Here is a 143,078-nt window from a genome sequence, read left to right as displayed (position 1 = left end):
CTTTAAAGCGCTACATAAATGCTTATTATTCTTATTCTTATACTATTTTCTTCATAGGAGACGTAGAAAATCCTCCTCGACCTCTTTCTAGGGACCCGATTTTTTGTTAGGGTAAGAATGTAAGCTCCTTGAGATGAGGGTTTTATTCTTTGTATTTAGACCCCCAGCACCTACCTCAGTGTCTGTCATCATTACAGTAGGCACTTAATACATGCTGTTTGGTTAATTGTTCCGTTTTCCCTTAATAGCGATGCACAGCAGAATTTCTCTAGTCTCTCAGCGCATAGAGGAAATTCTGTATTTAGGGAGAATCCTGAAAAGGGTCTTGTAACCCAGGAACCTTTTCTTAGACATCTAAAGCGGTCCTTCCAACTGGTACGAATCATTCGAAACGAAACATTGTTCCGTAGCTTCAGAGTCACAGGCAAGAAACGCCGCACGTTCGGTTCTGGGAGAGATCTGCGCCTGCGCTCTCAGTATCAACCTCCGTTTGGAACTCCTCCCCAAAGCTGGAACGATGGATGACGTAAAGACAGGGAGGGTCTATTGCTAAAGAAGAGAGTAACAGGGCGACGAAACCTACGGATCCCGGTTAGCTCGCCGTGATCGTATAGTGGTTAGTACTCTGCGTTGTGGCCGCAGCAACCTCGGTTCGAATCCGAGTCACGGCATTGTGGAAGCAATGGCACGGCAAGGGATTCGGTTTTTGTTTCAGCCAGCAATTTTATCTTCTATTCTCGGCGTTTTTAAATGAGACAAAGCACGAGCTAAAGCACCTACAATTATTTACAATGGAGCAGAACTCCAAAAATGATCTTTAAGGGATTTCAATCACTAGTCTTGTTCATTCCTCTCTCTGAGAATGGAATCGTTCATTCTTCCCATATTTCCTGTATACCCCGACAGGAAACAGATCTCTGCAATCTTCTTTGCATTTTCAAGGATCTGAAACCTTTACAAGGGTCTGAAACCTTTACAAGGAAATCCTTTACAAGGAAATCCTTTACAAGGATTGCTAACAGATCTCTCTATAGCGAATGGTCTGATCCCTAGCCCAGTTGTAACCTCCTTCAAGGCAAGGTCGGATCTCTTTTAGACACAAAGAATAGCATTTAAACTTTACACTCCAAACCTTTCATTTTATAGAGAAAAGATGCTGGATTTGGAATCAGGGAATCAGAGTTTGAATCTATCTCTTGGACTTGCTACTTTGGACAAATCACTTCATCTCCCTGTTTCCTTATTTGTAAAAATAAATACATTAGGCTAATTGATCCATAGGGTCTCCTCCTAGCTCTAAATCTAGGATTCATTTATCTCGTGAAACCTAGGACCAGAGAAGTGGCAGGATTTCCCCAAGGTCACACAGCCATTGCGGTACCAAGTTTTTTTTACAATACACTACACTTCACCACCGACTTTGCATCCCCACTTGGCAGTCACACTTTGTTTTGCATATGTAGATGCATCGTATTGAATTGAGTAGACCTTTCTAACCCTGCTAGTTGCCACTAGAAGAGTTGGAGTCAGAGGAATCTTCCTCCAAATCTAACAGGCTTTCCGCTTTTCCCCTCCATAAGATTTATTTTATAGACCTGACAATGGGAGACTTTGTATCTTCTCCAAGTCGTTGTAATTGACTAGCATTATACGGTAGCAGGATGTTAGTTATCTTTTGGCAGATGGAGCCCTTGGCCCCAACCCTGGCTATGACCCTGGAGGTTTCTAGAGAGTAGTTCCATTCTCACACCTGCTTATGAACTCTAGGATTCAGGATGTCCTAGAGGTGTATTATTTGGGAGTCTGTCCCGTGCGATCATTTCTCACCTCTACTCCCCGATTAACAATAATAGCTCACAGGATTTTCTCCCAACCACAGTGGAAGATAAGCTTTTATGTTATCCTTTCCATATTACAGATAAAGTACTTGTGTCTCAGAGAGATTCGGTAATTTGATCAACATCATACAGTTAGTAAGGGTCAGAATCAAGACAACCCTAGGCCTTCTGATTCAAAGTACTACAGGACTCATTTCACTACTCCTAGCTGCCTACTATTGAATTAATTCAAAAGCAAAAGGCTCTTATTAAGCTCCTCTTCATTTCATGTCATTCAGACATCCTCCTCCACTATCTCCTTCATTCTTTATCAAGATCAACCCTTCTTGATTCCAACCCTTCCCATCTTTTCTCCAACAGATTACTGCCATGTGGCGATCTCAAAGCACTTCAAAGAAAAATATTTCTTCACAACACAAATAAACAAAATTTAAACTCAGGAAATAAACCTCTGTATTTTTTTTTCCTTTCAAAGGAAAAAAGATGAAATAAGAGTGGTCTAAGGGGTGAGAAGGTTGGATTAGAGTAAGGGTGGAGCCACCCGCAATAGACTTTGATGAAAAGGGCTCTCCTTCTGTAGAGAAACTTAACCTCTAGCAAACCAGCAGGCATATGGACCTGCTGGCTTCCCAATCTGGACTAAGAGGCAGGAGTTACACAGAGATAAAGAGAAAAGGGAAATGAGTTAGACAAAAGAAACAAAGGCCTATTTATGGTCCAACACTTAATTGGGGTAAAGCAGCTGCTCAGACTAACAATCCTTTTGGTGCCCTGGCTACAAATACTTCCTCTTTTTCCCAACTTTGGGAGAAGTTAATACCAGTGTTCAAAGGAATCTAGGATTTCTTGGATAAACTTGTTTAACTGCAGGGCCTGCCACTGAGAGGGGGTTTGAGGCACAACTTGGGAGGAGGGGAACAACCCAAATTTCCCTGCTGGGGAGGAGTGTGAGGAAGTAATGTGCTATGAACTGAAGACTAAAAGTGGTATAAAATTATGAGGGCAAGGGACAGGAAGGAGGGTTTTTTCTTTTTGTTTTTGAGGGGGAGAATGGAAGACATAATGAAAAAGGGGCCGGGGAAGCTAATGACAGAAAAGAAAGACTACAGAACTATTCCTAGGCTCCAGTCAGACATTTTAGACTCTAGGAAATTGTTCTTACCCACATCAAGATCATAAAGATTATCTAGTCTAATTCTCTCATTTTACAGTTGAGGAAACTGAGGCCCAGAGAGATTAAGTGGCTTGCCCATGATTAGACAGACAAGCAAGCATCAGGGGTGGAATTCAAACCCAGGCCCTGCTGTATTAGAGTTAGGTAGACAGATGACCTTCCCTTGAAGCATCCTTTCTCTGAATTCTTATAATTGCTATATATAATTGCCATATATATAATATTATATATACATATAATTCCTATAATTGTTATATGTAATTGCTGGGACAAGTCTTTTTGGTACTTTTAACGTCAAGCAACTTGATATGAGAGAGAGGATTAGTAACTGGAAGGTTTAGCAAAAACTTCATGGTGGAAATAGAGTTTAAAGGGGACAGAATAGTTAAAGATAACACAATATTTTAGGGGAAAATAACATTGAAGGGCTTCAGTATTTTGATGAATGCAGTGACTGATCATAACAACACAGGACTGACAATAAAGTCTGCTTTCCACTTTCATCAGAAAGGTGGTGAACTACAGGTAAGGAATGGGGCATAAATTTCAGACATGGCCAATGTGTTGATTCATTTTGCTTAACTATTGCTTTGCTACAAGGGATGGCTCTTGGGGGAGGGTGCATTGAAAAGTGATAGCCATTTTTGGAAAGGGGAGTTATCACTCTAAAACTTTTTTTAAAAAAGAGTTAAAGATAATTCAAAGGTTTCAAATCTTAGTAACTAGGAGAATGATAGTACCCTCAAAAGAAAGAGGAAAATTTAGGAGGACAGATTTATCAAGGAAGATAATGAGTTTTGTTTGAGACAGGTTGAGTTTGAGATGCTTAAAGAAGGTATCTGAGAGACATTTGGACTGAGTTTAGGAGAGAGAATAGAATTGAATATGAATATTTGAGAGTTGTAAATATAACTTTAGAGTTGATAACTGAACCTATAAGAGAAGAAAAGAACAAGGGAGGGGTTATAGAGGGAGATGAGAAGAGGGCCCAGGAAAGTGTTTTGAAGGGAACTCAGATTTAGGGAGTGAAAGATGGATAATAAATCAACAGGTGGTTGCTGCTGTTGTTTGTCCTTCGTCCTCAAAGAGGACCATGACATCAGGAAAGTGATGCCATGATTTGCAAGTGAATTGGATTTAAGTGAGGGAGGGCTGTACAAAGTCACAAGCCTCACCTTCTCCTCTGGAGCCATCTGGGTCCAGTGGCAAGATATAAATCAGGATGACTGAAGATGGCCCCCAGTGAATCAACAAAGGAGAATGGAATGGAGAAGTAAGTCAGCAATTGTTTTAGTTGATAGAAAGAGAACGGGAAAGAGGTGCCAAGAAAGCCGACAAAGGAAAAAGCAGCTAATGGGAGGTGATAGTAGTAAACCAAAGCAGAGGGAGTTCAGGAGAATAAAGATTGAGAAAGAACCATTGACTTAGCAGATAAGAGATGTAATTTCCATAGGTTCGTGGATAGAAACTGATTGCAAAGAGTTTAGAAAAGGGGTGAGTAGTAAAGCAATGAAGAATTCAAACATAGACAATTCTAGGTCTAGGAATTTGGCAAAGAAAAGGAGGAGATATATATATATATATATATATATATATGTGTGTATATATATATATATATATATATATATATATATATATGTACATATATGTAGGATGATAGCTTGAGGGGGCTGGCCAAGGTCAAATGGTGGTTTTTAAAGGATAGGTGAGACCTGAGATATATTTACTTTCTAATTGTCCCACAGAATTATATTTCGTCTCTCCAAAGAAATTATAAACTTCTTAAGCTCAGGAACTACTTTCTTATTCTTTTAATCTTCCACAACACCTAGAACTCTGCAGGAATGTGCTTCTAGTCGAACTGTTTCTGTGAGCTGCTTCTGGATGAGATAAATATCCTTCCCCCAAAGCTTCTGTTTGTCCATCCACTGCTGACCAGGCCAATGCCCAACAAAACTCTAAAATCCTTGAAGTTTTCCATTAGTGCCCCTGGGTCACTGCTCTCTGATCTTCTCTTCCCAGTAAGAAAAAGAAAGAGCCTTCCTTCCTTAGACCTGCAGAGTTGTCTGTTTATACTTTTTCCTATGTTTTTGTTCTTTTGGGTGTAATAGTTATTTGTGCACAATACATATGCTCACCCTCCTGATCTTCTAGAGGGCTAGGACAATGCTTGAATTACCTTCGTAGATTTCTCAGGGTCCAACAGTGTATGGAACGTAATAGACCTTAAATGTCTCTTGGATCAATGGTCCTCAGTCCTCATCCCTTCTCTCTCCTCAAAACAGGGAAGGCGATTGTTGGTTATTTGAAGAGAAAGGTTAGGGTGGGAAGAAATGAGAGACTGCTTTATTCAAAGTGATGTTTTTGTGGAGAGAGGGACTTTCCCACTAGCCCTAAAGTCCCCTTTCTTAAGCCCCATCTGATAACTCTCCTATAAAATTTTTCCCTGTTGACAAACCTTGCTCCTTCTACAGAATGGAAGGTGCTTTGTATGAGAGTTCTGGAATGTCAGACTGGGTGGGGCCAGATGGTGGCAGGCCTTGGAAGCCAAGCAGAATGACCAAACTGTCCGGTTCCTCTTCCCACTCACCCCCAGGCATACATAGAAAGATGTGAAAGCCAGGAAGAACACTATTACATAAGGTTAAGCAAGAGTCCCAAAGGGAGAAATGAGACCTACAATGTCAAACTTACTTAAAGGGCTTCTCTGAATTTAGAATAACTAAGTTCAGTCAATTTTTTGACAGCATAGATATACTTTACACTATAAATGTGTTCCTGAAAAACTTGCATGATTTAGAAATAAATTGAAAAATACTTGAAATGAACCTGGGGGAAATTATGAAAATAAAACTCTGGAGAAAACTTTCTTTAAAGTAGAAACTCATTACCTAATATGTCTGCTTTCTAAGCTTAAATCATTAATAAATTAATGAAATATTTAAATTTATTTTTCCTGAGCTTTAAATAATAAGGATATTTTAAGAAGGGAAAACCTGACTTCTCATCCAAGGTTACTTTGTGTCTGTTTTGTATGTGTCCTGCATATATACTTATACATATACAGGTCTCCCCATTGGAATGTAAACTCTTGGAGGATAGAGATTAAATATAGTAAGCACTTAACCCTTGTTGATTGATAGATTCTATCCATTTGTTTTCATTCTTTTTTATTGAATCAGCAAAATTCAAAATTGCATTGCATGTGGTTCCTTTCCTGTTTTGATAATGGAATATCTCAGTCCGGACTTAGTGATCAATTCAATTTATTAAGTGCCTTGGTGGCATAGTAGATAGAATACTAGACCTGAAGTCAGGAAGACTTGAGTTCAGATCAGACCCTGAACAAGTCACTCTGCCTCTGTCTGCCTCAGATTCTTCAACTGTAAGATGGGGATAATAATGGCACCTACCTCCCAAGGTTCTGGTGAGGATTAAATGAGATCAGATTTTTAAATCACTTCGAACAAAGTAGGTGCTTAGTAAATGCTTGTTTCCTTTCTTCATCCCTACTATGTACAGGGCACTATGCCAAATGCTAAGGGAGATAGAAAATCCATAACATAGGGTCTCTGCCCTCCTAAACTTACTTAAAAAGAATAGATGTGCTCAAATAACTATTGCACAAAATAGGAAAAAAGTGAATAGGAAAGATACAAAACCTGAGATAGGATCATTTCTAGGCAGATCAGGGGAGGCTTCATGGAAGACATGGCAACTGGGTTCAATCTCAAAGGAGAGCTAGGCATTCAATATATGAATAATACAAGGAAAAGAACACACTGCATTTTGAACAGCAGTCAAACTCAGAGAAAGACATTTAACAATGTGCCTGAACGGTGGTGATACATAGATTAGTGGTGGTGAGTAGTTCAGTTTGTCTGGACTGTAATGATAAGGAGAAACTTTGAAAGAAGGGTATAAAGATATCCTGCCATCAAACTGAGAAGAGCCAAGGGATGCCTGGACCTAATTCTTCCCTGAATGGGGCTGTAGGAGTCAGAATGACTGAGACCTCCAGTCTCAGCAAAGACTCCATACTGCCTTGAGCAGAACCTCAGATAAGTCATGTCAAGTCAACCAGTGTTTCATTAAATGCTTATTATGTGTCTGGAATTGTCCTGAGTACTAAGAATATAGATACAAAAACAACAAAAAAAAGTCAGATCCTGCCCTGCAGGACCTTGTATTTTAATGGGGCTGAAAAGAGTAGAGTAGAGGGGGAGGAGGTGCTCTAGAGTGGTCATGGTATAGAAGTCCAAAGAATGAAGAAGATCTGGTCCGGGCTTTTCCTCAAATGGAACTTCTAAAAAGAACTCAACAAAAGGAGAAGGGAGACACGGGGTGATGAGAGAAGGAGGCAGCTAAGGCATGCTAGCAAAATCTGGAAAATTAAGGATGGTTTGGTTTGGGCCCTTCCCCAAAATGGAGATTCCAGAAAGAATTTGCCAATGGGAGAAGAGGCCACAGGGCCAGAGGGAGAAGGAGGCAGCTACCTTGGGGCACCAGGCCTGAAGCAGAGAAGAACTTACGCTTCAGGTATAGGATATCTTTTTTGTGTGCCTCATTCCCCAGCATCTTGGGGGTATAACTACCAGACTGGTGCCATAAATGAGTTTAGTACAACCCTCAGGGACCAAGAATTTTCAACCAGTAGCAGCAGCAGCAGGAGCAGGGGCACCACCACCACCACCATCACCTCTCCATGATTTGGATTGGAAACATCAACTTTGCCATCCAACGCAGTGATCTAATATCAAAGGACCTCTGGCTAGCAAATATGTACCTCTTACTACCCTAATCCCAGTGGGTCAGCCCCTGACTACCTAGCTCAGGCCTACTCTTGCCCAGTTCCTTTCCACCTTTGCCTTTCCTATCCATTGTGCCCTCTGAAATCCTCAAGCAATCATTAACAAGTACCCCTTCATCCTAGATCTCTTCTTTTCATCCATAGGCATGTATAAATTTTGGGCCAGGTGGGGGATAGGGGAGCATTACCTCTGGCCTTTGCCGAGCACCCACACTCTAAGCACATCTATGCTTTTTATCCTAAATAGGATACCTGATCATGTTATTCCCTGGCTCAAGGAGTAGTTTCGTTCTCTCCCTATTACATGTAGGATAAAATACAAACTACTCTGGCATTTAAAGTCTTTCACAATGTGGCTCCAGCTCTGTTTCCACACTTTTGCTAATTATTCTCCTCGATGCATTCTATGTCCTAGTCAAACTGGCTTACACAATATTCCCTTCTCCTCGACAATTCCAACTTCCTTACTAATAGCCTTGATTCCCACCTTCTCATCCCTTCCAGGAATTTACTCCATGGGTCATCTCTCCTCAGTCTGATCTTCAGCCTCTCCCTACTACCTATAAACATGTCTTTGACTGTTACCTATAAACATGCTCAGCTCTACTTTATTCTTAAAAAACAAACAAACAAAAAACCAACCTTGCTTTGACCTTACCTTCTCCTAGGCACTCCCTCTTCCTTGGCTTTCATGACACTGTTCTCTTCTAATTATCCTATTCATTTGCCTGCTCCTTTTCAATCTCTTTTGCTGCATCTTCGTCCTTCTTTATCTACATCCTATCCCATAAGCAGGGTGTTCTATAGAGCTCTGTCAGAGGCCCTCTTCCCTTCTCTCTCATTGGATCCCACATGTTCAAGTAACATCTTCTTGTCTAACTTTTTAAGCATTACCCTTGCTTCTAGTCTCTTCTCTTAGCTGCACGTAGCTGCCAAAATAATCTTCCTGCAACACAGATCTGACTAGCTCACTCTCTTGCTCAGAACTCTTTAGTTCACCATTTAAGGCCCTTCACAATCTATTTCCTTCTTGCCTTCCTAGTCAAATTTCATGCTACCCCCTTTCACAAACTCTACTTTCTATTTTTTTCATATTAAGCATATTTCCACATTAGTCATGTTGTAAAAGAAGAATCAGAACAAAAGAGAAAGACCAAGAGAAAAAAAAAACAAAAAACAACAAAAGAAAGAGAAAATAATATGCTTCAATCTGCATTCAGACTCCATGGTTTTTTCTCTGGATGTGGACAGCATTTTCCATCATGAGTCTTGGAATTGTCTTAGATCATTGCATCGCTTAGAAGAGCTAAGTCTAGCAAAGTCAGTCATCACACAATGTTGCTGTTACTGTGTATAATGTTCTCCTGGTTCTGCTCACTTCACCCAGTGTGAGTTCATGCAAGTCTTTCTAGGTTTTTCTGAAGTCTGCCTGCTCACCATTTCTTATGAAGCAATAGTATTCCGTTACATTCATATACCACAACTTGTTCAGCCATTCCCCAATTGATGGGCATCCCCTCAATTTCCAATTCTTGGCTTCCACAAAAAGAGCTGCTATAAATATTTTTGTATGTGTGGGTCCTTTTCCCTTTTTTTGTGATCTCTTTGGGATACAGTCCTAGTAGTGGTATTACTGGGTCAAAGGGTATGCGCAGTTTTATAGCCCTTTGGGCCTAGTTCCAAATTGCTCTCCAGAATGGTTGGATCAGTTCACAACTCCACTAACAATGCATTAGTTCTACTTTCCTTTTAAAATAAATTTTCTTTTTCATTATAAATTTAATCATCAACAAATGCAAATATTTTATCAAACAAAAATGAGAGATTTTTGTAAAAAACTGTACTTTTATTATGTTCAGTTCACATTCATATATATTCATATATAATTTAACAAGCTAATAGCAAAACAGCTCTATTTTTTTATTCCCTTCTGTACTTTTTTGTTGTCTGAACTTTAAAAATATTTTATTAATGCTCTTTTTTGAATACCCATAGTGTTGTTGAGTTGTTTTTCAGTTGTATCTGACTCTTTGTGGTCCCATTTGGGGTTTTCTTGGCAAAGATACTGGAGTGGTTTTCCATTTCCTTCTTCAGCTCATTTTACAGATGAGGAGACTGAGATAACCAAGGTTAAGGGACTTGCCCAGGATCATACAGCTAAGCAAGTGTCCAAAGCCAGATTTGAACTCTAGAAGATGAGTCTTCAAGACCAGTGTTTCTATCTACCTCACCATCTATCTGCCCCTATCACCCACTAATCTACCACCTCTCACCCCTCTCAGAGTAGAAGCCCTCCTTCCTCACAAATATGTATAGTCCTGGAAAATAAATCACTACATTGGCCATGTCTACTTTTCAGAAAACTGATCTGTTGCCTCCTCCCGAAATTTAATACTCTCCCATTCCCATGCATTTGGTCAGGCTCTCCATCCTCCATACCTAGAAGTGAGAACCCCGGTATTCCAGTTGATAAGGACTACAGAAGTGAAAGATGCTAATGAGGGAAGTGCTAGGAGAGAGAGGAGGAGGGTGCCAGGGAGTAAGGGACCCCAAAAGTAATTATGCAGACAGGGAGGAGAGCAGAGGAGAGCAAATCTAAAAATCCTGGACTAGGATTCTCAAGGTCCCTGTGACTCAGAGAAGACTCTGTGGTGTAGTGGGGGAAAAGTACTAGATTTGGAGTCAGGTAAATTGGCGCCTTGTGTTGAAGTTAGAGTCTGGAAGACCTGGGTTCGGGTCCTGTCTCTGGCCAATAATAACTGAGTAACCTTGGCTGGTTGACTGGGGCAACTAGGTGATCAGTGGTGAAAGTGCTGCAATAACAAGTCAGGAAGATCAAGTTCAAATCTAATCTAGCCTTAAACACCTAACTAATTGTGATGGTGGACAAGTCGCTTTAGGTTCTCCTCAGTAAAATGAGGATAATAATGACATCTTCTTCCCAGAAGGATAACATTTGTTTTACAAACCTTAAAGCACAGTGCAAATGTTAGTTATTATTGTTTATATATATATATATATATATATACATATATATATATACGCATATGTTATATATATATACATATATATAAATGTTAGCTATTATTATAATGGTTGTTATCATTGACCTCTCAGTGCCTCCAGGCACCTGTCTCTGACTGTATTTTTCAGAAGGAATAACAGTAACGATATTGCCTTCACTGAAAGGAGTTTCTTCATAGGATTTCCCCCATGCCAATGAAATCACAGTTCCAGTTTAAAAAACAAAGCCAAAAACTGGGCCCCAATCCTGGTTTTGTTGCTACTACGACCTTTGACAAATCACTTATCTTCCATAAACCTCAGTTTCCTAGTCTGTCTAATAAGAATGGTAATATTCCCACAACCTACCTCACTCGATTGTTGTGACTATCAAATGAGATAAATAGCTGTACTTTGTAAAAGGCCATATAAATATCATACACTGTATGTGTTTAGGGAATTTGTAAATGAGGAAATGCCTTCCACAAAACAAATGGAGCTTCTCTTAGAACGTTGCCTGGGGCAGTAATAAGTTAAATGACTTTCCCATCCTGATTGTCCTCCTCTGGACAGTTTTTCCATGTCCTTCCAAAAATGTGGTGGCCGCGACTGAACACAAGACTTCAGATGTGGTCTGACTGAGGCAGAGAACGGTGGTACTATCACCTCCTTAATTACAGTAAGCTAGGTCTTTCTTAATGCAACACAAGACAGCTTTGATTTGTGGGTTCTTGTTGTTGTTGTTTAAAGAAAATAATGACTAGGGAGAAGAGGGAGGAAGAGAGCATCTCAGAGAGGGCAGAATGGCATAAGCAAGAGACCAAAATAGGAATTACCAATTGTGTACAAAAGAAAGTCGTTCGGCTTCTCTGAGTCACGGGGACCTTGACAATCCTGTCCAGGATTTTTAGATTTGCTCTCCTCTGCTCTCCATTCCTCTGCTCTCCTCCCTATCTGCATAATTACCTTTGGGGTCCCTTACTCCCCAGGCACCCTCCTCCTCTCTCCTAGCACTTCCCTCATTAGCATCTTTGACTTCCATAGCCCTTATCAACTGGAATACTGGGGTTCTCACTTCCAAAGGGCAGGGGAGAGGAAAGGTCAGCTGAATGGTAGCTATTTAGGTGTTTAGTTTTGGCACGAGGCTGTGGGAATCTATTTTCTGGACAGAAGCACAATTCCAATGAGCAACTGGGAGCATTGGATAAACACTAATCAAACTGCTTTAAAGAAGGAACTTTATTTCTGAAACCGGAAAATATCTATAGCCTATAGTGTGTAGTATTCAGAGTCCCTGGTGAATAAGGGGCTTTATGATAGACAGTCTTAGAACCGCTTCCAGACTTGATTTATTGACTTGTCTGTTTCAGTCTGTCACTGATCTGATTGACAGTGAAAACTGGAATATTATTTAAAGGGAATTTGTGCGTGTGCTGGTGTAGGCATAAGCATCCCATGTGCAATGTGAATGAATGGTCTGTTCGTGTCCCTGGTCTGTACGTCTGCGTGGTGTGTCAATGTGTGCCATGTAGGTGTAAGATGTATATCTGAGAGATGTGAGCAGCGTATACGTGGGTGTACCCGGGAATCTGGATGTGAGCTATGTTAGGTTGGTATGTTTTGTGGAGGGGGGCATATGGAGTAGGGTTCCAAAAATAACAGCAGATAAGACTGTTATAGAGGGAAATATGGGGAAAGAAAGATTCTATTTAGTGTCGCTTCCTTCGCTTCCCCCCAATCCCTCTTTGGACGTGTTTCCGACATTTGGCGGGCAAGAGTCAGGCTGAAGGGACCCGCTGAGCCCGGTAGATTGGGAGGACTCTGAACCTCCCAGACGCTCAGTGTGGGATGGGGGCGATGTAGTAGGAGTGTTGAGGGCAGCCTGTGACACCGAAGCGGGAGACTCGGAGTACAAGGAAGATTCATTCCCCCAAGGAGATTCTATTGCAGGAGCCGGGTTCCCCTCTCTGTGCTTTCTAATCCAAGGCCGGCGCCCCCCTTTCCCCGCCTCTTAGGAGCTGAGTCCGGCCCCTGGCTATTGAGCGGAGCCCCACCCCGCCCCCTCTCCCCGCCCCCTCCCCCGCCAACCCGGTGTTACCAAGCGGAGCTCCGCCTCCGGCTTCTCTCCCCGCCCCACAGCACCCCCTCCCCTCTCGGCGCTCCCCTCTCCCCCCTCGGCTCAGTCTGGCCGGACCCATGTTACTGAGCGGAGCTCCTCCCGCGGGCTCGGGCCCCGGGCCGCGGGGAGCGCAGGGGGGTGCGGGGAGCGGCCCGGGGGGGGCCCGCCGGGGCCCCGGGGGCGCGGGAGCCGGCCCCGGAGGGAGCGGCGGCGGTGGTGGCGGGGGTGTGGCCAAGTGGCTCCGAGAGCACCTGGGTTTTCGCGGGGGGAGCGGCGGCGGCGGGGGTACCAAGCCCGCACCCCCAGAGCCCGACTACCGGCCGCCAGCACCCGCTCCAGCCTCTCCCCCCGCACCACCCCCCGACATCCTGGCCGCCTACCGACTGCAGCGTGAGCGCGACTTCGAAGACCCCTACTCCGGGGGGCCGTCGGGACCCACTACCCCCGCGGCCCCAGCCGCCCCCGGCCCCACGCCACCTCCGCGCCACGGCTCGCCCCCACACCGCCTGATCCGGGTGGAGACCCCCGGGCCCCCCGCGCCTCCCCCGGAGGAGAGACTACCGGCCGGCGGGGACAGGGTAAGTGCTGGGATCCGGGGGCGGCCACAAGGGCGAGATGGGATGGGAGGGGGGAGGAAGGTCCGCTAAACGTGTTCGGGACAAAGGTGGCCTCTGAGTCTCTCGTGTCACTGCTGGCCCCGAAAAGACGATCTTTGTGCCTGGCCCCCAGGGCTGCCCCCAGGGCTCCCTCCAGGGCTCCAAGCTTTGTTCTGAGTCTTAGCTGACGAATTCGGGACCAGAATCCTCAACTCTACCTACAGTAGTCAGCCCAAGGCCTGCCTTGCTCCCCTCTTTCTCTGCTCTCTGTGCATCTCTGCCTCTGAAACGAGCCTTTTCTAACGGACCAGAGTGCCCGAAACCCAGTTTGTTGTGCCTTCTCTGTGCCTTGGAAGCAGCAACGTCACAGCTGTTATTTCCCTGCTCCCCCACCCCCCCAAAACACACATGCACATGCACATACACATTGTGGTCACCACTCATCCACCCCCTACCCCAGGTCATAAAAGGCACAAAGCCCTGGAGCATTTCCTTCCTCTCTTTCACAGATTCTACCTTCCCCCTCTACCCCCCACCAGGTAATGGTTCCGTCACTGGGAGAAAAAAAGGTTAAGACATGAATGAGGCTTCTCACTTTGGCGCTGAAGCGAGAACTGAGGCTTTGAACTGCCTGGGTGAAAAGGAAAGCCTATTAGTAGTCAGGGAAAAGAGGGCAAAATGTAGGAGACACCCTGTCGTGGAGAGCAGCTGTCCAAGCCTTATCCTGGGACCCATGCCTGGTCAGCTGCACCCCGTGCGCCCTATTCTTTGTCTTTCTCAGTGGCCTAGGGAAGTGCCAAATCTTGGGACCTGTTGCCGAGGCTGGGCTGAGGAACTGTGCCCATTCCTTTCACCTTCTGTTGTGATTCTTCTCTTCACCTTGCCTACAGCTGAAGCAGAGGAAGTGAAGTCGATTTTCCTTTGATTAATTCTGAGGGGTAGGTGCGGTAGACATGGAGGGGCAGTGTAGGGAGCAAAGCAGAAGACAATTATTTCTTGAAAACCCAGGTATTCGGGTGGGGAAAAAGAGCAGGGCAAAGAGGTTCACTTTTTGCAAAGGCCAAGGCAATCCAGAGCTCTAAACAGCATCCTCTGCCCCTAGTTGAGAGCCTATCTCTTGCAAACAATTGCAGCCTGGCCCCTCCCAGTCAGAAAGTTAACTGCTGAGATGCAGCCTGGATTGTCCCAGCGTTCACTTCAGTTCCCTACAGCTCATTTTTCCCCCTGGTTATTCCTCCTTAGTTCAGGATCCTCTCTGAAGCTTTCTCCTTTCACTTCAGCAGGAGGGAATGTGTTTTATTATTTGAATTGAGAGCAAAGTTGCTGTCTGAATCCATCGGATCCCTGGTGTTGATTTCAGAGGAAATAAGTATGCTGGTTAGTTTCTGGATGAGAAAAATTTCTCAAGGTTTGAATAGAAAGCTTTTCCCCCCTTCTTAGTTCCCACTATGGGGCATAGCTACACTTCCTAACCATTAGCCGTTGGAACCAGAAGGCTTGGGGTGGGGGAAGGCACTTCTAGGATACTATTCTCCAGAATCACCAAGAATCTTTGTCTAATTTCCAAAGGTTTGCATGAGTTAGATGGTATATGGAGGGCACAGATCTTTGGTGGGGGCGGGGGGAGTAGAGGAAAACGGTTGCAAAAGTGGGAGGAGGAAAGTCAGCCCTGTACTGGCCGTCATCTGGACCATCTCATTCACAGAATCGCTCCTACTCCTTTCCCCACACCTAGCCCCTTTGCTTCTAACACATGCCCTGTTTCTGGCCTCTGAATTTCCTCCCTCCTGCAGATGATTGTAACAGCCAGATAGTACTGCACAGTCTATGGCATTGCTAGGCCCACCTCAAGGGTAGGGGTTCAGTCCCCTTCCTGGTAGCAGAGTAGACACAACCTTTTCTCTGAGGATTTCTTCCTGGGGCCTTGGTCTTGGGGGGAGAATGAAGCAGTGGGACGGGAAAGGAGACGGGAACAGGAACAGGGAATTCCTGCACCCACTTCTACTCTGTGTTGCCTTGTTCTCTGTGGCCTTATAAACGGTTCAGACCTTTTAGCTGAGAAAAATCCAATTCACAATCCCCATGTCAATTTTGAGGTGCAGGTCTAGGGATAGGAATAAGATTTGGCAGGATAATAGCAATAATAGTTGGTCCTTATATAACCCTACTTAATTTACAAAGAAGTTTATATTCATCATTTCATTTAATTTTTGTGAGATAAGCTATACAACTATAATTATCCTGATTTTATAGGTGTGGAATGAAGTTTAGAGTAGATCGGTGATTTACCCAAGGCCACACAGCTATTAATCAGCAGAACTGAATCTTCTCCGCCCCCCCCCCCCCACCAGGGTTTTTGGCTCCTGTGCTCTTCCCTCTCGATCACAGCTGCCTAAAGAGATCCCAAAAGTCCCATTTGGGTGGTTTCTCTTCCCTAGGTATGAGGAGATGGAGCAGGGACATGTATTTCATCAGCTAACATTGGGATCCATAGGTTGGGACCCAGATTTTGGTGGGTCTTTTATTTTTGTTGGGTGGTACTCAATAAAAGTAGAGTGTAGAGAAGTCCTTTTATACACAGATTCCAACCACCCTGTACTTCCCACCATTCTGGAAGAGTATCTCCTTTAACCTCCTTCAAGAGCTAAAGGCATCTAGAGACTCTGCCCCCAAGTCAGAGACAGATCTAATAGAAGCTCTCTGAATCTTTTTGCCCCTCAACCCAAAAGAGTTTGATGTCTCCTGGGCCCAAGTTGAGTGGAGGATCTGCTGGTGGCTTTCAGGAATCCTGTGGCCTTGGATACCTGTAGTTCTGACTCTCCCTCAGGCCTGTGCCAGTATCTTTGCCCGGCCAAGCTCAAAGAGAGGTTCTATCTAATGTATGTTTGGTATCTTCCTTCCCCTTTCTTCTCTCTCCCCACCGCCCCCCCCCCCAATCCTGCAGATTTCCTCTGCCTGTTACTTTCTTGTCAGCTCTTAAAGCAAGAGAGTGACTAGACTGCTATGCTGCCCTGGCCCCATCCTGGTCTCAAGGGGCCTGATTCCCTCCCTCTTCCTGTTCCTTGTGACTGGAGTTGTGGGGGCAGTTCAGGACTCCCTCAGGGCTTTGCCTGAGGTTCGAGAATAGAAATATTCCTGTGACTGAATAGGTTAAGAGGGAATGTGTGTAGCAATATTGGGTCAGGACAGGACATAGGGACCCTAGGCTACTCGGCTCTTCCCGGGCTAGTGCTGTCCTTGACTCTTGATGGAATTCGGAGATGTTTGGAAGGGATGCTTCCTGCTTGTGAGGCTCTGACAGCCTTAGGACCATCCATCTAGTCTTTTTTCCTGTGAAAGGGTATCAGTCCCTGCAGCTGGCATGGAGAGACCATCCATCTGGGTGGGCTGGACTGGGCAGTTGGTGGTGCAGCGGGAGCTGTTTATGTCATGGAAGTAAACAGGGCCTAACAATCTGGCCATGTGAAGGAGTCTGGGAACAGGTTTTGCCTCCAAGCTTGTCCTAACTATGGGGCAGGGAAACCATTTCCTCCTCTTCCTCTTTTCTCAATCAACAAGCATTTATTAAGTGATTACAATTTGTCAGGTATTGAACTAAGCCCTAGAGATAAAAGAAAGGGAAAAAAACCAAACACCTAATCCCTGACTTCAAAAAACTTGTGTTCTAATAGAGGAGACAACATTTAAGTGCCACATATAGGAACATACAAGATTTATATATGGGGCAGCTAGGTGGTGCAGTGGATAGAGGCCTACAGGCCTGGAGTCAGGAAGACCTGAGTTCAAAAGTGGCCTCAGACACTAGCAGTGTGACCCTGGACAAGTCACTTAACCCTGTTTGCCTCAGTTTCCTCATCTGTAAAATGAGCTGGAGAGGGAAAAGGCATATGACTCCAGTATCTAAGAAAATCCCAAAATAGGATCACTGACTGAACAACAGGAAGGAAGGTAGAGACACTAAGAGGCAGTTGCAAAGGAGTAGAACATTCCGGGCATGGAGGACATTTGGCACTGCAAAGGAATGGAGGCAGAGATGAAGTGTCCTGTAAGAGAATGTGTAGGGTAACAAAGTATAAGAAACCAAGAAGGGACCAGGTTGCGAAGAGCTTTAAATGAGAAACAATTTTATATCTGATCCTGGAGGTAATAGGAAGCCATGGGAGATCTATGCATTAGAAAAATCATCTGGGCAGCTTGCTCTCTACCAAGGTTGGATTGGAGGATGGAGAAACTTATGGTAGGGAGACCCATTGCAGTGGTCTAAGTGAAAATAACAAGATGGCAATGGAATGGGTGAGAGTGGGTCAAAGGAGACATTCAGATTGTGAGCTTGAGACTTTATCTGAAAAGCCCCTGGAACCAGACAAGTTTCCGCAAAGGGAAGTAATGGGCTGGAGAAAGGGGGCAGTGATTAGATAAAGTCTAAGAGGTCTAGCCACTCTCCTGATTCTGGTGCAAGGGAGAGTTTGAGAGTAAAAGAATGATTTTCATTGGCTTATGGAACTCGTGGGTTAGGGGAACACCCTGTGCTATTGATAGTCTTGGTTCCCGGGAGCAGGCAGAGGTTAAGGGACTTGGCCCAGGTCACTGCCAGCCAGTTTGTGGCAGTACCAGGAAGTACTTGAACCCAGACTAGCCCTCTCCATGACCTCATGCTTTCTCAGCTAATATGGATAAGTGCATAAATACATACATCTCCACAGACACATTGTCACATAGACACATGGGATTAAGAGTGGCTGTGAAGGGACTATATTAGTCATCAGGTATTCGTTGACACTGTGCTAAGCGCTAGGGGAAAGGCAAATAAATATAAAAGTATCAGACAAGGTTTCTGCCCTCAAGAGGCATTTAACCTAATTGCCTCAAGCCTTTTCCACTTGGCATGGACCCTACCCTGGGACAGCTACTCAGTGTAACAGGTCCCTTCACTAGCCACAAATAGGAAGGGGGAGAGGGGGTGTGGCTTGGCTAGTGGGGAAAGGGAAGAATGTGAGTATAGAGGACTACCTTATAGTACTGGGGTATAACCATAAGGAAGGTTTTTTGAGGAGAGTGTTACTTTCCTGAACTCCTGTTCATTCCTGTTGCTAGGTAGGTGTGACTTGACTGTCCAGCTCTGTTCCATCTCTCCAACCCCTCCCCCATTGTCTCCTACACAGCAGAGTGGTGGAGGAAATCTGCTGCCAGGCTGCTGGCTAACAACACAATGACACCTCAGCCCTGGAGTTATGCCAGCCAGGAGCCAGAAACAGCTGGGATATTGCAGGCTTTGTGGTTGGGAAGGAGCTAGATGAACTTAGACAGCTCAGACTAGGGGCAGATTCTTTAAGGGATAACACCCCTCAACCTCACCAGCCCCCCAAACCTTGCTTTATAAAAACAACAGTAGGTTCCCACCCTATGTGCTGTAGCAGATAGGGCACCACACCAGTGAGGAAATTGTTGTTCAGTCATTTCAGACTCTTTGTGACTCTATATAGGGTGGTGGGTTTTTTTGGGTTTTTTGGTTTTTTTTCTTGGCAAAGATACTGAAGTGGTTTGCCATTTTCTTCTCCTGCTCATTTTACAGATGAGGAAACTGATGCAAACAGGGTTAAATGACTTGCCCAGGGTCATACAGCTAGTGTCTGAGGCCAGATTTGAGCTGAAGTCTTTCTGATTCCAGGCCCGGTGTTCTATCCACTGCCTTAACTGCCCTGAGTCTAGAAAACTTGGGGTCAAATCTGCCTCTGATACTAACCTTGAGGAAATCACATAACCTACTTAGGACTCAGTTTTCTCTTCTTTCAAACAAGGGGGATGGACTCAATGGCCCCTCCTGTTTTTTTCTGGTTCTAAATCTAAGATTCTGTAAAACGATGAACCTGTGCTCTCCCACCCCACCCACCTAGCTCCCTCTTTCCTGGGACTAAAGGACTTTGTACTAATTGCTTCACACAGCTACATTATCTCCCTCTAAAGCAGATCCCAGGGGCAGCTAGGTGGCCTGGTACACAGCCTGTAGTCAGGAAAACTCATCTTCTTGAGTTCAAATCTGGCCTCAGACACTAGTGGCGTGACCTTGGGCACTCTAGTATCTTTGCCAAGAAAACCCCAAAGGGGGTCACAGAGAGTGAGACATGACTGAACCATGTAGGGCTAGAGCTGAAATGGACCTTAGAGACAATTTGTCTACTCTAACCTCTCATCTTACAAATAAGGAAACCGAAGTACTTTCAAATTTGAACCCTTTCGGTCCTTTGGTTTCATCCCTTTAACTTAATGCCTTGATCGCTTTTCAAATGCAAATACTGTTGGCAGGAGAAATTTGGGAAAACTTATCAGTCTTTTATACCTTGTTCAGTCATTTCAGTTGTGTCTGACTCTTAGTGACTCCCTTTGGGGTTTTCTTGGCAAAGATACTAGCGTGGTTTGCCATTTCCTTCTCCAGCTCATTTTACAGATGAAGAAACTGAGGCAAACAAGATTAAGTGACTTGCCCAGGGTCACCCAGGTAGTAAGTGTCTGAGGTCAGACTTGCACTCAGGTCCTCCTGGCTCCAGGCCCAGTGCTCTATCCGCTGCACCACCTAGCTGCCCTGATCTGGATGGTGAGGGAACTCAAAACCCAAATGCTGTGACTTTCATTTGGAGAACCTGGAGGGACAGCCTGGCACAGTTGGATAGGGCATTGGACTTGGAGTCAGAAATATCGGAATTCAAATCCTGTTTCAGATATATGTTAGCTCTGTGATCCTAGGCAAGTCACTTCAATTCTGTTTGCCTCAGTTTCTTTAACTATAAAATGAAGATAATAAGAGTACCTGCTTCCCAGTGTGAGAATCAAATTAGATATTTGTAAAGCACTTAGCGCAGTGGCCAGGATTTAATAGTGCTTTCAGTAGGCACTTAATAAATGCACGTTTCCTTCTTTCCTTCCTTTGTGCCTCAGTTTTCTTCTCTGTAAAATGAGAGGATAGACTCAAAGGCCTCTAAGATCCCTTTCAGCTCTAGCTCTATAATCTTGTGTTTCTCCTAGAGAAACAAATGCTTGGGAATAAGGTGGGAGAGTACTTTGATTGTCTTCAACTATTTGAAGACATTAAAGGCATTAAACTAAACACTAGAGAAGGACACAGTGGATGGAGTGCCAGACTTGGAGTCAAGAAGATTGGATTTGGATTCCTTCTACAGACTTGTACTAAATGTGTGACCCTGGGCAAGTCATTTAACCTTTTCCAGCCTCAGTTTCCTCATTTGTTAAAGTTAGGATAATAATAGTACCTTACTCACAGGTTTTCTATGAGGATCAACAGAGATAGAGTGCGAAGCACTTTGCCAATCTTAAATCACTGTATACACTGTAGCTTTTATTATTATGCTGGGGGCAGGGAACAGACAAACTGTTGATGGGCAGAAATAGATGGAGGCAGATTACTGCCTGCCACTGTGAGAGGGAAGTGTGGGGAAAGTCCCACAGGTGGGACAGGTCAGGTATCAATTGTATGCCAGCTTGGGCAGCAAGCATTGCCTGCTCCTGCTGGCTCCTTCTCTGTGGGCGGGATCCTGTGGAGTGTCCCAACCCAGGGAGGGGGGCAGCAACTTCCAGAAGCAGGGTGTGGGAGCTGGGAACTGAACAGTGGAGTCATTGAGGTACCCGCCACTCTGTCACCTGTTCTGCCTGCAGGCACCAAGGTCTGGGGCTGAGGCTATAGAAACCCACGCTGCCACTCCGGGAGTGGTCGTGGCTTTGGGCAGCAGCCCAGGACTGGGTGCATGTAGGAGGAGAGTAGGGTGCCAGGACTGGGAGAATGACTGCCAGACCCAGGCCTTGGGAGGCCTATCAAGACCAGGCCCTAGGGACTATTTGTGTTTCCCCTTCATCTAGAACCCACAACAGGAGTAGAGTAAACAAGAGGTTGGCTGCGAGATGGATGGATAGGCTGTTGAAAGCACCATAATGTTTATTTTTAAAAATTAAATTAAAATTTTAATTAACAATAGTTTATTTTTTTCTCCTTCCTATCTTCTCCCTCCTACCCCATTTAAAAAGAAACAAAATAAAACCTCTGTAATAAATATGCATGGTTTAAGTAACCTACTTAACTCCTACCTTGTCGCTGTCTAATAACATAAGTCTCATTCTGTATCTATCACTTCTCTATCCGGGGATAGGTAGCATAGTTCACTATGTTGTTGTTCAGTGGTGTCTGACTATTCCTGACCCCATTCTGGGGTTTTCTTGGCAAAGATACTGGAGTATCTTGGTTTGCCATTTCCTTCTCCAGCTCATTTTACAGATGAGAAAACTAAGGCAAACGAGGTTAAATGACTTGCCCAAGGTCACAAAGCTAATAAGTGTCTGAGGTCATATTTGAACTCAAATCTTCCTGAGTCCAGGCCTTGTGCTCTGTCCACTGTGCCATCTGGCTGCCATAGATCATCATAGGTCTTCTGGAATTATGGCTAGTCAGTGCCTTGATCAGAGTTTTAAGTCTTCCAAAGTTGTTTGCTTTTACAATGTTGCTAATTGTGTAAACTATGCTCCTGGTTCTGCTCATTTCCCTCTGTATCAGTTCATACAAGTTTTCCCAGGTTTCTCTGAAACTGTCTCTTTCATCATTTCTTCTGTCACAGTACTGTTCCATATATATAGTATTCCATTCGTAAACCATCATTTGTTCAGCTATTCCCCAGCTGATGGGCATCCCTTTTTGATTTGCACTTCTTTGCTGCTACAATAAGAGCTGCTATAAATATTTTTGGATGTAATGGGCCCTTTTCCTCTCTTTGATCTCTTTGGGTCTAGTAGAGCTATTGCTGGGTCAGATAGTATGCATGGTTGAGTGACATTTGAGCTATGTTCCAAGTTACTTTACAGAATGGCTGCACACACCATAATGTTTAAGCAGATGTATCGGAAACTATCTAGAGGCAGCTAGATGACTTAGTAGATAGAGCCCTGGGCCCAGAGTCAGGAAGACCTGAGTTCATATCCGACCACAGACACTTACAAGCTGTGTGACCTTGGAGAAGTCACTTAACCTGTGTTTACCTAGGAGCCAGCAAAGTGGCTCAGTGGATAGAGCGCTGGACCTGGAGTCAAGAAGACCTGAGTTGAGACCCAGACTCAGACACTTCCTAGCTTTGTGATCCTAGTCAAGTCACTTAACCTCTGTTTGCCTTAATCCACTGGAGAAGGAAATGGCAAACCACTCAAGTATCTTTGCCAGGAAAACCCTATGGACACAATGGGCCACAGGGTCACAAAGGATTGGACAAGCCTGTTTGACTGAACAACAACAGTTGGTGTTTAGCACAGCGTCTGGTACGTAGCAAGAGTTATGTAAATGTTAGCTATCATGATGACAAGTTAAAAAGGAGAGGGTAGGAGAACCCCAGGGTGTCAGAGACAGAGATTTCTCTTGAAGAGAGCTTATACTTTAAGACATACATATGACACGGAATGTGAGGAATTCATTTCTCCTCTATTCAAATGAGATAACATATATAAAGCGCTTGGCAAACCTTAAAGCCCTATGTAAATACAAGCTATTACTATTACTCTGAGAGCTGGGGCCTCACTTAACCTATGCTAGGCTATCAGTGGGTTTGGGGGTAGAGCTGAATAGAACTGTGGAACAGTGGAAAGAATGCTGGATTTGGGAGTTAGAAGTCCTGGATTGAAACTGTCCCCCTCCAGAAGGGAGCCAGCACTTTGGAGAAGGCACCTCATTCCCCTGGGCCTCAGTTTCTTCATCTGTTAAATTAAAGGCTGTACAGGATAAAATTCTTTCCATTTCTAAGATCCTGATTTCTAGGATAAGACATTAGTCCTCCTATTGAATCTCTAAACACATCACAATTATTATCTCATTTGATCCTTACGACAATACTGGGAAGTAGATGCTATTTTCCCCTTTTTCAGATAAGGAAACTGAGGCAAAGAGAGGTTAAGCAATTTGTCTGCAGTCATACAGCTAGTAAGCATCTGAGACTGGATTTGAACTTGGGTCTTCCTGACCCTAGGCCTGAGGCTCCCTCCACTGTACCATATGGCTGCCTTTTAGTAGAGGAAGGCCAGCCTGGACTTCTGTAGCATCTTTCTTACAAACAAGCTTTAATGCCTCTATTTTCTTCCCAGTCCAACCAATCTCTCTTTCATGTACTTGCTGCTGCCAGACTTGTCTTCTTTCCGACCAATCACGTCACTTCTCTGCTCAAAAATTTGTCTCCCTATTGCTTACCAAGTAAAGTTCATACTCCTTGTCTGGCCTTTCACAATCTGGTACTACCCTCCCTTCACATTCTTATTTCATATTACATTCTTTTATATATTTTATGCTTCCACCAAGCCAGATTACTCTACTAAATGTATCTGGTGCTTCCCTACCTACCTCCCTATGCCTGGAATGTCCTCCTTTCTCTTTTTCGCATATTGGAATCTCAAAGTATCCTTTAAAGCTAGATTTAAATGTCATGAAGCTTTAAGCCGTAATGCTACTCATTCAGCCAGAAAAATTGGTAATGGACTTTCCCACAACCACCCAGACCTCACATAACTCTTGTATGTATCTGCATAATTATTTATGTTTATGTAATCTCTGCCTGATAGACTGTAAGCTCAATGAGGGCAAGGACTATTTTCTTTAAAAAAATGTATATATAGATGACATATATACATACATATATACATATGGATATGTTTATATGTTTGTGTATATGTATATGTGTGTGCATCTGTATCTCTAAGGTTTAGCACTTAGCTATTCACGGTAGGCACTTAATAAAAGGGGAATCCGAGTTAAATTGGAATCCTGAGTCATTTGTTTGGTAAATGTTTATTGAGCACCTGCTATGTGCAAAGCACCATACTGGAGATAAGCATTTCAATGGCCCTAGTAATTTTTTTAAAAAATATTTTTGTTTTGTTAAATGTTTACCAATTACATGGGGAAAAACAATTTTTAACATTCATTTTTTAAAAGTGCCAAATTTTCTCCTTCCCTCCTGCCACTCTTCCACCTCTTGAGAAGGCAAGCAATGTGATATCGATTATACATGGGAAGTCATGCAAAACTTTTCCATATTGGCCATGTCGCAGAAGAAAACACACCAAAAAAGCAAGAAAAATAAAGATTTTGTTTTGTTCTGTTTTGTTTTAAGTATACCTCATTCTATGCTCAGAGCTCATCAATTCTCTCTCTCTGGAGGTGGGTAGATGGTGTTTTTCATCATGGCTCCTTCAGAATTGTCTTGGATCATTGTCTTGTTCAGAATAGCTAAGTGTTTCACAGCTGATCATCGATACAACGTTGCTGCTACTGTGTACAATGTTCTTCTGCTATTGCTCTCAATGGGTGGCCCTTATCTTACTGACAATAGGAACGATTTCCTGGATAGGTAGGTGGCTTCTCTGGAGAAGAAAGAAGAGGATGTATGACTCAGTCTGAACTTCTAGGGGAAATTTGCCTTTACTCTCAGTTTCGTAAGCAAAGAGCAGCTCAGTGCAGACAGAGATGAGAACAGGGATAAAGAAATTGAAGGGCCTAAAACTGGTATGGATGGAACAAGGTGGGTCCACGAGTTCATAGCTTTATAGTTGGAAGGGACCTTGGAGGTTATGTCATCCAGCCACTTTACTGTAGAGGAGGAACCTTAGGCCTAGAGAGGTAAGTGATTTGCCAAAGGTTCATATAGGTACTACATAGCAAAGTCAGGATGTACACCCAGCTTATTTGATTCTTAAATCCAGTTCTCTTTGAGAAAATGAAACCAAGAGTTACGGTTACTGAACAACCCTGTCTTATGGCACAAAATGCCTCAATGCTGAGGGATCTCCTTCTCCATCTCTTGCCAGGTAAGGGCTCACTGAGAGTGATCAAGAAGGAGAGACACCCAAATCCCAGCTCCTAGGCTCAGGTGGAGTTTGAGTCACACCCAAAGCCTCTAATCCAGCTGGATCATACAGCCCTGATCTGACCAAGACACCGAACCAATATGCTGGCCTTGGGCCTCAGTTCCCAGTGAAAAGTGAATGACACTGCTCACATTCCCTCAGGCCCCTTGAAGCCACTTCCTGTCATGCTTTGTTCCCCTCCCTTCCCACTCCCCTCTTTCCTGTGTTGCTTGTTGGTATTGGCAGCCACTGGGTGGGATAGGCACTTTTGTTTCTACCTCCCACTGGTCCCCTGGGAGCAGGGTTGGGTGCGACTGCTCCTTCTGCTTCTCCAGCCCTATGCCCTGCTCTCAGAAAGGCTCCTTTGTACTCCAGACTGCACCCAACTGCCCGCCTCTCCCTGGGGCTCCTGGGAAGAGAACATTGGAGTACCTCCCAGGATGGGTGATGGGGCCAGCAGGTATGAGAAGTTAAGGAAGAAGAGGCATAGTAGGTCATTTTTGTAGGGGACAGAGAAGGATGATGCGGGCAAAGGAATCTCCACTTGTTGTTCATTCATTTCAGATTCTTTGTGATCCCATTTGAGGCGTTCTTGGCAAAGATACCGTAATGGTTTGCTATTTCTTCTCCAGCTCATTTTACAGATGAGGAAACTGAGGCAAACAGGATTAGGTGACTTGCCCTGGGGCACACAGCTAGTAAGTGCCTGAGACTGGCTTTGAATTCAGGAAGATGAGTCTTCCTGACTGCAGGCCTAGAACTCTATCCATTTTGCCACTTAGCTGCCCTTGGAACCTCCAGAGAACAGAGTGGAGGGGAGGGAGGAGTGAGTGTAACAGATATCAGCAAAGCTCAACTCTTCTTTTATTTATTATAACAAACCCCTAATCCTTCCTTTCACTTATCTGGGACCAATGCCCCCCTCTGTCAGAGCCATGTCCCTTAGTTCATTTACTTAGCAAATATTTGTTGAACACTCAAAAGAGCCCTGGAACAACTTCCTACCAATATGCCCCAAAGTCTGTACCCCAAACCCTGAACTAGAGGGTTTCTTCTTGCCTTCTCTGTTAATGCCACTGGGCAGCTAGATGTGCAGCAGGTAGTGTGCCAGGCCTGGAATCTGGAAGACCTGAGTTCAAATCCAGCCTCAGACACTTACTAGCTGCCACTTAACCCTGTTTGTCTCAGTTTCCTCATCTGTAAAATGAGATGGAGAAGGAAATGGCAAGTTACTCCAGTATCTTTGCTAAGAAAACCCCAAAAGGAGTCACGAAAAGTCAGACACAACCGAAATGACTAAACAACAACTGACTGAAAACAACTAAACAGTAACAACCAGTGCCAGTAGGCTAGATGCCATCGCCCTTTTCCCCTACTCGAAATGCTGACAAACACTGTCAGTGCCTTTTTTTCCCTGGTTCCTCAGTTAATTTTTATTTTTTTCAAATTCAGCCAAGGTCGAAAAACTGTATTATGGAATTAAGGGACCAGTAACCTACAACAAGAGAAGGTTCGGCGCTTAAGTTGGTAAAGTTAACGTAAAAGTAGATATATTAGTTCTGTTTAATACTGTCAGCTTCTATCCAAGTTCTTTGACCAAACTCCTATTTTATCTTTTCTTCTATCTTTCCCAATTTGATCATTGAAGAGATGCTCGAGCCAGTGACATCCACCTCATTTATGAGAAAGATCAGTGGACTCCAGGGTAGCTGGAATCAGCTTGAGCTGGCTCCTGAGCTGATTGTTAAATTTTCAGTGTGAGCATTTATATTTTGGAAATTGGCAAATGCTAAAATCAGTTCTTTATTTATTGATTTGTTGATTATCTGGATTTAACAAAGTCATGGAGAAAATGTTAATAATACAGATTAGACTTAAAAGTGTATCTTACATACATTCCTTTTTTCTTCAATGAGCCTGTTGTTAAACATTTATCAGCACACTCTGGAGCTCTCATAAAGTGAAAGAAATTGTTACACATTCAATATTTTTTTTAAAAAAATGTTTATTGAACACTTATTATATACAAGGTACTGTGTTAGGTGATGGGAATACAAAGGCAAACTGGAAAACAGTCCTTGCTCTCAGAAAGGTTACAGTCTGCTTACATTCCTACACCCATTTCAGGTTATATCTACCAGCACATTACCTGATTTTCTCAGGAGCTGCTTTTTAACCTTCTTTGTGTCATGGACCCCTCTGGCAGTCTGCTGAAGCCTATGAATCCTGTCTCAGAATATTGTTTTTAAACAAAATACTTGGGATTTCAAAGGAAAATGATTATATTGAAAAGCATCTATCAAAATATTTTTTTAGAACAAATTCATGGGTCCTAGGTTAAGAATCTCTGCTTCATTTTTCTCTTTTATTTATTAAAATTTGTTTAAATTATTAAGCATTTGTTCCTCCTTTTTACCTCACCCCTGAAAAAGAAAAAGAAAAACACAATCCTTGTAAAACAAATACATATGTACTATTTTCCCTTTTCTTTATGTTTTTGTTTTTTTTTATCTCCTGCTTTCACAACATGATTAATATGGAAATATGTTTTACATGATTCACATAAATAATCTATATCAAACTGCTTACCATCTTAGGAAGGGAGGGAATGAAAGAGGGAGGGAGAAAATTTACAACTCAGATTTTTCAAAAAATGAATGTTAAAAGTTGTCTTTACATGTAATTGGGGGAAAAACTATTTAAAAAACCCCAAATATGTATAATCAAGCAGAACAAATGTTGGCCATGTCCCAAAATGTGTATCTCATTTTGCATATTAGTCAGTCACCTCTCTGTCAGGGGATGGGTAGTCTTCTTCATCAAAGGTCTTATGATTGATAATTGCATTGATTGGAATTCATAAATCTTTCAAAATTGCTTATTTTTTACATTTTATATTATAATACATTTTTAACATAATATCAATTTAAGAGAGGGTATCCCAAAGTCTTAGTGCAGTTTTAAGCTATTAAATTTCTTGCTTTAGGGGGAAAAAAACTGAATGTCTCTCAGCCTCAATTTTCTCGTCTATAAAATGGGGAAAATAATATTTATCCTACCCACCTGACAGGTTTTCATGAGGAAAACAAGCCATCAGGCACTATGTGAATGTGAGAGAAGATAATGATATGAATTATTTCTTCCCTCAAAGTTCTATTCCAGTGCCGTATCATGTCATGAGGGTGACCTTGGACTCTCCAAGGCCTGCCAGTAAAACACAAGCACCTACCAAGGTAGAAAGGCTTTAAAAACAGGCTCAGTGACAAACTGTCATCCAATAATACAGCTCAGGGAGGCTCCTCAGCAGAAGGCTGGAGACCAAGTGGTGAATTTATTTGGCTGTAGCAACTCTTGTAACAGTTTGCTAAGTAAAGCATGGTGGGGAGGGCTGGGGAGGGTTTGCTGGTTTACAATCTGTGCTGCTGGAGAGAGATGTCACACCTCAGAAACCCAGGTACATGAGAAGTACTGAGACAAAGAAAAGCCATTTCTTCCTAAGGGTCTAAGATGCTGGTGGACTCTAGGTCAAGCATCAGATTTGTGGGCAGTTTAGGGGAGTCAATTTCTAGGTTATACCCTCCATTGTTAAAGCAGCAGAGGGCAGGCAGAGCTTTGCCACTGGGAACAGGAGTGGAAGAAAGGGCAAGGAATCTCCCCTGTGGTTTGTGTCGGGCCCTGCCATCAATGAGCCTTGGGACAACAGCCCCTTTGAACGAGTGGCTACTAGTAGTCCTATCTCTGCCTACACCTCCACGGAGATTGATAGCCATTTCCTGGCCAGTTAGTTATAACCTAGCTCTTGGCCGTGATAGAGTAGGGGAACCATAGACAGGAACGATGACAGGAAAGACACATGGCTTAGTCTACAACCTGGCATTTATTATTCATCCACTGCCCACGGGCCAAGGGCTTAATGAATGAATGAAAAGCATTTATTAAGTGTTTATTTGATAAATGCCAGTTGCTATGCTAAGCACTGGGGACATAAACAGAAAAAGAATGCGGCCCCTGTTCTCGAGGAGCTCATACTTTTAATTGGGAAAGACAAGGCGTGTAGGAGCTTCAGGGCAGCTAGGAAGGCCTAGAAGTCCCAAGGGCTCAGCTACAGAGCAGATGGCAAAGCCCAGAGTCTTAGGATGCAATTGGAGTGGCCCCACCACTGTTTGGGAAGGCGGGGGAGGAGTGGGAGCTTAATGGCACTGTGGCCTTCATTTTTTTTTTTTTTTTTACCGTGGCCTTCATTTAATCTAGGTACAGAGACTACCTGTACTTCTGAGCTTAGGGTAGGAGCTGGAGCAACTTTTGGGGCTGAACGGACCAGTGTCCTGGGAATCTGGAGACTTGTGGGGAGAAGGAAGAAGGGGAAAAGGAAGTCAGGATCATAGGTTTAGAACTGAAAGGTCCCACAGAGGTCCTCAAGTCCCCCTTCTCGTTTTACAGATGAAAGAAACTGAAGGCCAGAAAATTCTAGGGGTCTGCCCAAAGTCAGCAAGGATTCAAACCCAGGTTCTCTTGACTCAGTGCCCCCAGGCTCTTTTTACTGTACCACAATGTCTTTTAGATGCTTAGGTGGTTGTCTAAAGCTGGAAGCTCTATTTTTTTTTTTTTTTGGTGTCGTAGACCCCTTTTTGGCAATCTGGTGAAGCCTATACGGACCCCTTCTCAGAATCATGTTTTATAATACATAGAATACATGAGAAACCAATGATATATATAAGTCTGCATGTGCCCTGTCTAGGCTACTTTTATAAATGTTTGTTCTACTTCTCCCCTCCACCTTCTCCCTGTAGCTGGCCATCCTAGAGGACTATGCTGACCCTTTCGATGCTCAAGAAACAGGTGAGGGCACAGTGGTGCCAGCAGGGCCACCAGAGAAGATACCAGAGAATGATGGCTACATGGAGCCCTACGAGGCTCAGAAGATGATGGCTGGTGAGCATCAGGAGAAGGAGGGCCCCAGATGGTGGAGATGAAGGACAAGTTAGGCAATAGATTTAAGGGAGACTAGGCTTTCCTACTTCCTAGCACGTTATGAGTGTGTACAGGTTCATTTGTCTCCTTTATCCCAGCCTTGTACAGTAACAGAGTCATGGCCTCCAGAACTAGACAGGGCTTTAAAAGTTTATATTGCCCCATGTCCTCGTTTTTATAGATGAGAAAATGCTAAGTGATCTGCACAGTGCTAATATAGTATATTAGCATATAGTAGGTGCATAATAAATGTCTATTGGTTGATTTGCCCAGTTGCACAGCTGCCCAATTTTGTGGCAGTGCCTAATTTTGAACTCAGGTGCTATGACTATTAGGGATGCAAAAGAAATGTAGGACATGACTCTTGGCACTAATCCTTGAAAGGCAAACGGGATTTATACCATCAGAGATAATGCTAGAGTGGATATAATCGATTGCTACGTGCATAATACTGATAAGAAACATTGGTCTGGCCTTTGGGGATATTCATAGCTGCTAGGAGTACAGGCAGATGTAGACAAGACAATGAAAAAGGTATGGAAGAGGCCATTAGAGAGGTGGAAAATCTATAGAAGTCTAGTCTGGAGGACGGAAAAGCCAGTGTGGCATAGTGCATAGAGGGAGCTGACTTCAAAGCCAGGAAGACCTGGGTTCAAATCCTGTCTATGACACAGACCAGCTATATGACCCTGGTCTAAGCCACTTAATTGCTCTGGGCACTTTAGTCTAAGACTACAAGGTGCCAACCTGCACTAGGAAGAGGCTTTTCCTCAGCTGGGAGTTTTCTATATCAGTGAAATAACAAGTCCAGTTTCTTGTCTCCCATCATAAGGACAAAACTTCATGAAAAGGGCGTGATCAGCAGTGCCAAATGCAGGCAAAAAGGAATTATTTGGTTGTGAGTGGCAATGGTTCTATCTTGTACCCCAGGAAAGTGGGGATGGAAATGGAGCTTTCAGCTTCATGTCCTCATACTGGACAATCCTGGGTCCTATGACTGCCCCATCCAATCAGCCAACTCTTTCTTCTCTGGGCTTTCCTTCTTTGAATCTGCCGGAGCCCATATGTGGGGAATATGTAGCTCTGGTGTTCGACCCTAGGGCCAATTCCATTTGTTCCCTGAGGGAGGATTTGATCACTAATTTGGAATGGCAGCATTAGGCCTGGAGTTAGGATAGACGAGAGTTCAAATCCAGGCTCAGATACTTACTAGCAGTGTAACCTTGCGCAAGCAACTTAACATCTGCCTCTGCTTCCTCCTCTGTAAAATGCGGGTAATAGTAGCACCCCAACCCCCAAGGCTGCGAGGCTCAAATGAGATAAGGATTGCACAGGGCCTGGACATCCTAAGTGCTGCATAAATGTTCTTATATTGATTTAGACTGGCTGCCGGAGGTGAGACTCCAAGCTAGGGAGGGCTTGACATTTCCTTTCCTTTCCTCTCTCTGTCTCCACCCTGGCAGAGATACGAGGCTCCAAGGAAGCCACCGCCAAGCCCCTACCCTTGTATGATACACCCTATGAACCAGCGGAGGAAGGGCTCACCCCCGAAGGGGAGGGGGCTGGTCGGCCCCGGGAGTCCCGCCTACCTGAGGATGATGAGAGACCCCCGGAGGAGTATGACCAGCCCTGGGAGTGGAAAAAGGAGAGAATTTCCAAGGCCTTCGCGGGTAAGTGTCTGGACAAGAAAAGGGTGGGCTGGGGAAGGGGAGGGGTTGGGCTGTATGGGGGGGACGAGGATGACACTGAGGATATCCTCTCAGGTGTCTTGTGGGTGCCCTCCTAGAAAGCTAACCTCTGGAACCTCGACTACTACCTGCCCCCAAAGTGTGGAGATGCACAGAGCAGGACACCCCAGTATAGGGCATCTGCTTAATTTGAGAGGTGGGGAGATGAGATGCTTAGGGAGGCAGAGCCAGCTTCCTGCACCCCCGCACCTCTGTTCGAGAGACTGGCTGTTGGGAAGCTCTGAGTGTCAGGGGTTACTTTCTTAGCATTTTCTTCTAGCCTTTCTACTCTCAAACTGTTATGTCAAAAGCACCCCTTACTCTCTCCTGCACATCAGGGGCCTTGAGCCAGGGTCAGGTAGTATGGGAATGGAGGGACTCCGGAAGCCAAAGGGGCTGGCCTCTGGGGTGAATGAAAGGGAATATGACTGACAGAAATGTTTACTGAATACAGAGTGTGTGTTATAGTGAGATGGAAAGGTATGTGTGAGTAGGGGGCAGGGAAGATAAGTGGGTGTTAGGAGAGGTATGTTAGAATTATTTATTCCAGAGTTTTTCTGCAGAACCCCAAGCTTGCTCATCTGGTGGGAGGAAGATGATTGAGGGGAAAGATGGTAGTTAAGAGAACCAGAATATGGAAGCTGAAGATTCCTGGATCCCAGATGTACCCTAACTTCTGAGTGACCCTGGAATCTGTCTTAGGGAGAAATAGTGGGGGAAGGGGAGAGGGAAGAGGTCCTGAGAAGGAAAAGGAGTAAGGGGTACACTCTAATTTCTGAACTTAAGAAGAAAACACAAAGCTCTTTAAATTCTGTTAGCTTTCTGCCACTCACCCTGCCTTCTTCCTCTCAGCCCCTCCCCAGGCCCAAAGGGAATGGGCCCAGCCCCCTTCTTTCTCCTCTACTCTCCCAGGGTTGAGCCCTTAGCTAGACTGGGAAACCACAGGTTTCTAATTTGCTTCCTAGGAGCCCAAGTGTGTGTGCAGCTGAGGATGGGCCAGTTTATCTCCTGAAGTCTCCTTGGAGAATCAATACTGTTTGTATTGCTTAATGGGAAAATCTATGCTCGTCATTAGGAAACCTCGTTAGCAACCCCGTGGCCGCCAGTGGCATCACTCCTCTAATTGGCAATGCTCTGGATCTAGGGGGAAGTTAAATTTTAATAATGTGTTTCTCCCCAAGTCTAGGTATTATTGACAAACTGAAACTGGGACACCCAACCCCATTCTTTGGAACTAAGTATGGGGGGAGGGAAAGCAGGGGTTATGAAGAGAGGGAGATGGGTTATAAAAGCCTCTTTTGGAGGACTCCCCTTATTCTCTTGTCCTTCGATTATTTTTTTCCTAATCGTTAATCAGTGCCTAGATTAGACAGCTCTTTCCCCAAACCTGAATACCTCTACCCTCTCCTACTGGTGGGCCCTTCAGAGCCCCAAAGGCTTGCAAGCAGTAGGGTAGGGAAGAGAGAGGAAAACCTAGGCTGGCAAAAAGGCCCCACATCTTGCCTCTTCCCTGAACCTCCAGCCTAACAGGCCAGACCAGTCCTGGAAGTACGTCTCAGAGACTTCCAAGGGGCTTATACTAATGCTACTCCCCAGTTAGTCAGCCTCCTATTCTGTCAATGAGGCCATTCTGAGAATCCCCCTGTCTTTGTGCCCACACCCTCTGGCTCTTTCCCACTCAGCCCTCTGCAACAATCTTCCTTCAGACTCTCCTGTACTCTGGGTTTCTGTGTCTCAACCTCTATTTCTCTCTGTCTCTCTCTATCTGCCTCTGTCTTTCTACTTCTGCCTCTGGCTCCAGTTGACATTAAGGTCATCAAAGACCTACCTTGGCCACCACCTGTGGGACAGCTGGACAGCAGCCCTTCCCTCCCTGATGGGGATGGGGACATCTCTGCTCCGGTCTCACCCCTCCTCCCTGAGCCCAGCCTGGAAGACAGCAGTGGTGGGTTGTGAGACTGGGGGAATGCGGGGAAGGGTGGGCCCTACTGTAGGCTCTGTCTCTGGGTGACAGTATCCTCTTGTTTCTCAGGGTTCTGAGGCTCCTTCCTTCAGAAGTGCATATGGAATGGGGGAAGGGAGGAGGGAAGAACAGAACAGAAGGGAACTGTGTGTTGAAAAGAGGTATAGAGGGTAAATAGGGAATTCCCCCTTCTTCCATGCAGCTAGGAATTTATTGGTTGAAAGGAGGGATCCAAAATTCTCCCTTCTTGGGTGGATAGGCAGGTTTCCGTTATGGCCCAGGGCCAGCCAGCAAGGCCTTGTAGTGCTTTGAGGAGGCCCGAGGCACAGGCCCTTACCCCTATTCCAAAATGTATCCAGCTCCTCTCCCAACTCATTTATTTGGGTTACACATTGTCTTCTTATAAATCTTCCTTTAAAATCTATACATTTCTGGGGAGCAGGAGGGACCAATACTTTGAGACCCTAATTTAATGTGTGAATGAATTTATCCAGTTATTTATCGTGAATGAGGAATACAATGTAGGAGTTCTTAGCCTGGGCCCTATGAACTTGCTTTTTAAATATTTTGATAACTATTATAGTTATTATGATTATATTATAACATGATTTCCCTTTAGTAATCCTATGTATTTTATTTTATGCATTTTAAATCATTATTCTGTGAAGGGGTCTAAGTTTCACCTTCCTGCCAAACGGGGTCCCTGAAACAGAAAAGGTTCCGAACTCTTCCTCTAGACTGAGGATAGCGATGTTGGCATTTGCTGAGAAGAGACTAAAGAAGGCAGAAGGGGGAGGTGGGGAACACTCCAAGCTCGAGGTGGCCTCCTGCACAATATTGCCATATTCACGGCTTGAATAGGACCACATCTCGTAAGAGTCTTCTGGGTGTATTTCTGAGTGCTGAAGTACAAGCCAGTGGGGCTCAGGCTACACAGCATACATACATATGTGTGTGTAGCCAGCATCTAAACTGGCTAACCTCAGCTGGCAGGCTTGCCCTGATCTGGGACAAGAGAGAACAGACAAGACAGCCCAGGCAGCCGAATGTGCAAATGGGAGAGGGGGAGGAAGGAGGGGCCGAGGAGACCAGAGAAAGTGATTTCAGTCCTTCAGGCAGGCAAACAGAGGCTCTGGGCAGGATTAGCCTGTCAGGATGGCACTGAAGGGAATCTAGTAATTGTTCTAAGATCGATAAGTCATTTCTGGAGAGTGGCTTGGCAGCGTGATGTGGGGAACGGTAATGAACTCTGAGAAGGGGAGAGAAACAATATTATCGGCACTGAAGCCACCCTTAGGGGGATGGAATAGAGAAGGCTGCCTGGACACCCTAGAGGGAAAAGCTTAAGTGGTTTCTTGTATTCCTTTTCTCTTCCTCCTCTCTTCCTGCCCCCTCCCACTTCCTTCTTCCACCTAACATTGTAATTGGGGGCCCTGCATGGAATAATATCAAATGCCATCAAATTCTGGAGGGGGAGGCGGGGGGAGAAGCTTACTTTTTCTGTGTCACATATATAGAAACTGAGGCAAGGAGCAGGGAAGCAATTCTCTTAGGGTCTTTCAAGCAACGGGTGGTGCAGCTAGGAGAGACCGTAGGGCCTTCTGACCTGCATGAGGTTCCTTGCATGTCCTTTGGTGTCCCTATACTGCCTGTGGGAAGTCTAAGGGATAGGAGATACTGCCCACATCCATCCAAACCTGGATATAGCCAGCTTTTGTAATATGCATTGTTTCTTCTCCACAGCCCAATTTGAAGGATCCGAGAACTGCTTGTCACCCAGCAGGGAAGAGAAGGGTCGGCCCCTTCCTCGACTTCCTGGAGGGACTTCTAAGGCGTTGAAGCCCCTGAGCATTGAGCCCAGCAGCCCCCTAGGGGAGTGGACAGACCCAGCCCTGCCTCTGGAAAACCAGGTGTGAGTGTCTGTGTCCCTTCGGGGCTCCCTCCCACCATCACCCCCACCTCTTGCTGAGACTCTTGGACTTGGCTGCTTACCCCCCAACCCCAACCCTGCAATGGGAGGCCTCCCCATGGTCCCTGAGAACAAGCCTAGGCCTGCAAGGCACGGCCTGGGAGGGGGCATCCTGAGTGAGCACTCCCTACGTGGCTGTAGCCAGAGGGAGACAAGCAGAGATGCCCTCCCTCCTTCTCCCCCCTCAGTTGGTACCATGGGGCCATCAGCCGAACGGATGCCGAGAACCTGCTGAGGCTGTGCAAGGAAGCCAGCTATTTGGTGCGAAACAGTGAGACGAGCAAGAATGACTTCTCCCTCTCCCTCAAGTGAGTGTAGGTGGGTGGGAGGGCTAACTGAGTGAGTAGTAGGGTGATGGGAGGGGAGGGGGACCTAGCGGGTTCAAGGAGAGAGCAGTTCTGACATTCATTCAAATTGGGAGCAGGAAAGGCCTCTTAATTTTCTACCTCTATACCCAGGCCAAGCTTTGGGTGTACCCTTCCCCCTTATAATTTCACAAGATAAAGCACAAAGGCAGTGTCCATGTGACTAAAGAAAGGGCCCTCATTCACCCAGAAAAAAAGGGGTATGGCTGGGTGACATAATAGCTTGAACTTAATCTCTAGCAGATAAGGCCTAGAAGAGGTCCAAGGTGAGCAGCAGACAACACCTGGCCCAGGATGGCTCACTTAACCAGCACTATCCATTGTCTTCCCTCACCCCCTCCCCAACACCGACCGCTCCCAGTAATAGTCCAGACATATCCCACACGCGCCCCCCCCCCGCCCCCCTCCCTGCCCCCACTGTAAGGAAATACAAGATATGAAAACTGCTGTCTACCAAATACATAAATGACTGCTTGCCTTAGAAAGGTAAGATCATACAGGTAGAGTCATCACTGGGTCACAGGTTTAGCACTGAAAGGGAAGGTCTTTCAGTCTAACCTCTACCTCATACAGATGAGGAAACTGTGACCCAGAGAGATGTGGCTTCTGGTCTGAACACACTGCCACTTAGTCAGCAAGGCCCTGGCACATTAGAGCCCAGACTCCCAATCCAGTGTCATTTCAGTGACCAAGAGTGCAATTAACGAAATTATGATTTGTAGACTGTATTCCATAAAATGGGAACCTGAACTCGGGGAGATGTGGGGAGGGGAGAGGGAAACACTTTGACCCTCTGAAAGCGTTGCTCTATTGATGTTGGGGTCCCGGCAAGCAGGGAGGGGGAGGGGTATTTCTGGGAGTCAGACTCCCAGGGCAGGAGTGGGCTGCCTGCTGTTGGTAATGGTGGGGTTGCTGATCTGACCCTTATAGCATCTGTCCAACAGAGCCTCATTTGCATATAAATGGACTTCTTTGAAATATAATTATGGTTTCCCATCTCTCTGGTAATTAAACAGCTTCCTCCCAAAGCCTAGGCTACCTTGGCAGGGTTCCTTGGGGCGGAAGGTGGCCTGGGTAGGGCTAGGTCATTTGTGTGGTAATATTTCCTTGAGGTTTTCTCCCTGGGGTTCCTTCCACTTTCCCTTTTATTTGCTTTTAGCCTCTGGGAGGGAGATATACAGTAGAGAGAGGAGAAAGTGAGACCCAAGGGAGATCCTGGGTCATCACTGCATCAGTAGGCGAGCCTATATTCCTGACTCTGTCCAGTGCACCAGCCACCAGGCAGCTCTTTCTGTCAGTCCAGATGTTGAAGGAAGTGCAGATTAGGGGCACCTCCATGGAATTAACTCTGTCCCTGGGATAGGGGCGATTCTATCTTGTAAGACCATTGACCTGGTCAGGGTGTTTGGGCAGGCAGCTGGGTAGGGCAGTAGACACAGTAGACACTGGGCTTGGAAACAAGAAGACTCATCTTCATGAGTTCAAATCTGGCTTCAGACACTGTATAGCCATGGGCAAGTCACTTAACCCTGTTTGCCTCAGTTTCCTCATCTCTAAAATGAGCCAGGGAAGGAAATGGCAAGCCACTCCAGTATCTTTGCCAAGTAAACCCCAAATAATCTTGGCTGAACAACAGGGTGTTTTTGGTCCTAGGAACAGAGTAGTGTTTAGTTATTCCTTTCCCACCCTTTCATATACCTTGTCCTTCTGCCTCTTACCAGTCTCTTTCCTAGTTCCTTACTGTCTTCTGGGCCAATCCCCTTTGGAGCCTGGGTCCAAGTCATTATCTTCCTCAAACCAGCAGCTGGATGACCCACCTCCACCCAGCCCAGAAGGCTCACAGGCAGCTAGGGCAGACCGAGTACTTGTCTTGCTGCTCGCAAAAGCCTCTGGGCATGGTGGAAGAGGTAGGATTGGGGAGAAGGGTGAGCTATCCACTAAGGCTTGCAGGGGATTAATTTTTTTCCTTCCTCCATCTTATTCTTTCTCCCTTCTTCCTAGTTTCTCTCTCTTTCCTTTCTCCTCTCAGAAGTCTTTCTTAGTTAGGGGCCTAAAGAGAAGCCATTTCACACTCTGACCTACATACAGGGGAGGGAATATGGAGAAGAGGGAGGAAGGTTGCATTCTTCGGGCCTTGGACCTCACCAAGGAGGGATGATTAGGTCAAGACACTAATAGGCCCTTGGTCCCATGGGGCCTTCAGGGGGAGGATCTTGAAGGAGTTAGTAAACCAAAGAGATTCAAGGGGGAAGAACTGCTATGGGGTATGTGGGGATATACAAGGTTATACTTTCTCTCTTCCAATCTCTAAATCCATTGAATCCTACCCAGGGTAGTCTAGTGTGCATGTGCATGGCGGTGGGTGGAGTGCATTATATCTTCTCCCCTCCCCATCATGCTAACATCCCCAGAATATTACGAAACACCTGAAATAAGGCTGTTATGTGCCCTTGCCATTGGGTTTTAGGCTTGGTGCCTAACACTGGTGCAGGCCAAGTTCAAGTGGAAGTTGAAAACAAATTTCAGGATGGTGTCTTAGATTTTTGCATCCTTGCTCTTCCTGGTGACTCAGTTGGTTGTCCAGGCCTGCACTCCTCTCTTCCTTGTTAAGGGCATTTGAATTGAGTCTTTCCATTCCTATAAGGGCTCTTTGGGTAGATTAGGGACCAGGGCCCAACCATTCCCTTTACTTGTTTCCCAGACTAGGGCCAGGATTCTGGGGAGGCAATGGAGTATGTCTTCTACCAAGGGAGAAGAGCTGCAGCCTTGAGAACAGATGACATCATCCCAGACTGATGAGGGGAGGGAAGAGGAGAGGGGGAGGTAGACAGAGGCCCAAGGGAGGTTCTCTGCCCGGCCTGGCCAGATAGTGGGAGGGTGTGGGGAGGAGCTATCTGAGGCCGCAGACAGGCCTGAGCAGCTTTGGAGGAGGGAGAGTTAGTATGCTCCAGAGGTGGTGGGGAGAGGAATAGCAGGACTATGAAGCTAGGGAAAGGAGGGGGAGGGTGCAGTGCAGCAACTCCCCCAAAGCTCAGGCCTTTCAGTGAGAGCTCGCTATTTCTGACTTATTCCTACATATTAGGGTTTAGTTGTTTCATCTGATTGCAGCCCCAAGGAGTGTGCCAGCTCCTAGGAGACACAAATGAACAGCTTTAGAAACCCGGTTTTGATTTGACTCCCCAAAGCATTCTTCCAGCTAGACACCTCCCTCCACCCCCCAGCTAAAGAACCATGATTTTATTTCACCTTTTCTCCTTGAAGAGCTATGATAAGCACGGGTCAGGGCAGGGAAGATTCTAATTCTCTGGTGGCCATGCTGGGGGACCCAGGGTCTTTCTGGCATTCAGTCACACCCTCTAAGGTCTGCACACACCCTGGGTACTCACACATTCCTGTCCCACCCAACACTTTCAGGTAGTGCTCATGGCTGGGACTTATTTCTACCTGCTCCTACTCTGCTCACTCCTTTCCCCCATCTTTCTCCACCACCTGTGTAATACAGCAGCTCTCTCCTTGACCAGAACCAGCCTCTTTTCCTTCTCAGCTTCCCCCCTTCTTCACAGCCTCCTGAGACTGGGGGATCCCCCTACTCTGTTAGTCATGGGGCAGGAGGAAGGCCGGGCATCCTACACTGGAGTTTACCAAGCTCTCCTCCCTTCTTCCCAGGAGCAGCCAGGGCTTCATGCACATGAAACTGTCTCGGACCAAGGAGCACAAGTACGTGCTGGGCCAGAACAGCCCGCCCTTTAGCAGCGTCCCAGAGATCGTCCACCACTACGCCAGTCGGAAGTTGCCCATCAAAGGGGCCGAGCACATGTCGCTGCTCTACCCGGTGGCCATCCGGACTCTGTAGGGCCAGAGGATCAGCAGCCATCACAGACCCAGGGCTGAAAAGTAGCCCCCACCTCGGATTCTCTTTCAGTCCCTCTGGCCGCGCTCCAACCAGCTGTTGAACTATAGCTTCTTCCTGGGAGAGAAGTATTGGCCAGAACCTAGGGACTCCTAGGAAGCCCCCTCTTTTCCCTTTATCCCCCTCCCATTCCATTTTCCCCCAGAGGCTGAGACGAAAGCTTCTTTAATTTATTCTAAAAGGGAAAGTCAATCGGGTTTTTCGGGTAGGGGAGAAGCCCCTGAGAGAAGAGAAGATGCCTTGGGGCAATGAGTAGTTGGGAGTAGGACATCCCTGGAAACGCCTCCGCCTCCTGCTGCTAGGATAGTTTTGGCCTGAAAGACATTCAGGGGTGACTGGGCCTCCGTGGCACCCTCATAAAGTTTCAGGAGGTCCAGGATGCACAACTACACAACCTTTTCTAAGACTGGAACCCGAATGGTGAAGAGGGCCTCAGCCCTCAGCCCTGGTGCTAGCAGAAGCTCCCAGGCGTTTGGGGGTCTGTTGGGGGAATGGGCATGGGGCAGGCCTTCAGACCAATAAGTGGCCATCTCATTCTGCCTCAACTCAACCTCCCCACAACACTCATCTCCATCCCCAAGCTAAAGAGGTCCCTTGCCAGGTCTCTGAGGCGAAGGGGTGGGGGGAGAAAGAAGCAGAAACTGGGGAGATGCTGTTTGGTAATGCCCGCCCTTGGGGACAGGGGAAATGGGGAAGATTTGAGAGGGGACCGAGGGAGCCAGTTCTGTGGGTCGTCCTCCCTGGCTGAGCGCCGGCATTATTAACCACTGCCCGCAACGCGCGTCCGCTCCCCGTCCCCCGCCCCCCCCGCCCCAGGTGGGGACTTTGCGGGGAGAGGAGATACTGTGGCTCTAGGGTTGGGAGGGGATCCGCAGCAGCGAAGCGCTAACAGATTCTGTTGATAAATCATTTTCGGAGCCGACACTGAACGGCTGTGAAAAGCACTTTCCTGAAGCATCAAGTTCTTTTTCTTTGACTAGATGTCAAAACATTCCCCTCTCGCCGCCCCCACCCCGGATTGCACCGGGGTCGGAGAGACGTCTGGCGGCGGCGTGTCGCTGCCCCCCTCCCCCTTCCCTCCCCGCGCCTCCAATACTGCGCGTAAGAGCAAGACTCCCCTAGGAGCGCGTTCAATTTCCTGCCAAGAATCATTTGTTAGGGAGGAGGGGGAGCTGGGGAGAGAGACAAAGAGCCGGAGACACACGCAGGGAGAGGGAGGGAGGGTGGGTAGGCAGGAGGGGAGAGGAAGGAGACCTTGACACGCGAAAAGCCGAGCACCAGGGGGAGGGGGGAAATCCGGACGGGGGGAAATCCGGACGGGGGGGTGGGGCGGGGGTCGCTAGGACTGGACAGGGCGGAGAGGTTGGGCTGGGGTGCTTTCCTTTCGCATTTATGTCTTGACCACCCCGAGAAGACCGGCCGTATCACTGCGGTCACAGGGAAAACAGGGCGGAGGGCAGAAGCCAGCGCCCAGATCGTCGGGCAAAGCCTGGGACGCTGCTCTCAGCCTTGCCAACGGCCATAGCCGCGGGCGCTGAGCCTTCCAGCCCTGCCCGGGAAAAGGGGGCGGGGGGTGTGTGGAGGGGCGGGAAATGCTGCAGTGAGTGCCCCCTGCTGGCGGCTGCCTCTAACTGCGAGTGCGGGAGAGTTCGGGGAGCCCTCGGGGTCTGGCAGCTGTTGGCCGGGGATCGGAGACAGGTTCAGCCTCTTTTTTCCTTCGACTCAGAGCTTTAGAGCTAGAAAAGACCTCAGAGATTTTATCTAGTAGAAGGGTTCTTGGGGTCGGTGGGTGGAATTTATTGAAAAGTTCTTATTTTCATAACCACCAGCTACCTGAAATGTGTAATTTCTTTAAATTATTTCAAAAAGACTGAGGAGTCCATAAGGCTTAACCAGACTGCCAAAGGGGTTCACGACACAAAAAGGTTAAGGACCTCTGATCTAAGCCAATACTTTCATTTTAGATGGGGAGTGGGGGGAGGGATGGAAGTGCGGAGTGTCAAGCAGTTATTAGCCGGATATTATTGGTCAGACCGATCTCTCTGAGCCCTCAACCTGGACTGAAGAAGGAAGCGAGATAATGGGCAGTAACTACAAAGTTGGTTGAGAATGTTATGCTTCCAGGTCACTGCTGGACCTCATCAAAGTACTACTTGCAACAACCAAGAGACAGTGCAGATCACTCCAAGGGCCAATGACCAAATAGCCAAAGATGCTCTCAGGTGGTTCTTACAGGAAATCAGACGTACACTACACCAGGCTATCTTCCAATCCTGAAAAACCCTGGAAAATTCTCCATGACTACCCTGAGCTAGGCTGAGCCTGGTCTTCCTAACCAGAGTATCTCTGTGATAGTTTAAGGGTTTCCTTGTGTAGTGTTAGGGACTTTAGGACAGGGCCCAAGCTTTTTTCTTTCTGTTCCATGTAGGTCTCTTCCCCAACTTCCAAAAGAACCTAAGAGTTTCTTGAATAAATGCCCTCCACTAACCTCTCCATGTACTAGGCTCCCTGTAAGCATGAGATATTTTCGTTGTAGGAAAACCCAACTGAATATATCTATGAAATCCAAGTTCTCTTAAGGCTATGTTCTCCACATTCTCAGGAGGGCAGAGTATACTTAGCACTGACAAATGGGGCTTGAGAAAGATCAGGGCCCAAAGCGGAGTAGGGAGCCAGCCAGGATGACAAAAGAATATTTTTCTCTAAGTGTTGTACCCTTTACTCCCAAGCACTGCCTGATAATTCTCTCCTCCTGTGACTCTGCTTGCTACATTTATATATAGCATTTACAGGTTTACAAAGCATTTTCCTCACAATAACCCTCTGTGGTAGTTAATGCAAGTGTTATCACCATTTCACAGGTAAGAAAAACTGAGGCTGAGATGTTGAAGGTTGCCTTTTAGTAAGAGACAGAACTGGAACTTCAGCCCAGGTTCATAGATCACAGGTCAAAGACTCTTCACTACAGTCTGATGGCAGCCCTCCTTCAACTCCCAATGCAATATACACTTGCGTCTCCTCTGAACTGAGGAGACCTAAACTTTCAACATATTTGAGATAATTTTATTCATTTTTCCTGAGGGAAGTTTTTAGGAAATAGGGGTCATGTCTAGTGAATGTGGAAGACTGGATAAGGAACCTCTTTTTTTGAGAAAACCTTAGGTTTCTTTCCCTTAGTTCTCTCCTAGGTAGGAATCAGAGAATGCAACAGATTGGGATGAGTGTCAGTCTTCAGAATCACTGGGCACAGCCCAGCTAAGACATCCACAACTGTCCAGCTCTGAGTGTTTCTGATGCAAACATGAGCTGTGTCAGTGTTCCCAGGCTTAGCTGGCAAGAGGGCAGAATTAAGAGATCCCAGAACTAAGAAGGGCAGAAAGAAGATTTATTTGCATAGAACAGTAAATGAATACAATGAAAATATTCCAGGCTGGGATGGCAGACAGAAGTCACCTGAATGAATGGAAGCCCAGGCTATGGTCTGTGTTAGAATGAAACTGGGGCTACTTAAAAACGTATGAGACAAGACTGTACAACTGGACTAGGATCCTGAGGGAGGGTTGAGTGGGGAGAAGAGGAAGAGTCTTCAAATCCAAAGAAAGGTAAAAGGTTAAATGGTCCCAATTGGTCTCCTCTCTAGTCATCCATTGTTCCAAAGCCACATCAACACAAGAGCAGAATCTGAGGGGGCTAATAGCTAGCATTTTAAGGTTTGCAAAGCTCTTTACATATGTTTTCTCACATGCACAGAGTGGGGAAAACTCATAGATGCCAGCATCTGTACCCAAGGAATACTCCTACTCCCCAGCTGCAGGGAACAGCACAGAAACAGCAGACTACAAGAGAAGGGACTATTTTCTCTCTTCCCCTGCTCCACCGCCCCCCCACAAAAAAAGCAGTTTCCCCCCACCACAGCCTGCGATCCTCATGTTACTCCCCCAGCAACCATCATGCTTCCAGGTCAAGAGCTGGGGCATAGCCTGGGTTCTCATGTGTGACCACAATCACCTGAAGCCCCAAATACCTCAGTAGGTAAGAGGAAGGCTGGGCTAGGCCTAGGCAGGAGCTGTTCCTTGAGCTCCAGCTGAGCAGAGGTAGGCAATGAGAGGCTCTCTGTCTGGCCTCAGAAGTTCTCATAATGATGGGAGAAGTGAGTCTGGTCCTGCCGGTTGAGGAGCTGACAGGCCTTCTCCACGTTTTTGGTCATGCCGGGAGGGCCACAGCTGAATACCCCAATCTTCCGCACCTGGAGAAGGAAAGGGAAGGACCAAAGGGAAAAAGCTAAGCTGCCGGATTGGCACAACCTAAGCAGCTGTGGGGAGGAGTCAGAAGCCAAGGGCAGGATGGGAAAATAGTTGTCAAGGTAAAGAGCCTGGAAGAGTAGTCCCCAGAAGTCATGAGGGAGGAATGAATAAGCTGAGGCCAGTCATCAGCTGGGGTTAGAATCCAAGGTCTCCTGATTTTTAGTCCAATGTTTTGTTTTTGTTCTGTTTTTCTTATTTCAATTTAACAAGTTTTGATGAAGCACCTACTATGTGCACTCAGGCATTGGAACAAAGTCATAAATGAAAAAAAACTGACCTATTTGCTATTATTCTCCATACACAACATTCCATCTCCTTCCTTCATACATTTGCAATAGGCTGTCCCCCTTGCTTGGAAAACACTCCCTCCTCACCTCTCCTTCTTGGAATCCCCATCTTCATTTAAAGCTTAGCTTAAATGTTGCCTCCTAGGTGAAGTCTTTCCTGATTCTCCTATTTATTAGTTATTGAGTCATTTTTCAGTCATATCAGACTCTTTGTGACCCCATCTGAGGTTTTCTTGGCAAAGAATATTGGAGAGGTTTGCCATTTCCTTCTCAGCTTATTTTACAGATAAGGAAATTGAGGCGAACAGGGTTAAGTGACTTGCCCAAAGTCACACAGCTAGTAAGTATCTCAGACCACATTTGAACTCAGGAAGATAAATCTTCCCCTTTCCAGGCCAGGTAAGCTGTGTACTATGGCGCCACCTAGCCACCGTATTTATTACTCTATCCCTAATTATTTTTAATTTATTTATTTATTTTATTTAATTAATTTAATTTATTTTGTATATGACTCATAGACTGTCTATCTGTTGTTCCCCTCCTCCTTCCCTAGCAGAATGTTAGCTTTTTGAGGACAGGGATTGCTTCATTTTGTCTTTGTTTATCTAATGCCCAGCACCATGGCACTTGGTGAATAATATGCACTTAACAAATACTTGTTGAAATTAAAGATTAAATGATATTATTTATTTAAAAATCAGTTCTGCTCTCAAGAAGCTTATATTCCATTGGAGCTTTCTATTACACTATCTAGTTTCCCACTTATTTTAATAATTCACCATCCAATCAATCTCAATGGCAGTTGACCATTAAGATGAAAAAGAAAATATTCAATCAAAAATGATGTCCTCCACAATGCTTGGTCTGATCCCAGATATGTCTATCATCAAATGTTAAATATTGTATATTGTCTGTAATAAACGAATGAATGAATGAATGAATAAACTGGAGATAAGGACTAGGGTCCAACTCAGGAAATAGAGCTCAAGAGATAATTCCTATGGTTCCAGCCTGGTCACCAGAGGGAATTTTGCAGAGTCTGATGGGGTACAGCAGGACTCAGGGGACCCCAAGACAACTATTCATGGAGAAAGCTCTCCAGGTAAAGAAAGAGTAGGAAAAGTTGGGAGAATGTACTCAGCGAAGATAGGGAAATATGGTACCCAGTGACCATGCAGAGGGGAGTCAAAGGCTAGGTACATGGTCACCCCAAGGAGGCCTGTGTTTCCACCAAGAACAGTGTAAGTTATAACAGACAGCTTAATATTTGGGCAGTGAGTATCAATACACATACAAAATAAGAACTGCCATTTATACAGTGATTTAAAATACGCAAAGGCTTCATTTGAGTTTTATAACATCCCTCTGGGGTGTGGATTGTGTTGATGTTCAGTCATATCCAACTCTCTGGGACCCGGTGGACCATATCATGCCAACACTGCCCAGGGGTTTTCTTCAAAAAGATACTGGAATGCTTTATAATTTTCTTTTTCACTGGATTAAAGCAAACAGAGGTTAAGTGACTTGCCCAGGGTCACATAGCTAGTGAGTGTTTGAGACCCGATGTGGATTCAGGTCTTCCTGACTCCAAGCCTAGCACTCTATCCATTGAGCCACCTAGTCGCCAAGGACCACAAATGTTATTAACACCTTTTTGAAGGTGGAGGAGGGCAGCTAGGTTTTGAAGTGGATAGAACAATGGCCCCAGAGTCAGGAAGACCTGAGTTCAAATATAGCCTGAGACACTTACTAGCAGTGTGACTCTGGGCAAGTCACTTAACTGTGCCTCCCCCCCTTCCAAAAAAAGGAGGAAGAGTAAGAAAAAGGCTCAGGAAACTGAGGTGACTAGCCAGGGTCACACAGATACCAAATGTCAGAGACAGGACTTTGAACTCAGCTCTTCCTTATCCGAATCCAACATGCCACGTGCTATGCTATGAAAAGCATTTTGCTGTAAGGGGTAGAGGGCTGGCCTTGGAGCCAGGAAAATTGGGTTCAGGTCCAGCCTATGACACATACTGGTGGGCCTCTGGGCAAATCACTTAAAGGTGTCCCTCAACACTCTCCGTGGGCATATTGAACTGGATTAAAATGTAATTGCGAAGTATTTAACAAAATAAAATTATGATAAAACAGAGATAACATTACATTTTAAAACTAAGTCAATACATGGCTGTAGGGATCCTTACGTACAGATTAGTGGCCCTTTCTACTTGAGTCTGACACCACTACTCTAGGCAGTGTTCTTTGATTAGAAGTTGCAGAGAAGGTACTGACCTCACTGATAGAGGGATTTCCTCACACGGGAGTTCCCAATATTGATGAAATCACAGGTCCAATCCCTATCTGTACCCACCACACTATATGGCCTCTCCCTGTAGAGCATTTTCCTTGTGGGCGAGGCAGCCAACATGGCCTCCTACTCCATCCCTCCGAGTGGTACACAATTCCCCTCTCCATTCTTTTCCCCACCTCCCGGAGCCCAGGGCTCAGTAGCAACAGATTCTGTCTGTTGGAGAGGTGAAGGGAACTTTTCTTAGGACCCTGAAAAGGGTAAAGGGTCTAGGGACTTACATGTGGGTGGACCTCCTGCAGGGAGCTGAAGAAGGGGCCGAAGGGGGGCCGACCAAAGTGGGTGATGGAGCGCAGGCCGGTGAAAAGACTCCGGTTCAGCACCTTCTGGAAGTGCCGCTCACAGATGTACTAAGAGAAAGAAAGGAGGAAGAGAGGGAAGGAGGAAGGAAGGAAGGATTTATTAAGTGCCTACTATGTGCCAAGAACTTTTCAAATATTATCTCGATTAATCATCACAACAACCCTGTGAGATAGGTGATAGAGATTATCACCATTTTACAGGTGAAGAAACTGAGGCAAACAGAGGTTAAGTAGTGCCCAGGGTCACACAGCTTGTAAGTGTCTGAGGCTGAATTTGAACTCAGGCCTTCCTGACTCCAGACCCAGCACAAGTTGCCTGTAAAAAATGGGGCCAGGGATGGTGTAGAGCCCAATAGACCGACCGTGGGCTGGGAGAGGAAAGATGAATGCAACTAGGAGTAAGAGCAGGGTCAAGGCCCAGTTATGACCTCCTCTCTGAGCTCCCAGTTAGTTCTTACCAACATGGTGGTCCTGAGATCAAACTTCTCAGCCAGCTGAGTGATGTAGATGTGCACAGACACCAGCTCCTGCTGGTCATTCTCCTCTATCTCCCGGATGATGTCTGCCAGCCACTCAAACTGCCTTTGGGTCCTCGTCACCCAGATGAAGTAGATCTAAGGACAGCAGCCCACGATCAACACTCCCACAGCCAGTCTTCACCCTCAAGGAACATCAAACCTTGAAGGGTCTCCCCCTACACCCCGTACCAGGGATACCCCTCCACCTCATCGTGCCTATTAGTCTTCTCCACACATTGTTCTAGGAGAGGGACAAGATTAGAGGAGCTCCCAGCCAAAGGATGTGGCTGCAACCAAAAACTGGGGACATAGACAGCTTTGGAGAAGGAAAGAATCTCAAGAAGGATCTTGGCCTGTGATAGGAGGGCTGCAGCCCCTCACAGACAGACTCAGTATGTGGAGGAGGGGGACGTGAGGCAGATTTTATGGGGTATCTGAAATTGTTAGCCCAGGGACAGAGGGTTAAGGAGTCTTTGGATCATTTACCCCAGGGTGTAACGGGGGAATTCTGAGATATGGGGGATGTATGACCCTTGGCAGGGAGCACTCTTAATATTGGATATTGTTGGCCCAGGGATTTTTAACCTGAAATATGTGAAACTTGTTTTTAAAAAAAATATATATACCAACAATGTTGCAGTATAATTGAATATAAATATAAGGAGTTCTATTCATTTTATCTCATACATTTAAAAATATTCTAAGCTGGGGTCCATAGACTTCACCAGACTACCTAAGGAGTGCAAGAGACAAAAAGGATTAGGTACCCCTGTTAGGTGAGGGGAAATGGATCTTCCTCTGAGGGACGGTACAGGGGTGGGGAACCTGCCGCCTCGAGGCCACATGTGGCCCTCTAGGTCCTCAAGTGCAGCCTTTTGACAGAATCTAAACTTCATAGAACAAATCCCTTCTAGGCCCTCAAGTGTGGTCCTTTGACTGAATCCAAACTTCACAGAACAATCCTCTTAATAAAAGGATTTGTTCTATAAAACTTGAACTCAGTCAAAGGGCCTCACTTGAGAACCTAGAGGGCCACATGTGGCCTCAAAACCACAGGTTCCCCACCCCTGGGCTAGGCTTACCCTCAAAGATGGGAGGGAGTAAAGGTAGGATTAGTTCTCAGGCCTTCCTGAATCTGAAGCCCACACTCTATTTGACATGGGATCATATCTAAAGTTGTTCAGTTGTGTGAGTGGACCATACTGTCCATGGGGGAGCAAAGGTTCAAATGCCCACAAAACTACGAGGCATAGGTGGGAGCTCTCCCATACACAGTCCTTGCCCAGTGCAGGGCCCTCCTGGAAGAAGGAAACGGCAGACCCCACAGATGAACCGGTACCTGACATTTCAATGCTAAGTCTGGGGAGATGCTGAGGAGGGGTGGTTACGGGCAAGCAGGAGGGGAGGGAAAAGAAATGGCTTAGCAGAGGAACAGAGCTTACAGTTTTCTGTCATTGGCAGATTGCTGCCTGGGTAATGGACTGTGCCTCTACCTGACACATTCCTGCCCTAGTGACTCACTCCACTGAGCCTAGGGAGGCAAGCAGGGGCCTGCCACTCAGGCCCTAGACTGGGCACAGGGGAAGCTGGGGCTCTTGTACAAATGAAGGCCAAGCAGCCTAGGCTGGCTGAATATACCTGTGCCCTCCTTTCCCTCACCTAACTCCCCTAAGAATCTTGCCCAGCCTCCCTGGGCCCTGTGCCTCTACTCTTCACCAATCCTCCCCCCCAAAAAAAGAGAGATAGTTTTACTCTGCCACTCCTCCCCATCCCCAGGGCCTGACAATGCTCCAAGTGTCTAGTCTGTAAGGGGGATCCACCCTCCCCATCCAATTCAACCCCTGCCTAGAGAGAATCTCAGACACAAATCTTGCCTGGGCCCTTATAAATACCCTTTTCAGGCCCCAGCCCCTATATGTGAAATCACAGAACCTCAGAGCTGGAAGAGTCTTCAGAGGCTCCATTCTCCATTCAGCAAATGGGTTATTACTAAGGCAGTCTGATTCATATTGGGACCGCTCTAATTAGTAAGAAATTTTTCCTTACATCAATCTCAGGTCCCTTATAGTTCCTAGTTCTGTCTTCCGGAACCAAGAAGGACAAGTGTATCCCAATGACAGCTCTTCCAATACATTAAGGCAGCTCTCATGTCCTTGGGCAGCTAGGTGGTGCGGTAGACAGAATGCTTATCTTCCTGAGTTCAAATGTGGCTTCAGACACTTACTAGCTGTGTGACCCTGGGCAAGTCACCTAACCCTGTTTTCTTCAGTTTCCTTATCTGCGAAATGATCTGGAGAAGGAAATGGCAAACCACTCCAGTGTCTTTGCCAAGAAAACCCCACTGACAATATAGTCTATGGGATCACAAAGAGTTGGACGTGGCTGAACAACACCTTCAGATGTGGCCTGATCCCATGTCAAATAAAGCGTGGGCTTTAGGTTCAGGAAGATCCCAGATCTAATCCTGCCTCAGACACTCACTAGCTATGTGACCTCGGGCAAGTCACTTAACTTCTGTCTGCCTCAGTTTCATTATCTGTGAAATGTGGATAATAATGGCACCTACTTCATAGGGTAATTGTGAGAATCAAATGGGTTAATATATGTAAAGTACTTTGCAAACCTTAAAGAGCTATATAAATGAGCTTTTATATAAATATAAAAGAGCTACTATTAATGTGAGGGCTTGGAGAGCAGAGTCTGGTTTTTGCCTTTCTTTGCCTCCCTAGCACTGAAGACAGTGCCTAACATATTGTAGTGGCTTAATAAATGCTTGTTGATTTGACTCTATTGGGGCAGAGTAGAATATAATCATTTCCTCTCTTATTTTGAAGACCATGCTTCCCAACTCAGCTGGGTGGTGCAGTTAATAAAGTAGTGAGGCAGGAAGTTTTCCCTCATAGCTGTGATTTGGGGTGACACGGGTATAAGGAGGGATTTGCTGCTGTCACATTTTTTCCCTCAGATTTGGGGCCTGGGAGAGGAGTTCTTACCTTTTTACAGAGCAGTTGGCAGCTTACCGATGACTTGAAGACCAGGTCTTTGAGGATGGAGGCAAAGGGGGTGACCCCAATGCCCCCACCCACCAGCACAGACACCTCAAACTTGTGCCACTCTTGGTGACCCTCTCCAAATGGCCCATCCAGGTATAACTGTCATAAAGGAAGAGAGAGATAGGACACAGGGCAGTCTGACCACCCAACCTTGTCCTGGCATCAGAGATGAGGGGATTATTGCTAAGGGATAACCAAGTCCCCCACTGCCTTAAGTACCCAGTGTTTGAGGAGGATTCTTAGGGTTTCTGGAGTTATTGACCCTGGATAGAGTTTGGAGGGATACTTTGGGAAATCTGCTTCAGGTCAAAGAAAGAGATTCTGGGGTACATGGAAGGTACCTTAGGGTATTTGATACTGTTGGCACCCGGTGGGGGTGAGTAAATCTCTCTGAGTCGAGTAGTCCAGGGTCCCACAGCCCTGATGTGAAGGCTGAGTGTGTCTTCGTGGGGTGCAGAGGTGAGCGTGAATGGATGGTATTCTGTGGTCCCCAGGGCCAGGCAGGCTATACGTACCCACTGCCCTGACTTATACTCAAAGCCCTGGGGCCGCTGGAATTGAAGGTGAGTCACACCTGAGGACAAAGGAGACAGCACAGGGAGTGCCAGACATGATTACACCTACAGTTCCCAGGAAGCCACCACCTGCAGTCTCAATCCTGCTCTACCTGCTGGGACCACATTACCTGCCTCCACTCCCCATGTTCCATTCCCTCCCTGGGGATGGGAGTGGGGGTGGGGAATTGGATAGTATCATCTGGATCCGACAACTTGAGGGTGGCCAGAAACCAGAGTGTGGGAGACCCCAATGATGCCTCTTTTCAGGGAATGAACTGTGATTAGAATTTCTCACTGGGTTCCCCTGAGCTCTGTTTCTCATTTCCCCTGTCTTTGTCATGATCTTAGATGTTCTGGTCTGTAAGGACAGAAGAAGACACAAGCAGGATCTTGTGTCATACCTAAGGGATTCCCCTGGGACGTTCCTGTCATGCCAAGGATGCCCCAAAAGGCTGGTTGCTGATTGCCCTAGCATTTCTATCATGGTATTTAGGAGGGTCAGATAATGGGTGCTTGGCAGATAGTGGGCGATTAATAGATGCTTGTTGATTGATTGGGTATGCACATGTGTATCTTGAATAGAACTATGTAGTAGTGAGAAAGAGCATGTTGAAAGTGAGAGGCTCATAGGGTCAAAAATTTAGAGCTGGAAGGAACCTTTGAGCCCAACCCCTTCAATTTCACAGATGAGGAAACTAAGATCCCAGAGAAGTTAACTGCCTCACCCAGGATCACACAGCTAGTAAATGTCTGAGGCCAGCTTCAAACTTTGGTCTTCCTGACTCTGAATCCAGCATTCTACCCACCTTGCCATGCTGCCTCTGAGAGGAGAGCAATAGAGCTGAAAGTAGGAGGGGGCAGTACATTTACAGCATTTTCAGACTTTGGTCCTGGGTTGTTTCTCACCTTGTATCATCACTGCTGCATTTTGAAGTGTTCATGGGTGTCTCTGATGGTTGAGGGGTCATGCTGCTTCAGAGCCCAGGTACACATCAAGACAAAATTGTAGGAGCAAGTGATGATAGGAGAGTATGGGATCCCAGACCCAAGAGCTAGAAAGAGCTCGTTCAACCCTTTCATTTTATAGATGAGAAAACTGAGGCCCGGGGGAGTTAAATGACTTGGCCATGGTTTCACAGAAGGAAAGCAGCAGAGATGGACATATTAGCACTGCACCTGCTTTGTTTACTCATAGTGAGCTCCAGCCTAGAGTTCCCTATCTGAAAGGTAGAAACTCAGTATGCCTTTGATTTCCTGTCCCCAGAAAAGGGCATCTAGCGGTGGGCACAGGGCATGTAACACTCTTGTTGTTGTAAGGGCTCAACTATGAATTTGGTTTAAAAACTTTTTAAAATAATTATTTCAATATAATTGGTTTCCTTTGCAATCTCACGCATTTTATTTTATGCATTTAAAAATACTATTCTGAGGAAGGGTACGTACATAGGCTTCACTAGACTGCCAAAGGGGTCTGTGACACAAACATAAACAAACAATTCAGAACCCCTAGTCCACTGGGGATGTAGTATGTACAATATAGGAATGGCTCGTTGAGTTAGGGATCTTGGAATCATCCATCATTTTCATGAAGGTAACTCTCCCTTCTGGGTTATCTCCCATTCATTTTCCCTAGACCCTTGGCTGGTACTTATCAGGAAATCCTAGACAAAGATGCTGCCCTGCCTGCATTTTGGGGGCTTGTGGATTCTCAGCTCCTGAACAGAGTCAAGGGAGACAGTGGTGGGGGTTGACCAGATGACCCAGACACCTTAGCGTCTGAGCCTACTCTGTCCTGGCCCAGATGATATCATTACCATTCCCTCCCCTTCAGGCTATACCTGAGGGCAGAAGCTCAGCCTTCACCACACTGATTTCCACCTTCTTCCGGCTCAGGCTCACCAGTTTGTCCCCACCATAGATAAGAGCTGGGACCAGGAAGAATATATGGAAGCGGGGCAGCTGGATGAGGGCAAAGCTGCCATGGATAATGAGCTGAAAAGACACAATTAGTTAGTACAGCATACATCTGGGCATACCCCTCCCCATTCACCCCTGAGGTCAAGATGAGAGATGCTCAGCACCAAACCCTTGCCTCCCACACTCCTGAGTCCCAGACATCCACCTCACATACTGGGTACAAGGCCCTGCTTCTTAGAAAGTCTGAATGAGTCGCATCTAGTGACTACGGGACCCCGAGGTCAAAAGCTAGCAGACCATTTTAACACAGAGGTTGTAGGAGAAATCCCTGACTTCCTAAGCCAAATGAGATGAATGAGATAATTTTTAATGATTTTAATAATGAAGGAAATTCCACAACCTCCTCTTCCTTCACCATTCCCCATAAAGCAACTTGGGATCTTGATGATGGAAGGAACTTGAGAAGCCATTTAGCTCCGCCTTCTTCCCTTCTCCTCCATTAAAGGAATCCCTTCTACAATCTTCTTGTTAACATGGTCATACAGTTTCTTGTACTGACTGCTTGAGCATCCTGATACCGTTTCCTTGAGATTCTGTCCAATTCCTATTGCCTTTCATCCTCAAGCTTTTCAAGCCAATCATCTCTACCACAAGCCTCTATTTTCCCATCTCCAGTCATCCTGATGAATATCTGGCCACTGGACCCAGATGACTCCAGAGGAGAGAGTGAGGCTGGTGACTTTGCACAGCACTCCTTCATTTAAATCCAATTCACTTGCCAGTCATGGCATCACCTACATGATGTCATGATCCTCTTTAAGAACAAAGGACAGACAACAATTTTCCCATTAATCCTTTCTCTGTTAAACATCTTGCGGTTCAGCTTCTGTCTCTGCCCATTCTATCGAAACCGGTCTCTCAAAGGCTATCAATGATCTTCTCTGAGTACCAAATCTGACGACCTTCCCCTCCCCCAATCTTATTGACCTTGACCTTTCCATTGCATTGGTCCCTGTTAACTATTACCTCTTTGGAACTATGCTAGGTGCTGTATTGAATAAGCATTCAATACATACTTGCTAAATTGAATGGAAGGACCCTCTTCTACTGCCACCTTTCAGCCTTCCTTTCTTCAGAATTATTCCCAGATCTCTTAACCTTTCCTCGCAGAACTAATTTAAAACCTCTCCAAAGCTCTGTGAAGTCTCTCCATTTTCCCCATATACCTCTTTCATAAAGCAATTGACCAATACCGAATACAACGAGAGACTGACTTTATACTTCCATTCATGCACCCAATCTCATGCTGCCTTTTTTTTTAACCACAGGGATATTTTGGAGAGTCATCATCACCTGAAGTTTAACAATGACGCCCAGATCATTTACTGCCCTATTAACTCTTAGTCTTCCCTGTCTCCTGACAGTGAGGTTTTCTGGTCCACCCCAAGCCCCCAAGTCTCTTCTTCTGTATCTAAATCCTTTAATTGTCACCTTGACATTACTACTGAATACCCAAGAGATCCCCAAACCCAGGAGCTATATCTGAGCTTGGTGGAAGAACCTCTCATCCCTAGTTATCCTGCAGTGAGGAATGGAAGGGATTAGCAGGAAGATTTCAGAGCAAGTGAGCCTAGAGTTGTCTAGTAGAATGTCCTGGAACCTCCATGGCCTCCTGCCTCCCTAGACCGAGAAAAAAAGATGACTCTTACCATCAAGGAACCCCATAACCCAGAGGTAAATCAGAAGACAAGGATCTTGATTGCCAAGGAGTTAGCTTTTTCACCCTGAGATACTGCGCCAGGCAGTACTCAATATCTCACGTTCTTTGGGGTGTCCTGTACATGTCACAGCTACTGATCTAGTCTAAGGAATTTAGAAAATCATTTCCCACTCCTTGCAGAGACATAGCTAGAAAGAGGCCCGTTGCTGAGAAGGCAGGGATGAAGGCATTAGACACAATTTCTTTGGAGGAGAAGATTATGGAACCAGGATATTTACAAAAAGCCAAGGTCATTGATTCTGAAAAGGAGCAGACTAAGCAGGGACTGACTTAATAGTATTCTGTGAAGGGCTAATAGGGAAGAGTAAGACTCATCAACACTGAGGGTAAGAAGGTGGGGCCTAAGACATATTAAACTACATCAGGAAGAAAGCAGAGAAAATGAAGAACTTCTTTTCTGAGTTGGGGGAAACTGAAAGCTACTTTACAGAGTCAGAGAGTAATAGATGAAAGGGACCTCAGAGATCATCAATTCCAACCCACACTTGAGCAAGAATCTCTTCTATACAGCCTCCCTGAGACGTGGTCATGCAGCCTCCTTGGAGACCTCTCCTGAGAGGGAACCATTGAAGAAGCCCTTTTCACGCTTTGATTGCTTTAATTAACGGGAAGCATTTCCATACATCAAGCCTAAAACTGCCTCTTTGTTATTTCTACGTAATGATCAGGGTTCTGCCCTCTTGGGCCAAGAAAAACAAGTCTAACTCTTCTTTGAAGATAACTCTCCCATCCTTCCCCAAGTCCTTTTTTTCTCCAAGCTAAGTTCTTCAACTTTAGCTCCCCCAGTTCTTTCCACTGACCCTCAGATGGAGTAGCCTCAAAGTCTTTCTCCACCTTGATGCTTTCTTAGCTTGGCAATGTCCTTCCTAAAATATGGTTCCAAGAACCAAACATAATACTTCATATGTGGTCTAACTGGGGCAGAATACAACAGGACCTTTTATTCCATATTCATGGAAACTATGCCTAATGTAATTCTGATTTTCATAATTGGAGATAAGACAACATTACGAGAGTCTAGAATTCTCTGATGCTAATGACTAGGTTTTGGGGAGGGGGAGAAGAGTTACAAGGGCCTAAAATTTTAGTCTAATTTCTAATTTAGAGCTGTACTACAGGGGGCCACTTTTATGAGAAAAGCAGAATAAAGGAACTCAGATCCAAGACCCAAAACACTGGAGAAACAATGAAAATCAGTTCAGAAACTAAATAGCTAAACAACCTAACTCCTCTCCTCTTCTTTAAGAAAAGAAGGAGGAAGGAAGGAATCAGAAAGGAAAAAATGAAGAGGAGGGGAGAATAAGGGGAGGGGGAAGGATAAGAATAGAAGAGAGAACAATGAAGAGGAAGAGAAGTGAATGGAGGAAAAGGGGAAAAGATAAATGAAGAAAGATGGAGGGAAAGAGAAGAAAAGAAAATGGAGAGGAGGAAAATGGCAGACAGGAGACAGGATGAGGGGAGACTGGAAGAAAAGAAAGGCAAATGGGAAAGAGGAGAAAGGAGGGGACAATAAGAGACAACGAAGAGAAGAGAATTGATGAGAACAGAAGGGAATAGAAGGAAAGAGAATGGATGAGAACAGAAGGGACTAGAGGGAAAGGAAGGAGAGGAGAATATAGGGCAGGGATGATAATAGAGAAGAGAATGGAAAGGAGGAGAATGAAGGAAAGAAAAGGAAAATGGAGGGGAGGAGAGGAGAATGGAAAATGAAGAGAAGAATGAACGAGAAGGTTTCTGGGAGGAGAGGTGAAGGGACAGGTTAAGGAGGACAAGAGGAGATGGGAGGAGTCATAAGATGTTTTCATTGGCAATCTACGCAATGGAATTCTGAACAAGCTCATCAACTTTACGAGTTCATAATACTTAGATGGGTGGGGTTACTACCACCCTGAAAGTCAGAAATGGAAACAGCAATGTGACCTTGGCACATTTTTTAAAATATTGGTCCAAAGTAGAAGAATGTTCCAATAAGTAATATACGCAAGGTAGTCTACACAGGAAGCCAAAACCAACCACCTAAGGATGATGTGGGGACTCATGTGGGGAAGAAAATTACACGTGGTTATCATAGGACCCCAAGCTAAATGTGGGTAAGCAGTATAATGCTGTTACTGAAATTTTTAGTTGGTCAGAAGAGTCTTTCTCTTTGGATCGGACAGCTAAGTACTCAAGTTTTGTTTTAAAAGGAACATGGAAAAACTGAGAAGCAGTTTGTCATGATGAATAGGGAGCTGAACTATAAGTCTGGATAACCTATGTTCAAATCCTATCTCTGACACATGCAGGCTGTATCAACCTGGATAAATTACGGGTCTGCCATTTGTACAAAAATACTTATAGCAGCTGTTTTTGTAGTGGCAAAGAACTGGAAACTGAAGGGAAGTCCATTCATTGGGAAATGGCTGAAAAAATTATTGTATATAAATGCAGTAGAATACTTTTCTGCTATAAAAAAAACGAAGCAAGGAATGGATTCAGAGAAATATGAGAAGACTTGTGAGAAGTGATGCAGAGTGAAGCGAGCGGAACCATGAGAACAATTTATAAAATAGCAACATTGTAAAGATAAACAGTCTGAAAGACTTAAGAATTCTAATCATTTCAATGACCATCCACAATTTCAGAAGATCAATGAGAAAGCATGTTATACATTTTCTGATAGAGAGGTAATGGGTGCAGAGTGAGACAAATATTTTTGGAACTGGAAGCGTGGGAATTTATTTTGCTTGACTATGCATACTGTCATAACAGTTTGGTTTTTCTTTTAACTTGGGAAAGGAGTGGGAGGAAGAGAAAGGAAATACAAGTCAACTAAAAAAAAATTTAAATGCTTAAATTTAGGTCCGGACAAAAACAAAGGGAAAAACTAGAGAACACTGAAGTGACTGATGAATTGCTGCTTCCTCCCTTCATTACTCCCTGGGGTTCCTGCCCAGCTCCCACCAACAGTGAGCTGCTCCTTACCAGGATATAGAACAAAATGTAGAGGTGGTGGGTCACCCAGAAGCCTCGGAAGCTGCGCCGACGGAAGTGGTGGGTAGCAAAGACATACATGATAGCCAGGACCATGAGCAGCACAACTCCTGTTAGGCCTAAAGAGCAAGAATAAGGGGAAAGGAGCAGAGGATATGAAGGGGAGCCGGTGAAAAAGTATAAACAGGGTCCCCTCCCCTGCTCCATGCCCTGGAGCAGCCCAGCCCCTCTCTCCCAATGTTCCGCTTTCTTCAACTTCAGCAGAGCTCAAAGACCTACAGTCGTCAACATCGGCACTTCTGACTCTGTTACCATGTCAACATCACTCTTCCTGTCACTGTTAATCCTTCTTATTGTCACAGCCACCCATGTCACCAACACTGTCTCTGTCCTTAGTGGATGGTCACTATCCTTGTTAATGTCACTGTCCTCAATCTGTCACCTTAACTTCCAAGTACCAGACACACTAGAGCACTTTCCAATGTGAGAGACCCATCTTATTCGGGATGGCTTGCATCTGGGCTCTGGATCTTGGGTGTCAGACCCTATAGGGTATGTGAGAACTCAGAGCCCAGAGCCCAGATCCTGTCAACCCCAAATCAAAGTCCTATACAAGTGTAAAGTATTAAGAGACAGGAAGACCTGGGTTTGAGATTGGTCTCTGATACGATCTGGCCATGAGACACTGGGCAAGTCAGACTGTGAGATTCTTTGCGTCCCTGGCAACTCTCTTCAGATAAGCTGAAGAAAGTCTGTATTCATTGGTAAAGGGAGTTTCCTTACTGGGAACTCACTATACAAAAGCGATCACAGGCCTGGTCCCCACCCCCTACACCCCCCAAAAGTAACGTAATATGATTAGCTCCACATCTCCCTATGCCTCAATTACTTCAGGCTCTTCTGGTGACCACAATTCATGCAAAACCTAACAGAGATGGGGGCAGCTAGGTGGCACAATGAGTACAGCACTGGCCCTGGAGTCAGGAGGACCTGAGTTCAAATCCAGCCTCAGACACTTGACACACTTATTAGTTGTGTGACCTCGGGAGAGTCATTTAACCCCAATTGCCCTGCCTTCCCCACCCCCACCCCCCTACTTCCCCCCCATCCTCCACCCCCGAAAAAAAAAAAAAACAAAAACAAATACCCTAACAGAGATGGGAAAGGTTCAGGAAAAAGTGCTTTAAATGACTAAGGAACTAGAATTAAGGGATAGAAGAGAGAATGAGTCCTTATGCTGGAAAGGCAAAGTCAGAGAAGGTTTAAAGCCTATAAAATCATGATAACTTGGAGAAAGAGTATGCAGATTTATCCTTATAAATCCTGGACCACTGAAATGAGGATGTGGAATGGAAGTTCTCTGTGGGCAGGGATTGCTTTGTTTTTCATCTTTGTCTCTCCAGTAGGAAAAGACTCGAGAGTGCTTGCACTTTGGTCCGGAACTGTGACTTCAATATAAGAAGCTCCCTGGGAAGAACCTTCCTGTCCAATGCAGATCAGCAACTCTTTTGCAATTTATCCTCTTAAAGAGTTGCCTGAAGGCACTGAGAACTTAAAGTGATTTGCCCAGTCTATCCCAGCCAAAGTGATCATAGTGTCGATGGCAGGAATCCAGGTATTTTTGATTCCAAGTCTGGTATTATGCCATATGGCTTCAGCCTGCACACAGTAGATGCTCATAAATAGTTGTTGAATTAAATTAGGAAGCACCCATTGGAGTTTGAGGGAAACAGTTTTAGGACAGAAAATGAATGAATGAATGAATAAATGAATGAATGAATGAATGAGAAAGCATTTATTAAATGCTTTCTAAGTGCCAGACACTGTGCTAAGAGCTAAGGTTACCAAAAAAAAAAAAAAAAAAGCAAAAAACAGTCTCTCATTTCAAGGAGCTTACAGTCTAATGGGGAGACAACAAGCACTGGGAACTCAAAGTACAGAGCCTAGAGAATCCAGATCCTAGAACCTGGAACCCAGTATGCAGGCCCAAAATCAATCAATCAATCAATCTCTCTCTCTCTTTCTCTTGCTCTCTCTAGGTAATCCGGGTTAGCTGACTTGCCCAGGGTCACATAGTTAGTAAATGTCTGAGGCCTGATTTGAACTCAGGTCCTTCTGACTCCAGGTCTGACAATCTATCTACAAGTCCAGAATCTTGAACCTAGAACTCAGAATCTACAGTCTAGAACCTAGGGCCCAGGCCTATAGCAATAGAGATAGTCATGTCAGGAAGGAAAAGTTCTCACCTGGAACTGTCTGGAAGAACCACCAATAGAATTTCTGAGGCAATTCAGACCTGTCAGGCAAGAAAGGGTTACTGGGGAGACAAGAATTTACTAATCCTCCCAACCTCCAGTCTCCAATGTTCCCCATCTCTGCCCCCCTTCCCTGGCCCCTCTCCAGCCCTCAGAAGCACATCTTAGCAGGAAGGATTTAGCAGAGCTAAGTCAGGTTGCTCTGCAAAACCCTCATCCTTCCTCCCCAAATCAAAAGCCTTCCCGAGCCTTTCTATACCTCAAAGGCTTAATAGACACCTTGGTTTACCCCTTTTTTGTGCCCAAAGAAGAAACCTGCACTCACCCATCATCCCGGAAGAACCCAGGGAAGAGACAAGACAGGACACTGAGTGGGCTGACGGAGAACAAGTAGACATTGACCACGTGGCCCAAAGAATGCACAACTGAGGAAGAGAAAAACAGCAAAGGAGAGAGCTGGGATGGTCATGCAGCATCTGAACCAGTCCCTCCTCTAGCCCAGGGGAAATGAACCCAGCCCAAGGGGAGAGGGCTTGGGTAAGAATCTTGGGGACCCAATCCTCTGGCTCCTGATTAAGGGAGTCAGGGAGAGTCCTTCAATTCTATCTGTTCCACCTAGGGGGACACAGAAACTGAATTTCCACTGTAGGAGATACATTCCTTTGGGTTCATAACACTTTTTCCCCCCATTCCACAAGAATTTGTTAAGTGCTGTTTACCAGACAATGTACCAGGCACTGGAGATACAAAGATGAAAATGAAAGTACTTTTGGATTCAATTAATTGGCTTTCTCGTTGTTTAGTTGTTTTCAGTCTTTTTTTTAAATATCTATTTTATTTTCCCCCCAATTACATGTTAGAACAATTTTTAAAACTTTTTTTTAAAGTTTTGAGCTCCAAATTCTGTACCTTCCTCCCTCCCCAGCTTCTTGAGATGGTAAGCAATCACATATATAGGTTATATACTTCACAGCACTCTTTTAAAGCTCAAATCCACCCACTTATGCCAAATTTAGTGCCTTACTATAACCAAAGCAAGGCTTCCCCTCTCCCCACTGGCACCGGACAAGCTGAGGGAGGGAGTTTGAGTGAGGGTAGGTAAAGGAGCAAGGCATGTGAAAGGAAGAGAAAGGACAGAACCCTGATTTCATTTTCTTCACCAAGTTTGTTGAATTTCTATCCATCATTAAAGCCTGATTCCAAGGCCACCTCCTCTGATCTCTCCAGTCAGAACTGATAATCTTTCCTCCTTACACCCCACCATACCTCTCTTTGTTTCCCTCTCTCCAAGGCTTTTGTTTCAATATCTCCAAGACCGGTCATCATGTGGGAACTACCTCCATTGGCCACTTCCAGAGAGAGAGTTCTCATAGAGCCTCAAAGGCTCAGGGATTTAATGCTGAGAGAGAACTCAGAGGCCAGCTAAGTAGAAACTCTTTCATTTTACAGAAGAAGAAATTTGGCCTAGAGAGAAGAAGGGTCACGTACAAGTACTGGGACATCTGAGGCAGGATTTTAACTCTGGTTCTCTGACTGTAATCAGTTTTCTTTCCATTGTACTGCCCGCCCTCCTTAAAATTCATTCCCTTCCAGTCAAAATAGCAATGAATTTAGCTAGACTGGTGCTTGGATGACAGATACACAACTCTTCACCATCTGGTATTGTGCTAGTTTGGTAGGAACAGCCTGAGCTTCTGTTTCACTGGCATGGCCTTTGAGAATAGTAAATAATAATAACGGCAGGATTAATAATAAGAACAAATTAATAATAATAATAGCTGGTGACAATGGCATAGGACTTAGAGCAGGAAGAGTTCTTAAATCTTTCTGTCCAAGTCCCCCATTTTCCAGATGAGGAAAATGAGGCTCAGAAAGATGAAGTCATTTGGCCAAGGTCATCTAGGTAGCAAGTGGCAGAGCTAGGATTTAAACTCACACCTTCTAACTTCAAATCCTGGCCTTGTTCTACCACTAGGCCACCTATCAAGTCAAGTCACAAATAAGCATTTCTTAAGTATCTACTACTTGTCAGACTTGTGCTAAGCAAACAAGATTTAAATGGATAGAAAAGCTCATGCTCAGTTCAGGTAGGAAATAAGGAATGAGCAACAGGAAAAAAGGAAAGGGTGGAGTCGGGTTCATCTGAGCCAGATTGGAGGAGGTGAGCCGTCCCTTTCCAGCAGACTCAGACTCACAAGCCAGGCCAAGAATTCCTCCCCCAGTCCCTCTCTTTGTCAGGGCCATGTGGGAGGATGACTTTCAGGAAGTGAGATAGGTAAGGAGGGTAGGATAAGTAGGAGGTGTGGTTCTAGCTCTGTGCTCCTGGGGCCTCCTGGAGACCTACCTGTGAGCACAAGTGCTGTGACAGCAACGATTCGGTGGAAATCCACCGCAGCATCAAAGGGCACATAGCGGTTAAGGAAGGTCTCTCGTAGGAAGGTGATAAGGTTGCGGCACATGGTGAGTAAGATGTAGGAGAACATGAAGGAGATGCTGGCTGCTGTCCCTCGGGACAAGATGATGCCCACCTGGGTGGTGTCTGTGATGCTCTTGTGGTGTGCCGCAAAGGCATAGACTAAGGAAAGAAGAGTCAGCGGGAGGCAGGTTCATTGGAGCTAAATTGTTGCAGGAAAAGCCCCAGTTTGACCTGTTTCACCCCCAGATTCCGTCACTCATAACAAACCCTACCTCCTTCAAGAGTCATTCAGACAAGACCCCATCCCCATGACGGTCAGAGGACAGGGTCTCCAAGTCAAAGCTACAACTAATTTGGGGCAGGCAGGGCTTTGTCCCAGAGTGGCATCACGGAATGATGGGGAGACTGGCTTCCTTTCCATCTTTACCACTGCATAACTTGCCTCCCAGAGCATGGCACAACAAGTTGCCCTCCTCAGAGTCCCATCATCATGGTGCCCTGCCTCAGTGGTCCCTCAACAACCCCACAGAGGCAAGGGCCAGACTTAGTGGGCCGTGAATCATTCCATCTCCCTGTGTACCCAAGGTAGGACTACTAATCTCCAAACCACACCACCCTAGGCGGAGTTATGGTTAGTCCTGACTATGCACAGAAGACCTCACCCCCAAGAGCTGTCACTCACAATAAGCCCTCTCCAGAAACAGCCCGCCAGCGATGAAGTAGAAGACAGCAGCACAGGCGATATGCCTGCGGTAGTTCTCAATGAACCGCTTAAATTGCTGGACAGTCAGATGCCAACGACTTTTCTGCAACTTCTCTCGATGCGCTTCTGTGAAGGGCCGGGGCTGGAACGATGTCAGCCTGTACAACAGGGAGACCTAGCCCTTGACTCCCAAGTACCCTCAGGCCATCTAGGGTACCTCAGAACGAATCCTGGGGAGCATCCCAGTGTTGGTGGGTGCCCAGGAAGGGGCAGGAGAGTGAAAGCAGAAACAGTTCTCATGTAAATGCACCAGAAGGGGACACAAAGATGCACACCCTAAGTACTGGTGAACTACATAAAAATGTTTTGCAAACTGGTCCTGGGAATAAAATGTGAAGAGGATGGGTACTCATAAAAGGTCAGCCCCTCAGATGGAAATAAGGCTGGAAAGGGCTTTAGAAGCCATCAAGTCCAACCTATTCATTTTGCAGATAAGGAAACTGAGAAACAGAGAGGTTAAGCGACTTGCCTAGAGTCACACAGCTAGTAAGTAGCTGAGGCAGGATTTGAACCTGCATCTCCTGACTCCAAGTCCAGTGCCCCATTATATCATGCTGCCTCTTATGTCACTTATTTCAGCCTGATGCTCAGTCCTGCAGATACCACCCCCAACCACCCTCCAACACTGCCCACTCATACTCAGATCAATCTCTTCCTCTCCTCTTCATTCCTGCCCCAACCCTTCCTAGGACTCTGTTTTCACTCACCCTGCCTTTACCTACACCCATCTACATCTGGCTAGGGAAAAGGAATGGGACTTACTTTTTGCCGAACCTCTTTCGGACCTCCTGGGGTGGGTCTGTAGATGGCGGGCACTTGAATTTCTTCTTTGTCTCCTCATCGGCTAGTTGACTAAGAAGATATTTGAAGACTTGAACAAGGAACAGAATAGGAGGAGAATGGGGCAAGTAATGGCCCAAATTTCAAGAGACCCTTTCTAACTGTTCAGGATTATAAGCTCTGGGTAAAGGGACACGGGGCAGGAGAGTGAGGCTGGGGTGGGGTCAGAAACAAAGCCCTCTCAGCTGCTTCTATGACTGAGTCCCAGAGCCATAACTAGCAGGATTACCTGAACTCTGCCCCAGGATACACACATTCAGGGGTCCTTTTTCTGGGGTTGGTGGCAGCTTCCTTCCCATAGTGATCATAATACCCACACTTCATGGGCTTACTAAGTCAGCCCACCAACTCTCAGGGACAACCCTCCTCCCAACCCCCTGCTCTGTGCAGTTTTACCCGGGGTCGTACTATCGTCTACATTTTCACCTCATCCTTCCCTCTTCTCCCCTCTCCCACGTGAATTTGCTCCAGACACTAGAATTCTTAGTTATTGTTTTGTTGACCTCAGACCTAAGAGTGCTGGGGAAAGGGCTATATACTCAGCCTGTGGGGAAAGATAGATGTTTCCCATAAACAAAGCCATAATGTCATCATGAAATTAGATCTTGAGGAATCCTAGCCCCTCCCTTCTGGAGAAAGAGTCATTCGATGCCCCTAACCCCTCCCTCCCCCTTCCCCCCCTTCCCCCAAGACTATATATTTATCATCCCTGGGTTGGGCTCACCATATTGTATCCTGGTTAATGAAGGAGACTCTCCGACATACTTGCTTAATGACTTCAGGAACTTCCACACCTGTAAATCCAGAAGAGGGCTAGTGAGCAGGACACACCTGACCTCCAGACCTGGAAGCCAGAGAGAGAACTGGCCCAGGTCCTCTTCTTTTCTTCCCCAGGCCCTCTTCTAGATACAATGGGTGCCACTTGGCACTCTGAAGGAGCATGGGTTCACTTACCTCCAACCCCTAGCTAGGTCCCATCTGAACCTACCATCCAAAGAGTTAGTCTTATGTTGCTCTTTGTCTTTCATTTTCAATGAAGACCAATGACATAAGGAAGGTGATGTCTTGACTTGGAAGTAAATTGGATTTAAGTGAGGCAGGGCTGTGCAAAGTCACCAGCCTCACTTTCTCCTGCTGAGCCATCTGGGTCCAATAGCAAGATATAGATCAGGGCAACTGGAGATGACCCCAGATGCAGTGGGAGACCTTGGCCTTTTTTTGGGTAGTCTTAATAAATTGATTAACTGATTGGAAAACTGCTATTTGGTGGGCACCTGAGGATTAAGGAGTCACCTAAAGAGAGTATGGGAGATGGGGTGGGGCTGCCAAATTAAAGACATGTCTGTCATGGCTGCTCAGTCAATAAGCTGAAAATTGGAAACATTTGACAATTTAGAATTCAGTGGAAGAGTCCTATTGGATGACCAGTTTTGAAACAGAAAGGGAAAGCTATCCAGTTTGTGGTGATACTGTAGCCTCTAAGGCTAAGAAGGAATACTTAAGACAGGCCACAGATAATAGCTCAGCTAAAACTGGACCAAGAATACTAGTTAGAATCTTAAAGCAGTTATGTTCAAAGGAAACCAGGCTTAGCTGCTATCGGCCATGTGTGAAGACTGGACTGAGATGCTATTTAAACAGGAGGTGGAAGAGTCTGGCTTCACCCGAGGAAACAAGTAGCCTTCATAATAAGCTAGGGAGCCTGCTTTCCTCCCACTGAGACTTAGAGAAACAAGTCAGGACTGGGAACCAGCCTTCTGGGGTCAGTAGTCAAGGGCATCTCGGGGATAAGGGTACAAGGGTACCTGCAAACACAGGATAATCTCCAGGGCTACATAGGGAAGGGCCATTCTCAACCAAGAGTCCTCAGACAGGAACCAGCAATAAAATAACAGCTCACATTTATACTGGGCATCAGAAGAATTTTAGTGCAGGTTTAAGTAGCTTAAGACATCCTATCTGGTGCTGGAAGTTTTACAAACCACTTTCCTCACAGTCCTGTGAGGGAGGTAGGTAACGCATGGATTTGTATCCTTCCCGTTTTACAGATGAGGAAACTAAGGCATAAAGACACAAGCTGACTTGTCCAGGGTCTCTCCAGCAATATTCGAACCCAGTTCTCCTGACTGTTCATGCCTCTAGACCACAGAGGTCGTCTTCTCCTCTTAAACTGGATGGGCCGACCTGTCACTAATTATAGTACATTACAATGCTTTTATAGTTGTTTTACTGTATTTTTCCTTACTGTCCTAATAAAGTTTCTTTTGGGAGAAAAAAAGTTTTAATTGAAGGGACTGGTCTACACCCAGCCCTGAAGAACTAGGGGGAGGAAAAATAGCTTTTTTTCTTTTTAAAAAATTTAATAAATTAATATTTTTTGCCAGTTACATGTAAAAGTCATTTTGAACATTCGTTTATAAAACTTTGAGTTCCAAATTCTTTAGGTCAGCAACAGTAACCTCCTAGATGAGGGGTTCTTAACCTGGGGTCCATAGACTCCTAAGGGATCCACAGACAGGGGGGTCTGTGAACCTGGACAGGAAAAACATGACATCTTTACTTTCACTCACTTCTAACTGAAACTTAGCATTGCCTTCAATCATCAATGTAGGCAACAAATATCATTCTGAGAAAGACTCCATAGATTTCACCAGACTGCCAAAAAGGACCCTGACACCAAAAACGAAACGTTTAAGAACCCCTGACCTAGATGGATCTTGAGGTGCTAAGCCTTACTGGTTCAGCAATAATAGTGCTTTTCTTTTTTCTGAAATACTCTCTTCTCAGGTATGTTTACATTTAAAAAGTGGACCCAACTGACAGAGACTTGGGATGAATCTCTAATGGGAGATCAGACACCATGGCAGGCAGACAGAAGATACATTTGGGGGGTGGCAGGGCCTAACTGACATCCTTTAGATCCCACTGGACCGGTAGTCACCTAGTCACCTTACATGTAAGGTCGACTCCATGTTCTTGTCCTGTGTCCTATCCTTTCCCTCCTAAGCTCTCAACCCAGACTTGAATAAGCTCTTTGTGAATTTCTGGACTTTATTCTCAGATTCTAAAGCAAACAAAATAATCTTTCTGATACCGAATCTGATAGTGTCACTCCTTTGCTCAAACATCTTCAATGGCTTCCTATTCCCTACAGAGAAAGTTCAAACTCTTCAGCCTTCAAGCTTTTCAGAACCTGATGCCACCTTGTGTTTCTAGGCATCTCAATTTACTCCTTTCTATACACTCTAGACCCAGATGGCTCTGGAGGAGACAGTGAGGCTGGTAACTTTGCACAACTTTCCCTCACAATCCTCCAGTCAAAGTGGACTGTTCAGTCCCCCTAAACACACCCATTTTTGCCATTCCTCTGTTATCTCTGCCCAAGATGCTTGAACCTTGGGTCTCCATCAACATCCTTCCCTCTCTTCTTTATCGGGTGAATTCCTATCCTCCTTTTGATGCATATCTTAAATGCTACTTCTTCCTTTAAGGCTTCCCTTGATAATGACTTTCCCTCTCAGACTTTAGCTAGTCATATGTTTCTCATCTCTCCAATGTACTCATGCTTCTGTATGATTGTTAGACTGTAAGCTCCATGAGGGCAAGAACCATGCTTTAGCTGCACTTTGTGTCTCAGCATAAAGCATAGTGCTCTGCGACATAGTTTATAATTCTTAATGCTTATCATATCATATTGTATAATTACAAGCCCAAAAAAACCTAAGCTGAGCCTAAAATACTAATAATGAAGATTTCTATGACAAAAATGAAAACTCTCCTCTTCCCTTCTTTCCCATATGTGGCTCTGCCCCCAATCCCAGAAGTTGGTCCCTGCTATAGCAGACTCCTATGAGTTTGGGCCTGTGACACCTAGGTCCAACATGTCTCCCCTGACACCTAACCATTCATTCCTAGTCAACCTTCAGCCTGCTGCCTAACTCTCCATCTTCTAGGATGGAGGTCAAAATCGCAATATTGACAACTCTCAGTGGCCCCCCAGATAGTCAGAGACCCCATACTGCCAGAATTATAGGATTTGGAGCAGGAAGAGACTTCTGGGGTCATTTAATTCAACTTCTTCATTTTGCCAGTTGTCTTGATCTGTATCCAGCCACTGTACCCAGATGGCTCTGGAGGAGAGAGTGAGGCTGGTGACTTTGCCCTCCCTCACTTAAAAACAATTCACTCGCATGTCATGGCATCACCTCCCTGAGGTCTCAGTCCTCTTTGAGAATGAAGGACAAACAACAACCAGACAAAGAAACTGAGGGCCAGGGTCACACAGCTAATGAATGACAACCCCAGGATTCAAATTCAGGTCTTTTGGCTACAAGTCCAAGACTCTTTCCACTGAGCCAGGTTTCCCACATAGTTCTGTTCTCACTCCACCCACTGTCCATGTCTCTGACCCTCCCTCCCTTTCACTCCACCAGTATCTAGTTCAGATTGTTCAAACACTCATAATCCCAGGAGAGGCTGGGTTTGGCCTCAACATGTTTCTAGTGGGATCCTGAGCCCACAAGCCAACAAAATGTGGCTGGGTCCAGACCAGCTCACAGATCCTCTCCCATCCTGAAACTACCCAACTGACCCTTATTCCTTGTGTCCCTGTCCAGAGTTCTTACAGGCCCCTATTGCATCCCTTGTGTCATAAACAAGGAGGACAACAGAAAATGTGGGTTCCCATCACAGCCTCCACCCTTAGCACCCAAGCTGGAGGAGGTGATGTGGTGGGGGCAGAATTTGTCCTGATCACTTAACAAGTTTCCTCTGGCTTAAGGGGTGTGGTTGCAGTGAGAGGAGACGCTGTCCCCCATGCTCCCCACCCTTGCCCCAAGCCAGTCAATGGACCTTGGATACAGAGTTGGTTTCCAGTTTAGGTTAATCCTCTGCCTTTCATTCTCTCTTCCCCAATCCCAGAAACCTACCTTTAATACAGAGCTGCGTGAAACGGAGCTCACTGTCATGGTCCCTCAGCATGAAGTGGAAATCCTCCCAGGTCAGCTCCTCCTTGTCTTGGAAGCCAGACTCTCTGAACATGGACTCCACCACCTCAGCCAGCTGGGCCTTGGACAGGCAGTTGTTGGAAATCTCGATGAAGGACCTGAACTCAGAACCAGAAACGGAGACTCAAGGCTAGGACAGTCAGACCCTGATAGGCAACAAGCACAATTCAGAAACCCTTAAAACCAACTGTCTCCTTCCAAAGCCCCTGGGCCCTGACTGAGTGCCAATATTCACCTAAGACAACACAGAGCCAGTGCAACGACCTAACCTCCTCTACTTTCAGCCTGCCAGAAAACTGTACTACTGACCCAGTCATCAAAGTTGTTGTTGTTCAGTCATTTCAGTCCTGTCAGACACTTAGTGACCCCATTTGGGGTTTTCTTGGCAAAGATACTGAAGTGGTTTGCCATTTCCTTCTCCAGCTCATTTTACAGATGAGGAAACTGAGGCAAACTGGGTTAAGTGACTTGCCCAGGGTCACACAGCTAGTAAGTGTCTGAGGCTGGATTTGAACTTAGATCCTCCTGACCCTACAGCCAGCACACAATTCACTGTGCCAACCTGATAATGTCCTCCCACACTCTCAGAGCCAGGATGTACTCCCCCCCCCACTCCTTCCTTTTCCCTCCCTCCCTTTTCCCTTTCTCAATTCCCCCTCTCTTTTCCCATTCTCCCTCCCCCACTCCCTCATCTCTGCCCCTGCCCCTCCCTCTTGGCAGGCGTCCTTGTGCTGACCTAAGCATCCTGATAAACTCCTCCTTGGAAATGAGCCCGTTACCATCAAAGTCGTACATCCGGAACATGAGACGCGACTTCTCCTCGGGGGAGCCTGGGTGGAGGAAGACCCCATGGTCTCAATGAGGAAAACCCCATTCTCCCCCAACCTAAATAAACTCATGAGACATTCTGAAGGAAATGCAGCTTTAGAGAGATCTCACAGCAGACAGAGACCACACCCAAGTCAAGAAACTAGGTCCTTGGTACCTTATCATTACTTTTAATAGTAACAGTAACCTCTTTCTATAGCACCATAAAGTTTAGTGTTTCTTTCACAATACTTCTTGGATAAAGGTAAAGTTGAGCCTGTTTTAATTGACTTGTTACATGGAAAGTAATTATCCAAGACAGGATTCTTGACTGACTCTAAGTCCAGAGATTTTGGCATTAAACTGGTATCTCCCAGAATCACATTTCAACTCCCAGGCTCCTTAGTCCCCACCCTGCCATTGGGGGAATCTCTCTAGTAGGTACCTGCCACTGCTCCCACCCCCACCGCACCCCTGGCAATCCCATCTCCAACAGGGTGAACATCTTCCACCATCACCCTTCACAGCTCACCTTTAAGCTCAGGTTCCCCAGGCCATGCCCTCCCTAATGACCCTCCTCACTCCTCCCTTTACCAGTCTAGCTTCCCTTGTCCATCCTTGCTCCTCTCCCACCTTTCATGAAGACCACCAGGATGTCCAGGAATTCTCGGAAGGATAAATAGCCATTGCCATCTTTGTCAGCCAGAGAGAACATGGACTCTACAAACATGGCCTGAGGTTTGAGGCCAAGGGACTCTGCAAATTCTGCCCTGCTCAGCTCACAGGCCAGGGCCTCCTGAACCTTCTCAGATGAGTCCAGGGGCAGGCTCCCCGCATCTGCCTTTTCAATGTCCAGCACCTGCAGTTGGATAATAGGAGAAAGAAGGTAGAAGGAAGTCAGTTAGGGAGTGTGACTGGGTTGGAGGCCTGAGAGTCAGAGCCAGGCTGGAAAAGAAATGGTCTTGGAGGTCAGGAGAATTCTAGTCAAGAGTGAGGGCCTTTAGGATAAGAAAGGCAGATGGGAAACATTAAAAGTACAGTAAGAAGGGTACATTCTCTTGTTACTCGGGCATTTTTCAGTTGTGTCCAACTCTCTGTGACTCCATTTGGGGTTTTCTTGGCAAAGGGATTGGAGTGGTTTGCCATTTCTTTCTTCAGCTCATTTTACAGGTGAGAAAACTGAGGCAAAGAGAGTGAAGTGGCTTACCCAAGGTCACATGAAGTGTCTGAGGCTGGATTTGAACTCAGATCTTCCTGAGAGAAGGCCCAACTCTATCCACTGCACCACCTAGCTGCTCTCTATTTACCTTTAATAGCTAAATCGTAGTCCCAAACTATCTTTCCAGCCTCACTGTATGTTACATCCCCTATGATCCAGCCCAATTGGCCTTCTCTCTGTCTCTCAGACACAACACTACATATCCCATCCCCCTGCCTTTCGCACAGGACATTCTCTATGCCTAGAGGGCACCCTCTCCTCACCTCCATCTTATAGAATCCCTCTGTTCTTTTCAGAACACATCTCAGGTACCATCTTCTATATGAAGTCTTTCCTGACCTACCAACTGTTAATCTCTCCCTCCTTCCCTCCTTAATTACTAAGCATTTATTATCTTTATATTGACTCTGTATAATAATATTTCTACTTGTTTCCTCCCTTAGAATGTAAGCTTCTTGAGAGTAGAGATTGATTCATTCTTTATAGTGCATCCCCACTGTCTAGCAAAGTTCCTGGCATACAGTAGGTGCTTAATAAATGCTTATTGGTTGACTGTTTGAAATTCAATCAACTGGTCTTTGAGCAAGTCACTTAAGATCCCTGGGCTGCCATTCCTCATATATAAAATGAAGGGGTTGGAACAGATGGCCTCTAGGGTCCTTTCCAGCTCTAAATTTTGTGATCAATTCAATTTGGTAAACATTTATTAAGCGCCTACTATGTGCCAGGCAGTGTGTTAAACACTGAGGATATAAAAAGAGGCAAAAGATAGTCCCTGCCTTCAAGGAGCTTACAGTCTAATGGGGGAGATAATATGAAACCAAATATATACAAAGCAAGCTATCTACAGGATAAACAGGAAATGATTAAAAGAAGAGCACTGGAATGGCTCTTCATTCAGTTGTTCAGTCATTTCAGTTCCCCTCTCTGTGACTCAGTTTGTTCATCTGTAAAATGAGAAAATGTGGTCTACAAGACCTCTAATGTCTTTTCTAGTTCTAAATCTATGATCCTATGGATCTTGCCTTATTGTTTGCTGTTGTTCAGTCGTTTTGATCATGTTCCCAACTCTTCGTGATCCCATTTGGGGTTTTCTGGGCTAAGATACTATAGTGGTTTGCCAGTTCCCTCTCCGGCTCATTTTACAGATGAGGGAAACTGAGGCCAAAAGGGTTAAGTGACTTGCCCAGGGTCACACAGCTAGTAAGTGTCTGAGGCCAGATTTGAACTCAGGAAGAGGAGTGTTACTGACTCTAGGCCTGACAATCTGTCCACTGTACCACTTAGCTGGCCTTGGACAAATAACTTTCCCTTTCTTGGCATCAGTTTCCTCATTTGCAAAATGAAGGGCTTGGATGAGGTAAGCTCTGAGATTTCCTTTTAGCTCCAAGTCTTATAATCTGATGGCAGTAACTCTGTCTGGGTATGAATTTTCAGATCTTTAAAATGAGAATAATATTTGTCTTGTCTAGCTCTGGCAGGATTTGTAAGGCTCAAATGAGATATGGACATGAAAGCATTTTTTAAAATTAAAAATTCTCTATAGATGTTAGGGATTATTAGCCAATCCTTTACCTGGGACAAAAGTGCCATCAGTAAGAAATAGCAGCATCTGCTATCCTAATTGTAGGGAAGGGAGGAAAAAGAGGGTTCTCCAAGGTCTCTGATTACCACTCTCTTTCCCCCACCAAGCAACAGGAGCAACAGGAAAAAGGGCGAAGAGCTCTTTATACCCTGAACCAGTCTGAGCTCCAGGGCAGCTGCAGAGATAGTGTCTGGGCCCGCAGGAATGACTTAGCCCAGCTGAGCTCTACAGACTGAGAGGATCATGGCAGCCAAGAGCCAGACTCTAAGGTGATGAGGCCTAGTGTTAGAGAAGGGCCATCATGATTCTCCCACAGGAAATGAGAAGATAGAGTGACAGGAACACATCTCAGATCTCAGAGGAATTTCCTCTGAGATATAACCTATGCCTGTTTGAAAGGACCTAGCAATTGGTTTTGTGTCACACTAATGCACCTACAACCTAATAGTACAGGGTGTCCCAAACATCTTAGCGCAATTTAAAACTATTAAAACTTTTGGGATGCTCTGTGTATGTGTTAGCTTTCATAAACAGGAACGTGCTTTAAAAGTAAAGAAGTACATATATTATGAGGTTTCTAGGTGATGCGGTAGACAAAGCCCTGGGCCTATGATCACCTTTGTAAAAATGTTTAGTAAGGTGCCTGGCACGTAGTTGGTGCCATAAATAAATCAATTTCATACATACACACTTGTATACATGTGTATGTGCGTATTTATATGTATTTACATATAATATATATGTCTGTTAGCTATTATTATCGTAAATATAATTGCTGCTGTTATTCAGTCGGGTCCAACTCTTCTTGACCCCATTTGGAGTTTTCTTGGCAAAGATACTGGAGTGGTTTGCCATTTCCTTCTCCAGCTCACTTTACAGATGAGGAAACTGAGGCAAACTAGGTTAAGTGACTTGCCCAGGGTCACACAACTAGTAAGCGTCGGAGGCCACATTTGAATTTAGGTCTTCCTGACCCCACACCTGGCACTCCATCCACTGTGCCACCTAGCTGTCCCGCATACATGACAGTGTTATATTATTATGAAGATGATGAGACTTCATTAAGGCCATTGAGAGGTAGTGTAGTGCCTAGAGCTGTCAGATTCAGAGTCAAGAAAATCTATTCAGATCTCACATCAGACATGTGGCTCTCAGTTACCTGAGTTTACTGACCTACAGAGTCATAGACGGGTGAAGGGAGTTCCCCCAAAACTAAGGGAATATTTGCATATGGTTATTGTTGACACAAGACAATACGCCAGCTAGTGGATCTAAAATTTGGCCCAAACCTACCTGTTCAACCTTATCTTCCATCATTGACCCAGATGAATACTTTGCTCCAGGCAAACTTCTGTTCATTCATCTCCAAACATGCCCTGCCCCACCCTATGTCTGCCACCTGGCTCATACCATTTCCCTCTATCTAGATTTCCCTCCCTACTTCTTTCTGCCTATTCAAATTCTACCTGTCCTTGAGGGCCCAGATCATGCCTCCTCCATGTAGTCTTCCTTGACAATAATAATTAATAATAATAAACTAGCATTTATATAATGCTTTGAGGTTTACAAAGCTCCTTACAAATATTATCTCATTGTCTTCACAACAACCCTGGGAGGTAGGCGCTATTATTATTCTTATTTTACAAATAAGGAAACTGAGGCACAGAGAGGTTAAGTGACTTTCCTAGGGTCACATGGCTACGGAAGGTCTGAGGCAAGTTTCGAAGTTAGGTTTTCCTGCACTGTATACATTACCCTACCTAGCAACTCCACAGCATACCCCAAATGATTTCTCCATCTAAATTTCTAAAGCTCCTTCAGGCCATCTGTCACTGAGTCATTGGCTCATAAGCTTTAGATTCGCAAGGGACCTTAAAAATTACATATTGTTTGTGGATGAGTTATCTCTTGGTGTGTATGTTTCCTCTCCTCAGTTGCTGTCGTTCAGTTGTGTCTGACTCTTCATGACCCCATTTGGGGTTTTCTTGGCAAAGATACTGGAGTGGTTTGCCATTTCCTTCTCCAGCTCATTTTACAGATGGGGAAATTGAGGCGAACAAGATTAAATGACTTGGCCAGGGTCACACAGCTAGTGTCTAAGGTCAGCTTTGAACTCGGGAAGATGAGCCTTCCTGACTCCAGGCCTGGTACTTTATCCAATGTGCCACCTCTCTGCTCTTCTCTTCAATTGGTTATTTGAGGGTAGCTGCTATACTTCTTATCCCTCATGATGTCAGGAGCTGGGGACATTATAGGGCAGGGGGAAGAAAAGTGATCAAGAAGCAGCTAGAGATTATCGGGGTAGGGTGCTGGGGGAAGAGTTTTGAGGTGGAGAGTTTCTTGTGAATCCCCAGGCCTGTTTTCAAGCATCAGGAAATGGCTTTAGGGACAATTCTGGTTGAGTGGAAGTTTAAAGCCCAGTCTGAGAACAAGGATTGGTGATCAAGGGAACTTGGAAGGAAGGCTACTGTTGGACAGTGAGTCTTGTGGTTAGAGATTAAGTGAGAGTCAGACGTCTCTCTGGTTTTACGTCAGCTTCAGGGGTTGAATGGAAGAGTGATTTCTGGTTAAGTGATTCAGTGGATTATATGGGGGAGAGTGTGAGGGTGAGTAACCAGATGCATGTTAGGGCAAGTGTAAAATGTCTCTCTTATTTGGCACATGTGAATCATGAGGTTTTTGAAAATGATGGTAAGCGGTCAGTGGTGGCAAGAATCTGGACTTTTATCTGGATGGCACAATATTGGTGGACAGAATGGAGACCAAACAATCAGCAAGACCATAGGGAATCAGACGGCAACATGGAGGCCAGTTGGGTGGAAGAGAAGCAAATATAAATGGAGCCTTCTTCATAAGTTCATAGATCCAGGTATAGAAGGCACCTCAGAGATCATCTAGTCCAACCCTCTCATTTTATATATGAGGAAACTGAGGCTCAAGGAGGTTATAACTTGTCTAAGTCCAGGCAGATAATTTCAGAGGCAGGATCTGAACCAAGGTCTTCAAATTACACTTTTCTCTACACCATGCTGCTCCCTCCCTCCCCTTCTTGGTATCCAAGGAGAGTATTCACAGAGACTGAGGTGGGTACCAAAGAACATGACTTGGAAAGGAAATGGGAAGAGGGGTTAACTTTTTCCTTCAAAGAGATTCCTTAACTTTTAATTTGAGGCATAGCAAGAGATGACCCAGATGATTCTCGGAATGGCCTGAGTATGGTTTCAACAAAACAAACAGGACACTGACTTTGAATTTGGAGAAATTGCTCTAGGGCTAAAGGGAAAAAGCAACAAACTCCACCTGGGGTTGGGGAGCAAAGAACAAAGACTCATCTGGGCACTGGGGCTAGGCTGAGCTCATTTCTGGAAAGTGCCTGAAATATATTTTTCAGCAGGTTTCTAACTAAGGGTGGGGCTTGGCCATTAAAACATTTAATGACGTTGCTGTGAATCAAAGTTGGTCAGGGTAACCAGGGTATGCCAACTCTGGACAAAAATCACTTAGAGTTCTTTTCCTTCTCTGTAAAATGGGAATAATATGGAAATATTTATTTCCATAAGTAAATAATTCGATTTTGTTTCCATAAAATGAGGAAGATGCTTCATAAACTTCAAAGTGGCATATAAATACGAAAGTCACCATGCTAACTGGAGTGAATAGAGTACTGGACTTGGAGTCAGGAAGACTGAATTTGAAGCCCACCTAAGATAGCTGAGTGACCCTGGGTAAGTCTCTTACCTTCTCTGGGCCTCAGTTTCCTCATCTCTAGTCATAGGAACTACCTCGCAGGCTTGCTATGAGACTCAGATAAGGTAGTATATGTAAATGCTTTACAAAACTATGGAAATCTACAGAAATGTTTTGCATGACTGCACGTGTATAATCTGTATAGACCTATTTGCCTTCTCAAGGTGGGGGGAGAGGAAGGACTCAAAATAAAGAAAAAAACAAATGTTAAGACTTTTTGGTTACATATAATTGAGAAAAATAAAATTAAAATGAATAAATCAAATAAATTAAAAGAAATAAATAAAACAAAAACTATAAAAATGTTATCACAATAGATTCATAGCTTAGTTTAAGCTATTTAGTTTAGGGTTATCTGAACTCATATGCATGTGCGAATGCAAATATAAGTTATGTACTTCTAAAGATGGGGAAGGAGGGAACTTTATGGACCCCGACCCCAGCCTGGTCTTAAAAGGATAGTGAAAGTCAAACTGGTCCTGAGGGAAGAGGAGAAGGAAAAGAAAGGAAGCTAGAGGGAAGAAGGGAAAAAAGTCTGCCCCATCTTGATACTTTCCTGAAGGAGGGGAGGTAAGTACCCAGGCTGCCCACACTGCCAATGTCTCCTATCTTCACCCTGGAGCAAACCAGAGTTCTACAGGTAGGAGGTTATGTGTGGGGGAAACAAACTTGGGCGACCCCTTTGGGAAAAATCAGTCCCACAAAGACACTTGGGGAAGTCACTTCATCTCTAAAAGCCTCAGTTTCCTCATCTGTTGGTTTCTGAGGTCTCTTCCAGCTCTCTATCTGTAGTCCTACAACCATGGTGGTGATAATCCTTCATATCTGGCTAGAACTTGCATTTTCACACTCATTTTTCTCATTTGGTCTTCACTATAGCCTTGTTCAGAGGTTGGGCAGATATTAGCAGTTCCATTTTATACATAAGGAAATTTGGGCACAGAGAGTTAGGTTAGGTTAAATGAGGCCCAAGATCCCAGAGAAAATCAATGGGGAGCCAGCCTAGAACTCAGTCTTCTGAACCTAATCCAATTACCCCACTGCCTCACACACCGATATACATACCTAAGTCTTTGCCTACAGTCAGACTGCCCCACAGAGTACCTGGGAGAAGAGATGTCTGAAGAAGGTCTCCAAGATGTGGCTTCGACGCATCCTAGTTATAGCCGTCCTCATCATTTCTTGCTCTCGAAGCTCCCACTCCTGGAAAGTGAGCCCATTGCTCTTCAGGACCTCCCGAAGACTGAGAACAAAGGTCTGCCGATCCTCTTCTAGGTTAAACAACAACAGCTAAGGGGGTAAACGACAGAGGGAGAAGAGGGTGAGGGCAGTTGGGGTTGCTGCTCTAAGGTGAGGTCATACAAACCCTGGCCCCTAACTCAGCCTCCCCCCAAAGACTTACAGATTCAATGGGGTTTCAACTAACATGGGGATGGTTATATATGGGCAGGTTCTCTCCCCAGCGTCACTGGCTGAGGAGTCTGTCTGGATCTCCTTAGAAGAAGATGACCCAGAAAAGGAACAAGTGTCAGATGGTCCTTTGTACTGAATAAAAGCATAGGGCAGACTTTCTGGGCTTTGACTTACATGGAGGTTAATGATAAAAGATTTAATGTTGCTGTAAATTAGTGCTGGCCAGGGTTACTACTTCATTTGAAATATGCTAGCCCTGGACAAGTCACTCAACACTTCCTTATAGGGCACAAGATGAGCAGTAGGAATAGAGGTAAAAGAAAGAGATGTACCAGGTCATACTCCTTGGGAATCTTGAGTAGAAGTGCCCTTCGGCCCCGGTTGTTGGACTGGATGAAGTTTATCTTCTGGGAGTCCCGGAACTGGATGACACGGAGCAGTGAGAGCCGGCCATCCAGTACTTGAAGATACCCAGGCTGGAGATTCAGCAGCACAGGCCGGCAGGGCTCTTTCTTGCCCTGCCATTCAATGGCTGGCCAGATGGACAGACAGAGTGACAGGGTCAGGTAGAGGAATCATTAGGGATTGTGTGGGAGGAATTGGTGATCTCTTATCTCAAGAGGAGCCTAATGGAAAGCTAGGGTCAAGGTCAGGATCAGGCCTTCTGCTTGCACTTAATATGCTCCCTATTTTTCTTAGGCCCTTAGGAGGTATTCTCTTCTCTACCAAACTCTGCTTTATAATTGGACACAGACTGATTAGAATCACGAGGACAGGCAATCTGTGGCTAAGGGTCACCAAGAGAGGATTTGCAAGAGTTAAGGCAGTCACAGTATTTCATAGAAGAATCGCCCAATAGGACTATAGAACTTGCAGATAGTGGGGGGAGATGGCCTAGATAACCTTGAAGGTTAATAATAATTTATACAGTGCTTACCACATGCTAGGCACTGTGGTTAAAGACTTTACAAATGTCATCTCATTTGATCTTCACAACAACTCTGGGAGGTAGGTGCTATCATTATCTCCACTTTACCGTTGAGGAAGCTGAGGTGGACAGTAGGACAGTGACTTGCCCAAGGTCACTCGGGAGATGGCAAGTTGGAATTTTAACCCTGGCCCTCCAACTTCAAATCCAACACTCCCACTCTATCATGGTTTTTCTTTTCTCAGTCCAGGTGGGGGCACATGATTTGTTGTTTGTTCTTTAGTGGTTTCCAACTCTTTTGACCCCATTTGGAGTTTTCTTGGCAAAGATAGAGGAGTGGTTTGCCATTTCCTTTTCCAGCTCATTTTACAGATGAGGAAACTGAGGCAAACAGGGTGAAGTGACTTGCCCAAAGTCACACAGTGAGTAAACTTCTAAGGCCAGATTTGAACTCAAGAAGATGAGTCTTCCTGACTCCAGACCTGGCACCCTATCTACTGCACTACCCAATAAACCCTGTAGGGTTCTACCATTGCAGACCATTGGAAGGAGAGTTTTCAGGGTGGGAGTTCTGAGAGGGTAGTTTTACTGATTCTGCAAGAGGTTTAACATCAAGAGGTTTCCTGACCACTATCGTTCTGTTTGCACTCCCCCAGAAAAGGGCTCTCTACAACACTGAAGAATGTAAGCTCTTTGAAGGCAGGGACTTTTTTTCTCTTTTTGTCTTTGAATCACCAGGGCCTTGTACAGTAGTTGGTTTAGAGAAGGTGCCCAATAAATGCTTATTTAATTGAAATAAATATAGGGTGACAGGCAAATAGCCTCTAAGAGGCCTCTTGGTTCTCTAGCCCTGGTCTCCTGCCCCAAAATAAGCAGGAAATGCTTAGGAACAAGGGATTGCCATCTCTTTCTCTGGACAACTTGAGGATTGGCTGGTGGGGATGGCATTGCAGCTCTGATTTTGGAGCAACCTGTTTTCTTTCCTTCTACTCCCATTACCTGCCCCCACCTCCACTTCCACACGCCAATCCCAGGCCCACCTTCCACACCCTCCACGAATTTCTCAGACATGATGCTGTGTCGTTCCTGGACCTGAAGCCTCTTGAAATTCCTTTTTCGGAGTCGAGCAACAATCCAGGCACTCAGCAGGCTGACTGGAGGAAGAGGCAAGGACAGGAGGGAGTTCAGGGGTTGCATAAAGGGTGGGGGAAGGGGAGAAGCCATTGGTGGAGGGAAGTAATGGGGATTTTAAAGGAAAGGAGCGGGTGCAAGACATAGGAAAGGTTTTTGGAAGCAAGGATGGGAAGAGGGATCAGAGGACAGACTGCCTTTGCCTCATCCCTCACCTGTTCTCGTTTCCCTTGTTAGAGAGACCCCTTCAGCTCAATCTTGATCTTTCAGGCCCTCCTAGGAGCCCTCTTCCCACCTTGGGCTGTTCTGTCCCCTTAATAGAACTAATTCTGAACCAGGCTCTAGAGAAGATCAAAATAAGGATTTGCCTTCTACAAAACCTCACAGCTCCCCCAGGCCAACTTGACCTGGCTGCAGACTACTCTGGCCTTTAAGGCTGGGACCATCAGAAACGACTTCTACTGAGCCCAACTCTAGAATTCCACACGCATCCCCACGGATGCCTATTTACAACAGACGAGCTCACCAGAGAAGGGGATGAGAGTAAGGCTTCTAACAGGATGGCCACCTCCCAAGGCAGCTCAAGGGACAAAGGGGTAGGGGTAGGGGTGGGGACTACAGAGTAATAATTAATACTAATAATGATAAAATATTTATATAGGATTTTAAGGTCTGTAAAATGCTTTACATTTGAAAGGAAGGAAGGAAACAAGCATTTGTTAAATTCTTGCTATGGGCCAGGCATTTTGCTAAGCACTTTGCTAATATTATATCATTTGCTCTTCACAACAACTCTGAAAGGTGGGTACTATTCTTATCTCTTTTACATTTGAAAAAACAGAGCGGGGGGGGGGGGGGTGTGTGTGACTTGTCCAAGATCACACAGCTCAGTTAAGTGTTTAAGGTCAGATCTGCGCTCATAACATCTCATTTGAGCTTCACAGCGACCCTGGGAGGTGAGTGCTATCATTATCCGCATTTTAAAGTAGAGGAAACTGAGACAGACAGAGGTTAAGCGAATAGTAAATCACGCAGAGGCTAGATTCGAACTCGGGTCTCCTTGACTCTAAGCTCAGAGCCTAATAATAATAGTACCAATAAGCTAAGATGTATAGAGTGCTTACTATTCACCAGGCACTTTACTGTTATTATCTCATTTCACCCTCACAACAATTCTGTGAGGTAGGCACTATGGTTATCCCCATTTCACAGATGAGGTAACTGAGGCAGACAGAAATTGAGTTACTTGCCCAAGGTCACATACCAAATAAGTGTCTGAGGTAAGATTCCAAGTTAGGGCTTCCTGAACCCACGTCCCATTACAAGAAGCCACTACAAGAAGCTGCCTACCTTGGGAAGGTGAGGTGGTGATGTCAGAGGGGGAAGGAAGGTCATAGTGTAGAGGAAGAGCAGAAAGCCAGCTGGCTATGGGGTTGAGGGAGGGGGCAGGAGCCATCAGTGTTACATCTTGAGGGGCAGATTAATAACTGGGATAAGCTAGAGCTTAGATGAAGAAATGTCATCCTGGTTCTCTCCCAGGTCTAATCAGGGGGGAGCGTAGGTGGGTAGGAAATGAGTTTGAATTTTAGTTACCAGTTAAGTGAGGGAGGCCTTCATGTATCAATTAGAGTGTGGAAACAAAGGCAGCAAATGAGATTAATTCTATCCTCTTGAGCGAAAGGGGGCATCAGCTATGGTCCTTTGGGCGCTGTGGTCTCCCTGGAGACTCAATCTATCTCCAGCCCCTAGACCAGGGACGGGAAACCTACAGCCTCGAGGCCGCATGTGGCCCTCTAGGTCCTCAAGTGCAGCCCACTGACTGAGTCCAAGTTTTACAGAACAAATCCTTCTGTTAAGGGGATTTGTTCTGTGAAGTTCGGATTCAGTCAAAGGGCTGCACTTGAGGACCTAGAAGGCCACATGCGGCCTCGAGGCCATAGGTTCCCCACCCCTGCCCTAGACACAGTTGGGGAAGAACAGAACTGAAAGGGGGCTGAGAAGCCATCTATTCCACTTTTCTCATTTTATAGATGCTAAATGAGACTTAGAAAAGTGATCCAAGGTGTGTGTGTGTGTGTGTGTGTGTGTGTGTAGGTTTAGAACTCAGGCCCTATAACTTCTGGTCTATCCAGCCTCCTTCAATACTACACGGTATAGTGAAAAGAGAAGAGGACTGAGTCAGAAATATTTGGGTTTAAAAAAAAATCTGGCTTTCCTACTCACTAGCCAGGTGAACATGGAGAAGTCAATAGATTCTCTGAACCTCAGTTTTCTCATCCTTAAAATGGAGCCTGTCTGGTGTGTGACGAGCATCTAACAAAATAGTGTAGGTGAAAATGCTTTATTTCCATTACCCCTCCCCACCTCTCACTTTGTTCCTCAGTCTCTAACATGCCCAACCATGGGGAGACTGGAGAACATCCAGTACCCTAGCTGCACTGTGGTTAAAGAATGGGAAAACCTATAGCACCAGGAATGTGTAGCTGGACTTGTCTGGAGGAGCTAGGGGAACATCTGACTTCTGTGCCCCACCCTAGGCCATGCCCTGTTTCAACTCCCTACCTATGAAGCAATGTCAGATGAGAATCTTTGGACTTAGGTAGTTCTTGGGGAGGGGGATATGCACGGCAAGAGAGAGAACACGGGCCTCAAAGGGGATAAGGGGAGACTTGATGGGCCATGCTTGCAGAGGGAGAATGAGAATAAACCCAGAACACTTGCTTCCCATGGTGCTTAGGAAGTAAATTCCAACAGATTTGGGAATGGGGGTATATTTGGAAGGGGAGGTGGTATTCTGAGACGGGGCACCCCTCCTCAAATGTTTCTGTAGATCTCAAATACTCTCAGCTCCCTTTTTCCACTTATGTTTCCATTTGCTATCTCCTTCCTCTTCCCAGGAGAAAGGAGGGGACTGTCCATTGAGCATTCCTCACCAGTTGGAACTGTCTCTTGTCCACAGTAACCCCTCCTGAGTCCCCATCCAGAGCTGTGCTTCCCAGACCAGAGCCTCCTTACCCAATGGGAAGCAGCAGAGGGCCCCAATTGTGATACCGAATCCAAAGCCACTGCCTTTGAAATAGTCGAGCACCACCAGGGGTACGCAGCTGGGCAAGTCTTCAGTTGTGATCTGCTGAGGTTGTGGGCAGGGGTCTCCTGGCAGGATAGAGGGGCGAGTGTCAGGACCCAGCAGAAGAGTTAACCACAGTCAGATTATAGGATTACAGATTCAGAGAAGGAAGGGAACTGAAAGGTCACTTAGTCCCACTCCCTTCACTTTACAGGTGAGAAAAGGGAGGCTCGGGAGTGACTTGCCCCAAGATCACACAGTGGCAGAGCTGGGATTAGAACCAGACGTGTGCTGGAGCTGGCTTGAACTGGCTTCAAAGAATTGATTGTTAAATTTCTGGGGTGAGCATTTACACCTCCAAAATCAGCAAATGCTACAAATCAGGGCTTTATTTGTTGTTTTGTTGATTGTCTAAACTTACAAAAATGGTAGACAGAATGTTAATAATGCAGATTAAATTTAAAAATGTGTTGCACATACAGTTCCCCTGCCCCCTTTCTGAAGAGCTGGTTGTTAAACATTTACCAGCACATCCCTACTCAGACCCCACCACATACACCATCTGACTCCAAATCTAGTGCTTTTTCCATTGTGCTGTACTTTGGCCTCTTTCCTAGGATTCCAGAGGTAAAAGAACGCTGTTCCTTGAGCTTTCTTTACAAGAACTGCCCAGCCAATAGAGTTTGGGAAAGACGTAAGGGGAGCCCCATGGAGTAAGGGCAGTTGTCCATATGAGAGTCTAGGAAAAGCAGGTTTGAGGGATCAGGAACACAAAGCAAGCAGGGTCCTGGGCAGGAAGAGAGGCAGAAGAGAACCCTTTTCCTGATTTTATCAGAGAGGGCCAGATCACTCACTCTAACTTTAGTTGAGAGCCAAACTGATCCAGACATTTTCACACATGTGCGCACACATCTTCACTGGCTGTAGTTGTGTGACTGGCTTTCTCTCCCTGCCTTTGACACTTCTAAGTCCCATTTTGGTTTCTAGCTTAATCAGGTACCTCTGAATCTAATCTTATCCTCTAAGGGGGCAACCCTCCGTGGATACTGCCTCCTTTCCCCAGGTGAGCTAGGAAGAAGCCTATGATTATTGCTCTAAAACTGGAAGGGCCCATGAAGCCAACTAGTCCAGCTTCCTTCTTTTGTAGAGGAAATGGACACCCAGGGAGGAAACTGAGACTCAGTGACATGAACAAAAGTTACGCAGGTAGTTAAGTGTAAGAGGCAGGATTTGAACTCAGATCTTTTGGAGCCCATGCCCTTTTGACTGTACCACTGAACTGGCCCTGCCAAGGGCGGGACCAATATTTCTCCTATTTCCATCTTTCAGTCTCAAGCTTCACTGAATCAAACCTACTGGAAGGGGGAACAAAGTAAGAGGGACAGAATCCCATCCCAGCTCATCCCCCTGGCCCTTCTCCATAAGCCCCTTACCCTCTCCCAGTATTCACATACCCTCTTTCCAGATAAAGACTTTGGGCTGCAGGGCACCCAGGCCCACACTGGTAACATCAACCAAGACATCACGGAAGGAGGTGTTTCGTATCTTGGCCACCTCTTCCTTGGAGAACAAACTGGTAGAGAGAGAAATGTTGAATCAGGATTGAAGAAGAGGAAGGGAGACTGACAATACCTTCAGAATCCAAGAACAAAAGTGGGAAGGGGGTAGGAGATTAGATGGGAGAGTGGAAAAAGTAGGAGAAAGGAAAGAAACACAATAAAGCTGGTGACCAGGGTTCAAGGTGGGAGTTCCAAGGGGGAGAGCATCTGGGACTCACAGTAGGGATAAGGGCCTGGTATGAGGTAGGGTCTGAGGCCCCATCTAGAGATGGGTGTCAAAGAAAGGGAGCGAGTGCCCACACTCAGGACCAAGGTTGGGGAGTGGAGTTTCAGGCCAAACCTCACCCATTCCTAGTGTTTTCAAACCAGTATCGGTCTCCATCTCGAAGCCGCATAAACTGATCAAGGATGATGGCAGTGAAGAGGGGCCCAGGATCCCCCCGGCACTCCAGCAACCCCCCAGCAAGCAGCTCTAGCCGGGACAGGTCATGGTGGTACATGGATGCCGTTGCCTCCAGGACCTGGGGCCATATTGGATACAAAAGTGAGTGGGACATCAGAATATTGGCCCTAAGTGGAAAAAGGTGATACCAAAGCTTCTGACACACTCAACCATTCTCCCAGGGTCCCAGGCCAAGGAAGAGGAAGCCCACTGTATTTGGAGAAACAGGACCTTGTATGGCCCAGGGTAGAGCACTCTGGCTGCCTGGGAATCCTACTGTGTAGCACTGGAAAAGAATCGGATAGATAGAACTTCCTAAAGATGCCCCTTCTCCTAGCGCCTCCCCACCTCACTGGGTCTCCTGACCCCTCTCTTGCTCATCCCACACCCTTTTTTTCCTCCCCAACCTCCACTTCATCCTCACAATGCCATTCCTCTGGGAAAGTTCAGGGTTGATGTCTTCCCACCGGGTGACTGGGGTTAATCCCAGGGCTACCCTAGCCTGGTTGTAAGAGGGCAGTCCCAGGTCTCGTCCTCGTTGTAGCCAGCTCGCTGAGTAGTCAGTACGAGAGAATTTCAGTGGCCCTGGCCAGAAATCTGAAAATGAGATGGTTCCTCAGATCAAACCCCACACTTGACTTGCTAGTGAACTGGACTTAAGTGAGACAGAGCTGTGCAAAGCCATCAGCCTCACTCTCTCCTCCCAAGCCATCACAGTCCAGTGGCAAGACACAGGTCAAGATGACTGGCAAGGGGAAGAAGGATAAAGGCATAGCCCTAAGAGAAACCAACTCACCTCTCATATCCTCCACTACCACATGATCCTCTCTCTCAGCAATCTGGGAGGCCATGCCCAGAAGCAGTGCATCCACTCCTCGGGCACTATGCAGGTTTGGGTTCTGGGAGGGGTGGGGAGAGCAAAGAAGGGGAGTAGATGATGGGACCATATGCCATCTTACTACCTGTCCCTGTTGTTCCATACCCTGCCTAGGAAGAGAAAATTCCTCCTGCCCCTGGCGAGTTCTTTGGAGAAGGGAGGTCCCACTCCACTCCAGGCATCAGCTCTTCCATAAAAGACAGCCCTTCTTTCAGAGGTTTCCTTTGAACTCCTTCCTGTTCCAAGCTGACAAGCCAGCCCTTCCCTGAAAGCTCTTTTCACAGCCAGGATTTGCAACACCTGGCCAGAAGCCAGGGCTGTTGAGCATCAGGTAGAGATATCAAAATAAGGGAATGTGTGTATGCTGAATGTCCTCTAAACTTTGTGCTTGGGGGCCATACAGTGTAGTGACGAGGGCCAGAAGACCGAGGGTCTAATTCTGGGTCTGCCAGTGACTGAATGACCTGGGGCAAGTTCCTTGGCCTCTTTTAGCCTCAGTTTCCTCATCCCAAAACACTGGCTAAATAAATCTCCCTAGGTCACTGGGATGAGAAACACATGGGATGGGATGATACATGTAAAAATTATATCTTTTGGATGGATAGATGCCAGGGCAGAAGGCCACTCTGGGCCACCTAAGGAATGAGTATTGGGTTCATCTAGAGTCAGAAGACCTGGGTTCAAATTCTGCCTCTGATATTTGTCTGTGTAAATTTGGGCAAGGTCTCGGTTTAATCAGTTGTAAAGTGAAGGGATTGGTCCCTTCTAGCACTAAATCTAGGTCTACGATCCTATGGTTTGTCTCCTCCTTGGGTACCACTGAAGGGGCAGAAAAGCAAGGAAACACTGAGGCACAGAATGGCACAGGGAATAGGGAAGGGCAGGGGAGAAACACTGGATTTAGAAGTTCAGGGTTCAGAATCCCACTATTTGTGGGCGGCTGGGTGGTACAGTGGATAGTGCACCAACCCCGGAGTCAAGGGGACTTGAGTTTAAATCTGCCCTCAGGCACTTACTAACTGTGTGACCCTGGATGAGTCACTTAACCCCAATTGCCTCAAAAAAAATCTCATTAAGTTGTGAAAAGAAAGGCAGCCTGAGGTGGCAAATAGAGAGCTGGCTTTGGAGTCCAGAAGAATTGGGTTCCAGTCCCACCTTTGCCACATGTTGGCTGTGTGACTCTAGACAAGTCACTTAAACTTCTTAGTGTCCAAGGCAACTCTCTGAGACCCTGAGTTGCAGAGAAGTGCTACCTTGTATTGGTAGAGAGACTCAATGGTGACTCACTACAGGCCTAGCCAATAAAAAGAATTTTGGAGCGGTCAAGAATAAGGATGCTGAAGAGGGGCCGTGTTCTCAAATTGGCTCTACAGGAATCCAGTGATGTCACTGGTCCTCTTAGAGAACAACCAACTCTGAGAGACCAGCAATGGCGACAACATCATCAAGGAACATTGGGAATTTGGGAAAGGCTAATCCCACCCACCTGGATTTCTCAGTGGAATGGAGTTGGGCTGGGGTCATTCTAGACTGCCTTCCTTTTTTTTTCATGGCCTATTAGCCACCAGCCTCTTCATCTTCCAATAGCTTTCCCCAATGCTGCCACCCCAAATGATACCTTCCCCTCAACACCCGCTCATCTCCCCAGCCATAATATTGCTTTACCTCTCGATTCCAGTAGCTGTTGCAGACCCTGAGAGCTGGGAAGACTCCTGACTTCCCACTGGTGACCTCCTGAAAATGGCAGCTGGAGTTTCTAAAGCAGGGGTAGGAGGAGTGATGTTTTTACCACAGGGGTCCTCCAGTTCTTGCTTCTTTGGAGCATTATAAAGGATAACTCTCATCCTGAAGAAACCTCTCCCCAGGGATCTTCCCACAACTGCCACCCTCAAACTGCAATCTGTAGTCACAGTTTCTTTGAAGAAGTAGAGGTACCAGAAACTGAGAATTGCAGAACTGAGTTCCAAAGAGGATACTGCTCTCCCTTTTCTCCTCGCTCTGCCCTTTCTCCACCTTTCCCCCTTTCTTTGTAACCACAGCACTCAGTACACAGCAGGCGTTTAATAAACGCTTGTTGACTGACTCCCTCTTCATCGTAAGCCCCTCCCATCCCAGCCTTTCCCCTCACCTCATGTAGACACCAGGGGGCACCATAGTGGAGAAGAGTTGCTTGGAGGCTGCCAGGAACTCAGGGGAGATGCTGGGATCCAGAAACGATCGATACCCTGGATAAGGGAGGGGAAGGCAATATGGTACTGGGCTCATGATTCCCCCCAGGCATTGCCCATCCCCCAAGCCAGATTCAGTCTCAGTTCATGCTCACTCCCTAGTGCTTACTGGATGTTAACCTCTCCCTGTTTCATCTCACCTTTATATTCTGGGGTCTTCTTTTGTAGGAAACTGGGCAGCCACTCATACAGAACAATGTTCTGCAGGAAGGAGAAAGACAAGAGAGGGATTTATGGGGACTGGAGAGAGGAGTGAAATTGGTTTTCATTTTTTGCCTCTGCATTCCCAGCTCTTAGAACAATGTTTTGCATACAGTAAATGCTTGTTAAATTGCTTGGGTAAATTTAAATTGCTAATTAAGTGCTTATTAAATTGTATCAAGTACTTTGTTTCTTTAAAAGAAAATTTTTTTTGATGAGTGAAAATAGATTTTTTTTCTCCCTCCAAATTGCCCAGTTGGAAAGAACGAAAACAAAAACACCGAACCCTAGTAACAACTATTCATAGGCAAACAAAACAATTTTCTACAATGGCCAAAAAAAAAAGTCTCAGTATGGATCCCTGAGCCCATTACCTGTCTGGCAGGAGGAGGGGAGAATGGGGGGGGAGGAGGACTAGAGAGGAGAACCCGGATAGAAAGCGGGACAAAGAAAGGAGTGGGGCATTATTTGGGGGAACCTTTGAGGGATCCTTGTCTGTAGAGTAGAGGAGTCCCTAGGAAGGGTTGTTCCTGCCTCCTACCTTTGGTTATAACCTGTTCTCTTTGGGGTTAGGCTCTAATATAGCCCCCCAAGTCACTTCACCCTGTTTGCCTCAGTTTCCTCATCTGTAAAATGAGCTGGAGAAGGAACCACAAACCACTCCAGTATTTTTCCCAAGAAAACCCCAAACAGGGTCACAATTGAACCACAAGCTTCCTACTGCGTGCCAGACACTTTAGAAATATCTCATTTGATGTTCCCAACCCCAGGAGGTAACTGCTATTCATATTCTCATTTAACAGTTACAGAGGTTAAGTGACTTGCTCAGGGTCACACTGCTAGTGTTTGAGGCCAGACCTGAACCCAAGTCCTTCTGACTCCAGGTCCAATAATCTATCTACCGCACCTCCTAGCAGCTTCTCGGAGGTCAGGAAAGTCTTCCCACAGAAGGTGGCTCCTAAGCTAAGCCTTAAAGGAAGCTGAGGACTCTCAAAGGCAGAGAAGAGAAAGGAGTGCCTTACCACCTGGGAGACAGTCTTTGTAAAGGCAAAGAGGTAGCAGATGGAATGCTAAATTTGGGGAATTGCAAGTAGGCCCACTTGGCTAGCACAGAGGAGAATAACTGTGAAATCTGCTTGGAAAGTAAGCTAGAGCCAGATGGTTTAGGGCTTTAAATGACAAACTGAGGGCATTGTATTTTATGCTAGAGACATGAGGGAGCCAGTGAGGATGCTTGAGCATGGTCAGATCTGCGCTTTAGGAAGATTATTTGGCAGTTGGTGGAGAATGAATTGGCAAAAGGAGAGACTAGAAACAGGGAGATAAATGAGGAGGCTACTGTAAAAAATCTAAGCAAGAGGGGGTAAGGGCACAGACTAGTTCACTGGCCACATGATGGAGAGAAGGGGCAGATATGAGGCAGCATGCTGTTCAGTTAGAATGGACAAGACTTGGCAACTGATTGACGATGAGGGGTTCGTGAGAGGGAAGAGTCAAGGATGACTATGAGTTGTTGAACCTGGGTGCCTAGAAGGATGGCAGTGTTCTCAACAGAAACAGGGAAGTGCAGAAGAAGGTAGGTTTACTGTGGAAGATAAGGGATATTTTCATACTCCTTCAGAGTAGGACTCGACTAGGATGGGATTGGATGTGTGCTTACTCTATTTTTCTTTTTGGAGGCAATCAGAGTCAGGTGACTTGTCCAGGGTCACACAGCTAGGAAGTATCTGAGGCAGGATTTGAACTCAGGTCCTCCTGACTCCAGAGTTAGTCCTCTATTCTATCCACTGTGCCACTCCATGTATCTACTCTAAGAAGTATTCTTATGCTTTCTGAGGTAGCGGTGGATTTCTGCGTCCCAGAATCTTAAAGCTGCATCTCATCTCCCACCCCTTCCCACCTCATTTTATAGGTGGGGAAATTTAGGCCTGAAGAGAAGGTAACCTGAAGTTATACGGCCAGCTAGGAGCCTCCCTGCCTTTACAAAGGCTGTCTCCCATGTGGTAAGGCACTGCTTTCTCATCAGAGCTCCACTCCTTGGATGTCAGTTCTCAGAATCCCCAAACCAGTGTTCTTTCCACTACACCCACCACAGTCGTGTGGCCCCTGGGCTGACCTGGTAGGTGGCGATGACCCTCTTTCGGGCATGCTGGAACAGCTCCTCGTCTCCCCAGGTCGGGTGCTCCCGGGCCAGCCTCTGAGCCCACAGGTTGTGGTATCGGAACCAGAGGAGACCCAGCGCCTGTAGAAATGGGTTTTGGTTCCCTCTCTCGGCCCCAAAGGCTACAACCAATAGGAGGGGAGGAAGGTGATTTTATTAACCGAGGTGCTGATCTCCAACTCCCACTTAACTCTCCCCAACCCTCACTAATCCCAAGATTCAAATGGATCCACAGTCAGTCACTAACCTACCCTTCCTTTAAACCTTTTTCTGTCTGCCTTGCCCCTCCAGATACCTGGAAACCTCACCATATAGCCCTTGGGGGCCACGCTGCCCAGTGGAAGGGTCTGGTGCTGTCCACATGAGGAAGGATCCATGAGTGTCCCTGGGGAAAGCAGGGTCTGGCCCTGATGCCAGCTCCCCACCAGAGAAGCTCCTCAATGCATCACTCCAGGAGTGAGAAGAACCATAGATGGCACTGCCGTCTAGCCAGCCGGTCACCTCATTCGTCTATGGAGAGAGTGACAGATGTAAGGGGAGGTGAGGCATTGGCTGGTAGTAGCCAATGAGAAAAGTACCCACCTGCGGACACCATAGTCTCTGAGCCTGAGGAATTGCCCCTCCCCACCCCCAACAGGAGAGATCCAATGATAATCCCCTCCCCATCATTATTACAGTAGGCTGATGGGCTTCAGAGACTGACTGGACCTCCACTGGGGAAAAAAGAGTATTGGTGATAGCTGCTCCCAACCCCCTCCTGCTTAGTTCCAAGTTCATCCCCTCCTTTCATCTCACCTGGTCCCGGGGGTTGCTTGGACTCTGTCCAGTGTCTGGGTCCCACTGGCTTCTCTGGAACGGGAGCACCACATCCCCCTTGTTACTGGGGTCAAACACTGGGTCCCCAGCTGGGACACGGATATTCAAGAACTCAGTAGGACAGCCTGTCCGCTCCACACTGACCATATCTGAGAGTACATGGTACCCTGGGAGGCAAGGAAGGATTGGGGAGGGGCAGTCAGCCAAGGTATAAGGAAGAAGAGTAAAGGCTTTCCCGGTTGATAGCCTATACACTTGGGCCCCACACAGGGACATCTTGTTATAGTGGATAGAACACTTTTTGAATTCAGAAGGATGTAGGTTCAATTCCCATCCCAAATATTTACTGTGTGACACTGGACAAGTAAGTTAACCTCTCTGAGCCTCAGTTTCCTTATGTGTAAAATGGTAGCACCTACCTCATGAAGTTGTTTGGAGGATCAAATGAGATGGCATATTTGCCAACTTTAAAGTACTCTCTAGGTGTCAGCTATTATTCTACCAAGCTTTTTCTTAGAGCTTCTGAAAACTCACTTCCCCAAGACAGGTGGTCTTTAGTCCATGCCCCCACCTCCTCTGCCCTGAGGCCTAATATGTGAGCCAAGCCCCGATGTCCATGCTGTTGTCATTCCCAGTTTGATTCTCTCCTTGGCAACCAGGGAGGTGCCCAGTGAGTGTGCCCAGACAGGTGGGGTGGCAACATGGGTTCCAACATGCCAGCTGGGAGCTTGCCCAGGAAGGGCCTGCCCAACCTCAGTGGCAATGCAGATGGGTGAAGAGAGCAGGGCAGCCTCCCTCATAGAGCACATGAACAAAAACCTGGCAGAGCTGGGCAGCAGGGCAGGCTCTTTGTCTTCCTGCAGGCTGGGGCTCAGAACCTGGACCTCAGTCTCCTCTATTTAAAAATTAGGCTGTTGATTTATATCCTTCTTATTTAACACAATGTCTTGCACTTAGTATGGGCAGCTAGGTAGCCTAGTGGATAGAGTGCCGGGCCTGGCGGCAGGAAGACTCATCTTCCTGAGTTCAAATCTGAACTCAGACACTTATTAGTTGTGTGACCCTGGGCAAGTCACTTAACCCTGCTTGCCTCAGTTTCCTCATCTGTAAAATGAGCTGGGGAAGGGAAATGGCAAACCATTCCTGTATCTTTGCCAAGAAAACCCCCAATGGGGGGGTGGGGACAGGGTTGGACATGACTGAAATGACTGAACAACAACTTCCAAGTAGCAGGTGCTTCATAAATATTGAAAAGAATTAAATTAAATCTGTTAAGTCATAGAGCCATAGATTCGAATATAGTATCTAGTCACAGGATCACAGATTTAGTTAGAAGGAGGCCAAGTGCAACCTCCTTTTACAGATAATGGAAACTGAGGCTGAGAAAAGAGAAGCAACTTGGCCAGGGTCACATATCTACACTAAGTGTCTGAAGCAAAATTCAAACTCAGGTCTTCCTGACTCCAAGTCCAGAGCTGTCCACTGGGCCACCTAGCTGCCCCTCAACTCTGACCCCTTCATTTTACGGAGAGAGATACAGTCAGTCTAATAAGCATTTATTAAGTCCCTCTCTTCTGTTGGAAACTTTTCCTAAGTTTTCTTAGATGGTCACAATCTCTGACCTGGCCCTAAAGAGCCCCCGCTGTGCAGGACCATCCGGACCTTTAATTTCTGAATGAAAAACTTTCCCTTTCCAGCCTTTTAGCTAAATCACATGGGAGGGCCTCCCAAGTGTTCCCACCTGCGCCCACATGAATCTGCAGTTCCCGGTCGGGGTGGAGATTTGATGACCTGATTTCTTTTCCACCCTTCCCCCATGCACCCACCCCATCCTCCAGCCAATTCTGAATTCATCTGCTTCCCTTCTTATCTCCTTCCACCTCCTAGAAACCTCCTTAGGTCAACAATCTCCTTCTTCCATTCTCTTCCCCCCATCTGCAGCCTTCCTACCTCTCAACCTTACCGCTGCTCCCTTTTAACCCTCCTCCCTCACTTGCTCCCGACTCTCACCAAAGAAGACCCCTAGCACCGTTCGATTGCGGAAGGAGGGCTGCCCTGCCGCACCCCGCATCGCGGCGTTGCTGAGATTGCGAGGATTGGGCAGGTGCGGTTCGTCCAAGGGCCGGAACACACCATCCGCATAAGTGGCAGGTACCAGACGCCGTAGCCGGGAGCCTGGGAAGATAAAGAGAACCCGGTTGGCTGAGTGACCAAGTCTGTCCTTTGCCCAGAACCCTTCCCAAGGCCTCCTCTGCTAGACAGATAGGTATTGATGGGATCCTGAGATACGGGCCTGAGAGGTGCCTTAGAGGCCATCAAAGCCAACTCTCCCATTTTACAGAAGAGGAAACTGAGGCAAAGAGCAGTTAAGTAACTTGCCCAGGGCCACAGAGCTAGTTAGTGTCAGTTAGGATTTGAATCCAGGTCTTCTTGACCCCAGTATCCCAAGCTGCCGCTGGAGGAAGGGTTCCCCTGTCTCTGTTCTTTCTTCCCTATTGCCCTCTGCAATCTTCATCTCCCCTTTCTCACCCCTCCCAATTCTTCCTACTCATTCCACTCTCCCCTTCCGGTCTCATAAATCCCTCTACTTCATTCTTTTTATTTTTATTTATTTAATTTTTAATTCAAGGAATAACCCTCTACTTCATTCTGATCCGCCTTGGCCCGGGAGAACCCATCTCAGTCTACTTCCCACCTACCCTTGCTGCCCCATCTGTGTTCTGCAAGATTGTTGTACCAGCCGTCGAATCGTTGTACTTCCCAAGAAATGGAGCTCGGGGCACCTGCAAGATGGAGAGCATGTAGTGGGGGGAGTCTGTTTGGGAGAGGAGAGCAAAAGCAAGTAGGAGCTGGGCACTGTAATCCAAGCAGGGGACCCCATGGAGAGTTGTTGGTTGATGGAAAAGTATACAGAAGAGATAAGGCCTACATTGGGCATCCTTAACCTTTTTTGTGTCTCGGACCCCTTTGGTGGGTATGGATACCTTCCAATTGCTAGCGTCTATATAGTGCTCTAAGATTTACAGAGAAATTTACAGATATTATCTCATTATATCCTCATAACAGTCCTGAGAGGTAGCTGCTATTATTATCCTCATTCTACAAATGAGGAAGTTGAGGCACACAGAGGTTAGGGGACTGACTTAGGGTTACAGAGCTAGTAAGTTTCTAAGGCCAGATTTGAGCTCAAGATCTTCCTTGAGGACTAGAGCTTTATCCAAGTGCCCCCATCAAGCAGCTTCTATAATGTTGCTAAATGCATAAAATAAAATACATTGGATTACAAAGAGGACTAATTCTATTGAAATACAGTAATCAGGATTTTTTTTTAAAGTTCAAAGATCCCAGGTTAAGAACCCCTGGCCTAGAGAGATATCCAAATCAACACCTGTTTGAGGTGTGCTGGGTGCCTAGGGAGAGTTCTGGCAAGGAATCCCTAAAAGTCAGATGGAGAGGAACGGTTAACCGAAAAGGGAAAACCAGGTTACAGAGAAGCCTGCCTGGAGCAGTGGTGATGAGAGGATAAGAGAGGGGAGGAAAGATGTAGGGAAGATGAACATAGGAAAAGAGGAGACATAGGGAGCTGTCTAAGGGCTGAGGGACAGAGAAGGGGGCATTGAGAAATATCCAACACATAACAGTACAGGTTGTAACAGTCTAAAAACAATCTCATGCTCCCAAAAAAGCAATATTAGAAAGCTACAGATTGAACTGATTTTATACTTAAAAAGAGAAGTAAGCTGTCCATAGAATTTCATGTATAATCAATCCTCTTTTTCTATTCAACATATATGGACATGCTCAATTTATTTCATGTTTCAATTCAAAATAGAAATAAAAGATCATAAAAAGTAATCTCACAGGGAAGATCCCAGCTCCACCCCAAGGTGAGAGAGGAAATGTCACCTCATTATAACATCAACCTCCTCATAGGGGTGTCATCAGGCGGGGTGAGGGTTGGCTCTCACAGATCTGGCCCAGGGCAGGGGTGGGGGTCAGAGAGACCATGGTATTTTTCTTGCCCTGGCTCTTCTCCCAGTTCCTGGGAGGGACTGGGGTCTGGACTGGTCATGTTGATGACTTCACTCCCAAATCTTCACTGAGCACCCCACCTCCCATGAAATTACTGTCCCCCGGGATCTTCTGTCTCTATGACCCTGTAACACTCCTCTCTAAAACGTGGTGCTTGGGACAGAGGAGGGTAGGAGGCGAGAGGGATTGTTTCTTGGCCAGTAGGCGATGAGTTTAAGGGCCTGGGACAAAGAATGGGAAGGGTCCTACTAAGCAGGAGGTATAATTGGCCCTCTGCCAGACTCCTCACCCCAAATCATGACACTATAGAAGTGGAATTCACCTGCTTACCTACCTGGAAAAAGGGGGGAGGAATAAGCCTCTATTAGCAGGTGTTTGCTCCTTGACTCTTGCCAATGATTCCCCCCCTCACTTTCCCCTCCTTCCTCCCCGCCCCCAGCTGTCTCTTCCACACACCCACTAAACATGCGGTACATTGGAGCAATACAGTAGATGACTCACCCATTGGAATTTGAGCAAAAAAACTGAGCAGAGGATTTAGGGACTGGGGATAAAGATCAGGGTTGTGACAAATCAGAGCCAAAGGAACAGGGAAAGGGAAAAAAAACTTGGGATGGAGTGGAAAATCAAGGTCAAAAAGGGGGATAGAGACAGTGATGACGAAGTAAAAAGGAAAGAAACAGGGAAGCTAAAGATAGCATTACAGTCCTGGGGACCCCAGGAGTCTGTCTGTCAGTCAATAAGTATTTATTAAAGGCTAATTATGAGGCAGGTGTAGTGCTAAATTCTGGGAATACAAAGAAAGGCAAAACCAATCCCTGCTTCTGAGGAGCTTTCTAATGGAGGAAACAACATGCAAGTAACTAGGCAAATTTGTAAGCAGAGAAGAGACATACAGAGTAGATAAGAAAGTGATGTCAGAGGGGAAAGGCAAAGCAGCTGGTGGGGGAGCCAGGAAAGGCCTGGTAAGTAAGATCTAATGAAGGTGGGATTTAAGCTGAGTCGTGAAGGGTGCCAGGGAAGCCAAGAGGCACAGGTGAAGGAGCAAAGCATTCCAGGTATGGTGATAGTCAGTGCAAAGGCAGAAGGGATTCAGAGGTTCATGTGAAAGGAACAGTAAATAGGCTGGCATATCTGGATCATAGAGTAAAGGGGCAAGGGGGGAAAGTATAAGAATGCTGGAAAGGTAGAAAGGGGCCAGATTGTGAAAGGCTTTAATTACCTTTATATTTAATGTTATTGATATTGATATCAACATGGGTAATTATTATTAAGTAGTATTAATGTTTAAAAATTTACAGTATCAAAGTATTTAACAATAATTAATATCATCAGTGTGTTCATCCGTAATGTTGTTATAGTTTATATATAAATTTTATATTTTTATACAGTTTATTAATATGTTTATTACTCTTATTTCTATATTTGATATAATTAAATTATATTAAATGCCTAGAGAGAGAGAGGATTTATATTTGATCCTAGAGGTAATAGGTTTAAATCACTAGAGCTTATTGAGTGGTTGGGTGAGCACAGGCAGACCTACAATTTCAGGAAATCACTTTGGCAACTGAATGAAGGCTGAAATGGAGTAGAGAAAGATTTGAGGTAGAGAAACCAATTATCCAAATTAGAGGTGATGAGGACCTCTTTATAAGTGGGGAGAAGAGATGTATTAGTGAGAAGCTGTTAAGGTAGAAACAAGAAGGTTTGGGAGTGGGTTGGAGATGTGGGGTGAGAGTAAAGAAGTGAGGATGACACTGAGGTTGCAAGCCTGGATCGGGTAGGGTGGTAGTGCCCTCCATAGTGATAGGGAAGTTCAGAGAGGAGAGTTTTGGGGGAAAGATAATGAGTTCTGTTTTTAAGCATGTTGAGTTTGAAATGCCTATAGTACAATCAATTCAAGATGTCCAAAAGGCAGTTGGTGACACAAGACTGGACCTCAGGAGAAAGACTAACACTGGATAGCCAGATATGGGAATCATCTGCACAGAGAGGATCAAGAGCCCATGGAAGTTGATGAGACCAGAAAGAAGAGAAGAGGGCCCAGGTAGAGCCTTAGGGGGCACCTACAGTTAGTGGTCTTGACATGGATGAAGATCTAGTAATGAAAACTGAAAAGGAGTGGTCAAACAAGTGGGGAAGAGCCAGGAAAGAGTAGTGAGCACCTAGGTAGAAGATATACAGGGATACAGGAGGAGGTGATCAACTGCGTCAAATGCTACAGAAAGGTCAAAATGGATGACAACTGAGAAAAAGCCATTGCATTTGGCAATCAAAAGCATTGCAGAGGGCAATTACAGTTGGATGATGAGGTTAGATGCTGGACTACTGACAGTTTGGAAGAGAGTGAGAAGAGAGGAAGTAGAAATACCTAGTATAGATGGCCTTCTCAAAGAGGTTAGCTCAAGGGGAGGAGAGACGTAAGATAATAGCTTGAAGTGATAGTAAGATCTAATGAGGCCTTTTTAAAAGATGGTGACATTTGGACAGGTGTTTAATTGGCAGAGAAGAAGCCAATAGAGAGGGAGAAATTGAAGATGAGAGAGAGAGACAGAGAGAGAGTGATAGAGGGCATAATCTATTGGAAAAGATGGTGGGACCAAGGGTACATGTAGAGGGTTTGGCCTTGGCAAGTAAAGCCTCTTCTTCATGTGAGACAGGAATGAAAGAGGAGAAAGTGAGAAAGACACATGAGTGATATGAGATAAGAAGGAGGGGAGGAGAGGGAGCTGCCAGAGAATGATCTCAACTCTTGCTTTCATGAAGTTATGTGCAGCAAAATCCTATCCCTCTACCTCTGATGAAAACAAAAAACAAAACACAAAATCTCTTGATCTCTTGTTTAAACACTTCTTGGAGTATATTCAATAACCTTCCTTCCATTCTAGTTTTTCCTACCCCTTTAAGTCAGGAATTTCTCCCTTTTGTCTAACCTAATACTCTTTTGTAGCAATTTATGTCTACTGCTCCTCATTTTGTTTGTAGAGATGGAAATTACCCAATTATCATCCTTAGTTTAATAACACTACAAAGATTTGAAGACAACTATTCAACCTTCTTTCAGACGTCTTTTTTCTAGGCTAAACAATTCCAGTTGCTCCAAGTTTATCTTAATTTTTTTGGCTCTCTCTCTCTCTCTCTCTCTCTTCATATATATGTATATATATGTGTGTGTGTATATATATATATATATATATATATATGTATATATATATATATATATATATGTCTCCTCTCTATTCTCCACATTTCAGTAAGTAAACAAGACTAGTTATGAATTTAAACAGGGTGGCGTGTAGCATGACGATGTCCCAGTAGGTTAAACTTTTGTCAATCACTTTTTAACACTAATTTGCTTTCAGTTTTGAGGTCACTTTGAGCCCCAGACCCCTTCCTACTTGTGTCTAGTCATTCTTGTCCTATCTTGTCCTATCTCAAATCAGGATCAAATTCTAGAAGCAAAGAAAAGATGAAGGTAAGAACACAAAGTCTTCAGGATGGAGGAAGAATAGAATAGGAGGGATGAAGGAGAAGAGATAGGCAATGCAATTGAAGTATCATCAGGCTGGCTAAAAAGGCATGAGAACCTGGGACTCCAGAATACCTTCAACTTTGAGGTCTTGAATAATGTCCCTATTAGGATTTGTAAGAATTTATAGGGATAAAAGTCATTCCTCTAATGGATAAGTAGTTAAAGGATATAAACAGGCAGTTATCAAAAGAAGAAATACAAGCTATCACAACCATATGAATAAATGTTCCCAATCAAAAATAATGAGAAATGAACATTAAAATGGCCCTGAAGTTTCACCTAAGAGACAGCAGATTGACAAAGATGACTAGATCATAAATGTTGGAGAAGCTGTGGAAAGATGGCCACACTAATGTACTATTGGTAGAACTGTGAATTGGTACAACCATTCTGGAAAGGAATTTGAAATTATACCCAAAAAAACCACTAAGTTATACACATCCTTTTTATCTATCTACTGCTACTTATATATCCCAAGGATGTCAAAGAAAGAAAGAAATGTTCCATGTGTGCAAAAATATTTATAGCAGTACTTTTTGTAGCATCAAAAAAGCTGGAAACAAAGTGTATGTCTGTTGATTTGAAAATGGCTGCACAGATTTTAGAATATGAATTTAATGGAATATTTTTGGGCCCTAAGTAATAATAAATGTGAGAAATTGAGAAATAATTGGGAAGACTTTTATAAATTGATATAGAGTGAAGTGAACAGAGTAGGAGAATAATTTACATGATGCCCACAGCAAAATAAAGCAAAAGAAAATTAAAAGATTTCAAACTTCTGGTCCATTCAGTGACCAACTGTTACTTCCAAAGACTTGAAGGTCAAGTGTACCTCCCTACCTTGGTAAAGAGGTGATAGACAACAGGTATGAAATAAGGCATATGCTAGTTTGTATTTATTTGTCAGAAGAGAGGGTTCTAGTGGGGAGGAGAAGAAAGTCATTGAAAAGTGACAATGATGTCAAAAAATAAAATAAACATTAAAGTGAGACATTAAAAGACATGAATGTAAAGACATTTTAAAAAAGGAAACTCCTTAAAATATGCTCTCTCCAGTTTAGTATGCTACTCACCTTCATGGCCCCATGGACCAACCAGGAGTGTCCATGTCAGTGCCAACTTCCAGCTCATAATGCAGATTTACAGCAGGGCCAAGGTCCTGGAAGACCCCACACTGGGCACCTTTGAAAGACAAGGTGGCAGAGAAGATGGGAGGACATAGACAATTCCAGGGCTTTCCAGATACGAGTGACTCCAAGGAAGTTGGGAATAAAGCTACCACAGCCATCATGAAACAAGTGACAAAAGGTATCTCATTTACAGTTGGGATTAACTGGCAAATCCTACACCAGGCCTGTTCCCCTCATAGTGAGGTCTAGTGTAATCAGTCAGTCAATAAGCTTTTATTAAGTGCACTGTGGTAAGGGTAAGGATATAAAGAAAGCCAAAAGAGAGTATGTGCATTTGGGGAGCTCACAATCTAATGGGGGTGACAGTATATAAACAACTATGTGCCAACTACATACAAGATACATGAGAAACAACCAACAGAGGGAAGGCACTAGAAATGAGAGAAAGCAAGACTGGAAATCAAGGAATTTGAGGTCTAGTCATAGCTGTTGCCATTAATTAGTTGTGTGACTTTAAAAGAGACACTTTTCTATCTGAGCCTCAGTTTACTTATCTATAAAAATAACGCCTACCATATCAACTTCTCAAGGGTGCTGTGAGGAGCAAATGATAATGAGTGTGAAATCATTTTGAAAAGTTAAATAGCATCATACAAATTTAAGGGATGACAAAGAATATAATAAATATAATAATAATAATAAAAAAGGTGATAATGATAAATAGCCTTTCCATTTGGAGGTCCCTTAGACATCTCAAACTTGATTATGTCCAAAACAAGAACTCATTATATTTCCCCCCAAAACCAATCCCTTCTCCAAGCTTCCTTATTTCTGTCAAAGGCAGTTAATTCCATCTGGTCAGTCACACCGGTTAACAGATTCAGTCACCATTCCCACTTCTCTCTCCATTGTCTTCCAGATTTAATCACTCTAATGTTGATCCACAGATATCCATATTTAATCAATTGCCAAGTCTCATCTATTTTACTTGCACAGAGAGCATCCTTCATGTCAGTTCCCTTGTCTCCACTCATAGTGGCCCTACCCTACTTCAGTTCCTCATCACCTCTCCCCTGGACCATTGCAATAACCACTTTATTGGCCTCCAGATTGCCAGTTTCTCTCCTTTCCAATCTATCTTTCACAGAGCTGGCAGATCAATAGTACCAAGACACAGAACTGACCATCACACTCCCCCACTCAATAATCTTCCAAACATCTCATTATTAATAATTAATGACCCTAATATTATTCATTTATTTTTATTATCCCAATTGCTTCTAGGATAGTCCTCAGCCTGGCACTCACCCTCCATAATCTGTTCTCAGGATAACTATGGCCCATGAAGAATTATCTGTTGCACAGTGGAGTGTGCTGGAGAGGACATGCTAAACTTCCCATAGAGATGCCCATGTCCAAGATATTGTCCCTTCAAGATCCCTGCCTCCTGTACTCAAAATGAAGCCCTCCCTATCCCGAGCTACTCAGTCCCTCAAGATTCTATGATGGGCTGGGTCTTCATTAGAGTTGAAGTAGGAGATAGTCACCCTCCCCAGGGTCTCCACAGATTCATAAAAGAAAGGTTAGAGTCGGTGTAAGATGGTCAGGCAAAGTCTAGGGATCACAGGGCAGCGGTAATACTGTCTGGTGCCTACGGAACATTTGACTCTAGGATGTTCTGATGGGAGTGGTCTGAGTTTAAGGTAACTCCAGCTTTAAACTTCAGGGACCCCTCTTTGTGCCCAGAAGTGCTACAGGGCAAAGCTACCAAGGTCCAAGCCCACACCTGGTATCTCCAATATCCCCAGTCCCTCAAAATCCTTAGGGGTGGAAAGAGGAAAAAATCTCAATGAAGAGATCTTTTCTGGTTGGGGGAAAGGGAGTATAGAATTGAAGGTGAAGGAAGGAGGACGGTCTACGGTTCCCATTTTTAACCCTGGGCGACCCAGGATGAGAGCGAAACCCCTGCGCCTAGCAGAAAGGCGCTCCAGCGTCTGGAGCTAGAAGCCTCCTACCCCCTCCAGAAACATAGCTAAACCGGCGTTTCTCATCAATCAATGGCTAGTCCCTTGGAGCTTCCTCCGTGGAGTCAGATACTGTTTACTCTTATCACAGCACCCCGGAAAGATCCCTCTCCTCATCTGACCTGCGGGCCACTCTCTTCCCTGGCCTCCAGAATGCAGCGTGGCTCCAGACGCCTCGGGTTCCAGACTCGGCTCCCTGCTCCGGTTTGGAGCCAGAGTAGGGCGGAGTTGGGGGGAATATGAGTGGAGGGCGCGGCCCCAACTCCAGGGTGCGGTGGGGCGGGCACTAGATGAACCCCACTGGGAGGAGCAGAGCCGACTGGAGAGCAGCCGAGGGGCGCACAAAGGAGCAGGTGAAACGGCTCTGGCTCTGGACAAGTATAGACGGCGCAGGAGAGCTGAGGCTGAGGCCACATCAGGTTTGGGGCGAAGGAACGAAACGGGTGGTGGGGAATCTTTAATAAAGGAGGGAGAAATTCGCTCTGAGGAGGCTTCTCTGAGGGCAGAGAGTAGGGCACCTGGGTGGGAGGGGATTATTCTCCCCAAATCGTCTCTAGACTCTAGCCAGACCATATTTAACCCAGTCAATCCACACACTAAAATCGGGGGTGGGGGGAAGGGGAACCCTCTCCTCTTTCCTGCACTGAGCAGGACAAAGGCCAAGTAAGACCTAAAACCGAGAAGTGATTTGTGCGATCCCCTGAGTCAAAAAAAAAAAAAAGAGTCCCTGCCATGCTCCACAATGAGATTCTTTGTGATCTCCCCAGGAGGTCCCATTGAGCTCTTGAAAGATCCCCACTCACAGGGCCTACCTCACCAGTGTGGCTGGACTGGACGCAACCTAAGGTTAGAAGGAGCGGGAGAACCGTACTGGGAGGTGGTGGGTAGAAGGAGATGATGCCAGAAAATGACCACTAAAGAACACCAGACTTTACCAAAGTTGGAGTCTGGGACCAACTGAAGAGATGGGGAGGTTGAGGGCTGCTCTTCACTCCTGGGCTGCCAGTTTTTGGCCTCCCACACTTCCTCCCCACTGCAACCCATCTTGTGGGTGGTGATAGAAGGAGCATAAGATTGTGGAGAGGGCCCAGGGCCACAGGCTTTTTAAATTCATCCCTAGTCTTGGTCAGTCTGGGAAATGGGAGAGAGAGATGGTTCTGGACTCCAATTCTTACATCCAAGTCTCAATGGGGAGGGAAGGGAGAGGATGAGACAGAAAGTGCAGCCAGGGCCAGCTGGGACTGGAATAGTTATAGGTAGGGGAGTCTATATGGAAGAATGTCTGGTGTCTGATACAACTACTTACACAGAATTTAGAATACATGGGAAAACCAGAAAGGTGACACACAATTGTAAGTTACTGGAGAGGACCTCAAAAAGGAACAAATGGCCCCATTCAGGCTCTGGTCTAATAGTCTCACTATGGTGTTTGCAGAAAGTATTTGTCCTGAGCAGTGGATTCTGAAAAAGACAGCTGTGGGAGTTTTAATCATTTATTTACTTAAAAGGAATTAGTCCTAGGTGATAGAAGCTGCTGTCTCTAGTGGAAGAGAATTTTTGTAAAAGAGCAAACCTGCTTAGTCTGGTTTGGAAATGGGTGGAGTTCAAGCTATCTGGAAAGGAAAGGAAAGGAAAGGAAAGGGAGGAGGGGGGAGGAAAACACTCCAGAGACCTGTCAAGAGATCACCCAGGCTGGAAGAAGCTGCTACATCCTTAGCTTTCTTTGGCTCTTTTCCTCCTGGTTACCCACTGTCTCTGCTCAGGTTCTGTGACTCTCCCAGGGTTCTCCAGGTCATAAGGTGGATGTCACTTGCTCAGTAGGGTCCTCCCTGATACTGATTTAATTACACAAATATTTATTAAACATATACTATGTGCAAGGGACTATGCTATCGTCTAGGAGCCTAGGTCAGTAACCTCTAAAGTTTTTTTGATCTCACACCCCAATCAGTTTAAAAAAATTGGGGCATATCACCCTAAGATACAATGTTCAGATTTCACTAAGACTTTAGGAACATCCTGTATGTATATTTATGTACATGTGGACCTGCACTATTGTATATGACTTACACTATGTAATCCAAAACAAAAAGGGAGGGGGTGTACTCTTACTCCCAGGTAACTACTTCAGAGAGCAGAGTCCACCCTTTGAGAGTTACCTGACCTCCAAAGCAACAGGATGATCTAGGAGGGATGGGGTGGGTATGTTGAAAGGGGTGGAGAGAAGAATTTTCCTGATGGCACGTGTGTAGCTCCTGCCATAGATGCCTGGGTAGTTGTTAAGAGTATAGCTGCCCTGAGGGGCAGTAGAAGAGAGGTGGGGAGCTTGCATGATGGAAGTGGGGAGGAGTGAAGAAGAGGGAAGTGAGAGAGTGTTGAGGGTAAAGGGTGTAAAGGGTAGCACCGTTGGGATGGAGACAAGCCCCCAAATTGGCTATGACAGGGAGGTTGGGATCCAGCAGACCTCCTCACTCTCCAGTGGGTCAAACACACCTCTTTAGGTCATGCTATGACTCCCCATTTGGAGACCCCTACTCTAGGTCACTGTGTTGGGCATTGATTCCTGTTTCTAGGAAGCATCTTGGTACAGCAGAAAGAGCACTGGTCTTAGAATCACAAGACCTAGATTTGAATCCCATTCCCCAAGATTACTACTTGTGCAACTTTGGGCAATTGTGTCACTTTAGCTCTCTGGGTCTCAGTTTCTTGTTCTGTAAAATGAGGGAGTTGGTCTCTGAGGGTTTTCCTAGATCCAGGATAGGGTCTGGACCAGTGATTTAATTTGTTTGGGGAGCTTGCATGTGAGGAAACACCCTGTACCAATAGAGGACAGCACATTCTCTGCAATTGGCAGAGACTTGCAGTCTTGGAGCACTTAAATGACTTACTCAGTGTCATACAACCAGTATATGCATCAAACTCAAACCCTGATCCTCTTAGTTTATGAGGCCAACCCACTGTGTTTCCCTTCAAGTGTGTGTACGTGCAAGTATATGTGTGTGTTTATTTGTATTCTGGTGTAGAGGAGGGATAAGAAAATAATTTCATATGATTTAAAATTTTTTCGGAAGTAGCTATTTTTTCTGAGGAAAAATAAAGCCGAGAATATTCAGTCCAATTGAATGAACGTTCATTAAGCTTGGGCACTAGGGAATACAAAAACAAGTTACATTCCCTATCCTCCAGGAGTTTAGTGGATATACAAAGCACACTAGTGCTGCTTTCTGATCCTAAACCTCACTAAAGTCTTCCCCCAGCTTGGCTTGATGAGCACAGCTTAATTCTGCTCCCTCTCTCCATCCTTATCTCCTAAACTCTTCTCCCCAAAATTCTTTTTACTCTTTAGATCGATTCACCTCCAATTTCCTTCTTTGTTCCCTTCCCTCTAGGAGAGGGCCTGCAGTAGAAGTAGGCCTCTAGCCAGGAAGGGAAGGAATAAGCATTTATTAAGCACCTACTATGTGCCAGGTACTACGCTAAGCATTTTATAAACACAGTATTATCTTATTTTATCTTTACAGCGAGCTTGGGGGGTAGATGCTATTATCCCAGTTTTACAGTTGAAGAAACAACGACAAACATGCAGTAGATGACTTGCCCAGGATTACAAAACTAGCAAGTATCTGGGGCTGGATTTAGCTCAGGACTTCCAGACTCCAGGCCCAGCTGCCCTGTGGCAGTCCTAGATGACTAAGGGACAGGTTTGAATGAGAAGCTGATTAGTGTGCCACTCTTTGTTGGAGAAACAAACCATCTTATTTGTGTCTTTACCTACATGTTATCTGTTCAGAGCAACCTCCAGAGGAGCATTCCTTGAGGAGTTGCAGGATATCAGGGACCTTGGAGATCATCTCAAGTGCAAGTCTTTGGTTTTACAGATGAGAAGTCTGAGGCCCAGTGAGATGAAGTAGTATCTCCAAGGTCAAACAGCTAGTTAGTGGCCCTGGGAGGGCTTGACCCTGGGTCCCCTCTCATGAAGGATACATAGAGACACCCTCCCCCTCCCTGCTGCTTCTCCTAAAACTTCAGGAATTAAGAGAAAGAACCTAAGGCTGTCCTACATCCTTTGTTGTAGTTATTCAGTTGTGCCCAACTCTTTATGACCCCATTTTGGGGTTTTCTTGGCAAAGATACTGGAATAGTTTACTATTTCCTTCTCCAGCTCATTTTACAGATGAGGAAACTGAGGCAAACAGGGTCAGGCGACTTGCCCAGGGTCACACAGTAAGGGTCTAAGGCCACATTTGAACTTAGGAAGATGAATCTCTTCCTGATTCCAAGTTCAGTCCTGTACCACCTAGAGTCTATGTTCTTTTTAAGATTAATCCTATTTAAGATTACCATCCTGAATCACATGAAGCACTCACACTTGAACTAGTCCGATATGCTAAACCGTAACTATCCCCTTACCTGAACTGGTCCCCATCTGTAGTAACTGTAATAGATACTAGTTTTGCTGGATTCCTGAGTCAGGAGAAGACTCCTAGGCACTTCTGTGTCTGCTTCTGTAGTCAAGGCTTAGCAGTTTAGGAAGGAGAGAGTCCCCCTGGTGGACTTCTAGTTAGTGACAACACCAAGGAGGACCCAAGAATTCCAAGAGGGATTGGCACCCCCAAATTGATTTAGTTAGCTGTCTAATCAATCCCAATTTTGTCACAGTCACTCCATTTCTATTTGTCCATATCTATGTGAACATGGGTTCTCTATTTGTGTGTCTTTGTTTATCTCTGTTTTTCTCTGTTCTTTGTATAAATGATTGTCTATTCAAGGGTTTGTGTCTTTCCCTCTATTAATATGTGGGTTTTTTAAAATCATTTTTTTTCAATTAACAAGCATTTATTTTCTCTCCCTCCCACCAGCCCTTTCCCAAAGAAAAGGAAAACTTTGTAGCAAATATGCATAGAAAAGCAAAACAAATTCTCCCATTAACCACGTCCAGAAATGTATGCCTCATTCTGCATCTTGAATTTATCGTTTGTCTGTCAGGAGGTGGGTAGTACAGATGTGCATCAGTCCTTTGGGATCAGGACTGGCCATTACATTGATCAGAGATCTTAAGTCTTCTGAATGTCTGTGTCTTTGTGTGTGCATGTATCAGTCTGTATCTCTGTATGTGTCCCTGAGGATGTGTTTGTATATTTTTCCTAATCCTTGTGATGGGTCTAGGGAGAGGATTGATAAATTGAATTTAGATTGGTGCAGCTGGGATTAAGAGAGAACAGTGACCTCTTTTCTGTGAAGCCAGAAAGGAAAGCCAAGAGTGGGCAGAAAGAAGGAAGGGAAGTGTTTAAAAAAAGATGAATAAGATTCACCTTGAAAGAAAGAAATGATAAGGTCTGAATGCAGATTGAAGTGTACTGTTTTTAATTTTATTTTTTCATGGGTTTTTTCCCCTCTGGTCTTTGTCTTCTTTCACAACATGACTAATTTTATATGATTGAACACATATACCCTATATCAAATTGGTTACCTTTGGTTACCTATATCAAATTGGTTACCAAGAGGGGATGTAAGGGAAGGCGGAAGAAAATTCGAAACTTAAATTTTTTTTTAAATGAATGTTAAGAGGGATGGCTGGGTAGTGCAGTGGATAGAACACTGGCTCTGGAGTCAGGAGAACCTCAGTTCAGATCCAGCCTTAGGTACTTACTAAGTTGTGTGACCCTGGACAAGTCACTTAACTCAAAAAATGTTAAAATTGTCTTTGTTGGGGAAAAAAATGAAAACATTATTAAAAATAATAATATTTTTAAAAAGATGAGCAAGAATAGGAGAGGTGGCCAGTGGGGCAAGGAGAGGGGAAGATCTTGGGTAAATGAGGAAAATGGGAACAGAAAGCAGGAGAATCAATTTAGAGCTGGGAGGAATCTTAGAAAGTACTGAGTTGGATCTCGTTTTGAAGATGAGGGAACTGAGGGCCAGAGGAGTTGGTGATCTGCCAAAGGTCATGCATCTAGTTAGTTGCAGAGCCAGGACTAGTATTCAGGTCTCCTGACATCCAGTTCAATTATACTTTCCAAGAGGAGGGAACGGTGTTTTAGTGGAAAGAATGCCGGATTTGGAATCAAAGAGCTCTGCCACTTAGCACCTGGATGAGTCACTTAACTTCTCTGGGCCTCAATTTTCCTTCTTTGGTATAATAAGGGAGTTGTACTGTACTCCGTGACTTCTGAGGTCCCATCTGGTGCTGTCTATAACCCATGACAAGAGATGTCATATTCGGTAGGCATCTGTTCATATCCACGTGCTCAGCATTAGAAACACAAAACACAACAAAACAAAAAAATTGTCCCTGCCCCTAAGGAACATTTAGACAGATGTATGAGGAAATTTGAGGAGGAGGAGGAAAGAGTACTGACAGCTAAGGAGATCGGGAAAGGCTGACAGTAAGGAGCCTAAAATGTGGAGCACGATAGGGACTGCGTGCACCAGGCATAGATGTACAAAGCCTGTACAAAGACATGGAGGAGGGAAATGGAGTGATGAGTTTGGGGAACCACTAGCTGTCCAGTTTGGTTGGAGAATAGAATTTGTGAAGGGGAATAGTGTGGAATGAAGCTGAGGAGGTAAGAAGGAGCTAGACATGAAGGATATTAAATGATAGGTGTTTTAGTTTTATCCCATAGGCAGTAGGGACCCCTGAAGGTACTAGAGTGAGTAGTCAGGCGCTTGGAGACACGATCAGACTTGTGCCTTAAGGAGAGTATTTTAACAACAGCATGGAAGTTATATAGGAGAGAGAAGAGACTGGAATCACAGGATAATCCAGGTGAAGAATGATGAGAACCTGGAAAGATTTGGGAACTGATTGACTAAAAGCAGATTGTGGTGGTGGTGGTGTCTGACTCTTTGTGACCCCATTTGGGGTTTTCTTGGCAAAGATGCAGGAGTGGCTTGCTATTTCCCTTCTCAGATGAGGAAACTGAGGCAAACAGGGTTAAGCGACTTGCCCAGGGTCACACAGCTAGGAAGTGTCTGAGGCCAGATTCGAACTCAGGAAGATGAGTCTTCCTGACTCCAGGCCTGGCACTCTATCTTAGCTGCCCAAAGGTAGGAGGTACCCATATTCCAGTTAGGAGTTGCCCATATTTCAGTCGGAATGTTACTCATGATAGAAGATACTGTATTGCAAAATTGAAACAGAATGCCTGTAAGATAGAAGAGAATAGTCGGAATGGAGACTGATGGATCAAGTTTCAAATTCACTCTCACCTAAGAAATTATAAGGTCTAGATCAGGGGTGGAGAACCACATGTGGCCCTCTAGGTCCTCGAGTGCAGCCCTTTGATTGAATCCAAACCTCATAGAACAAATCCCCTTAGTATAAAGATTTGTTCTGTAAAACTCAGACTTAGTCACAAGGCCTCACCCAAGGACCTAGAATGCTATACGTGGCCTTTCCTCACCTGTGGTTTAGGAAAAGGTAAAAAGAGTAATTATCTTATACAAATGAGATATGAGAGGAAGACTTGATACAGAGGAATTAGATGGGAGAGGAGGGCTGGGAGTTCTGGAGCCCTACTCTCATTAGAATGGGTTAAAGAGGGAACAATACATATCAATCTAGAAGGGCATGAAAGTCTTCTAAATTCAGAAAGAAATAAAAGGCTAAAGGGATAAGGAGCAAGGGGAGGATAAGGGAGGGATCTTTGCGGGGGGGGGGGGGGTAGGTTAAGTAATAGGAGGGCAAGGTAGCCTTGAGACAGCAGGTTCCCCACCCCTGCTAGGCTGTTAATTCCAGTTCCATTGATGGCTGGGAGATGTAGAGCTAGCCATCTCCCAAACAGCTGTAGAAGAGGGCAAAGGTAAGATTTCAGGGGGAAAAAAGCCCAGAACTAAGAATGGAAGAAGAGGGAGGCCAGTTACTGTTGTTTTGGGTGCAGGGCAGAAGGAAAACAGAGTTGTATGTACCAAACACCAGGTGATGAGATATTTGAGAGATCTGGACTTTATCAGGGTGATCAGATGGAGGGGCCCTGACAAATGATTGATACAGAGATTAGAGCCTTATCTGTGATCTCCGCAGCCTAGGGAGACTCATGACCCAGTAGTTAAGTCCCAGAGTTAGTGCACAGAGAAGTTAGAGACTTTGGCTAGGGACACAAAACCAGTAAGAGGGAGCTAGCTGGTGAGGTGGGATAGAGCCCTGGAGTTAGAGTCAAGAAGACTGGAGTCTCAATCCTGCCCCAGACACTTAATAGCTGTGTGACCCCAATCACTTAGCTTCTCTAAGCCTCACTTTCTTGCCCCATAGGGTTGTTGTGATGATCAAATGAGAAAACATGTAAAATGGCTTGCAAATCTTGAAGTGCTGTATGAATGTCAGGTATTGTTATGGCCACTATTAAAAACCTGGGGTTCACATCCCATCTCAGTTACTCATGAGGTATGTGATCCCTGGAAAGAACTTTAACATCTCTGAGCCTCAGTGTCGTTATCTTCAAAATGGTAATATTAATGTGACCTACCTCATGGGATTAGGTAATGTACATAAAGCACTTTGAAATCCTTAAAATGCAATACAAATATCCAGTAGTAGTAGTAGTAATTGTTGGAGTAGTGGTAGTAGTGGTAGTGGTGGTAGTAGTGGTAGTGGTGTAGATATGGTGGAATGGTCTCAGAGAATTCAGAGTCAGACCACCTCTAATCCAAGTATAGGCATTTGTTGACATTGACACCTCTCATGGAGTGGGCTAAATTCCAAGAGGAACCAGCCACTTCAGAGAAAGTAAGATGGATTTTTATAGGGTAAAGATGCAATTACATAACACAAATTATGAATATTAAAAAGGTAGGAGGGATTTGTTAAGGGATTAGGTAATAGGGGAGGGGTCCCAACCACAGTGGAACTGCATATGCAGTTACCCACAATGCATACAGAAAAACCTGTTTGGGGGGTATGTATGATAATGATATTATAATGAGCCTCTCTACATCATAAGTTTACCTAAAGGACAGCTTTTGCTATTACTGCACAGGTGCCTACTTAGGGAAAGTCCCTGCTATTATTTTGGGGTCTACATCCTGCTTGGGCATCCTGGTGGTGCTGCTTTCTGATCAGCTGAGTATTGTGGTCCTGTCTGAGACTAGATGGATGTGGTTGTGGTTGAGAGTAAGGACACACCTGCTCTTTCTGTGGGAAACATGAGGAATGGGTCTGCAGGCAGTGGCTAGCTAGAAGCGGTGGCTGGGATCCTATCACACAGACAGGTCTGCTGTTTCTGTGAGAAATATGAGTTCAGGGACACACTTGTTGTTCTAGTGAACAGTGAGGCGTATATGAAGAAGTTAGGATATTGAATGGGGGGTGGCAAGTGGCTAGGTAGGGGCTGTGGGTCTGCTGTTCAGTGGGGCCCATAAGGAAGTTAGAATACTGGGTCTGGGGGCAGCTTTATTAGAATTCTATCAGTAATGGTGGTGGTGGTATGGTAGTGTTAGTAGTCATAGTAGTGGTAGCAGTAGTAGTAGATGTAGTATTGGTAGTGTTGGTAGTAGTAGTGGTAGTGGTGGTGGTGGTAGTGGTAGTAGTAGTGGCAGTAGGGGTAGTGGTGGAAATGATGCTGTTTAAGGGGTTCAGGGACCCCTCAAGGACTGAAGTACAGGACAGTGTCATCTGGAATGAATTCAAGGACTCAAGCATTCTTTAAGTCAAGTTGGCAAAAGGCTTATTGTAACGCTAATATGGCGGGCAAAGCTCTTTAAGGAACTTGCAATCTAACAGGAATGATGCTAAAGTTTATATAGGAAAAGTAGTGGATTATCTGGCAAATATGCTAATCAGGTGATAACATACAACCTTGGTCACAGGTGTCATTCACCACTGGAAACCTGGAGAGAGGGTTCCTAAGGGGTATATTTTGGCCTGTTATGACCGTGGCAAGGTAGCTTTGAGAGTTGATGTCTATAACTTGACCTCTGGATTGTATATGATAACTGTCAGAATCAATGCATGATAATTCTACAGGTACAAGATAGTCTTGTTTTTACAAGGGAAATTCTACAGAGAGGTCAGTTTGTTCTTGTAACAAGGAGAGATAGTTTGCCTTGCTAGGGCCCATTCATGAGTTATTGCTAGGCATAGTGTCCTTGGGCTAGGCAGAAAACTGTCAGGGATAGTGTTTTGAGGCTAGGGAGAAATGTGATCTTGGAATTGGGGTCCAAGCAGAAGCAGCAGCAGCAGCAGCAGTAGTAGTAGTAGTAGTACTAAGGGCAGGATATGAATCCTAGCCTTCTTGACTTTAAACCCAGCACCCTCTCTAATACACTGCGTTGCCTCTGAAGAGTGCCTTTTTTTTTCTTTTCTGTGCTTCCTCCCTCCCCCCCACCCCCCGCCACCTTCATAGGCATTGTTCTTTTCATCAACTTATTATCTGTGTAGTCAGGGCAGGAAGAATATAAAAGGGAGTTGGGGGTATGTCCTGAGACCAAATCCTGAAATTTATAGGTGATAACACAAAGTATCTGGTGGTAATAATATTGATTTGAAGAAACTGAGGGTTATCCTATAGACAAGAAGGAACTACTGAGAGTTTTATAACCCACTTCTTCATAACCCATTGAAGGTTTTGAAGAAATACATTGGAAGATGCTGAAGGGAACAATGACCCCTTAGATGCTGATTCCATCACCAGTAGGGAGGAGGAGTAACCTAATAGTAGTGGGATGAGAATGAGGAATAAAAGCTATGGCTGGGGTACTAATCTATGACCTTGTACTATTCTAGCAGCCTGCCTCCTGACTCGTCATCAAGATGTCTTCCTTTGGACACACGTTCCCCTTCTATGCTGGCCCTAAGCCCACTTTCCCCATGGATACCACCTCAGCAGTCATTATCACGGTCTTCTTAACTGTACTGGTCACGTTCATCGGAATCTTGCCTGGTATCCGAGGCAAGATGGTAAGAGAGATGCTCCAGCTCTGATCTAAGCCAGCCTGAAGAAACCCCTGCCCCGAGAAAACTCCAGTCTCCAGTCCCAAATCTAACCCTTGCCTTAGGGGAATCCCAGCCTAACTAAGATGACTACAGCCCTAGTAAACCCCAACCCTAAGTAACCACAACTCTAAAGATACCCAGTCCAGGGGGAGACCTTGAATATTGTTTAGGGTGGGATGGAGAAGGAAGAAGAGTTCTGATCACTGAATTCAACTCATAATTCAGAGGCTGTTTTGGCTGCTTCGGGTGGTGACCAGCCTATTCATTGGAGCTACCACACTGGGTGAGTATATACAGAGAAGAACCAAATGCCCATCACTGAAAAGGTGACCCTCTGTTGTGGTTTCATGATGTGTTGTGGTGGAACCATCTCAAAGAATTCAGTCAGACCACCTCTAATCCAAGTACAGGCATTTATTGAGATTGACGCCTCTCATGTAGCAGGCTAAGTTCCAAGAGGAACCAGCAACTACAAAGAAAGCAAGATGGATTTTTATAAGGTAAAAATGCAATTACATAACAGAAATTATAAATATTAAAAAGGCAGGAGGGGTTTGTTAAGGGATTAGGTAGTAGAGGAGAGATCCCAGCCACAGTGAAACAGTATACGTGATTAACCACAATGCATATGGAAAAACACGTTAGGGGTGTGTGTGAATATATGATAATGATATTATAATAAGCCTTTCTACATCATAAGTTCATCTAAAGGACAACTTTTGCTATTACTGCACAGGTGCCTACTTAGGGAAAGTCCCTTCTATTAGTTTGGGGTCTACATCCTGCTTGGGTATCCCGGTGGTACTGCTTTCTGATTGGCTGAGTATTGTTGTCCTGTCTGAGACTAGATGGATGTGGTTGTGGTTGAGTATAAAGACACACCTGCTTTTTCTGTGGGAAATATGAGGAATGGGTCTGCGGGCAGTGGCTAGCTAGAGGCAGTGGCTGGGATCCCATCACATGGACATGTCTGCTGTTTCTGTGAGAAATATGAGTTCATGGACACACCTGTTGTTGTAATGAACAGTGAGGCATATATGAAGAAGCTAAAATATTGAGTTGGGGGTGGGGTGAGTGGCTAGGTAGGGGTAGTGGGCCTGTTGTTCGGTGGGGCCTATGAGGAAATAAGAATATTGGGGCTGGGGGCAGCTTTATTAGGATTCCATCACCTCCATTTCCCCAAGTTTTCCCTAGCCCCACCTTGTTCCCCTCACTGAAACACCAATTCTCACTATGTTGTAAGAAGCATCTAGGGGGCCAGGTATTCTGGCCTGTTACCAAGGAGGCTGAGGCCAGTGAATCATTTGAGCTTGGGAAATTCTAAGCTACAGTGGGCAAAAGCTGATGCAGTGTCCCAACTAAGTCTGGCACCATTATGGTGACCTCTGGGGAGTAGGAGGTCACCCTGCTACCTTAGGGGGAGCAAACCAACTATGTGGGAAACAGAGCAGGTCAAAGTTCCCTTGCCTAACAATAGACTGCTAAATGACCACCCTGGGTGAGATAGGGAGACGGTCTAAGACACACACACACACACACACACACACACACACACACACGTTCTTGTGTGTCTGTGTGCGTCTGTGTGTGTCTGTGTCTGTGTGTCTATGTATCTGTGTCTGTGTCTGTGTGTAAAGAAGAAGGAAGAGACAGTGAAAATTATCCTAAACTGGGAATCCAAAGACTTGGTTTCTAGTTTCTGGTTTCAGGCCTGCCACTAACTAATGGCATGACTTTGAGCAAGTTACTGGGCCTTGGTTTCACACTTATAAATTGAGAGGGCTGTACTAGATGTTTCTGAGGTGTTTTCTAGAAACAAATCCCATAAGCCTGTGAACCTATGACCTTCCCTTCCCTCTGCTTTCCTGTGCCAGTCACAGTGCTAAGAATTTTTTTTTTAAAAAACAGATATTATCTCATTTGAACCTCACAACAACCCCAGAAGCTGGTTATTATCCCCATTTTACAGTCGAAGAACCTGAGGAAAATGAAGGTTAAGTGATTTGCTCAGGGTCACACAGCTAGCAAGTTCTAAGGCTGGATCTGAATGCAGGTGTGCCTGACTCCAGGTCCAACGCTCTATCTACTTCACCGCCAAATCCCTCTCGTGACAAGTAAGATGCCAAGCACCAGGGTTTTTTTGTAGTCATTCAGTTTCCAGCTTTCTGTGACCCCATATTGGGTTTTCTTGGCAAAGACACTGGAGCGGTTTGCCATTTCCTTCTCCAGTTCATTTTACAGATGAGGAACTGAGGCAGACAGGGTTGAGGCACTTGCCCAGGGTCACACAGCTAATCAGTGTCTGAGGCTGGATTTTAATTCGTGAAGATGGGTCTTCCTGATTCCGAACCCAGTGCTCTATGCACTTCGCCACCCAGTGGCCTAGCACTGGAATTACAAAGGGGCAGATTATACTGAGCACTTTCACTCAACATTCTTATGTAGTTGAAATCAAATTAAAGTGAACACCTGAACCTAGAAGTCCCTGGAAGAATGGCAATAAAAGTGGGGAAATGGCTGATTGCATTGTCTTGGTGACAGTGGAAGGATGAGGCATTTCCATGCTGAGGCTGTTTATTAATTGGGGCAGCTAGGTGTCCAAGTAGTAGAATGCTGGACTTGGAGTCTGGAAGACCTGAGTTCAAATCCAAGCTCAGACACTTACTGTCTGTGGGACCCTGGGCAAGTCTCTTAAGCTCTGTCTGCCTCATCTGTAAAATTAAGATGATAACAGCACCTACCTCCCGGGGATGTTATGAGGTTCAAATGAGGAAACATGTAAAATGCTTTGCAAATCTTAAAGCACTGTATAGATGCTAGTTATTATTAATAATAGTAATAATAATAATATTCTTGCTGATCCATTTTGCCCTTCCCATCTTGCTGTGGGCAGTATCTCTCAAGGGAGCAGATGCAGACTCAGACCATGCAGAGAGCAGTGGAAGGCTTTGAACCCAATGATCACATCCACCCACCATGTTCCCATGACTCTCTTACCATGCCCTCTTCTTCCTCTACTCCCCTCTCCAGCTGTGAACTTCAGTGGCGAGTGGTCTGTGGGCCGGGTCAACACCAACACTACGTATAAGGCCTTTAGCCCCGTGAGGATCAATGCAGATGTAGGGTTGCAAATAGGTCTTCGAGGGATCAATATCACCCTTACAGGTAAAAGGACATGATTGGGTAAATCCTGGTGGGGTGTTCTGTCTTTGGAAACCATGTACAAAACTTCGAGTCAGGAAAGCTTAAGGGATTTTGGCCTTGGGTAGAGGAGGTTAGGAACACAGAAATGGGTACAGTGAGAAAAGCATTGGCTCTGGGGTCAGAGGGCATCAGCAGATTTCTGCCTTTGACCATTACTGTGTGACCTTAGGCAGGTCCCTTAACCTCTTCATCTTTAAAATGAAGAAGTCAGACTAGAGAGTCCCTGAAATCTCTTGCCTTTCTTAATGGAAAATCCTGTGATCCATGAAACATGTTTTTTTCTCTCAGGCATGGCCAAGGTTTTCCTCCCTTGCTCATTCCCATGCCACTATCTCCCCAATGTGCTATCTTTCCTATTTGAATCTGTCCCTACTGAATATGTAGGGCATGGGATATTATAAGATACCCTCTGGCTCTCAAAGGGGACACACACACACACAGAACCCTCTTGGTCCTGGTCCCCCTTGGTCCTTGAACCTTGACCTTTCTTCCCCTGTTTCTTTTCCCCAGGGATACCAGTACAGCAGCTGAATGAGACCATTCACTACAATGAACAGTTCAGATGGCACTTTGGACAGAATTATGCTGAGGAGTATATAGAAGCACTGGAGAAGGGGGTACCTGACCCAGTACTCTACTTGGCAGAGAAATTTACTCCAAATAGTCCCTGTGGCCTGTACCGCCAATACCGCCTGGCTGGACACTATGCTTCTGCCACACTTTGGTGAGGATAGAAGGCTGGGAAGGGTAGCAAGATGACTTGTACTTTAGACAATAATTTTTTACTGTCCTGGAAACCCTGATGGGAGGGGGCTGGCATCCTAGGCACAGAGTCCAAGTGGTACTTAGCCCAAAGGTACTATGGAGGTGAATTACTCAGACCACCGCCCCCCCCCAATTTTGTGACTATTATATATGGTCCCTTTCTCCTCACTTGAACTATGCCTTACCAGGGTCGCATTCCTTTGCTGGCTGTTATCAAATGTGCTGTTTTCCATGCCTGTATTAATTTATGGTGGATACATGCTCCTGGCCACAGGGGTCTTCCTCATCCTTTCACTAATCTTCTTCTCCACGGCCACCACACTGACTCCAATGTGTCCACTCCGCCTGGGCTCTGCTTCCCTGCACACTCAACATGGACCTGCCTTCTGGATCTCACTGGCTACTGGTAAGGACCCTCCTGGAGGAATTTCAGGAAGAGGGCCCAAGAAGTGAAAGGGAGGAACGGGGTGGCCTTTCCCAACGAGAAGGGGACTCCAGTCTATGAGATTTCCCTTCTTCAGCACACCAGAGGACCAGACCCTCAGAGTAGCTGCTATGGGTTTTCTTCTTACCTCTGGTGTGTTTACCCATTCTCAGGATGGCTTCTTGGAAACGGTTAACAGATTAAGACCATTTCATGTAGTAATGACTGTATTGTGATGATATCTCCCACCCTAGGCACAGCTCGGTGACACATTAGATAAAGTTCTGGATTTGGGGTCTGTAAGCCCTGAGTTCAGATCCTGCCTCAGACATTTACTAGCTATGGGGTTATGAAGAGTGGGACATGACTGAAATAACCAAACAACCACAAAAACCTTGGGCAAGTCCCTTAACCTCCCTCTTTTCTGATCTGTAAAAAGGGGATAATAATATTATTTCCTGTATTTCATTGTGAGAATCAAATGATATAGCACGTATAAAGTACAGTATAAATGCTAACTATAAATTAATGTGCAATATAAATGCTAGCTTAACACATATCAATTACTTTGCGCATCTTAATGTGCAATATAAATGCTGGCTATTATTCTTATTATCCCTTTATACGCTCTTTGCCCCCACCCCTCTTTTATGTCCCCCTGCTTATACTCCTTCTCCCATCCCTTATCAGCTCAAGAAGAATATATTTATTATTTACTGTGTTCCAGGCACAATGCTAAATGCTAGAGATGTAAAGATAAAACTGGACCATGTCCTCATTTAAATGGGGCAAGACAACCTAAGGGATATGTAGACGCATCCTGAGTAGATACAAAGTAACTTAGGAAGGCATTAACAATTCTTCCTGTAGGGGGCAGCACCAGAACTACACTCTGAAGCTGTTGTTCTTTGAGGTAGAGAAGAGATCATTCCAAGCATAGTCTCTTAAATATAGAATTGGAAGGGACAACTGAGACCATCTAGATCAACCCTCTCATATCACAGATGACCAAACTGAGATCAGGAAGGTAGTAGGCATCAGAGGCAGGATTTGAATCTAGCTACAGAACCCATCTTTCCAGACCAGTCACAGATTACTCTCCCCTATTCACTCCAAGGTACAAATATCTGTAATGGGTCTGAAAAGACAGACTAGACTAGTGTGAAGGATTTTGAATGCCAAATAGAAGAATCTCCAATTTTTTCCTGAAGGGAATAGGAAGCCCCTGAAGTTTCTTGAGTAGGAGAATGACATATCAAACCTGAAATTTAGAAACATCAATTTAGCATCTATGTGGAGGATAGATGAGAGGAGAAACACTGTAATCAGGGAGACTATGAGATGGGATTTGGAGAGATAATGAATTCTTTGGGGCCTAGGACCAGGTTGAGTTTGAGATGTTCATGGGCCATTCAGGTAGAGACATCTAACAAGTAGTTGGTGTTAGAAACATACATTGTCTAGGAATAAGCAAGACCCGTTGGGAAGTCAGGAATGTTTTAATTATAATTTACATTTATTCTTCCTCAATAAATGGGTACCTCCCCTGAACAGAGTACAGAAGAAAGTATAAAAGACTCAGACTTGAATCTCCTGCCAGGCTCTTCATTGGCCAGATACAACCCCCTGATTGCCTACATCATGCCCTCCTCAAACGGCTCATTTAAGCATGCCTACAAGCCTCTGATCTTTCACCTGACTGACCTGAGGCCTGGTTTCTGCTAAAGCTGGGGTGGGGGAGGGGGGGAAAGTACACCTTCAATTCTGTGGAAACAAAACTCCTCCTCATATTTCTTACATTGGTAATTCAGGACTGGAGCTCAGGATATAGAGGAAGACTGGGTAAAATTTTTTATTATTATTATTTATTTGTTTAATATTTTTAGTTTTCAGCATTGATTTCCACAATAGTTTGAATTACAAATTTTCTCCCCATTTCTACCCTCCCCCCCCCCCCGCACTCCAAGATGGTATATATTCTGGTTTCCCGTTACCCAGTCAGCCCTTCCTTCTGTCACCCCACTCCCCCCATCCCCTTTTCCCTTACTTTCTTGTAGGGCAAGATAGATTTCCATGCCCCATTGCCTATATATCTTATTTCCTAGTTGCATGCAAAAACATTTTTTTTGAACATCTGTTTTTAAAACTTTGAGTTCCAAATTCTCTCCCCTCTTTCCTCCCCACCCACCCTCCCTAAGAAGGTAAGCAATTCAACATAGGCCACATGTGTATCATTATGTAAAACCCTTCCACAATACTCATCTTGTGAAAGACTAACTATATTTTGCTCCTTCCTATCCTATCCCCCTTTATTCAATTTTCTCCCTTGACCCTGTCCCTTTTCAAAAGTGTTTGTTTTTGATTGCCTCCTCCCCCTATCTGCCCTCCCTTCTATTGTCCTCCCTTTTTTATCTCCTTCCTCCTTCTTTCCTGTGGGGTAAGATACCCAATCTAGTGTGTGTGTTATTCCCTCCTCAGGTCAAATCCGATGAGAGCAAGATTTGCTCATTCCCCCTCACCTGCCCCCTCTTCGCTTCCTACAGAACTGCTTTTTCTTGCCCCTTTCATGCGAGCTAATTCACCCCATTCTATCTCTCCCTTTCTCCCTCTCTCTTTATATTCCTCTCTCATCCCTTAATTTGATTTTATTTTTTATAGAAATCATCCCTTCATATTCACCTCACCCTGTGCCCTCTGTCTATATATTCCCTTCAGCTACCCTAATACTGAGGTCTCATGAATAATACACATCATCTTTCCATGTAGGAATGTAAACATAACAGTTCAACTTTAGTAAGTCCCTTATGATTTTTTTTCTTGTTTACCTTTTCATGCTTCTCTTGATTCTTGTGTTTGAAAGTCAAATTTTCTATTCAACTCTGGTCTTTTCACTGAGAAATCTTGAAAGTCTTCTATTTTATTGAAAATCCATATTTTGCCTTGGAGCCTGATACTCAGTTTTGCTGGGTAGGTGATTCTTGGTTTTAATCCTAGCTCCATTGACCTCTGGAATATCGTATTCCAAGTCCTTCGATCCCTTAATGTAGAAGCTGCTAGATCTTGTATTATCCTGATTGTGTTTCCACAATACTCAAATTGTTTCTTTCTGGCTGCTTGTAATATTTTCTCCTTGATCTGGGAGCTCTGGAATTTGGCAACAATATTCCTAGGAGTTTTCTTTTTGGGATCTTTTTCAGGAGGTGATCAGTGGATTCTTTCAATTTCTATTTTACCTTCTGGCTGTAGAATATCAGGGCAGTTCTCCTTGATAATTTCTTGAAAGATGATATCTAGGCTCTTTTTTTCATCATGGCTTTCAGGTAGTCCAATAATTTTTAAATTATGTCTCCTGGATCTATTTTCCAGGTCAGTGGTTTTTCCAATGAGATATTTCACATTGTCTTCCATTTTTTCATTCCTTTGGTTCTGTTTTATAATATCTTGGTTTCTCATAAAGTCACTAGCTTCCACTTGCTTCAGTCTAATTTTTAAGGTAGTATTTTCTTCAGTGGTCTTTTGGACTTCCTTTTCCATTTGGCTAATTCTGCCTTTCAAGGCCTTCTTCTCCTCATTGGCTTTTTGGAGCTCTTTTGCCATTTGAGTTAGTCTATTTTTTAAGGTGTTATTTTCTTCAGTATTTTTTGGGGTCTCCTTTAGCAAGTCATTGACTTATTTTTCATGGTTTTCTTGCATCACTCTCATTTCTCTTCCCAATTTTTCCTCTACTTCTCTAACTTGCTTTTCTAAATCCTTTTTGAGCTCTTCCATAGCCTGAGGCCAGTTCATGTTTTTCTTGGAGGCTTTTGATGTAGGCTCTTTGACTTTGTTGACTTCTTCTGGCTGTATGTTTTGGTCTTCTTTGTCACCAAAGAAAGATTCCAAAGTCTGAGTCTGAATCTGAGTTCGTTTTCTCTGCCTGGCCATGTTCCTAGCCAACTACTTGACCCTTGAGTTTTTCGTCAGCGTGTGACTGCTTGTAGAGTAGAGAGTACTTTGTCCCAAGCTTGAGGGTCTGCGCTGTTGTTTTCAGAGCTTTTTCTACACAGTAAGCTCTGCCACACCAGTGCTACTCCTCCCCCAAGAACTGCCAACCTGGACTGGACTCAGATCTAAGCAGGCTCTGCACTCCTGCTCAGATCCGCCACTTAATTCCTCCCACCAGGTGGGCCTGGGGACCAGAAGCAACTGCAGCTGTAGTTCTGTAGCTGAACCTCCTCCACTGCCCCTGGGGCGGTAACCGAACTCCTTTCGCTCTGTCCCCCGCAGTTTTTCCCACTAACCTTCTCTGTTGTCTTTGGTGTTTGTGGGTTGAGAAGTCTGGTAACTGCCACAGCTCACTGATTCAGGGCGCTAGGGCCTGTTCCACCTGGCTCCTGGTCTGGTTGGTCTGGGTGCAGCCCACGCTGGGCTCTTCTCTCTGCTCCCAGCTCCATTCACGATAGACCTCACCCAGTGACCATCCAGGTTGTCCTGGGCTGGAGCCCTGCTTTCCTCTGCTATTTAGTGGCTTCTGCAGCTCTAGAATTTGTTCAGAGCCATTTTTTGTAGGTTTTTGGAGGGACCTGAGGGGGAATTCACACAAGTCCCTGCTTTCCAGCCGCCATCTTGGCTCCACCCTGTAAATTGAGGGTCAATCTATATATAGGTGATAATTGACCCCATAAGACTTTATAAGATCACCCAGAGAGTATATCCAGAAAGAGAAGGGAACCCAGGACAGAACCTTGGGGTATGCCTATGAAAAGGGTGTGAGATATGAATGAAGATCCTGGTGTATACCACCCCTCCCCTTGTTTTTGTCCTATGCCATTTTCTCTCCCCTTCCTCAGTCCCACCTTACCTTATGTTGTTCCTGTTTCCCTCCCTATGCCTTCCTTCCATAATGACTGTTCTCTGTGGTTCTTCTCTTCCCTCCCCACCCCCCACTCTCTATGTATCTGTCCCAGACTTCTTTGTCAACTCTTTTCTCCTCCTCAGGGCTGCTGTGTATTCTGCTGAGCCTAGCTGTGATGGTGATGCACAGGATACGACCAGGCAGGCTGAAGATTTTCTTCAACCAAAGTGGGGTAGAGGAAACTGAAAAGATAGCAGGTCCAGAGGAAGGGGGACTCCTGAGTCCACGATACAGGACTTCAGTAGAGAGCCCTGGGGACCAAGATATAACTCTGTCAGAACCTCCCAGTGAGGAGCCCCTTACGGAGGAGCCCATCAGGCCTCCAGAGGAGCCCCAGAGAGAGCCAGAGAGTTCCTTATAACGTCCCATCTCCTGTACCCCATTGTAATTATGAGTTTAAGGAAGCTTGGAGATGTTAGTGCCCTCTAGCTCCATCTCTCAGGGATTTCCAGTTGGCCTGTACTTTTGCCCTCCTAAATTGCTACCATTTGAGACTTCCTTTCTAGTTCCAAATCTCATCCAACTCATTGAAACCATGATTACCACCCCCAAGTTTATGGTGGATATCTTCCCAGAGAGGCAGCATGGTATGAAAGAAAGAACATTGGACATGGAGCCAGAAGACTTGGATTCAAATCTCAGCTTAAAATAATTCAGTTCAAAACAACAAGCATTTATTATACGCCAAGCACAATGCAAGGAGCGGGATACAAATGACCAAACAAAAACAAACAAACAAAAAAAAAACAGTGACTTTGGGCAAGTCATTTCATCTCTTTGGGACTCAGTTTCTGCATCTTTAATATGGGGAGAGGAAGAGAATGAACTGGATCAGTGATTGCTAACCTGTGGATCCTTGAATCCGTAAGGCTACCAAATAATGACATTTTTTTCTTTACCTTTGTCAACCTGAGAGTTTGGTTAAAGGAGGCAAACAGACTAGGTGAAATAAAATTCATATAGATTTATTCCCTTAAAAGCTAATTTGTACATGATCATGGATTAACTTGAACAAGAGAGAGAGAAGGTTTAAGTAACAATTTCAGCTGCAGTTTATGATCTCCATACCAAAGAAAGGAAGTTCTCAGGTAAACATATCAATTGGCAAGGTAGAGTCACTTAGAGATGCAAATGTCTCTGACCCACAGCTCTGGCTGCCAAACTTTGGATCACCACAGACAATAGAGATACTCCTGGTCTCTGAAGTTGCTCAGGCAGGAAAGGGGGATTTTTAGCATAGAGCAAAAAAGCGCTAGAATGTTTTGGGTATTATTGGGGTTCAAATAATCTGAAAGGTTTGACATTTCCTCCTTTTGGTCAAAGGTGAGCAGATGTGACACCTGTTAGACCAAGAGAGGTATGACTTTTCTTCAGGGAATGGGAAAGGAAGTTCTAAAAATTCTTCCTTTGCTGACCAGGGAGACCAGCTAATCTCTGTGTCTGGAGTGGGCCCCTCAGACAGAGGAAAAATAACCATGGACAGTGTTATTTTGTTAACTAAGGCAGTGGAACATCTGTGGGCCAAAGCCAGCCCTAGTCTGACCCCTTAGTAACAGGAGAAAACAATAATGCAATTGTGCCTTTAAGATTGGAGAGTCTCTTCCCATACAGCTGTCTGGCAGGGGGCATCATCAGTGAAATCCTCTGGTCTTTGGCATTTGCTCCAGCCATCTCTCCCCATAGCATCTCAGCATTTTCTTTTTCCTTTTCTTTTTGTAGGAACCAGCTTTCTCTCCATTCTCCTACAAAAGTTACCTCAGCACAGTTTTAAGTTACCATTGCTAATTCTAATGCCCTGATCATTTTTACAAATTCAAAATTGGAACCTTGACCAATTGTCATGTTTAAGAAATTCACATCAGAACCCAGTTGCTTATACTTTACATTAACCCATTATTAATTTTCCCACCATGAGCGTAAGATTTCACTACGAAATTAACAACAGGCTCCAGTACATACATAAATACATTAAATAATCAATTTTTAACACAGTATATATAACATCTTAATCTTTTAGTCATGCCATGTCTCTTTGATGGCATTTACAAAATAAACCACAATCCATTCTTCTTTTAACATGATTAATTGTAACAAAGCTTTAGACAGGCATGATATTAACAAAATAATATTTTCACAAGTCCTTGACCTAATTGCCTTCATACCATTGCCAAGAATTAAAGGACCTTAACTTATGTAGGAATACTAGTTCCAGTCCTATGGTAACCTAGGATGTTCCATAATCAATTATTTTAATAGATTTGTTCTCACATTGCTTAAGGAACATCCTTAAGGCTAGTTTTAAATAGCTTGTATGTATTTCAAAAATTGGACCATATAAATATGACAGGTAAAATGTTTCTGATTTAATTCCAGCAATTAATTGCACAATTTGTATTAATACCCAATTGTTCTTATATCACTTTGAGACATTTAAGGACCTTATTGCACATAGATACAAAGTAACTTTAAATCCCAGCCTTAGTTTCTGGGATAATGATTCAACCTTACATTTATATCTTTATTTCACCGACTTCTTTTCCCTTTGTCCAAACTATTCCCATTAATATTTAGAACAATGTTATCTTTCATATGACTATACAAGAGTACCAATTTACCCAATCATTTGATAATTCCCAGATAATTCTATTTTCCATTTTTGAAACTTCAGAAAATTTCAGTTTATATCTCATCTGTTGTTTCCATCCTTACCTAAGTCTTGTACCTGGTATAAGAATCTTTTAAAATGTGAAAGTCCAACCATAAATGAACTCATCTACCTTTCAAAATTATGAGACAAATACCTTAATAAAGGTGCAAAAATCCAAATTTAAGATCTATTTACCAAAACATAATGAATTTTTTGGAGGTAAATCATATGCATCTGTATGTATAATTCTTAGAGGAATCAATCTGATCCTGTTACTTTTCTCAATGTTACTTTTCTCAAAATTTTGCTTTCCTACTGAATTAGACATCTATAATATTACATCTTTGTCTTATTACTTTGTCTAATCATTTCCTCCTTTTGGAGGTTGTTATCTTTATATTTATTATTTTTATTTGGCCATGAACATAGGTCAAATTATTTAAAATTGTAAGCTGTTCATTCCTGCATCCTATTATAATAACTCAGAGATGTTCTAATATCTATCTATTACCTAATAGATTTAGCATTGTGCTCACAAAATTTCTTGATAATATAAATTTGCTGTGAAAGAAAAGAGGGACTATGTCATATATCCTAAGAGAAGGGGAGAAATTCCTTAGCTCTGTTTGATTCCAGGCATGAGTCATGTTTGACAGCCAGTCACATAGTCACTAGATGCTGAAAGCAGGACTTAAGAGTAATTAGGTGGGGAAATTTTCCTTTTTCAGAAAGGAAATAGCAGAAGTTGGGAAACAAAGTCAGGAAGATCCTACCTAGGATTTAAATAAATAATTTAAATAATTTTTATAATAAATTTAAATAATAGGAGAGTCGTCTCAAGGTGAAAACAAAGTGAATTTATTGGATACAACCTCGCGAGGCAGGTGTCAAGTCTCAGTACTGCACCAGAGAGTGAGGCAAGGTGTGAAGAAAATGCCCGGGCAAATATACCTAACATGAAGATCCTCTCCCCACCTTCTATCCCTCCTCGCCATTAGCTGGGAGGTGAGCTTACAATCTAGGCATGAAAAATTAGACAGAGAACTAGGAAACCTGGGTGGATCTGGTCCATTCATGCTTTCTTCACTCAATTACCGGATGGCATCCGAAAGTCTAGGAGGAGAAATGAGGAGAGAGAGAAGAGGAAGGGGCCAATTCCTTCAGCCTTGTTTAGAGCAAATCACAGCAACTCTTCCCTTAGGTTTTCATGCTAATTCTGAGGAGGGGACAGGAAAGAAGCTTGCCACCCCATCCTGGATTCTGAATTCCTGGGGGTTAAGTAATTTGGCCCTTGCACTCCCACAGATCTTAAGATCTATCTGTAATCCCTGAGCCTTTATAAATTCATTTGAGTAAAGAAATATATATATATATATGTATATATATATATATATATATATATATATATTCCTTCCTCTCTGCTAAGTCTTCACACACCATCTCCCATCTATCCCATTCAGTCCCTCCTCTCCTTTTATACTAATCTGAAGACTTTGCACACCATTGTTGGTACAAATCATTTGCCAATCTGTCTTCATCATTCATTGCACTTTCATACCATTTCCTGTCTGCCTTCATATTTCCTTTCTATGGTACATTTCTCCCATCCCTATGGATTCCCAATTTTACAGACTCAGAACAAAGTATTGATTGAAGTCTAGACAATATAAAGGAAACTAAACAATTCAATATGCAAGGTCCAAACAAAAGACAGATTATAATAATTACAATTACAAAAAGTATAGAGTAAATCATTGATTTCCACTTGTCCCAAATCGATGTAACGGAATAGCTGCTGTCGAGTCTCCTCCATCCACATAGCTGTCTCACGTAGGTGGTAGATATTCGTCACTATCTGTTGAATCTTGTTTATGTACAAGCAACAAGAAGTATTCACCACCATACACACTCCTCCTTCAGCTGCCAGTAAATAATCTAATGCCAAATTCCCTGAGCCAGGGAATCTAGAGATTCCCGTAAATTTTGTAGTCCTGCTGTAGTCTCATTGGCAATCTCCTCTATAGTTTTGGTAATATTGGTCAAAACAGTTTTGTGATCTATATATTCCACCCAAGGTATAAGGAATGCTCTAGTCTTCCTGATCCACCATAGAAAATTATCCCATGAGCTCCACTTGTTCCTATAGGTTCCCTGGTCCAATGAGGCCATATGTCTGTATAATTGTATACCAGGATTAATGACTCCAAGGGTACACCGCCTATAATTCTTATAGGGGCTTAAACACTGGACTGCATTAAGAGTTGTAATCATGTCCCAGTGTGTACAGTTGAGTTGGGCCTCATACACTACCAAGGGTTCTGTTGATCTCCCACAGATGAACATATATCCTGCGGGTGCACATATTGAGTTTAACTTGGTAGTATTTAGCAGAGAGGACACCTTCCTACTCCAGTCGTGAGAGGAATTGCAAGTGGGGAGAAAGAAAGGATGCAAATCTGTTTGGTTCAATTTCTGATATATTTGCCATGAGAGAGGTCTTGACTTTCGAGGTTCAACAGGTATGTCCCTAAAGCCTTTTTCTGGTGTTAAAACAGTAGAGTTAGGGAACCAGTAGGTACAATTAGTAGGGAGGTACATTTTAGCACCCATCAGGTTAAAACCATAGGATTCTTAGTACAACAGTCACACGTGATATGGGTCTAATTGGGAGTCGTAAAGGAATGAATATCTCCCACCACACAACTATAGGGAAAGGGTCCCACTTGGGCTGTTCCCTCTAAGCTTATCAGTATGGGGCCAAAGTTTTGAGACATCCCATAGGTTTTATTCACAAAGGGGTGTCTGGTGTCGAAACAGGGTACTGACCAGAAAGTGGCCTTATCAGGTAACACTGGGAATAAAGGAGAGGCATACCTTGTAGATGGAAAAGGATCAGGCCATGTAGTGGGATCTTGCAAACTGCGGGGGTCCATTTCTCACCTAAGGATGTAAGGGACATACCCAACATTCTTGTGGTCCAGTATTTGCTATTGCTTGCCCTAGTCCCATGAGTGAATTCTGTTGCTATTCTGACAAAATAGGAGGAATGAATACCATTCACATAAGAATCCCAAACCACATTTCCATGGCCCCTACCCTTAGAAAATGTAATACAGATACACACAACCAAGGTAAAGCAGCAACATGAGAAGAAAGAAAGAGGAAGGAAAAAAAATAAAAATACAATTATAATAACCTACAATCCTCTAGATAGCAGTCCCAATAAGCGGCATAATTCAGAGCTCATGCTCCCTTTCAGCCAGGGAGTCCAGATTATGCTTCAGGTGCAGCTTCAACTTCTCAGGCTCAGCCGACTCGACAGTCCACGCTGCAGGGGGCTCCACAGGTCCTTTTACTCTGGTTTGGTGAGTCCAACCTCTTACTTGAGTTCAGACAGCAGGTGTCTGAGATCAGCAAGACTTGATAAGACCCCTCCCAAGCAGGAAGGAGTCTTTCTTCCTTCCAAACTTTTATCAGTACCCAATCCCCTGGCTGGTACCTATGAACAGGAAATCCCAAAGGTGGGGCTTGAGCTATTAATCCCTTCATTTGTAGGGCTTGAAGGTGTCTGACTAAAGTATTCACATATTTCCTCAGAAACCTATCTTTCTGTTCAAACCCAAGATCCCAATCATTCTTTGTTCTCCCTGGATATGGATGTCCAAATAAAAGTTCATAAGGGGAAAATCCTATATCTCTTCTGGGTTTTGTCCGAATCCTAAGGAGAGCAAGGGGCAAACACTTTGTCCAGGGCAATTGTGTTTCCAGAGTTAACTTTGTCAATTGCCTCTTAATTTCCTGATTCATCTTTTCAACCTTGCCAGACGACGGAGGATGCCAAGGAGCATGAAACTCCCAGGTAATATCTAATGCATAGCTAGAGACTGCAGAATCTTAGCGGTAAAGTGAGTTCCCTGATCTGAATCTACCCGTTCCACAATTCCATACCTTGGAATAATTTGTTCCAATAATGCCTTACTAATGGCAGAAGCAGTGGCACTGGGCAACAAGAAAGCCTCCACCCAGGAAGTTAGATGATCCACCATGACCAGTAGGTACTTTGGGCGTCCAACTGGGTTCAGTTCAGTGAAGTTGATTCGGATGCTTTGAAAAGGTCTCAGCCCTGGTGGCCTGCCTCCCGAGGGGGTCTGGTGAAGGACGGACTTGTTTGTCCTTCGACACACAGGGCACCCCCCTACCAATTGTCGGGCTAACGTGTAAAGGCCGGGCAATACATACTGGGTTAAAACCGTATCACACAGATTCTGAACATCCCAATGACTGCCTTGATGTAAATGTTGGAGTACCTGTCTCTTACCTGCTCTGGTCAATACTTCTCTCCCATCAGGAAGGGACCAACCTCCATCTCGGTCTTGGGCCCCCAACTCTAGCACCTTCTGCTTCTCTTCCTCAGTGAAAGAGTGGGATGGAAGATCCAGGGGAAAAGAGGTGATTAAAACCAGTATTTGATTTAACGCCTCAGATTCTGCCATCCCTGCTCTCTTTGCCTCTTCGTCTGCAAGACGGTTTCCTCTAGCCTCAAACAAGTGCCCCCCTTGGTGGCCATTTACACGCACTACTGCAATAGCCTCTGGTAACAATAAGCTTTTTAAGACTTGAAGTATTAAAGTACCATGCACCTTTTACTACTAATCATTCCTCTCTCTTCCCAGATCTTCCCAAACACGTGTACTACACCCCAGGCATATTTAGAATCAGTATACACATTCCCTTCTCTTCCCTCTAGAAATTTTAAGGCTCTGTTCAGGGCATGTAACTCACAAGTTTGAGCTGACCAATCTAATGGAAGTCCTCCCGCTTCTACTAGGGACCCTTGATTCCTATCCACTATAGCATAACCATTTCTCCTTTTCCCGTCTATTATTCTTGAGGAGCCATCAATGAACAAATTAAGTCCCCCTGGTACAGGGGACTCCTGTAAGTCCTCCTGGACTTTAGTCTGGAGATTAATAATATCCATACAATAATGTTCTAGTTTTGAACCATCACCCCCATTTGAAGTCAAGAAAGAAGCGGGATTTAAATTATCTTGGGATAATAATAAATCATCCTTTTCCAATAAAATTGCCTCATATTTCAAAATTCTAGAATCAGTTAGCCACCTCCCTGCTCTCTGATTTAGGATTGTCTGTACTTGGTGAGGAACGCTCACAATTAAACCCTCTCCAAAAGTCAATTTCCTGCTTTCTTCAACCAGTCTGGCTGTGGCCGCTACAGCTTGAATGCAGGTTGGTCAGCCCCGGGTTACAGGGTCCAGAATCTTTGATAGAAATGCGACTGGTCTCCTTTGCCCCCCTGTCTTTTGTACTAAGACTCCCAGTGCCACCGCCTTATCAACATTCACAAACAAATGAAAAGGTTTTCCCAGAGAGGGAAGAGCCAAAACCAGGGGAGATGTGGGAATCTCCTTCAGCTTCCTGAAACCCTCCTCCCCTTCCTCATGCCATTGAATTCTGTCAGGTTTTCCCTCTAGTAAATGTTTATACATAGACTTCGTGAGGGCTGCATGGGAATCAATCCAGTTTCTACAGTAACCAACCAAACCCAAGAACTTTCTGAGCTCCCGTTTGCTCTTTGACAGGGATGTTTGTAGTATCCCTGCAACCCGTTCTGGGTCCAATTTCTTCTGTCCTTCACTAATCAGGTGGCCTGAATATTTGACTTCTTTCAACAAACTGTAGTTTATTTTGGGAGACCATTAATCCCTCATATCCTAGGTGGTTAAGTAATTGTATCGAAGCATTACTAGCCTCTTCCCTCTTCCTGCCTGTCACTAGTAAATTATCCACATATTGCAATACTTGAGTCCCAGACAGCGTTTGAAATTTCTCCAATACTTTCTCTAGTACTTGCCCAAATAAATGAGGGGATTCAGTATACCCTTGAGGAAGGACACACCAGCGATACTGCTGTTTTCTCCTGGTCTCAGGATCCTCCCATTCTAAGGCGAATGTGTCGATGCTATCTGGGTCCAGGGGACAGGCCCGGAAGGCATCCTTTAAATCAATTACACTAAACCATTTTCCCTTTTCATCTATCTTTCCTAATATGGTATAAGGATCTGGAATTACCAGATAGGAAGACAATACAATTTTACTAATTTCTCTAAGATCTTGCACTAACCAGTAAGTTCTGTCTCCTTTCCTGACTGGTAGAATGGGAGTATTAAAAGGAGAAATACATGGCTCAAGTTGTCCTCCCTCCAATAACCCCTGCATCACTGGCTGGAGTCCCTTCCTATCCTCAAGGGGTATTGGATACTGTCCTACCCGTACCACTGCAGCAGGATCCCTTAATCTAATTTTAATAGGTGCCATTTTAATCCTATCCCCATTTGTGGGAGTTGCCCACACTTTGGGGTGGATTAATTGACCTTCCTCCTCCCTTAAAACTAATGTTCTTGCTTTCCCCTGGCTGGCTGCGCAGAGCCCACACGATGCCCGGAGTCACGGGGAAGAACGTGAACCAGCAGGAGTTCGTCTGGGCCCTGGCCGCCTTCCTGAAAAAGTCAGGGAAGCTGAAAGTCCCCGAATGGGTGGACCTGGTCAAGTTGGCCAACCATAAGGAGCTGGCACCTCACGATGAGAACTGGTTCTACACCCAGGCTGCCCCCACAGCTCGGCACCTTTACCTCCGAGGCTGAGCCGGTGTAGGATCCATGACCAAGATCTACGGGGGGTGCCAGCGCAACGGGGTCATGCCCAGTCACTTCAGCAGGGGCTCCAAGAGCATGGCCCAGAGGGTCCTGCAAGCCTTGGAAGGCCTCAAGATGGTGGAAAAGGACCAGGATGGGGGCCGAAAGCTGACACCTCAGGGACAGAGAGACCTGGACAGAATTGCCGGACAGGTGGCAGCTGCCAACAAGAAACATTAGGACAAACTACATCAGATTCATTAATAAATTGCCTTCTTCTTAAAAAACAAAACAAAACAAAACTAATGTTCTTATAAGAATTATCTGGGTCCCCCTAGGTATTAACTGGATAGACAGTTTTGTGATTAAATCCCTTCCCAATAAATTTACTCCTGAAGAGGTGAAAGGAAAAATGATGATGGTAGGGAACCATAGGCTTTTAGGGGTGCTCAAGACCCCAGAATACCTACACCCTGGGTCCTGCCAAAAGAATTCGACTCAAGCCTTCTCAGCCAAGGGAAAAGACAAAGTTTATTAGGGATTCACCATAATGGATTGTCTTAAGAAATCCCACCCTTTGTGACACCTGTTTTCACAAGCGGGCCAGATTCAATCTAATCTGAGTGCCTTCATGGAGGCAAAATGGAAATTATATGCACAAGGATTGTAGGAACGATTGAGGGGTGCTCTGGGGTGACTAGAGGAGGGCTTTAGGGAGGGTCTTGAGGAGGAGTCCTAAAGAGGATGAGATGAGATCAAGACTCCAAGAACCAAGAGAATGGAATTAAGGGCGGGAAGTAGCTGAAGGCATGGATATTCATAGTATCAAGGGTGGGAAGTAGCTGGACAACAAAGGGAAAGGCTAGGTAGAGATTTGGGCCTAATGATAATGTAAGGCTTATGGCCTTAGAGGAAGGCCAGATCTAGTTGGAAGATTCAAGGAGAGTTCAAGGGGGCTCCCAGAGACTGTGCCCTCATCACTCCTGCTTCCAGAACCAAAAGTAGGTGATTTAGAACAATGGTTCCTCCATATTCAAATTCCAAAACTTCAGTAAGAGGTTCAACAAAATTTTCACCTTTTACCCCAGAAATAATAAGAGTATCTTGTGACAATCTGACCCTCTGTGGTAACTGTGTTACTGATGACCGGGTCACCCCGGAGTCCACTAAGAACAACACCCCTTCCTTATGGGGGCCCACCTTCAGGTTTAACCAGGGTTCAGAGGGGTGGGTCATTTCTATGAACCCCTGACACCCCTAATCCTCAAGTTCCATGAGAGAAAACACTTTTTGTTCCTGCTGGGCCTGGGAGCAGGTCCATGTTGTGTGTCCCTCCTTCCCACAAGTCCAGCAGGTAAAAGGCCTTCTCCCACTGTGGTTCCTCCCCCATTTCTGTCCAGGGTTTCCTGGATTTTGCGATCTGGTCTGGCTACAGGGTTGATTCTGCCAGGTATTCTCCCTTCTTCCTAAAGGCTTACTATCCTTCCCTTCTATGGCCTTGGCCACAGTCTGAATCGTTAGTGATAATATCTTATTCTGTTCTTTTCGTTGCTCCAATAGGATGTTATTCTGTTCTTTCTGCTGTTCTATAGATTGGAGCATTAACCTGGAATTCTTCTTGCTCTCTTTCTTCTCTTCGTCTTCCCTGCTGATATACACTTTCTGAGCCATTTCTAATAGCTCATCTATCAGTTTGGTTTGCCAACCTTCCTGTTTCTGTAATTTCTTATTAATATCTGGCCAAGAGTTAGTAACAAAGTAAACCCTGAGGAGACTTTTAGCGGTGGGGTCATCCTCAGGCCAGAGTACCTCCTCATATTTTCTTTTAGTCTATTCAAAAAGGCCAAGGGGGTCTGTTTTAACAACCTAGCTAGCGGCTTCTATGGGGGCGTAAGATCCCCCTCCCCCCCCCCCCCCACTGCCAGCACCCAGGAGGCTGCCGGGATGCCGGGAAAGCACAGGTTCTTTTTATCTGCTTAAACAAGGAAAGCACAGTGAAGGGGTTGACCAGCTTACTTTAATCCAGCATTCAGTTAGCATACAGACAACATTCATTTAGTTCAGGGGAAAATGCCAGCATTCACTTAGTTCAGGGGAGCAAAGAGACAAGCATCAAGAGACAGACCAAATACAATTTCATTCACTTACTTCAGGGGAAAAAACCAGCACCCTGAGGTTCAGAACATTCATTTAGTTCGGGGGGGGGGGGGGGTGAAAAGAACCAGCACCCCCAACCTCAAAACCAAAATACAAACAAATTATAAATATCAACAGACAGACCCAATACAATTCATAGTTACTAACATCTGGGCTCCTCCGGAGAGCAAGGGCTGGCCCAGAGTCACGCGCCTCACTGCTGCTGCGCCAACTGGAAAAGGAAACAGAAGCTCTTCAAGCTGTCCTCTCCCCTCTTATAGAGTTTTTGACATCATCAAGCACCACCTGAATGACCAGGGCCAATTGGTTCTTGAGTTGGCCCCTCCCCCTAGCATAAACTAGGTTAACACCCAATAGGGTGTGGCTCTGGAGTTAACACCTCCCCTCAGCCAGCCCCATGACTCATCATACAGGAAGTTCTCTGCTTCTTGGCATGCTCTCTGGGCTTCCTGCCCGGGAAGAGAAACAGCAAACCCGGGGAAAGGTGAAGAGCTTCCCCAAAGATGACCCCACCATTCTGGTTACAGGGTCTCCTCTCTTTCCTGTTTAACCCTGGAAACCTTACTCATGTTTTTGCTACGGGAAACAGCCTGTCCTGTTCCCCGTATTATCAGCTGCCTTAATTCTGCCATATTTTCCCTATGTGCAGGGTTGTTGTGATCCCAATTAGGATTTTCAAGAGGGAACTTACGTTCTCCCCTCAGCCCCGCTTGGGTTAGGGGGTAATCGCTATCCCACAATTTTATAGCCACCCGCCTGATTTGCCCCTGTTCTTCTCCTGTAAATAAAACTCCCAGAATTGACATAAGTTCTGACCAGGTATAGACATTGGGGCCAAGAAACGGATCTACTTACTTTGATAAACGCACAGGATCTTCTATTAATGGCTTCATTTCCTTCTTAAAATTCCTAACTCCAGTTGTACTGAGAGGTGCATTTACAAACCCCAACCCTCCCTGGGCTAGGGGAACCTCCCTTCAGGGTGACACTCCTTCATGTTGCAGGAGTGGAAACTTTTCCTGATCTCTGAGGATTTGCTTAAGTTCTCTCCTCAGAGGCCCGTGAGGAGAATCTCCTGGGTCTAATTCTATTAAATCCCGTCCGCCTCCTCCCGTCCCCAAGTGGAGGCAGATGGAGCTGCTGCCCCAAGGGGGCTATAGAGGAGTGGAGGAAGATGGAGCTGCTGTGGTGCCAGCCACGGGCGGGGTTGGAGCATAGGGTGGAGGTAAAGCAAGGAGAGAGTCCCATGGATGAGGAGGAGACTCAAAAGCATCTTCCTTCTTTTCCTTGTCCTTTACCTCCTCCATTACCATTTGCTGAATCCCAGGCAAGCAAAGAGCAGCATATGAACTTTCCTCCGCATTAAAGGGTTCCTTGGAATTGACATATATGTTTAGTTTTGGGCATATCCAATCTTCAGAGTATCCGAACTTTGGCCAGAAGGCATCTCCTCTGATTGACATCCTACCCCAAGCAAAGCAACAATACCTAATCATTTTCTTTTTATCTTTCCCTTTGTATCTAGGTAGTTCATCCCAATTCCGCAACTTGCTTCCTAACGGCTATTTTCCAGAATATCAAATGGCAATTTCCGTCTTTTCATTCTAGACTGCTCCTTTCCCATTATGTGACAACACCCCAGGGTTGTCTAAGAGGTGGGATTTATAATTAATTTACACCAGACAGTCACCCTTGTCTTCCGGGTTAGAAACCCCCCAAATTCCAATCCCCTGGCACTCCGGGGTCAGGTGGATTGGTTTTTCCAAGACTTAATGCCTTGGCTCAGTCCCCCAGTTGTCTTCTCAGTGCCCTTCCCCCTAAATTTGGAGTGACACTGCAGGGTCACATAAATAAGAGACACTGAGGACTTACCCTGGGTCACACAACGTATGACTGTTCGCAACTGGAAACTTTCACGGGCTGCCGATTTTCACTCACCGTGCAGTGCACTCAATCAAATTTCGCCTTTCACTTTGTTTCTCCGAGTTCCTCTCCTCGGAGTTTGTGAATCTCCAGTGAGACCAGCCCCGCCCTCAGGCGCTCAGCAATTCGGAGGATTCCCCACGCTGGCCAAGCGCCCCAAGTTCGGTGCCCGTCCACCTGGAGAGCACAGATCTCGGTGGGACCTCCAACTGTGTGGGACGAATAAATTTAAATAATAGGAGAGTCGTCTCAAGGTGAAAACAAAGTGAATTTATTGGATACAACCTCGCGAGGCGGGCATCACGTCTCAGTACTGCACTAGAGAGTGAGGCAAGGTGCCAAGAAAATGCCTGGGCAAATATACCTAACGCGAAGATCCCACTCCACCCCACCCTTTCTATCCCTCCTCGCCATTAGCTGGGAGGTGGGCTTACAATCTAGGCACGAAAAACTAGACAGAGAACTAGGAAACCTGGGTGGATCTGGTCCATTCACGCTTTCTTCACTCAATTACCCGGTGGCCGTCCAAAAGTCTAGGAGGAGAAATGAGGAGAGAGAGAAGAGGAAGGGGTCAATTACTTCAGCCTTGTTTAATACAAATCACAGCGACCCTTCCCTTAACTTTTCATGCTAATTCTGAGGAGGGGGCAGGAAAGAAGCTTGCCACCCCATCCTGGATTCTGAATTCCTGGGGGTTGAGTAATTTGGCCCTTGCACTCACATAGATCCTAAGATCTATCTATAATCCCTGAGCCTTTATAAAGTCATTTGGGTAAAGGAATATATATATATATATATATATGTGTGTGTGTGTGTGTGTGTGTGTGTGTGTGTGTGTGTGTGTGTGTATGTGTATATATGTGTATATGTATATATGTGTATATATGTGTGTATATATGTATATATATATTCCTTCCTCTCTGCTAAGTCTTCACACACCCTCTCTCATCTATCCCATTCACTAGGCAGTGTCCAAGGTCGTCTTCAAAACTTTTTCCAGATATAGACATCCACCTTTAAAGTTCTCAGTGCACAGTACATGCCATTCTACTGTTGGCTTTATGACACCTATTCCTGTAATCAGAGCTTAAAACAATATTAAATTGTAGTCCCATAAAATTCTTTTTTTTTGTTTTTTTTTTCCCTTTGGAGGGGGGAAGGCAGGACAATTGGGGTTAAGTGACTTGCCCAAGGTCACACAGCTAGTAAGTGTGTCAAGTGTCTCAGACCGGATTTCAACTTAGGTCCTCCTGACCCCAGGGCCGGTGCTCTACTCACTGCACCACCTAGCTGCCCCTCATAAAAATCTTAAATAGCAAATAAATATCCTTCAGACAGAACTATCCCACTTTTCATTGAGCATTAATTCAAATCAAGTTTCACAACTTTTCTGTCTTCTAAAATACTACCTCAGATTCTCTCAAAATAACAATGATGTAGGGGACAGGAAGGAAAACTCCCATTTGTCCCCAAACCTGCTTATCTGCCTTAAACAAAAGAGGTTCCTGACTTTGATGTCACTACTGAATAGATATATATCATTGTTTCTCAACCTTTTTATTCTTCCCCAATTACACTCATCCTGGAGGAAAGAGACACTTCAGGCAGTGACTCTTTTACATATGCTTAGGCCACGGAATAATTACAAATTCAGAGCAGGCCTTCTAAAATTACACAAGAGATTTTTTTTCTTCAAAACATCCCTTCTAAAAGTATTTTCCTTTCTTTAAACACTTTAAAATTTTATCCTGATGTTAAGAGGAATACTCACTAGACTTTTCTGAAGAAAATTATTTGGAAAGTTTTAAAATGATATGTGTCTCTCTCCTCTTCCTTAAAGCAAAAACGTTTCCTTAGTCAAAAAAGTGTTGTAATGGGGAGGACACTTAGTTTCTATAAATTACATACCCAATTAAATTAACCTTATCATAATAACAAAATTTGTCAGGACTTTAAAAACTTTCTACATAGGAATTCCTCTACACAGAAAACTTTACACAAGATTGATAAGAATTCATGGCTAGATGGTATCAAAAGTCCTTGGTTCAGTTAACAACCTCAATTTCTTAATTAAATACAATTCTTAATCTAATAACACTTAGATTATAAGAGAAATTATTCTCCTAATAACATAGGTAATGCAATGTTAATCAAATTGCACAATACAAGAAAATTTAGAAATATAAACACACCACAACCAATTATCATGTATTTAAAACTTGCAATTGAAATCTGGATTCATAATCACTAGTGGTAACATTTTAATTTCTAAGGCTGAATACTCCTAGCACTGTAAAAGAAAAGATTATTATCTATAAAATCACATTTTTTTCCTCTTCAATATTGCTGATACAACTGTTTGCCAAATTACATAATTTAGAAATGTAACAATGCCCTAAACATAATTATGCTTTTTAAAACTTGAAACAACCCATTTATCAATATAGGTGAACACATTTCTAACTTTCTTTGCACAGAGAATCTTTCACCTCATCATTTGAAACTATAACTTTAAACCACCACATATATTCTCATGATAGACAAGATTTCACGTGGAAAGTCTGTTCTCATAGTAAGTATCAGCATTATTAATTATTTACTTGTTATAAGTTCCAAATCATCAAATTTTATCACATCCCTTTAAAAACCCAATTCGCACATATCAAAATCAGATTAAAATTGCTATAACATCATTTCTATCACACCATGATCTTCTCAAATTTCACAATCCAAGAGAATATTAGAAATACAATATAATTTTAGAAATACAGAAACAATAAATTTCAGATGACGTCAATTGCATTTCCAGATTATCACATATAGAAAATTTTTCAACTTATTACTTTTGGTATTCAAAAACCACTTCAAAAGTTAACAATTACATTAAATTAGAGAGAGATAATAATAATATTGTGTCTAACATATACCAGATGTTATGTTAAGCATTTTACAATCATTATCATTTTGATCCCATAACAATCATCATTATTATTTTCCCTTTACAAATCAGGAATGGGTCAAACAGAAATAAAATACAGTTTTGCAACTGGGACAGAGAAGTATGAAGGTTACCTGGAGCAGAAAGCAGAGGCTGGTTTCTTAGTGAAGACAATTTTTGGAGGCAGAGCTTAGGAAATGCTAACCACAGGCCTAATCCATTCACCTTTCCCTTCCCCCACAACTGTAGAATTTACTGAGCCTGGGTCGGTCTGCAGCTGCTGGGGACAGAGTGGGTAAAATGTATAGGACCTGGGTGACATTTTCAAGATTTGCCAAAAGGATAGGCTACTAGGTGCCCAAGCGACACAAAGCCACAGTGAGTCTGTGAATTTCTGAGCCTCCCCTCCTTTTGTCAGGTGGGGAAGGGTGATTTAAATTTTCCCTACAATTTTTACCTGGGGATGAGAGGAATTACAAAAACCCTTATGGATGTTAGAAATTCCCACACTGAGACGTCCTCTTAACTCTGGGGAGGGAGTAGAGAATGCTAAGTGATCAGGGTTAGAAAGGGGGTGTTTTAGCACGAGTGAGAGTTCCTGGAGTGATCTATAGTCTCAGGAGTTCTCTCACCCAAAATTCCAACTAATCAGTTTCCACACCTTTTAATGATTAAATCCCAGAATCTGCTAAAAAGTTTTAGCCCTATTTCCATTGTAACTCATGGTTGCCCAGACCAGAAACCACAAGGAAAAGAGTCTTTGTTTCCCGAATTGCAGCCCCTCCCCCCCAAATCTCTGGCTGCCTGAGTTTCAAACCTCACAAGGTGTACAGGCAAACAGTGAATTCGAAGATCTTTCCCACCCATCTGAGTGGGCTCTCAGGGTCCTGGGGGGAGTGGCTAGGACTGGAGCCAATGATAGGTGCCTGAGTTCTGGTCACTTGGATGACCTCTGGTGACTGTTTGGGGGGAGGGAACACAGCTTGGAGACTGGGATGAGGAGAAGGTGGAGACCACAGAGTGCTGAGCAGAGGCTTGAGACCAGTGGGTGGTCTTCTTGCTGGAGGGTCCTGGCATTGGGGGGGAAGCACCAGGATGGCTTGGCTTGCTGCCATAATGTTTTTCTGTGGCCTCCTGGTCACTATTGTGAGATGGGCATACTGGTTTTGGAAGGGTCTTGCCAGGATGTCAAATTGGGGGCACTGGTCCGTGGGTATGCTACTTTGGAGCTTCAATAAATGCTTTAACTCCTCTGCCTTCTACTTAGAGAATTCCTTATATCCTGCAATTCTGAACCATTCAGGCATATTCATGGTTATCTTTGAAGTCATGAATTCTGCCTTAATGTTATACAAGGTCAACTCATTTCACAGCACACACACACTAACACACATACTGACAGACAATTTGACAATTTAACAGAACAAATACAGACTGAGCTCAGAATTTAACAACAGAGAGAGAATTAGAGGCTTTCATGAATTGGCTATTAGCACCTCTGTGTCTTTGAGGGAAGCCTTGGCATCCCTGATGTTTCTGATTCTTCATAACCTACATCCAGAGTATAGCTGTCCTTCTCAAAAAGCCCTTGGGAAGGAGGGGAAAGGGAGAGAGGGAGGAGGAATAGGACAGGTAAGGGATAGGTGAGGAGTAGAACAAAGTGCATTTTATCCTCCCCTGAATCAGAGCCTTTACGGGAAGGAGAGGGAGTAAGGACAAAGTGCATTCATCCTCCCCAGAACCAGAGCCTTTAAGGGAAAGGAGGCAGAAGTAGAGCAGAAGGCAAAAACAGAGCCCTTAAGGGAAGGAGGAAGGGAGAGAGGGGAAGGGGGAGATGCTGAAGCAGCTTTGAGAGCCTTAAGGGTCTCACTCAGCCATCTCAGCAAACCCAAGGTGAAAAGCATTCCCATCCCTGGCTAGATTCTTTGTTGGCCTAATTTAAACTTAATTTGGTTTTAAGATAAAGTAACTTTGACCTGTCCAAAAGAGCCCCATTTGGCCAACATAACCTGGGGCTATCTCTAGTTAACTGACTGTAGCACTGATTGACCCATAGCTAATTTTCCTAGATCAATCCTTATTTCCAGGGGATCTATGTGTGTTTTACTGCAGATCTGCGTTTTTACCACAGATTTGATCCCTGCCCCCAGAGCTAGCTTAAGGGGAATTTTGGACTTCAACCAAACCCATGGGAGTCCTTTTTGGAAGCTGGGAATAGGGAGAATTTACCCCCACCTTGTCAAAGCCAAAATTCCAGGAAAAATTAATCCTGTGTTGGCAAGGTTGGGCTGCAGTTCTTTGTCCCTTTCCATCATTTCCATCTGCAGGTCACAGCACCATAACTGTCAACCTGAGAGTTTGGTTAAAGGAGGCAAACAGACTAGGTGAAATAAAATTTGTATAGATTTATTCCCTTAAAAGTTAACTTGTACATGATCATGGAATTAACTTGAACAAGAGAAAGAGAAGGTCTAAGTAACAATTTCAGCAGTAGTTTATGATCTCCATATCAAAGAAAGGAAGTTCTCAGGTAAACAAATTAATGGACAAGGTAGAGTCACTTAGAGATGCAAATGTCTGGCCCACAGCACTGACTGCCAGACTTTGGGTCACCACAGACAATAGAGATACTCCTGGTCTCTGAAGTTGCTCAAGCAGGAAAGGGGGATTTTTAGCATAGAGCAAAAACCGCTTGAATGTTTTGGGGTATTATTGGGGTTCAAATAATCTGAAAGGTTTGACACCTTTAACAAAATACCAAGGGGGTGGGAGGAAGTGCTTTGGAATTTTTATGTTAAAAAGAAGTCCTGTGATCCTCGTGCCTTAAAAGACTGGGAACCACTGGACCTAGGTGAACTGTGTGAAGATCTTTCACTGCAGGCAATTTGAGTCCTCATTTCAAACTTGTCGCCTTTTTTGTTTGTTTTGTAATTTCCTTTTCTCTTGGGAGATGCCCAGACTTCATTTTAATTTGCTTTCCTAGGGTTCAGTGTGCTGGAGGGAGATCCAGTTACACGGTCTAATTTATCTGGCTATACTTTACTAAGTGAAACATTCCACTGGGAAAACACTATCACCCCCTTCACCTCCAATTTCCCCATTTATGCCATCTTACCCTCTACTTCCACCACCACATACACTTGAGAACCAGCAAGGCTTTTGTGCAAAGAGTATTGGGCTAAGAGACAGGAGACCAATGGTCAGAGGGTTGGCTCCAAAATTCAATGACGATTTTGTCAATTGACCTAATCCCACAGATCTAGTTAAGAAATTAGTAAGACTGCCAATAAATGTGGAAACTTCTCTGCTCTCCACCCTCCAGGTCAGGAAGTAAGTCGGTGTAGGGTGAAGGAGACTCATGGCTGAGACTCCCAAAGAAACATAGAGGACCCAGCCTGTACTGTTTCATTAGTGGCTCATAGAGACGCATTTGTTGGGGAATGGGAAGTGGCATTCGTGGGAAGGAATCAATCATGATTCCCCTGAAAGCCTCCTTCCCAGACTATTTTGGGGCTCCTCCGTAGTTTCATCTAGTGCAAGGGAGAAGGCAGCTGCCTGTGCTGCAGAAGAACCCCAGAATGGGAAGAAGAGAGGTCACTGAGGACTAACCCATAAGGCGCAAGGTGTCCGGGTCTGCGAGGGCGTCTTTTACGCATCGGATAGTAGAATGGCTCCCAGTCCTAGCCAATCTTTTCCTGGCTCCTTCTCTCCGTGGGGGCAGCGAGCATCACAGAGTCCCTCCTGCGGCAGCGCTGTTGCAACGCAATCGGTTGAACTGCCCTGCTGCAACCCTGAGCTGGAGTCAGGAGTCGCAGAGATGGTTCAGAAAGAGGTTGCATACAGGGTGCCCTTCGTGAGGTCAGGGAGTACGACAGAACTATCTCCAGCACAGGGAGCAACACTTAAAAGGATAGAGGATTCTAGCATTCTGCACTCCCAGCACCCACCAGGCTGCGGAAATCAATAGAAAGTTGTTTGTTTGTT

General features: G+C 45.0%; 3 protein-coding genes, 1 non-coding gene and 1 pseudogene across 5 annotated transcripts; 4 read left to right on the top strand and 1 right to left on the bottom strand.

The window, feature by feature from the left end:
* Positions 1–599: 599 nt before the first annotated feature.
* On the top strand, positions 600–671 carry TRNAH-GUG. The gene has a single exon. It is a non-coding gene; the product is annotated as a tRNA-His (tRNA).
* Positions 672–13,021: 12,350 nt separating this feature from the next.
* Positions 13,022–41,280, top strand: SHF (Src homology 2 domain containing F). Of its 2 annotated transcripts, XM_036734253.1 has the most exons (7): positions 13,022–13,522; positions 30,211–30,352; positions 31,855–32,061; positions 33,920–34,063; positions 35,825–35,993; positions 36,239–36,358; positions 40,082–41,280. In XM_036734253.1, exons 1-7 carry the CDS (start codon positions 13,022–13,024, stop codon positions 40,266–40,268), a joined length of 1,470 nt encoding a protein of 489 aa, XP_036590148.1. In that variant the 3' UTR covers positions 40,269–41,280. The 2 variants fall into 2 exon arrangements, with proteins under 2 accessions (XP_036590148.1, XP_036590149.1); XM_036734254.1 differs by lacking the exon at positions 33,920–34,063.
* A 3,168-nt stretch (positions 41,281–44,448) lies between these two features.
* On the bottom strand, positions 44,449–100,531 carry LOC118829117 (dual oxidase 1-like). Its single transcript, XM_036736072.1, has 34 exons — positions 100,474–100,531; positions 94,530–94,613; positions 93,841–94,005; positions 91,810–91,997; positions 91,323–91,524; positions 90,970–91,136; positions 88,793–88,853; positions 88,553–88,649; positions 88,090–88,180; positions 86,344–86,446; positions 85,972–86,144; positions 85,451–85,626; positions 85,001–85,119; positions 83,495–83,632; positions 80,389–80,502; positions 78,753–78,952; positions 78,112–78,297; positions 71,090–71,315; positions 70,386–70,479; positions 69,572–69,747; positions 65,368–65,437; positions 65,018–65,050; positions 64,566–64,655; positions 63,723–63,901; positions 62,969–63,199; positions 60,950–61,049; positions 60,616–60,665; positions 58,361–58,488; positions 53,538–53,691; positions 51,484–51,716; positions 51,083–51,241; positions 48,030–48,185; positions 47,491–47,619; positions 44,449–44,571 (listed from the first exon to the last, which is right to left on the bottom strand). Exons 1-34 carry the CDS (start codon positions 100,529–100,531, stop codon positions 44,449–44,451), a joined length of 4,653 nt encoding a protein of 1,550 aa, XP_036591967.1.
* A 12,773-nt stretch (positions 100,532–113,304) lies between these two features.
* On the top strand, positions 113,305–123,135 carry DUOXA1 (dual oxidase maturation factor 1). The gene is made up of 6 exons (XM_036736883.1): positions 113,305–113,451; positions 113,713–113,770; positions 116,518–116,652; positions 117,202–117,415; positions 117,645–117,862; positions 122,858–123,135. The coding sequence occupies exons 1-6, from the start codon at positions 113,305–113,307 to the stop codon at positions 123,133–123,135; spliced, it is 1,050 nt and encodes a 349-aa protein (XP_036592778.1).
* Positions 123,136–131,878: 8,743 nt separating this feature from the next.
* On the top strand, positions 131,879–132,316 carry LOC118830203 (annotated as a pseudogene).
* The last annotated feature ends 10,762 nt before the right edge of the window (positions 132,317–143,078 follow it).

This window comes from Trichosurus vulpecula, chromosome 8 (assembly GCF_011100635.1).
Source record: "Trichosurus vulpecula isolate mTriVul1 chromosome 8, mTriVul1.pri, whole genome shotgun sequence".
NCBI lineage: Eukaryota > Metazoa > Chordata > Mammalia > Diprotodontia > Phalangeridae > Trichosurus > Trichosurus vulpecula.
This window is presented reverse-complemented; position numbering and strand designations above follow the sequence as displayed.

Excerpts from the sequence above, each read along its gene's own strand:
- SHF (XM_036734253.1), top strand. The coding sequence starts at position 13,022 with ATGTTACTGAGCGGAGCTCCTCCCGCGGGCTCGGGCCCCGGGCCGCGG. Across the intron at positions 13,523-30,210 it reads TACCGGCCGGCGGGGACAGG|CTGGCCATCCTAGAGGACTA; the intron begins GTAAGTGCTGGG and ends TTCTCCCTGTAG. Across the intron at positions 32,062-33,919 it reads AATTTCCAAGGCCTTCGCGG|TTGACATTAAGGTCATCAAA; the intron begins GTAAGTGTCTGG and ends CTCTGGCTCCAG.
- LOC118829117 (XM_036736072.1), bottom strand. The coding sequence starts at position 100,531 with ATGAGCTGGAAGTTGGCACTGACATGGACACTCCTGGTTGGTCCATGG. Across the intron at positions 91,525-91,809 it reads CAAGCAACCCCCGGGACCAG|ACGAATGAGGTGACCGGCTG; the intron begins GTGAGATGAAAG and ends CTCTCTCCATAG. Across the intron at positions 70,480-71,089 it reads CCTGGTGGTCTTCATGAAAG|GCTCCCCCGAGGAGAAGTCG; the intron begins GTGGGAGAGGAG and ends TCCTCCACCCAG.
- DUOXA1 (XM_036736883.1), top strand. The coding sequence starts at position 113,305 with ATGTCTTCCTTTGGACACACGTTCCCCTTCTATGCTGGCCCTAAGCCC. Across the intron at positions 113,452-113,712 it reads CTGGTATCCGAGGCAAGATG|AGGCTGTTTTGGCTGCTTCG; the intron begins GTAAGAGAGATG and ends CTCATAATTCAG. Across the intron at positions 117,416-117,644 it reads TATGCTTCTGCCACACTTTG|GGTCGCATTCCTTTGCTGGC; the intron begins GTGAGGATAGAA and ends ATGCCTTACCAG.